This window comes from Carassius gibelio, chromosome A19 (genome assembly GCF_023724105.1).
Source record: "Carassius gibelio isolate Cgi1373 ecotype wild population from Czech Republic chromosome A19, carGib1.2-hapl.c, whole genome shotgun sequence".
NCBI classification, from domain to species: domain Eukaryota; kingdom Metazoa; phylum Chordata; class Actinopteri; order Cypriniformes; family Cyprinidae; genus Carassius; species Carassius gibelio.
In genome coordinates, this window is record NC_068389.1 from 15,351,826 (window position 1) to 15,496,004 (window position 144,179).

Below are 144,179 nucleotides of genomic sequence, written 5' to 3' on the forward strand. Positions count from 1 at the left end.
GGCTTATCCTGCTTTCTCTCTAGCTCTGTCACTGTGATTTGCCAGTTTGGTGATATGAGGAGACAGAAGTGTTGCTTCTGTGTCTCTTTGTGTTTGACTTTATGGGCTCTGGTAAAGTGTAACAGAGAGCAGAAATGCTGAGGGTGATTCAAACATTGTGGCTCCCTCCTGCTGTGCAGTAATGGCACAAAGCATTTATGGGTGAAGTGAGTGCGCTGCAGTCTTCTCATTTCCTAGGAGACTGACTCTCCTACAACATCCATTTACACTTGTCATTCTGACTATTTCAATAAACACCCACAAACAAAGTCTGTAGGTGTAGCCATGTTGGCAACTGAGTGGAAGAACTCAATATTTTCAATGGGGTTGCCAATGGAAAAAGGATTGCATGGGTGAAAAAAAACAGTTATCTATGCTGCTACAACTTATCCAATTTCCAAGACATTATGGACAAAAACCAAATGCCCCATTCACAACGTACAACAATAACATATTTTTAAAGCATTCACCTCTGTCCAAAACAACAGAACTTTAAAATAAGACGAGCACAATTCTTACAAGATAAAGCAGACTTCTGTCGCATCTATAATCATCTGCAGATGGCAGCCATAACTTTGACATGGAGATTTATTTAAAGGTCACCAGTGGTTTTACAAGAGCCGTTAATGGTGCCACTGCATTTGAGTGAATTGGCCGATCTGTCAGAGAGAGGCTTGTATACGAGTCGTTGGTTGCCCCCTCCTGTCCTGCCAGTGCACAGAGCTCGTTCCAGTGGCCTTAAAAGTCCACAACTGCTCCGATTCATCAAAGAATTAGCAGGAATGTGACGGCTCTATTGAGGTGCTCTTAACTGATCCAGGTGCAGATAGCAAGAGGGGGCACGTAAGGTGTTCAAATTAGCAGGTATCTTGATATGACAATAGTTGAAACAATAGTATATCAGCACTGGATGATAAAACTAAGCACAAATGGAATATATACGCTTCCGTTCTAAAAAGGTTTTAGTCTGTAAGATTTATATATATATATATATATATATATATATATATATGTGTGTGTGTGTGTGTGTGTGTGTGTGTGTGTGTGACAGAAAAGTCTTAGTAAAGTTAGGTAACATTTATTCTTCTGTTGCTAATTTAACCTGCGGTCTTCCTCAAGGCTCTATCTTGGCACCCTCTCTTTTCTCCCTGTTCATGCTACCTCTGGGAACCATTCTAAGAAGACATGGTGTGTCTTTTCATTTTTACGCCGATGATACCCAAATGTATTTACCTATCAAGAGAAATTACCCTTCTTTTTTTACTTCTTTAAAGAGCCACACAAATGGGAAATCAAAAATGACCTGTATTATAGTATATGATGTAGCTGTCCATCAGTGTAAACAATGTGCAAAGTAATTAAACCAAAAAGTACACAATTTATGAAGTTAGTGGCTTTTAAAGTAAGGAGTCGACTCTGAATCGCTGAAATGAGTCGTTATAGATTTCAAATCTTTTGCCCATCTCTATGTACGTCACTAGAACACTTTGCATAATAATCTCCGCCTACCGTCTTGGAAGAAACAAAACTTTGACCTGCCCCACCCCCCACACAGACGCTCTGGTTGGTGTGATAGCATCATGTCGAGGAGACAGTGTGTTTTTAATTGTAAAGGCAAGTTTGTTTTATTGTCACTGCCAAAGAATGAAGATCAGAAGAACCAATGGCTAAAATTCAGTACAACAAATCCCTTTTGTTGTGTTCACAACAATTCACTGATGACTGCTTTTCTAATCTCGGTGAGTTCAAGGCGGGATTTTCAAAGCGTTTGGCCATAAAAGAGGGTTAATTACCAACTTTATTTGGACCAACAAGCATCTCCGAATCACAACGCGAAGTATGATTATGAAGTTATGTGTTTGTTTTCTCCCGAGCGTCTTATCAGTATGTGTGCTGTCTGCAGCCTTTGCGCTGATCTTCATTTACAAACATGTCATTAAAATGAAGTGTAACTCCGTGAATACTCAACGAAGAGACATGAGAGATATCTATAGAAAGCTTGACATGTCTACTTTAAAACTAAACAAGTGCTGCCGAATATTCTGTGATAAAGTAATCCATATGAAAACAACGCAATGTCCGTTTTTCACGTCTCCCTTCACTATATCTAATGTGACCACACCCACGCGCTGAACGCGCTATTCAGATTCAAACTGAAGCGCGCAGCTTGAATACACCCACACAGAAGAAAAAGCAGCGAGACTGTTCAAGTTTTTTATTATTTTACTGTTTGCTTCGCGGCGAGAGGAATAAGACATAATTCACCCCAAAAAGATGGTAACGCATTGTTTACCATGAAGTTGTGTGTGGAACAACCAATCAAAACTGACTATGTCAGTTGACCAATCAGAACACAGTATGCTACCGAAAGGTGGGGTTTAAGGAAACTGAATCTTTTGAACAGCTTTGCGCGAACCGTTTGGAGATCTCTGAGATTTGAGGTAATTTTTATTATAATGTAATATTATAATTAGGGCCGGGACTTTAACGCGCTAATTGAGACTAATTAATTACACAAAAAAAATAATGCGTTAACTAAGATTAATTAATTACAGAAAAAAAAATCCCGCGTTTTTAATAACTTATTTTTGCACCGCGGAACGTTTCTCACTGGATGAGTTTCAGCGGACCAATTATACTGGAGTACCAACTAGCGTTCGCATATCACCGGCAGCACAGCGAGCCTCAAGTATCACCTAAACGCAAAACATTTGGAGTTTGACACTCCCGACACAGAGCACTACAACATTCTTCTTTAAATGACCTAATCCAAATCACTCAAACCAGACAGATACATTCAAGTTGAAAGCAGATCCACCTGGCGAGATAAATCAAATCAACTGAAATACTTTTCAGCCCACTGATATGGCATCAGTCTGAACGTCCAGTGATTGCTCTTTTGGATTGTCTAGCATGCACACAAAGTGAATGTTGTCTAATCAAACTTTCTCAATGAACGAATCATGCATACAAGCTGCTATCATAAAGTTCCATTATAGCAGTAGTTTTAAAGTAAAGTTAAAACCTTGGATATATAAAGGGTTATAAATCTCGTTATATCACAAATATGATATTTACAGGTTCACGTGTGCTTAAATATGAGAAAGGAATGGTCCCATTTAATCAAAAAAAAAAAAAAAAAAAAACACAAAACCTAAAAATTGCAGTGCAGAGTAAAATTTTGACTCTTTGCAGAAGAAGAAAAAAAAAGACATTCAGCAAAAAATGGTGGGATACAAACACCACTATACATCACTGATGATCACTTATTGGCCAGTAGAGATCAGTGATGTGCAAGACCACAGTGACAGTGTCATTTCAGACCACACATTTACCAAAGGTTTGACAAACATAAGGAATAATATTAGCAAACAATTCTTCACATTCAGGGCTACAGTGAAAAACACGGCAACCAAATATTGTAAAATGTAGAGAAGCCTAGTAGAATGAACTCCTTTACAAATCACATACAAATCACATACACTGTCATACATTGAGGGGCGGAATATTTTGAGAGTCTCTATGGCTATGAAAGATAAAAACATCACTTGCAAATAAACATTAAAACACAGACATGTTTAATGCATGTACAACTGCTTAACCCTGAAAAAAAAAAAAATACTTTGTTTAAACTGGTCTTGTTGGCATTCCAGTGAGCCAGGCCAAGCAGGTGATGGCTGAACCCAGTAAACCTGAACAGCAAACCAGCTAAGGGTGTGTGTGTGTGTTTCAGCATGTTTTAAAGGGCTCCAGTTTGAAATACGATTAACAGTGAACCTCATCACATTTGGTTTCACTAAAGTAGACATTGGGCTCAAACAAACAGTGAGCAAAGTCAATAAAACCCCAAACCCCAAGACTGCTTTGAATGAACTTCACACAGTGACCATGGCAAATTCTGCTCTCCAGGCAGCAGTCAGAGAGAAACATTCATTCGTTCTTGGTCCATACTGCAGCCTCAGTGTCAAAAAGTTCAGTTCTCTTCACCAGTAGTGACCCTGCACTCAGTAATGAGGAGAAAAGCAGTGCACAATACAATCAATGGTGCCATTACACTCTTGAGGTCAAACCGCAATGTTCTGAAACGACAAACAGCAGCATGGATCCATCTAGAATGTATCATTCCAAAGACCAATGATGACTGCGGAGCGTTAATAAATCTTTGGCTGAATGTAAAATGTCCTGCTATGAGATGGACGTGAGAACTCTTATCTTCCCAAGCCTTTATTTCTCCTGAGTTGAGAGCAAGTGTGAGAGAAAGCAAAGTCAAAGTGGCTTAGTTGTACCCTGTGCATTAAAAAGACGACCATACAAGAGTATCGTTGCAGAACCTGACACAAAATGGACATTTTCTTCAGCAGTATCAAAGTTTAAGATCCTTATTAACAAAAAATGGTAACTAAAATGGCTTGAAATGTTCATTTATGACTACAAACATGCTTCTGATGAGATGTACTGCATATAGACTGTTACATACATATCTATATGATAAATTGTTTCTGAAATGAAGCAAGCTTTTTTAACTGAAACTAAAGGTGCTGTTGCATTAGCATACTGTACATTTTTGGCAAAACACTATGGGCCAAAAAGGTTAATTGTATATTTTCAACAGTGAAGTATGAAGCACAGCCCACACAAAAGTCACTTTCATACCAAGCAGGTTTCTGTTGGTCAGTGGGGCAAATTCAAAAGTAAAGCTGTGAAACGTGTAACATTCAGCTGAGAAGTGAATGACACTTCTATTCTCTCTCTGAGTATGTGACTATTGGAAGGCAAGCATGAGAATCTGGCTCTGAGAATGAGGGAGGTAGAGGCTGTGCTTCGGTTGCGTTCATCTACTCGACTTTCCAAAGTGTTTGCTCCTACAATCTGTTTCCCTTCTGCTGTCAGTCAGTCGTGGGGCCAACCAAGCCCAACCAATTCAGACATGCTGAACCACTCTCTCTCTATGACATCACTTCCACTCTTGTGACCCGAGCACTGGATTTGAACCGGGAGCAGCCGCCCCACCCATGGGCTGCCCGTACCCCATCATGTTATTGGCACCATAGAAATTCATTCCTGCCATGTGTTGAGTCATCTGTGAGAGAGACAACAGAAACCGTCGTTACAGGCAATTAACAGAAAATAATGGTGACCCTTTCATTTTGTTAACTCTTATGCTAAACCTGTGTGATTTTGTTGTTGTTGTTTTCTCAGAGGAAGGCAAAAAGATAATCATTTTACCAGTTGCTTTTGGCAAAACAGAACCAAACTGAAGCTTTCAAGGAAGAAGACTGTCACAGCATCATGTTCCACAGGTAACTAACGAACTTCAAAAAGAGTGAAAAAGTATAATAAAAGCATCATAAAAGTGCATCTGCATCTTCACAAGCCAACACTACAGCTTCATGTGAGGAACAGATGAAATTTAAAATCACTGAAATATGTTAGGAGTCATAAGAGTAAAAACAATACTGTTTAAAAGTTTAGGGTCGATAATAGAGGACTTACTAAGGCTGCAATTATCATAAATCACAAATACAGTAAATACAGCAATATCTGAAGTTAAAATAACTGCTTTCTATTTTAATATATTTTGAAATGCAAGTTATTCCTGTGATGACAAAGCTGTGCTCCGATTTCCTATTATTATTGTTGTAAGTTATCTGCTAAATATTTGTGTAAACATTTTTTTTTTTTTACTATGAATAGAAAGTTCAAAAGAACAATTTATTTGAAATAGAAAAGTTTTGTAACATTATACATTTTATAACATTATAGTAGGCTTGCAATATAGCAAATGAGTTGTGGATACTCTTATTGTGCTTTCCATTCATGATAAATATATGGGAAAAAACGGTACATTCTTCAAAATATCTTCTTTTGTGTTTCACAGAAGAAAGTAAGTCACACTCGTCTGGAACAACACAAGGCTGAGTAAATGATGACAGAATCAGAATTTCACATTTTTAAATCTTTCTAACGTGATTTCTTGCAATAACAAACAAAATGGATTTCATTTGAATTAAACATACCATATTTTTTCGGACTATAAGTCGCACCTGAGTATAAGTCGCATCAGTCCAAAAATACGTCATGATGAGGAAAAAAAAAAACAAGTCGAACTGGACTAAGTCGCATTTATTTAGAACCAAGAGAAAACATTACCGTGTACAGCCGCAAGAGGGCGCTCTATGTTTTCAGTGTAGGCTACAGGAGCACTGAGCAGCAAAGAGCGCCCTCTCGCGGCTGGAGACGGTAATGTTTTCTCTTAGTTCATTTCTCTTGGTTCATGTCAAATTAATTTTGATAAATAAATCGCACCTGACTATAAGTTGCAGGACCAGCCAAACTATGAAAAAAAGTGTGATTTATAGTCTGGAAAATATGGTACATGAAAACATTTTTGGGCTATCACTGTGAAAAAAAGAAAAAACTAAATGCAGTTTCAAGTCAGCATGATAATTGTGCTGTGGGTGCTTGTTACCTGGCTGATGTTCCACTGCAGCTGTTGGGTCTGCTGTGCTCCATACGCCTGCTGAGGAACTGCTGCCATGTTTCCCATCATGCCATTCTGCATTCCCATTACGCCCCCCTGCACCCCTGCCATGTACGGAGGAGCAGTATGTCCCAGTATGTTCATCTGTGGTGCCATCATAGGCCCCATCATGCCCTGCTGGGCACCCAGGGCCTGGTATTGGCCGTACCCTGCAGCAGGGACATAGCCCATCTGGGTTGCTCCCATATACATGCCAGCTAAAACAGAAAGAGACAAACAAGCATAAACAGTACAAAGCGATAGAAAACAACATGCAAGTGACTTCAAAAATGACTTTATCCTGAAACTAATCTCACCATGAGCAGCCATGTTTGTTTGTGGTGCGGTACTGCCATACAATGACAAGATTGAGTCCTTGGACAGCTTTTTTCCACTGTCCTCACTTTTGGAGGGGGGATCCAGGAACAGGCTGAGGTTTTCGGGCATAGATGCTGCTACCCGTCCAGTGGGCATGGACCCTGAGCTAGGCTACAGTGGGAAAAAACAAAAACAAGACACAAACTACTTGGTTTACATGCATTGTATCACTCAAAAGGTGGATCCAAGATAGTCAAAGAATGAAGTGAAAACTCTGGGCTGTCTGAAAATCTTTACCGTGCTCCTGGAAGAGTTGGAGGTGCTGACGGTGGCAGGCAGAGAGCTGAAGAGGTCGAGGGCAGGACTGAGTTCAGTGCTTGGTTTGCCATTGGATAAGGGAGCTTGAGGAGCAGGGGCATCTGGGAAAGAGATTTTCAACATTAAGCATCTCTATTGTGACTTCACTGATATGTATGGTGTGTTTGTTAGCTTCTCACCTAGTCCCAGTAAGTCATTAACAGATTGTGACTGTTTTGGACTGTTTTTGAATTGTTTCGACTCGTCTTTTTTCTGTGAGACAAACAAACATACTCATGCATTAATGATCAAAACACCATTTTGTTATTTAAATAAAAGTCGTTCAGTCAAGACAACAATTTAACGGTCAACGGAACAAAACATAAAAGTTTATTCAAGTAACATTAACTAAAATTTTAATCATAATTTGAAAACCACTTCAATAGGACTTCAAATTAATTAGGGTGCTTTCACACTTGGTTTGATTGCCTGGTCTTAACCAGAGTTCAATTGCATTTCTTTTTTTTTTTTTTGGTACAAAACCGTGGTATGCTTGTGTGATCAGAGTGGCAGCTGTTTACCCAGTTACTATGCACAGGATGGCAAAATTAATTATATTTTAATAAAATTAAATTTTTGTACTTTGGATTTTGAACATTGATTAATTTCTAAAGCGCCAACACAGAACGACACGTGTCTATAGGTGCTGGTCATATAATTAGAATATCATGCGTTCCTGTAGCTCAAATGGTAGAGCATTGCTTTAGCAAGCGCGAGGTTGGGGGATCGTATCCCAGGGAACACATGTTAGGAAAAACTGTTAGCCTGAATGCAGTGTAAGTCGCTTTCGATAAAAGCGTCTGCTAAATGCATTAATTAAAATTTAATTTAATTATAATCAAAAATTATATTTATTTCACTAATTCCATTCAAAAAGTGAAACTTGTATATCATATTATAGATGATTGATTGATATTATAGTATAATTAATTACACAAAGACTGATATATTTCAAATGTTTATTTCTTTTAATTTCGATGTTTATGACTGACAACTAAGGAAAATCCCTAATTCAGTATCTAAGAAAAATTGAATATTGTGAAAAGGTTCAATATTGAAGACACCTGGTGCCACACTCTAATCAGCTAATTAACTCAAAACACCTGCAAAGCCTTTAAATGGTCTCTCAGTCTAGTTCTGTAGGCTACACCATCACAGGGAAGACTGCTGACTTGACAGTTGTCCAAAAGACGACCTCTGACACTTTGCACAAGGAGGGCCAGACACAAAAGGTTAATTGCAAAAGAGGCTGGCTGTTCACAGAGCTCAGTGTCCAAGCACATTAATAGAGAGGCTAAGGGAAGGAAAAGATGTGTTAGAATAAAAGTGTACAAGCAATAGGGAAAACCGCACCCTGGAGAGGATTGTGACCAAAACCCAGTCAAAAATGTGGGGGAGATTCACAAAGAGTGGACTGCAGCTGGAGTCAGTGCTTCTAGAACCACTACACATAGACGTACTGTATGCAAGACATGGGTTTCAGCTGTCACATTCCTTTTGTCAACTGTCAAGCCACTCTTAAACAACAGACAGCGTCAGAAGACAAAAAGGACTGGACTGCTGCTGAGTGCTCCAAAGTTTTGTTCTCTGATGAAAGTAAATGTTGCATTTCCTTTGGATATCAGGGTCCCAGAGTCTGGAGAAAGAAAGGAGAGGCACACAATAAACATTGCTTGAGGTTCAGTGTAAAGTTTCCACAGTCAGTGATGGTTTAGGGTGCCATGTCATCTGCTGGTGTTGGTCCACTGTGTTTCGTGAGGTCCAAGGTCAACCCAGCCGTATACCAGGAAGTTTTAGAGCACTTCATGCTTCCTGCTGCTGACCAACTTTATGGAGATGCAGATTTCATTTTCCAACAGGACTTGGCACCTGCACACAGTGTCAAAGCTTCCAGTACCTGGTTTAAGGACCATGGTATCCCTGTTCTTAATTAATAGAAAATCTATGGGGTATTGTGAAGAGGAAGATGCGATATGCCAGACCAAAGAATGCAGAAGAGCTGAAGGCCAATATCAGAGCAACCTGGGCTCTTAACACCTGAGCAGTGCCACAGACTGATCGACTCTATGCCACACAGCATTGCTGCAGTAATTCAAAAATTAAAAGAAATAAACATTTGAAATATATCAGTCTGTGTGTAATGAATGAATATAATATAACATTTTCACTTTTTGAGTGGAATAAGTGAAATAAATCAACTTTTTGATGATACTCTAATTATATGACCAGCACCTGTATTTGTCATGACTATAATGCAAAGGTTCAAAAGAATGCCAGAGTCAATACATTCTCTCTGCTGCAGAGCATCAGTCGTGCTTTTCAGGAAAGCGAATGACACAAACACTTAAATACACAGTTTGACCAATTCATAAGGCATTAATAATGGTTCGCTTCTGTGATTACGATTGCATTCACATCAGAAGCCAACTGCACCAGTTTGCATGAACCATACCACAGAACAGCCTTTTTAGGGGGACTCTGGTACGGTCCACAGATGCGCACACGAGAAAACAGCGTTCACATCATCCAAACGAACCAAACTCTGGAGGTCAAATGAACCCAGGTGCGCACCAAAAGTACTAGTGTGAAAGCTCCCTTAAATTGATAAATTATTATTAATTTAAATAATAATCCAATTCTAATCTAAATTAAAATGATACAAATCTAATGTTTTTTTTTTTTTTTTTTTTGCATTTATATCAATATTCCCAGTTTATATTAATACTTATTCTGAAAAGCAGCAGCTGCCATAAATACGATTACTGATACTATACGATACACTATACCGAAAAGCTCAATTTCACAAACGCTTAAACCCACCAGCTTCATCTTTTTAAAAACAACAGGGGCTTCTTTTGTTACTGTCTCACTCTTTTCTTTCTAAAAAAAAAAAAAAAGGAAAGACAATTTATTTTATTCTTTCACAAAATCAAAGTAATAAACAATTACAATGAGAATTTTCATTCCAAGATCTCATGACTTACCCTGAAAGACTGGATGTTAATGCATTTATCCATATATTTCTTCTTATCATATTTGTCACGGATAAAAATCTCAGCAGCTCTGTAAGATGTAGCTTAAGGAAACCTTTAACATGAGGGGAGAATAAGCTTAAACATGCATGCACACACATACTATATATAAGCGCTAATGGATACTGGTCTGTCTCTGGGCGCTGGAAGCACTCTGGTAAAAAGGCCTCATATAGTCGCCGAGCTTTGGCATTCCCCATCTCCTGAACAGACTGAGCACAACACATCTATATCCATCAGCCATATACATAAATCATACATAAACAGGGCCCATAGAGCTTACCTGTATCTGCTCATGAGTCCACTGGTCCAGGTTTATGGATTTAACTCGTGATATGTGCACGCCAAGATTCCGATGGATTCCCGCACAGCGGATACAGATGAAGATTCCAAGATTCCAGGATGCCCATCTGGGACCTGATGGGCATAGAAAATAATAATCTTGAGCAGCAAATCAGAATATTAGAATGATTCTGAAGGATCATGTGACACTGAAGTCATGATGCTGAAAATTCAGTGTCATGCAAATTACATTTTAAAATGTTAAATTATGATAATGTCACAGAATTTGACACACACAAATATATTTTTTTAAATTATACAATTGCAGATGGTGTCACATATCATTATGCTTTAAAATTCAACAAAGTCCTCTTTACTGTCAACACAATTCAACTTCCTGTGAGATGTGGCCAAATTCTATGAAAGGAAAGCGAGCCAGTTCTCAAAATCAGAATTCAGCACAACCCTGGCTGAAGCAATTGAATGAGTCAGTGAAGGAGGGAATGGGTAGAATAACACAAAAAGAAGGGAGCGAGAGATAGAGGGAGCCTGCTGAGGAATGATATTTACATTCTCCTGCTTGGCATTAGAAAAGTGAAAATAAGAAGCTTCACACACTGCAATGACTAAACCAGTTTGGACAGTCATGTGGACACACTGGCACGATGCTCATAACACACACCCATCAGCCCCTGCAGCATCTGTAGTCCTTCCCACTGCTCTTAAATCATACGTGTATTAATACACACAGGAGTGTGTGTGTTATATATATATATATATATATATATATATATATATATATATATATATATATATATATATATATATATATATATATAACCCTATATATATATATATATATAAATATATAAAACACACACACACACACGAGTTATCCCCATTGTCCCCCACATTTTTTTTCTAAAACATTATGTAATGTTACTCCCCTGAGACATGAGCAAGCTTCAAAGACAATGCCAAAACAGATGTCTGAGCACAAGTATTGAGCTTTCCAATTAAAGTTATATCAGTTTTGGCCAATAGGTGGAAGCACCACATTAAGTTATAGTCCTGGCTGGTCTCCTGATGTGATGTCTCAGAGGATTGTGTTGGCAACATTTCTGCTTAATTGCTTTGAGTTCTCTGAAACAAACAAACAGCATCCTGGGACGGTCATACCTGCTGTTCACACAGCGCACCTGCTGTGGTTATATTCATCTGAGTGGATCTAATTTGACACAAAATAGACAGTTTGCCTCTAACCTTCAGTAAGCATCAATTGCGGCAAACCCATGGGCCATTCGAACATTGAACATGCATGTTGCATACAAAAGTATAAAAAAAAAAAAAAAATATATATATATATATATATATGCTCCAATCAGATTGTGAGGATTGTGGGGAAGAAATAACTGGATTTGGAAAAGTTTGTTTTGCATTAAATCAAAAAATAAATAAATAAATAAATAATAATAATTATAAAATTATTATAATAAATTTTGATTGAGAGACTTGGTAGCAAGTAGGAAAGGGAACTATAAAGGGAACTATAAAGTAATTTTAATGATTCTGTTTTTTGCAATTGAATGAATGATTCTATTAATAGTTTTACTTAAAAAAAAAAAAAAAAAAAAAAAAACTTTTATTCAGCAAGAATGAACTAAATTGATCAAAAGTGATAGTTAAATATTAGTAATATTTATTTTTCAAATAAATTCAGTTCCTTTGAACTTTCTATTTATCAAAAATGTATCAGTTTCCAAATAAAAATAAAAAATAAAAAATAAGCAGCACAACTGTTTCCAACAGTAATGTTTCTTTGCACCAAATCAGCATATTAATGATTTCGAAGCATCATGTGACACTGGAGACTGCTGCTGAAAATTGTATTTTGCCATCGCAGGAATAATTACATACAAAAATATAAAACATTAATATAGAAAACAGTTATTTTAAATGATTACAAATTTGTAAAAATGTAATTGACAAAATATGTTTATTTTTGACTACACATATTATCATAATATGTTAGAGTATGTTATAGCATGTGCTTGATCCATAAAAAAGTTTTGTATGTGAAATAAACTAACAAAATCACAACTGAACTTCTGATTGAGCCAAATATTATTGATTGATTGATTCAACTAGTCTATTATTGTTATTTTCTGGCAATTATCTACTGCTATTTCAGATTCACTCACCACTACACTGTTACATAAAACAAATAAATGTTTGCTGGGTGCTTTAGATGCCGTTCAGACGGTCTCTTCCTGTCTAAGTGGGGGAAGTGGACCAGACTGAATTCGGGAAAATCAATGGAGAGGTTAGACGAGACCACCTAACCTTGTTTGTTTAAAAATTGCTTTGTACCAAAAAAGCTCAGAAAGCATAAATCCAATCATGAAATCTGAGCTCTGATATTTACGGTGCTATATGTGCTCATTTGGCCCTTAATGGAGCACTAGGGCTTTGGTTTCCGTCTGCACTCTGCTCACGGTCACACTCACATCTGTGATTTGGCATTGGCTCTAATGTGAGTTGGCCCTGTGCCAGAGGAAGGGGATATTCCCTACAGGATGCATACTGCTTTACTGCAGCTGTATAAAAGACAATTTTCATGAGCTTGTGTGTGCTGTCGGCCTCTTTAGATTACCTATTCATCCCCCACCTACAAATATCCCTCCTCTCTCTCTCTCTCTTTCTGTCTGTCTCCTGCTGAACCCGCCTGCATGGCTAAGGGGTAATCAGCTTGAGTGGTATTACTGGAGGACGTCTGCTCAAGCACAGGGAGAGAGAGAGAGTGTTTTTGTGTCGGATGGAGGACAGACTGAAGAACATGTGTGGCTGTAATAAACGGTCGTGTGGAGTCAGGCAGGTTTCAGGGTGAATCACAAAAGAGATCATAACAGAACAGAGAGATTCCCACATGCAGATCACACTTAGAGAGAACACCAGTAAGAGCCCGAGAAAGGACAAATGCCAAGCCACAAGTTTCTCAGTGGTACTTGCCAAGCCAGAGATCACCATGCTTGTACTTACAGTAAGGGATTTAAACCCGGTGGGGAAATTATTCTGCACTGTTATGACACATTGAACAGGCAGCTTATGGTTGAGATGAGTGTTTTATTTTTTTTTTGGGCTTTTGATTTTAGACCTGATGATGAAATAAGGAATGAAACTGATCATTTCTGATCATTTTTTAAAGTACATGAAGAAGCATGAGAGCAGGAGAGCTCTCCTGAATCAAACAAGAAAGAAAGAAACCCAACAGGGCCACTCAGAAGAGAAGCATGGACTTTGGTTGGACCTGCTGTGAGAGGATGTGTACCGAACAAACATGGGGCCTCACACACATACACACACAAACACAGACAGTAAACACATGCTGAGTCCCAATTCGCCTACTTATACTACGACCTAAAAGTATGTACTTTTTTGTGAGGAAAAAGTACATACTTTTGAGTGTGGAGCAAAAGAGTATGCACGTATTCCCATCTTTTTTTCTCATCAGTATCTTCATCGGACCCTACAAGATAGCACAACATTAACCCAATAATATTATGAGACAATAAAATATAACTTTAATTAGGGTTAAACATTTGAATTCTTACACTTAAAAGCTAAGGGCTCATCCGGCTGCCATGTTTACATCACCACAAAGCCATCGCAAAACTCCTCCCTCCCGCACGCAATGGGTTGTGGGCAATATTAGCACTTAGAGTGTGCATTGATCTGCACTTTGAATTCTAACCGGAAATAGTAGACCATCCGGGTATCTTTGGAATACTCTTTTCAACATACTACGATTTGGGACATACTAATTCTAGTTCCGCATACTATTTAGGACGGATAGTATGCAAATTGGGACTCAGCAACAGTCTTTTTTATAAATAGAAATGAAAAAGAGCAACATGCTTGGTTAAAACAGATCTGCATTCAAATTCCCTGCTCATTAGGATCCAAATGTATAGACAAACTTGTTCAGGATGCATCAAGCCACATGGATCATTAAGTCACGTCTCAAAACAAGAATCTGAGAAGCTCTAAATGGGTATGTATTGAGAAAAGCATTATGGGGGAAATCACAGATAGAGCTGTGAACTAAAGACTAGTGTTGGGCGATAAGGAAATTTTTCAAATTGTCACATCATCAGCCCGTGAGATCGATGATACACAATATTATCGTACATCTGTGGAGCAAGAGAGAGAGACTCTTTGTTCTTTTCATAGCATAACTATATCTGGTGTTTTAAACTGCGCAGGTGTCCGAGAGAGAGCCTTTGAATCACCAATAATCTAAAAAAATATACTTTCAAACATACTGATATAATATATATATTAAAAAAACTGTATTTAAATAAGGTAGTTCATACATAGTCAGACGTAACTGTCATATCGCATGGAAGTTATCAGTCTAAATGTTCTGCAAAGTCAGTCAACGGTGAAAATCAATAGTACATTTCTTTTAAAGTCCAACAGTTTAACACTAATATTGGACATAAACAAACACGTTAAATATAAAGTATTCAGCACAGGTAAGTTCATATATTTGGAGTAAAGTTGAATTGAATGGATGCATCAGTCACACAGCGTTCCGGACCACGTGCCTCATGACGAGACCGAAACAAGAATGAGATGCTTTCTAACATAACTGTGGCATTAAACTCAGTTAGTGAGGGCTCGTTTAAAATATTGCACATATACAGGCCGTTCAGGTTACTTGTTAAAGTGCAATGAAATACCTTCTATCTGCAGAGTCAATCTATAGTCTGTTTGTGGATGGAGACTTTGTAAGGCCAAAACGATGTATTTTGCATGCATCGCATTATAGTGCGGTGTGCCCTTTAAGAGACTGATCACTTAACTTATAACGCACAGTATGTGGTGAGGACATAGAAGGACTACGTGATAACAACTATGATTCTATCGTCTATCAGCACAACCCTACTAAAGACCCAGTTTTTCCAAATGGGAACTTCTAGCCTGGCTGCCAGTTTTTCTGGGAACTACAGGGCTTCTCCTATTGCAAAATAACAAGAGGACATGAACTGATTCTGGCACCCTCAGAGCAGATGCACTTCTTGGTTTATTCAGAATGAAAATTCATAAAGACTGGCCTTGTTCTTTATTATGTAGGCATGAACTCTCTGCAGTCACGCCATTAGTGCGTGTCTGTGAGCAGCATTACGACTCCAGTCTGTCTCTCAACTTGATCTCCAAAACAGACAATACCTTGAGAACGGAGACAGCTGTAGCTCTGTTATGAAGTCTCTTAGGATGTCTACAACACCTTGTTTCAGTAACACCTTGTTGCTGCTCCGCGTCTGTGGTTAAATGTAAGTTTATGATGGGTTTTTTTTTATGATGGGTTATGATGTGATTGTGTCTGCTGACATATTTATATATCTTATATTGTCTGAACTGATTGTACAGCACTTTGATCAGCAGTGGCTGTTTGAAATGTGCTCTATAAATAAAAGTACCTTGGCTAAATATACACAAAGACTTATGGCAACCTTTAAATCAAGTCTGAATTCACACAACCATTTTGTAAGTGTGCCAAAGCAGTACCCACACAGGTCAGACGCTGAGAATTTGCAGACTACAGGCACTAAAGTTCAAGTTTCAGACATGACAATAGCCTGCATTCTACTTAAAGGGTTAGTTCACCAAAAAATGAAAAAAAAATAAATAAATAAATAAATAAAATAAAATAATTCAGAGTAATTCATTTACTCAAACAGTACACTGACTGAACTGCTGTGAAGAGAGTGCATTTTTCGGTGAACTAACCCTTTAGTTAGCAGTTGGTAACTTTTGACGCTCTAGCGGTTAAAAAACAGAACTGCTTGCGTCTTGCGGAAGAACATCGTAGCCGGAACTACTTCTCTCTGTTTATGTCTATGAAGAATCACAAAGGTACCGTGTTACTCCGCCGCGGTACCCCCGAAGCAATCTAAAATAGTCCCAATATAAACACTTATTATAGGTGCACCCTAATGATTCAGGACAAGCCAAAAACACGGTTTGGAAAATGGATTCATTGTGTACTCGCTTATTATATACATTTTTCTACATTTTGAACACAAACAAAATTACGGACCGCAGCTCTGCAAATGGCAATAGGACCACTGGGAGGAGCCAGAGGAGATTGATTTTTTCACAGATTATCTGTCTCATATTCTACTGTCAGGACATAATGACAGGTTTAACAAATATGTAAAAAATATATTTTTACAAAATTTACCTACTGCAGCTTTTATGTTATCTTGTCAAATTAAAGGTAAACTCTGTGAACAGCATTTTTTTTTTTTTTTTTTTAGAAATTATGTCCCGAACACACTCTCTGCAAAAATAAAACAGCTTGATGCAGATTCTAAAGATGAAGTCTCACTTTAGATCCTTTGTCCATATTTCCTAGTTTATTTTACCTCTTCAACCATGTTCCTTATCTGTAAAGTTCACTTACAAAACGCATACAGTGAAGCACATCATGTGGTTGCCATGTGAATAAAAGCCTTTCATTCATTCCTTAGTTGTGCATAAACTACTAGAAAAAACTACTGTGTAACAAACAATGTTACAATGGGAGAGTGATGCTTTCAGCACATGATACAGCTCAGAAAGAATCAACATCTGATCATGCAGCCTATTTAAAAATGATCAGAAACTTCAAAGAAGGCTCTTATAAGACAACATTACAACCATTTTCTCATTCACAGACATCTAGTGTGTCTATTTCATGAAATCAGAACTGAGTTGCTGAGGAGCAGCACATCACAGTAAAGAACAGACGTTTTTGCAAAACTCGAAAATGTACCTCTACATACCAACCCTCTACGCCATTGGCTATTAAATATTTTAGTTTACTCGCCAGACTGCTATATATACAGTACAGACCAAAAGTTTGGACACACCTTCTCATTCAAAGAGTTTTCTTTAGTTGCATGACTATGAAAATTGTAGAGTCACATACATATATACATACATACACTATACACTACACAATTCACATCGGTCAGTCAAGCTTTGTTATAATCAAGTATTATTTAATAATATAACTTTAGTAATTAGAAGTAAACTTGATAACCATGTTTGCATGCATATTAGTCATTTTAACTGGACTGGTGGTGGTGCTTTTTTGGTCATTCAGTGTTTCTTGCAAAAATCCTGATCGAGTGTTCAGAAGTGAAAATATATCTGTGCTAAACTTATACTTAGCCTCCAACTAACACACTGGCGAGTGAAATCAGAGAATTTATTAGACATTGGCTAATATTAGACATCATTTTGCCAGAAAGAAGATTTAGTCGCATATACGAGGGATTTCCTCGCAATGTAGAGGGTTGCATACAATTCACTGCAGTTTCTAGCTAAAATGACCACTAGTGGCAGTAAAACACTAAACTATTTTATTTGTATTCAAACATATGATCTATTAATTAACACATTTTCACGTTTTCGTTTTCAAGTTTATTGCACAATAGTATGTTAAACACTTTTACCAAAGTACACAATTTGTAATATTACATTTTGACATTTGCATTACTCCATTTGAATGGCTTTTCTGTTGAAGTAAAATTGCTCGGTAGTTCACCTGGTCCTTAAAACTCAAGCCACTCTAAAAGAGCTCAAACACTTTGAAATTATATTATTGCTTAAGCAAATATGTTTTTTCTTTTTTTGATAGTCACGTTTGTTTTTGTTAACACTGTTGGTTACATTGGTGCTACGTCATTTTTAAATGCGAAAGAGCATTTACCGGACATGTTACGTAACTAAGTGTTAATAAATGACGAAGCAACAACATAATATCAGTAAGCTTGGGTTGGAACAGAAGTATGTACTGGCTCCTCCGTGAGAGACTGAGAGGGTCTATAAGGGACAGTCATGGTGTCCTCCAGCATCAAATCCTCAATCCACTCCACTCCAGCCTCCACGGCAATATCTCCATGACAACCACAGAACAAGAGAATGCAAATGAGCCTCATACCAAGGTGTTCTGGGAGAAAAGGGCACAAGTAAAACCACTTCCATTCTCTGATCTCCATTGCATTCAGCAGTTTAAACACAGACTGCCACTAAACAACGGAAAAGAGGAACTCAAAAGACCACACACAATGAGAAACAGATAAGTGTGAATGCTGACAAAACTAATAAGAAGAGATGCACGCAGTTCCTGCTGTTCAAGCAGCACAATGAATCGATTATTAAAAGACGGCATCAGATGAAGTCCAGAGATCATCACAGCTACTTGTCTTACTCCCATGACTGCAGCTCAACTTTAAATTACAGATCTGAAAGTCAGCTTCGCAGCCAAAACAGAAGGAGAGAAACAGGCTGTTACCATCACGCAAAGTTGCTAAAGTGACAAGCCATCAAAAGGAAACCTATACTGTACTAAAACACACTCTAGATCAGAGTTACTGTAGCTTCCTGCCACAGCACCACAATACTGTATCTGGGCCTATTTCTGAGTGTGCTTGCAATCATTTACCATGGACATTTTTTTTTAAAATAAAAGTTCATGCAATTTTAATGACCATTGAGAAATATTCATAGTAAAGTTTTTCAATTTATCCAACAGTGGCAGGTGTGGCATAAAAGTAAATTTTGTGCCCTGCATTCAAAGCACACGACAGGGCAGTAGCAATACACAATACTCACATGACACTCTTTAACTTTAAGAAAACTTTTCCCTATTATGCACAAACAGTCAGAAAGCAAATAATCCATGCTAGTGGAAACTGTGTAGCCTGTAAAGAGAGACACAGCATTATTACCACACTTAAACTCTTCAGCACAAGTTGTGAATTCGATTTTTGAACCACCTGCCCTATTCAGATCTGTGAAGACATAGTATCACTATAGCACAGTGCTATACAGAGAAGCAGTAATGAGCTCAAAAAGCACAAAATGTATGCCAGTTAACCATTAAACACAATTTCAGCCACAGTTTAAAGACAAAATACAGTTTGTTTATTTTCGGTGTGAGTAAAGTCCACGACTCGTCACATACAAGCCTTGCTTGACCACTGCAAGCTACTGTTTACAATACTGGCTTGATTCTGACATGGAGCTGTAACTGAATTTCATTGCTTGTAGAATTGTTTCTCATTTTTCAAAGGGAGGAAATGTTGTGGCTGTACTACACTTGTTTCTTGCCTCCAACAGGGGCAACAACATTTAGTTGAGCTTTAGAGGGTATGAAAAAGGGAACAAACATTTGTTACACAACTAAGTGACACATTCAAAGAGCAAGCAGTGGAGCATTCAGATTGGACAGAGCGTGCAACTGGAATACGTTTGAGAGAGGACATCTGAAGTTTTGGATGTCCTCAAGCTCAGTACAAGGCAGTACAAGACAGGGAGGGCTGGGAACAGATTACATCTGACCAATAGCAGCCGGTCTCTCAGAATAAGGAGAAGGGCAGAACTGTGTCTCTTAAGGGCTGGAGGTCAAACAGGGAAGTCTGCCAACATAAAGCGTTTAACACGCAGAATAACAAAAGCAGCATAGTTTGAGATTTGTGCAATATTGTGCAACAAAAGTTAATGTGAAATTTAACCACAACAGCAGTATCTTCAATGCAATCTCAAACAGAAGAAAATAATGTTATTTAAACTCTTTATTACATTGTTAAATCAATAAAGTGGTTATTTAGAAAAACAAACAAATAAATATTGTCTATAAACATTAAGAACTGATAATACAAAAAATAAATCAATACAAATAAATAATGTGCTGATGCAAGAATAGTTGCAAAAACGACTATACTGCAAAATTATATCTGCTTTGTTGTTTTTGTGCCCGAAAAACAACAACAACAACAGGATGCTTTCTGTTGTCTTAGTACACATACGGTTTAATAAAGGATAATAACTGTATTTTGTGTGCACCTGCAACACACCTGCACAAATATTGAGTGTGTGCGAGGATAAATCACACCAGACAAATGGAGATTCATTAACCTGAATCGGTTCTTTCAAACAGTTAAAGAAAGATAGTATGAGAACGATTCAGTGATTATTTTAATGTTTGAACTTGAGCATGTCATCACGTGGGCCTTATTATGCAATAAAACATATTAGGCAATAGAGACATCTTACGATTTTTTTATTAAGTTGTGTTAATAAGGGTGTTTTATAGTTATTTCATATGTCCCAAGTTCAGGGCCAACCAGCTTATAAAACAAAGTAATTTAGAACTTAATGCATGCGTGTAGGAGACTGCCAAAACAACATAAGGAACCGTTAAAATGGCAACCCAGGCAACCCAGAATGGTTCAACTGATTCATCAAAAAGATCCGATTCAAAAAGAACGGTTTGTTCACGAATCGGACATCAACAGCAACCAAACTGAAGTATAAAAAAAAACACACAGGGCCTAACCCAAACCTCTCATACACAAATACTTAACGACATAAACTCATTTTCTAACGATTCATTTTTCATTTGTTCGATGAAATTATATACTATGAAGTATGATTCTTACCTTTGGCGTGACAATCTGCGCAAAACTTGTTTTCCTCTAAAGCCAGAAGAGATGTGAGAACAGCCTGATAGCGGTCAATGTCTTTGACTGATTTACCCGTCATCTTTAAAAAGCAGTCTCTCGCTGATCTACCAGCTCCGTAAAAAAAATATAAATAAATAAACAATTAGTCCAACGCCGCTGAGAAATTGTTCAGAATGTTTGTTTGTGTGTTAGTGAAACACCGGGAAGCGGATCGCTGACTGTCACAAAACCGGCTGCTGCTGCAGATGAAGAGAGAGAGAAAAACAAAACACTGTTACTGCTGGCTTCCGCTAATCTTACCAGGAAGAGGAAAAGCATTGAATCATGGCTCATATAAAAACAACACCATATCCATCGCTGTAACGTTACATTCGCTGGTCCTTGAACACGCAACTTTCCACCCGCAGTATCTGAGACACATCGAGCACGTTCAAGCATTACACTTCAGCATTACTCTTCTCAGCCGCGCTTATAGTCACCGCACCTCCTCTGTGGCATCTGCTTCTGATCTTCAGCCATGTGCTGTTTAAAACATTTTCTCTAAAAGACCGCACAACTTAGTCCTTCTTCAGATAGACAATTGCGGTCGTGATGTTCGCTGTTCAATCAGGTGAATTACAACCCGTTTGTGTAATTTTTAGAATTGGGGAAATTGCGCCACCCTGCGGAGACAAACGACACTGTGCGCATTGATGCTCGTCCCAAGTACGTTCTAAGGATAATTTCTTAGTTACTAAAGGTTGAGTGCATGGCCGCGGGAAGTGGGGGTGCTGGGGGTGCTGCAGCACCCCCTAGTGACGAGAGGGAGATAAAAAAAATGTAGGCCTATTAAAATATTTTGCACAATTTATAAATTCCTTATGAATATTTTAGAAAATGATTTTGACACACGTAGGCTATTACGTATATATTTTGGATTTTAATTTCATATTTTGAGGCCTAATCAACACAGGTTCGGAAGTTACGTTGTCAACGTCAGGCAGGCAGGTTTGGTCGCCGAGTAACGAGGTTTCCCGCTCGTTCCATGCAGAATACATCCATCTTTATATAATACAGCGCACCTCGACATTTGGACACCTGTAACCAGGGCACCCTGCCTGCATGTAGCTCAGGTAAGAGCATTGTGCTGCCGCGTTTGTAAAATTTATTTTTGTGGCAACAAGTGTGGGATCAGCTTTGACTAGCGAAGCAATTGTAAGTAGTACACTATAGTATTTTTGTAAGGTGGTGGGGATGGAGATGGAGAGTATTATTTCGTTCGTGTGTTCTTTGCGTAATGGTTGTGGAGAACTGTTAAATAACGTTTAAATAGTCTGAGATTATTTCCTTTTTGTTTGTGTAAAAAGGTTGGAGATGGAGACAGAAAGCTTTATACTGTGCGTGTGTTCTTTGCGTAATGGATGTGGAGAACTGTTCAAAAAACAAATTGCTTAAATAGTCAGAGATTATTTCCTTCTGGTGTGCGTAAAAAGATTTTGGAGTTAATAGAGTTGCGTGTGAAATAAACGTGCAGTGACTCAAGCCAGCTGACCAAATCGATTGCATTGTTTTAGCGTTATTGTGAAGTTTGATTAATATTATATTTTGTTGTAATATTATTTGTTGTATCTAAATAAGTTGCATGTATGTATAGGCTATCTGAAATTGTAATGAAAGTAATTATTTCGTTTTCTTTCGATTATTAAACTATTATTTCTGATTCTGCTTCAGATTAATAGCGCATTGCGCATATCTGAGAACTGATGTCTGTGTGTTTCAGACCCTGGCTGGCTGTGCACTGTAGTGTATATGACAATAAAGTAGTAAATCTCAATGTATTTATTTTTAAAATGTATTTTAAATAGGCCTATAGGCTCATAGGTTTTTTGTCAAAAAAAAAAAAAAAAAAAAAAAATCACAGCACCCCCTGTTCAAAATTACTTCCCGCGGCCCTGGTTGAGTGAGTCATGCGCAATTACACTACGCAATTAGGCCTAGCTGCCAGTGAGGCAAGACAAATTCAGATTTTAACAAAAATGTTTGAAACGTATTTTAAAATGTATTAATTACAATGATTGTGTCCAATTATTATTATTATTATTATTATTATTATTATTATTATTATTATTATTATTATTATTATTATTATTATTATTATTATTATTTAGTGTTTACATTTGGTTTAAAAGGCCAAAATATTATAGGCCTATTATTCAGTGGCAGATCTCACTATCACAGCTCATTCCATATCAGTGTTGTTATCATTAACAAAAACTACAGCTGAAAAAAACGATTGAAACATTTTTGTTAATTGAAATAAAACAAATAAAATACAATAGAAATATAAGATTAAAAACTAAGTAAACTGAATGAAGATTAGAAATTCAGCTGTGGTGATAAAAAAATAAGAACTGAAATAAAAATGAATGAAAACTAGAAATGTATTACAGAAACACAACAAAATTACTACAATTTAAACATATTTACAATTTATATATATATATATATATATATATATATATATATATATATATATAATTTGTTTGACCTGTAATATTTTTTTTTGTTAGTTAATTTTATTTAATTTTATTTTTTTTATAAATCCAACCTGAAAAATATTCATTATAATAAAAAGTGTGACATCTTGCCTAGTGTTTACAATAGACAAAATTATGTTGGTTTTGGACATTTATCATTAGACTCCATGAACCACTGTTCACAAGTGGGGAATTGACTTCACACATCCATTGAAAATCACATTGAGCTCAAATCACCTGCTAGTTAAATGTTGTAGAGAAGTGCAAAAAAAAATGCCAAAGATACGTTTCTGGTGTTGTACTTTTTAGGACTATGTCCAGACCTCCAAATGCAGACCTGTGTATTTAGCCTCAAAAACAAACATTCCAGTGTCCAGAAGCTGCGTACATATTCAACAATCTATTGAGGTGTTCAGAAAAGGGGGCTTGAGAAACACACAAAAGCAGCTGTGTCCAGTTGGAGTTCTAGAGCTCTGCTGGATGCATGGAGAATCAGCAGAAGTCTCCGCCTCCCACGCGTGTGAGGGCTTCTCAGGTTTGTCTGGTCCTCAGTGCGTTGGTTTCTCTGAGCTCCCTGAGTTCTCAGGGGCTGGCAGTAGGGCTGGGTTACACCTCTCTCATTCCTCCCCTCAGGTCCCTGCCACTGTGTTTTCCTTCCCTGTCCTGGGCAGCACACGCACACATTCACATACACACACCTTTCTTTTTCCCTGGATCCACCATCCTGGGCTGAGAAGCCAGGAGAGAGGGTGGCAAGGTTTGGAGGAACCGCTGGGACGATTGAATAGCGATTCTTCACCATGGCTAGATTCTTCATCATCTTCAGAAGCTTGGTTCTGTTGCAGGCACTCTGCTTGGCTTTATCACAAGTGGTGAGTTTGGCTGCGGTTAACTACTTTTTCTTGGTGCTGGATGATCTTGAGGATGAGATCGTGCATCCTGGAGAACATCTTATGGACTGAGAAATGATTCACTGTATGGATTGGACTGGATTGTCAGTCAAAATGCCAATAGATAAAGTTAATTTAGATGAAATTCATGTAAATAGTTCAGAAGTCTGGTTAGATTACATGTATACTGAAGACTTTTGATAAAGTTAGGCTTTTGAGTTGTTTGATCTTCTGACAGTTTATTGTTAATGGTTTATATTGCTTTCTAAAGCATGCAGATACAAGAGGCCTGGTATTTAAAAATATACATTTTTTTTTCCTTTTCAGTCAGTGTTATCTTTTGATTCTCAAACTATTTAGTTCAGTAAATTAAGTGAATAAAATATGAAGATGAAAGTGAATGTGAGACAAATGTAGAGAGAAGAGAAGGTAGAAAGGAGAGAGTACAAAGAGGCCATTGAAAATACACTGCTGCCAGAAGCTGCTATCCAAACAGACAGAACCTGAAACTGCTCGCAGCAGAATAACACATACTTGTCACATTTACAAGGACCAACTCAGACCAATGCTTGCATGCAACTCATATGCATAAAAAGCAATGCATTAAATGAATGTGCATTCATTTTGAGTCAACCACCTTATCAAGTAATGCATAGCAAAATAGATGTATATTTGATGCTGAATGGGGGAGGGTCTGTGGAAACATTCCCAGCCTCCCTTATCCCACCCCGGATACCCTGATTGCACAGCCTCTGCCTTTAATTTATTTTTCATCATAAACCTTGTTCTGTCTATCAAATGTAAATATTTAAACATGTCTGAGGCAGTGTTGTTATTGTTAACTAAAACAATAGTACACATCTTTTTTTTCAGTAATAGAAATAAAGCTGAAATTAAATAAAACATTCATTTAAAATGTTATGAAAAAATGTAACTGCCAGTAATTATCGTAAAAAATATTCATTTTAAATAATTCTGAATTAAAACATAACAATTTATAATCAATTGCATACAGTTGGCTGTTTTCATGTTTTTCATTTTAGACCGGTCCACCCGGACCGCAGGGCCCCCTTGGTCCCCCTGGCCCCGCTGGAACTCCCGGCTCTGACGGCATTGATGTGAGTATAGGAGCCGCCTGACTGCACCACAGGTCGAGCTGGTACACAGACACTCATTGTGCACCTTGTTTCATGAGCTCTGTATTCATCTTCACTACCAAAATCTTGCCAACAGAGGGCGCAAGAAATAAAAACAATCACACAAAAAGGTTCTGTTAGAGGTTGAATCTTCCCCATACTGAGAGATGGCTACTAGATGATGATTATTTGGTACAGTTGTGTCCCAGGCTGGAATCAGTATAAGACACTCCACTGCATAGCAAAAACAGAGACAGGATCCCCCATGTTCATTCATAAAAGTTATTATTCCAGGATATTTCGATTTTATAGTCATAATTAGTGATAAATGTATACAGAAATATAAATATATTCAACAACATATTCTTATAGTAGTTATTATATATAGAATTATGACACCCAACGCAAAATACTATAAATCTGAGCTTATGAATGGGTCAGGGTGGAGAAGAAGCTTGTTTGTTGGTGAAGTTATACATATAATTGATTTACATTTTATTTTTAGACATTTTAAAACCACATAGACGTGTTAAAATGCTACATTTAGCAGAGGCTGTGAGAATTTGAGGTCATGAGTTATGTTTAATAGGTTCATGATATCATGTACTGTACTTTAATGCAGTGTTGTTGTTGTTGTTTGGAGACATAATTATTAGTGCCATTAAATTTTAGTGATCATTATCTTTGCTATAGAGTCAACTGTTGTGTGTGTGTGTGTTGGTAATTCGTCCCCATGCTTTACATTGGTTGTCTTTGCTCATGTGTTTTTTATTTATTTATTTTTTTTACCCTAATTTACAGGGTGAAAAGGGTCCTCCTGGACCACCTGGACCACCAGTAAGTAGTACCCACTGTTCATATTTATATATTTGCACAACCATTCAAAGTATTGTATTAAAATCACACTCCAATAACTGAGAGTGTTTGTCATGTGTGAACCACTTCCCAGGGTCAGAAGGGAGAGTCAGGTGAGCCTGGTCCTGATGGATCTCCAGGGGAGGATGGCATTGATGTGAGTGACACATGCAATTAAGAAATTACAATTATGAACTTGCATGAGGTTATTGATCAGTCATAATTTAGTTGGGGGTGGGTGGGGGGTATTATCCATAAATAAATCATTTGGAGGTGAATAATAATGCATATTTCAGTATCCTGTCAAGTTCTCATTGAAATAAAAACAAAGCAAAACTGGAGCGAAATCTCATTTTCAATCACTGCATTTGTTTTGTAATGAGCAATGGCATTTGAATTATTTTCACACCTCCACTCTGAAGTGTTGGCATGAGACTGAGAAATGAGATGTTAGTCCTAATTGAGCAACACTTTCTCAGGCACATGCTAGGAAGCAAACATTAATGATTGGATTTTCTAGTTAATCTGCTCTGGAATGTCAATCCCTATTTTTTTTTATTTTTTTTCTGTCTCTGTCTCCCCCACCCCCCCCCTCTCTCTCTCTATTAGATTGTTAATCTGAGGAACTATCAGTGTATAAATGTATTTTTTTTTAATTTTTGACCATGAATGAGTGTATGCACATAGATCTTTACATGTTACTATAGACGTTCTGCTTCTAAATGACCTGCTTAACTTTTCACATCACCTTAGACGTGTGAACATGACCCAGTGTATGATGCCATATAAATAGTTACTGCCTGATTATTATTCAGGAGGCTTGTTTATCTCTGTTCTGTCTCCAGGGTTTGATTGGTGCTAAGGGTGAGAGGGGCCGTCTTGGTAATCCTGGACCAAAGGTCAGGAAATCATTTGTTTTTTTTTTCTTTATGGATGCAGAGTTCACACAATGTATATTCATGCAGATCATCATTTGGCCAACAAATATAATATGTCATTTAATGTTTAACAAGTGATGATAGAGGACAACAACTGAATATTATGAATAACGTGAATATCATCTAGAGAATATTGAATAACATATAATCTTTTCAGTCCTTGTTATTCTAGAAGTGCATAAGAATGGAATGCATCTGATTTCACATGTTTTATTGATTTTCACAGGGTCAGCCAGGGTCTAGTGGACCACCAGGGCGACCTGTAAGTATAAAAAATATGTTATGAATTTGCTTAACAAAAAATAATTGTGTAAGACCACCACCTGCAGCTACCCCAGCTATTCAACAGATGATATTGGACAAAAATATAACAATTCCTGATTTTTGTTGTTTGAATATTTCTAAGGATGCAAGGCATTGTTTTCCAGTATTAATGGACTACAATCAATATGTGTTGCTAATTTTTATTTTTATTTTCTTTTAACCTTTAGGGACCTGGACTGCCTGGACTTCCTGTAAGTAACCTAGTTCATAATCTATTTAATTTCCTTAATTTGCTTTCCCTTCCTATTTTACTTCTTTTATTTAGGACTTCTTTTATTTAGGGCCTGAGCACTGATGGTGCAAAGACCCTCTTGGAATTACTCTGTTTATTATATTACTGTCATTATATAAACCACATCTTTCATGGTTATTATTGTTATCTTTATTTTATATGTCTTTATTACATATTCCCTTATTGTATAGCTGTATCTTATATTTTATATTTGATCTAGATTTTTAGGCTCTACTGTTAGTGTCATCTGCATGGACCAGGGGTCTGAGTTACTAATGTTTCAGATTAATAAACAAGTGTATACATTTCACTGCTCATTATCTCATTACAGGGAGCAGCAGGAACCATTGGGCCTCCTGGACAAATTGGGCCTACTGGGTCAAAGGTGGGACTCACTGGAATATATATCTTCGTAACACCATGACAGTATACAGATCTTTCATGGTTAAGAATGCTGTTTATACTTAACCTTTGATACTAGCTAAGACAACTGTTTTTGCTGTAGCTTGAATAGTTAAAAAAAAAAAAAAAAAAAATCTCACTCATTAAATGTACTGCTGAACTGATGCCCACTTGAACTCAAACTCTCATACCACAGGGTGACATGGGAAGTCCAGGACCTCCAGGAATACCCGGACATCCAGGAAAGCCAGTAAGTGACAGAATGTTTCATTTACTGCACTTTAAATTGTAGTCTTCTCAAGTCAAACCACAAAATCCAATTCTGTGTAGAAAGCTGTAGGGCTGAAAATGAATCAGAACAATGAAATGACATCTCATCTCATAACTACTGCAATTCCAAGCATACATTTTATTTCATTTTCTGCTTTATTACATTTCATGTGAAGGCATCCATTTGGGATCTGATTTAGAACTGTATTACTTTATAATAAATAATCTCTCCAAATATAATTTTTTTCTTCTTCCCAGCCACCTGCATTTATATTCGTTTTCTCAGTTTTTTCTAATCCCTAGTCATTTTCAGGGTCCACCAGGGAAGTTTCTGGGTTTAGAGGAAGGCAGTGCTGACTTACAGGTAAGGTGATGTCTGCATGGTACATAGTAATATGATACATTTAATTCTAAATATTATATTATGATAATATTTCTGCATTTTCATATTTACTATTTATAATATAAAACAACATATAATATGTTTTTGAGTAAGTTCGAAAATATTCATATACAAAAGCTGTTGTTGACAATGTGGTTGTAAAGTTGATTCATTTAATGTGTTGTCATTCACAATGATTTATTTGGGTTGGGTGCCCGCAAATAATCCTACAGTCCTACACTGTTCATTACTCATCTTCCAAATCAGAATCAGCCCTTCTCTGTATTTGGTTTTTCTCAGAGTTTGTCCTGTTAGACCTTACACACCCCTTATTGATCTCAGTGTTCATAAATTTTCCTAATAAGTTTAATTAAATGGGTGCCGTCAAAGGTTTCTGCCCATTAGCACCTCTCTGGATCAAGAAGCAGAGCGGGTTCCAGTCGGCCAGGAGTCTGGAGGCATCACGTGGCAGATTGGTGGACTGCTTTTCCCCTGGCCTAGCGTTCAGCTGGAGACCTGTTCTGTCTGGATCAATCCTTAGCATCCATTTGCTGTAATTAGAGGGCTGGTGCTCTGAGATCTAGAAAAATAAAATAAAAATTCCAAGGCCTTAACGCACTTTTTAACCCAGCTGTGATGGTTTGAATTAAACAAACCTGACATCGATTGTTTAGCCTGTACTATCTACAATTTTACACTTTTTTAATCCTGATGTGTGTTCTAGTGTCCAACCAACTGTCCACCTGGGCCAAAAGGTCCTCAGGGCCTACAGGGAGTGAAGGTCAGTAAGTTAACCTTTTATACTTTCTCAAATGTCTTTGTTGTGAATTAATATGACTATTGTTAAAGGATATTTCAAAGGCCTTTTAATCACAGGGACATAAAGGTCGCTCCGGGATATTGGGAGATCCAGGTAGCATCGGAAGAGTGGTATGTTTTTTTTCTTTCTGATGATGTATGTTATAATAATAATAATAACAACAACAATTGCGCGCACACACACACACACACACACACACACACACACACACACACACACACACACACACACACACACACACACACACACAAAATACTACTACTACTAATAATAACACTTACAATAATGTTCCATTTTGTAATATTGCTTAACTACATTAGTTAACATGAATGAACAATATTCTTCTAAAGCATTAATCTTAGTTAATGTAATTTTAACATTAACATGACTAAAAACAAGTATTAACAAAAAAGAAATCGGTTAATATTATTTGATTCACCTGAGCTAAAGTAAACAAACAATGAAAAGTTATAATTCTATTAAATAACTTTAACATATATTCTAAAATACTACAACAAATGCAATGCTCATTATTGGTTAATATTAGTCAATACATTAAATGTGAACTAATGGAACCTTATAGTAAAGTATTACCATCACAACCACAACGACACTAATAATAATAATAATAATAATAATAATAATAATAATAATAATAATAATAATAATAATAATAATAATAATAATAATAATAATAATGTGTAAATTTAAATGTTCATTTGTACATTAATTTGTTATTTTAGTTTGCTAAAACATTAAGATTGCACTATTTATGTTATGGTGTGTACACTTTGTAACCACACAGGGGCGCATGTGATCACTCATCTGAATGATAAAATTACACGAAAGACGTCCCCTTACAACTTTAAACCTCTTAAATCTCTCATATAGAACAACAAACATACTGATTGGCTGGTAAAGTTAACTAAACCCTGTTTATTATGAAGCATCCAGATCATGCGTTGAGGTGCCCCGGTATCTCACCCAAAACACAGCGTCCATCAGCAGAGCAAGATTATGTGTTAATGGAGCCCCTCACGGCATATAACTGCCTCTAAGCTGAGCGTGAGTCACAGACAGAACTCATTGACCCAGATGAAAGGAGAAGGGGGCTGGAAGGTACTGAGAAGTTACTGCGTTGTGAATTAATCAGACTTAATGAGTCCCACAAGGACATTACAATGGACTACAGGGACAGAACGGATTTACCCATAATGCAGAGCATGACTGTCAAAGCTCTAGTTATAAGTCTTTGGGAAGTGTTGACTTTAAGATTGACATTCAGAACAAAATTGTCATATATATTAAAAAGAATTTTAGCCACAGTGTCATAAAGCGACAAACCACATAATATCCCAAAATAAAAGTAAGACTAAAGGCCATTAGCTATTATTTGTTTTTCAGAGGTAAGTATCCATTTCATCCTTGTATTCTCATCTTTAGGGCACAAAGGGTGAAGTCGGCATCTCCGGTGAACAAGGAATACCAGGCCCTCCAGTAATGTATTTATTTCTGTCCTGGTTTGACTTTGACTATTTTATAATGTAAGCCTCTGTTGCTATTACATCATGGCAAGTCATTTTAGCACTACCTTTTATAAAGGTCCTAAGATCGACTGTGAAATAAAATATCTGCTCTACCACAATAACTTTAGGGCCCACAGGGTCTGAGAGGGTTTCCAGGAATGGTGGGGCCCAAAGGCGAGACGGTGAGTCACAGTTCCCAAAATATTACTCTTCATCTCTTTATGGATACACAAAATATGATTTCGACTGGTCTGAGGAGATATATGAAGGGGCAGTTGACAACATCAGTTTTACTACTGTTAACTAAAAAAATTAAAGTAAAACTATAAACTTTAAAAAAAGTGAAATAAAGCTGCAATAACATAGCATATAAATGTTAGATAAAAGATAAGATAAAGCAGTAAACTAAAATTTATATAAAAATTAATTAAAGCTAAAACATTTAAATTTGAAATATATAGAAAAAATATATATAAAACAATCAGAAGTTAATTCAAAATTGTCATAAATTCTATTACAGTATATAATTAATAATAAAATAACAGAGGGGAACCGTACAGGAGATGAGGACAACAGTCGATCCGTCTCGGAGTTAAAGACATGACTATGAATAATACACATTTAGCATATCGACAGCTGAGGCTGGGCGGATTTGGTCCATTAAGTCTGTGGCTAATATCATTACACAGTCTTTGTGTGTGAGATGAGACAATTATTTTGCCAGGCTGTTTTAAATGTAAGCGCATATAGCTTATTTTAGCTTCCCCACAGAACTGTATGAATTGGTTGATTTGCATACACGTGTTTTATTATATTCCGAACCAAACACAGTGGAATGTACACAAGCATTGCACAACTTCAATTGCATTTGTAGGACAGCAGATCTCCACAGACTGAATTTGTATGACTTTGTTTTACCATCTATAAAAACTTAAAAGTGATTCACAACCTCTGTGACAGGGACCACGTGGTTATAAAGGAATTTCAGGACCGATCGGCATCCCTGGACGCCCTGTGAGTCTGCAAGTTATATACGAAAATATTTCATTTTCATAACTGACAAAAAAAATACATCAAAATTATAATCTTACTGTGCAATACAGGGTGAAGAGGGACCCCAAGGACCACCTGGAGAGCCTGGTGACAAAGGCGACATGGTAAGTATTTATTATTCACATCTATTTCATCATTAATTTGTCCTTCTACATGTTCATTTATCAAACTTTTCATCCAGTTATCTATTAATTCCTGCTGTTGTTCCCGTAGGGAGAGAGTGGTGTACGAGGGCCTGAGGGAGTGGTCGGAAAGAAGGGAGAGAACGTAAGAAAGGATCTGGTTAATCTGAATGCGATTTAAAACAGGCCCCTAATCTTATGCTCTTAATCTTTTGATTAATGTGCATTGTCAGGGTCTTCCAGGAATTGATGGAAAAGATGGAACTCCTGGCATCCCAGGAATAAAGGTATGGATTAAATCAGTTCCCGCAGCAGCCGTCATTATTCAAGGAGACACATGTCACATGTAAAGTATAATACACACTCAGTCAGAGTTAGCAAGTCTTCTTTCATCCAGAGGGGGTTTATTATTTATCAATAATGACTAGGCAACTGTTCTTGATCCTGGTTATTATATGCCTACTTATCAATTATCTTATCAATCTATCTATCCCTAACCATATCTAATAAAATGATGATGATAATATAATATATTAATGTTTTTTTTTTTTTTTTTTTTTAATTCATATATGATGCTGTCTTGTACTTTTTTTGTTAGGGTGCTACGGGACAAAATGGAAGACCTGGAGCTCCTGGTCTCCAGGGAGACCCTGTAAGTAGAATTTCATACTTCATAATCTGCATTAGATGTGCAAGGAACCCTTTCCCATCTTCCTCACATCTGTCCAATGTGTTCCCGTTGTGAAATGATGGTGATAAAAGGTAAAAAAATGTAAAAGTTTAGTGTATTTTCTGTCTACAGTCCCAGCGTGACATTCTTGCCCTGACTATTTTAGAGCCTAAACCACCTTGAAATTGCTCGTGTTATTTACTATTCATCATCATCAAACATGACTCTCCTGGTGACTTGGGGTAATGGAGTGTGCTGGTTATGATACAAAACTTAACAACGTAACTGTGCAAGCCGTAATACAAGCACCCTCACTAACAGGATGAGTTATTGCAGCCTTGTTCTGATATCAGCACAGAGTAGAGGACAGACATGAAGCTCTCCACGGAGGTCTGTAGGGGTCACTACATTCATTCTTCATGCAATTCTTCCTATTTTTTTTAGGGTTTGCCTGGTATGCCGGGAGCCAAGGGGGAAATGGGATTTAAGGTGAGATCATGCAGTTATTTTATGAATGCGTAGATAGTTTTGTGGAACCATACTAGTTTTTGGATGTCTGTTGATACTGTACAATCCATTAGTGCTTCATTCCACCCCTTTCAATAATTTATGTGCCCCATTTTGAGTTTAGGGTGAGCCAGGACCCAGAGGCTTGATGGGAATGCAAGGTCTTCCAGGACCTCAAGTATGTCACTTCATTCATAGACAGTTTTATACATAATCCAAAAGCTTTTTCTGGCTTCTCATTATGTTTCTCTTTCTTTTAGGGGGAGCCTGGTCCTCCAGGTGGACCTGGCATGGAGGGAGTCCCAGGACCAAAGGTCAGTGGCTATCCTCATTTGCAAATCATGTCATTAACTTTAAAGGAAGCTCTCTTTTCTTAACTTTTCGGTTCTTATCCAATAGGGTGACAGGGGCGAAAGAGGACCAGTTGGGCCTCCTGGAATTGTTGGCTTCCCTGTAAGTATCTTTATTTTTCAGACATTTCTTTTCATATATTTATTAATTTCTGCTATAATCAGGGTTTCCAGGCTCAGAAACCCTGGAGATATTGGGGAAAGATCAATTTTGTTTTAACAAAAATTACAACAAACAATAATAAATAATAAAAGAAGAAATACATTTCAAAAACATATATATAGTCTATAAAATATGTATAAAATGTATAATAATAATTAATAATATATTAGGTAACACTGGAAGTCTTTATATACAATGACTTTATCAATGAATTGTATTTTTATATAATGCATTGTTACAGTATTTTTAATGCATTAATAATCCCTTATAATCCATTTATGTAGTTTATTTATGATCCCATGATTAATTGCACAGTAAAAATACATTATAATACTTATCTTTTTATGATTGCACCCCTTAGAATGCTCTGCAACATAGATTATGAATACCTTTATAATGCATTATACAAGAAAAGTTAAAAATAAATTGTCACCATTTTTTAAAATACTTATCCTATCAACACAATATATACAAGAAATGTAATGAAAAACTGATGAGAATTCATTGCTTAGAAAAATGTGGGATCAATATATATGCATTTATAATGGATCTATTTCAATTCTTCACTGGTCTTCTCTGTTGTACCTGCAGGGCAGTAAGGGAGAGAGGGGACCCATGGGTGTCCCAGGTGCTCAGGGTCTAACTGGAACCAAGGGTGACAAGGTTTGTGACCATATAAACAGTAATTAAGGGTAAATGAACTTTCTTCCTGTTTAAACTCACAGAGTGATGAGGTTTGACCACATGGGGGCAGTCTTCACTTATGATTGGACTCTTTTCACTGGAGGACATCTATGCACTTAGATAATTCATGTCCATGTTTCCATATAATACCCCTCAGTTCAGCATGAAATATACTCTTATGGACACTTTAATGTTTGTTGTCCTTTAATCTATGATATCCTTGCTGTTTAATACATTGAATATTGGAAGTAAAAGCCAGCTGATTTAATGTGCCCGGAGAGTTTACGGTAAAGTAAGATATTACCAACAATAAATTCCCTGCGTCCCAACCATTAGGGCTGACACTGAGAGATGTCTAATGTACAATTGCATCTCCTTACAGGGATTCCAAGGCAAAGTGGGATCAAAGGGAGATGTTGTGAGTACACCCTCAGATAAATGCATGCACGTATTTATGGAGTGAAATAGAAACCATACATCACAGTCCACATCATAAAAGATAACGACGGAAGGTGACGTTGATGGATCTCACCTGCTTCTTTCACAGGGTGATCCTGGTGTAGAGGGATTGGCTGGGGAGAAAGGAGAGAAGGTAAATAAGGCCGTATTCTGATGCATTTATTTAATAGATTGGTTCCAGAGGACTTCTGTTCATCTTGAAACTGCGTCTCTCTCTGTGTAACAGGGACAATCTGGGGAGCCCGGACCTAAGGGACAGGTAAGGACAGTGTGAAGAGCACAGATAATGCCAGGTGAAATACATTATTTAGTTAGATTCAGCTTTTGTAGTTTGTTTTACAATGCCGCAGGACATGAGAAAGGTGAATTGTGTCCGTTTTTATTTTATTTCAGAATACTTTATGCTGTCTCAGTTTTATGAGCACATTTAAACAAGCCATTCAGATGTGTGAACTTTTGAGTTATGGGCAGGACTACTTTTTTTTTATCCTACAGATGGATGATGGCATTTACGGCATTGTTGTTATTGTTAATTAAAATTACATTTAAATGATTCAAAATTATTTTCTTTAACTGAAATAAAGCTGAAATCAAATCAAATATAATTACATAAAAAACCTTTAACACTTACTTAAAAATAAATAAATAAATAGATAGAACTGTATGAGCTTGCTCAGACTTATTATTCTTCTGCCCAAAACTCTGGCATGGAACAAGGTTTGTTCTACTAGATTAATGTTTTTATTTTAATTAATTATTTTTTTCTTACTGTAAATTGTGCAAAAAAAAAGTATATATTCTTATTATTAATTGTTATTATCAGCTTTGTAATTAATATTGGCTTTGTAACATTTTGCATAAACAAGGGGAAAAACGGGAAGTACTGTATCACTCATATTTTCATTGTTTTTGCTATTTCAATGGGTAGCACTAGTGACAAAGAAATGACATATTTCACCTCTAGGGTAATGATTAAACTTCAGCACCATCCTATAAAATAATACTGAACATCCCAGTTTCTGTATTTCTTAATTACTGCCTTCTCTATCAACAGCAAGGCGTGACTGGTGACCCAGGGCACAACGGCCCTACTGGAGATCCCGGTAAACCAGGAGACCAGGGTCCTCCAGGCTTACCTGGTTCACGAGGCCTGCACGGAGAAAGAGGAGTTCCAGGGATGCCAGGAATACAAGGACCATCTGTGAGTGTTGAACAGCATCAACAAAACCTCAAGAACAATTTCCAGCACCTACATTACCCAAAAACATTCCGTTCAGCATTTTTTGCCTCCAATACAACAAAGCCAAAGTGTTACAACAGCCAGACAGGTTGCAATATAGCATGCAGAGCTCAGCACAATAGAAAAAAACACTTGCAGAAAATACTTTGATGTGTGTTTTCCTCATTTTTATGATTTCGCTTTCCAGGGTCGTGATGCTACAGATCAGCACCTCATTGACGTAGTCCTGAAGATGCTTCAAGGTGAACAACAATAACTGTACCTTCTCTGAACAGCTGCGATCAGTGTATCAGGAAGATGGCTGCTTAATCTTACTTAAATCGTTCACAGTATTTTTCATCCATCGAAATGTATTTCGAAATGTGCAACTCATCACTCCTCAGGGACAGCTTTCCTGCCAAAAACTGTGGACTGTGTAGTCTGCAGCTATGTATCTGCTGTTCAGAATAGACTAGCACACAGTTTTGTTTTCTCTGGGATTGTCAGTCTGTGTGCTCTCTGATCATCTATTTTGCAAAAGAGAGATGACCTGAACCGGCCCGTGATAACCTCCGCTGGCTCCCAGCATTTCACACAATGTAATCCCTCAGCCTTTCAGCCTGCGGTTGCACACTTACCTTCGCTTATACACACACACACATACGCTCACCTGAACCGAGGGGAAGGATTTCTCTCTCATTCCCCATTGGAAAATAGATTAGATGTGGAGATTTGGTCACTGTGACACTTTGAGAACTGGTCAACAGATGAATGTCCACCTCTGGGTTGTTATCTTAATGATATTTACCCAATATTGCAGGACACCCAGTGAGATGTGACTGTGTGCTAAGCTAAGGTTCAACACTATTTGCAGGGATTCTTTTCAGGGTTGAGCACCTCCATCACACATTACATACTTTTTATTTGTCTGTGCTGCTCTTTCGGTGTTGTTCTATGTAAACATGAGCTAGATGGATGTGTTTAACCTCTGCGATCACGTTTGGAGTCTTTTGCAGTATTGCACATAAGGGGCTGTTCACACAGAACATGTTTTTCCATCCCACTGTTCGTCTTTCCCATTGTTTTTCAGTTTAAACAAGCTAGACTGACATGTTTGACCATTGGGCTTGTGTCATTTCTTTTAAAAGATTGCTTTTCCCCATTTCACTGACCATGTCTTATGTTTTTTAAAGCAAATATGTGTTATGGAGTAATGACCCGCATCAAGGAATTCTATAAAAAAAAATCTCACATTTTTACATTTCACTGAGCTTCTTTTCCATTGTTTTTCTATTTGAGCATGCAATAGTTGATATGATTGACCGCTGCGCTTGAGCTCAGCTTTTTTGACGCTTCTCGCGCACGAGGAGCTTCACACAGAATGCGCTTTCAATGGCTTTTTTTTCTACTTTTCAATTGTTTTCCTATGTAAACATGCTATATGAATTTGCTTAAATTTGTTGCGTTCATGTCTCGCGCATGACACCGCATACTCAAGTTAAAATAAGTGGACAACATGCCACTCAAGTTAAAATAAGTGGAGATTTTAAGAAAAGAAATGTCTCCAGACCTTGCATTTTTTTTTTATTGCACTGCCTTGCATCTCATGTTTTTACATTTCGCTGAGCTGCTTTTCAATAGTTTTTCTAATTAATGTCTTTCGCAGTATCGCACGACATGGCATTCTAAAAAAAGAAACACTCAAGTTAAAATAAAGATTGTGTGCAGCATCTTGTGCATGACATGGCGGTCCAAAAACAGGGTTCATGATGAAAGAAGTTCAGCCTTAAAAACTGCAGCTGTAGGTTTCCATTACCCTGTGTTTTTAGACACTAAAACATGTTCTGCATGAATGACTTCAACTTATATGATCTGAATCACTTTACACTGAACTTCCCGCTTTCTATTCTTCTGACAGAGAAGTTAGCAGCGGTAGCGGTGAGCTCCAAGAGAGCGGTGCTGGGTGGAGCAGGTGTGATGGGACCTCCGGGTCCTCCGGGACCACCTGGACCTCCAGGACCTCAGGGTCCTCATGGACTGCCAGGCGGCCGCGGTATTCCTGGCATGATCGGGGCCTCAGGCCAGATAGGAAACACTGGTTTTAAAGGTGAAAAAAACCTTGTAAATATAGATCTTGCTCTTGTGAAATACTGTCAGTCATCTTCATTACTTTAAAATCCTATCCCCATGTTTCCATTTTGCAGGAAAGAGGGGTACAAAGGGAGAGAGAGGGGATCCTGGCCGACCACATCCTGGCCAACCGGGACCTCCTGGACTGCCAGGTAAGCTCAAAGTCCACCGGTTCAGTCTGAATTGTCTGAATTGGTTTACTCAGCAGCCCATCCTGCTTTCTCACAGGTCCTCCAGGTCTTGACGGCGTGGCACGTGATGGTAGGCCAGGCGAACGAGGACCACATGGTGCAGCGGGTGAGCCAGGCCGCCCCGGAAAAGCTGGTCCTCCTGGACTTCCTGGATTTTGTGAAGCAGCTGCATGTTTGGCAGCCTCTGTCTACACATCTCCCAGACTACAAGAGGCGGGAACAGTGAAGGGCCCATCCACTTAAATCAAGCCCTCTACTGGGGCATAAGAACATCTCGGAGAGAGAGAGAGAGAGAGAGAGAGAGTCAGAATAAAACAAAGAAAAGGAGATGAAGCATGGAAAGAGAGGCACACAGGCCTTTTCTTTATTGGACACTTTGTGAGGGGGGAGGGAACAGCCGCCGTCTGATATTGTGAACTTTTTGTATGCATTAGGATTGTTTATGAATGATTTGACATCTACAGAAAGGAAGTTTTAAGTTGGCAATGTTAGCCGCTGCTGCTATGTGGCACCTCACAGTACAAAGAGATGTGAGAACATTACTAGTGACATCACTGATGACATCATCATCATCCTGCGCCCTGGACTAGAAGAACTGTGAGAATGCCATTCAAACAAAGGTGCTGTTTTGTGTGTGATTTTTTTTTTTTTTTAAGTGTTATTTGTTTTATGAATCTGATACAAGCTTCTAAAAGATAAAGGATGATAGTGAGATTTTTACATGCCAGGAAATTCCCCTATAATTGAACCAATAATAAAAAAAAAAATATTTAAAGCTACTTTATTAATAGATTCATTTACCTTGTGCTTCAGTGATCAGCTTCCTTGGCTCAAGAGGATACATAATGTCCCTGTTTTGTATTGTACCTGTCTGATCCATGAATCAATGCCTCTGTTCTGCTCTTCTAGGTGAGACAGAGACATGCTCCCATTGACCTTATCCTCGATCCCATGCTGTAAATCTTTGTACTGTAAATGCGTATTCATTTTGAATGGACAGGGTGGGTTTAAAACTAATATAAATTTATTGAATTCAATCATCATTCAGGATTAAACTCCAAACAATGCTCAGACTTTCTGGTGAAATACAAACCTGTATGCCACTTCCAAGATACTGTGTTATGTACTTAGAGAAGAACTGATTATCTTCATTAACAGAATATTTATTGTTCTTTTCTGGTTCGTCTGTAAAGACTTTCTTGCCTGGTTGTTCAGATTTACCCCAATCAATAAAAAGGAACGTTTTGTAAAACTCAATGTTCTTCTGTATCGTGAACATCTGAGAGAGGCAAACGATTTGAACTTTTGAAGAACTTACTTTCTCTCTTCTCGATCTCACACGTCTTTTTTGGTTTAATAAAATATATTCATTTTGATGTCTAGCCTTGTTTGTGATAAGGCAGCAAGCATGAATTGCAAATGAAAAAAGTAATGAATGACCGGCATTACTTTTTCTAAACAAAAGAAATGCAGAGTTGATGTAATTTGTAAAGACACATTAAACAGTCTCCGATTCTCTCACTCAGTATACAACAACAGAAGATTGTATTGCTCCGGGATTCTTGATTCTGAGGGTCAGTCGCAGCACTCAGCAGTCAGAAACGTCTTAATGCTTTCTGTCATATGGCAGCACTGTCAGCTGATCATCTGGGTAACTACTGCTGTATACTGTACATATGCCCTTTTGTAGAATAAACAGTCTGTAGTGGTGCTAAGTAGTGTTAAAAAAAATCATACTCAGTGTGCTATAAATATATTTATTTAATTTATTTGTAATCTATTTTCCGTTCCACTTTAGGGACCGATTCTCTTATTATCACTAGTATATTGGCTGTTTTATTTTATTTTTATTATTTTAGTATACTTATAAAGCACATACTAATTACTTATTCTGCATGACCATAGTTTTTATCCCTTTATCATACCCAAAACCTAAACTTAACAACTACCTTACCATCTTAACAAATTCATTTTATTTAGTTTTAGTTTAAGGTAAATTATTTCTGTTTTAACCTTTTTATTTTCTTAAGTTTTCCATTGACACTCTAGTACTCCTTGAGACCCCTGGGGGTGCCCGGAACCAAGTTTGTAAGACATCATATGCATCGTATATAGCACACAATTCATGTTTCTCGCATCACACCACTGATTCATATTCTGATCACTATGGTTACAACATTTTCAGTATAAGCGATCTTATTTCTATTTCCAAATTCATGCCCTCACCATCATATATTCTGTTATTTACAAAGCGTTGAAATTTAACTGGAATCTCTGTACCCTTGGGCTCAGTACTAAGTATTTCAAGACATTTCAGTCATCCTCTGTGAACAGAAAACTGTTGCTATGCTACAGACTGAAGATATATATATATATACGTTGTTTTGGGACCGACAAGTGAACGAATCCAGAGAACTCTGCTGTCAAACTTTTTATTAGTTTCTTTAAAAAAAAATTAAAAAGTGCACATCAATGACTTTGCTTACAAATAGTGCTATGATAAGATACATGATGATGGGGGAGATTTTTTAAAGCTTGGATAAATAAAAGGTTGAAAGGCCAATCTGAAATTGGCATGCTCATAACGTTCATTTCATGAAAAGTGCTATCCACCCAATATATATAGTCTTTCTCGCTATCTTCACACACACAATCTCTCTCTCTCTCTCTCTCTCTCTCTCTCTCTCTCACACACACACACACACACACACACACACAGAAAAAACTGAGGGAGTGACAAAGAGAGGATAAAGTGCAGAGTGTAAAAGCATCAGACTGGCTGATGCAGCAGAGAATCACTGAGATGCTGTTTTCTTTAGAGATGACTGAACTGAGGCTGGGTTCTGATGTTTAGGATGACTAGCAAAGCATATTTAAGATTAGAGGGTTCTAGAAGCACATGATAGTTCAGCTGCAGGTGGTACAGTATTTCAAAGTAAAGAGTCCAGAGTGATGGAGGAGAAGATGTCATCACAGAGCTCGAGAAATAGGTGTCACTGAAATATTCATATACAAATAAAAACCCTTTCCGTCATGATACGTCACAAAATTGCATACAAAACTTACCTTTACAAAACATCAATTTGTTTAGAGCTTATCAAATTATTCCAAAATATCTGAGTCGACCATATTTTTTTTTAAGTACAAAAAGCCATTACATATAAATATGAATATCTACAACACAAGCCCATGGGGAGGTTCATTTTGAATAATAAACCTAATGAATTAGGTAACTGTACCTATCCCTAATGATAATCTCAAACTATTTATATTAAATGTCTCACACTGTTGAAGGAATTATTCATTGGAAACAGATGGATATTTAAGACACATACATATCCATGCTAAAGCAGTTAAATAGCTAAATTAGCAGCTGCCAAGATGACCGCCTCACAAAGATATTATTAAAGAAATATTCAAGATTCAATACAAGCCCAAGAAACAGCATCTTTCTTTTCAGCAGAAAATTTGATTCATACCTCAATTTGAAAATAATAATAATAATAATGTTGAACGCATGCCCTATAGAATTCCATTATAAGTGCAAATCTGTCAACATTTTCACAAAATGAGGTACAATTAAAAATAATTCCTGCATCAATCAACAGCATGCCATGGAGGATTCAACTCAGAATATTGCTATAATAGTTAATAAAGGACCTTGAAGATAGTTATGAAATATCAATCAGAAACCAACATTTTTTTACAAGGCCTGGTAAAGAAATTAAAAATCTTGAAAGCTGAATAAATCTGGGTGCCTATAAAGACTGTCAAAACATTATATGTCCAGTGATCTTGAAGTCTTCAATTTACTATAATTGTAAAACACAAACTCAAAAATTATGGCATTATGGGACAGTACTCAGGGGTTAAGGCACTCAAGTTTGGGAAGTTGCACTGATTGTAGTGATGTTAATGCTTAGCCCTTCTTTACTGGTTCATCAGGAGACAATAACTTGTAAAACTCCCCATTGGTGGTGAACCAGTGTTTTGGTATTGCTATCATGCGGAAAGGAAATGACATGAATCATTTGGTTCTCCATGGATCTTCTCAGGTAGGTAACAGCGAGATTGTCAATCAGTGGTTACCATCCTCCATCTTTTATTTCTCTTAAACCATTTTCTAGTACATGGGACCTCTGGAAGCTGGGCCCTTGGGATTGTACTCCACAGGCATACTCATACAGTTTGACGGGTGACAACGACCATCCTTGCCCTTTGTTCCAGATGGTCCTGGAGGTCCAGGTATTCCGGGGATGCCCTGCTGACCAGAAGGACCTGGTGGTCCCATCTTACTGTAACCAGGAGGACCAGGAACACCTGAGAGGAACAGAAGGAATGAGAAAGACATTACAGCAGAATGATCATAAAGTTGGCTAAATAACTTCCACTTTAACATTGACTTTGAAAACTCAGGAGTCAGACCTGGAGCACCTGGAGGGCCAGTGTCTCCCATCTCTCCAATACCCTTATCTCCTTTTTCTCCCTTTACACCAGAGGCACCTGGGGACACATATGAAAGCAACATTGTGGAAGACTGGGCAAATGGAAGTCTGGACTGCTGCAGGAAACATTAGCACATTAGTTCCTCTTACCGGCTGGACCCATGGGTCCCTGCCTTCCTTCTCGGCCAATCTGCCCAGAGCGGCCCGGTATCCCTGGGGGACCTGGGATGCCTGGACTTCCATCTTTCCCTGGGGGTCCCGGTCGACCAGGGGACGCAACCATCTCCACAGGCATCTGCATTCGGGACATGTAGTAGCCCATACGCTCTGCAGGAACAAATTCACTTTGAAAACCATTCTAAATAAATAATAAGAAAAAAAACGTGTACACCTGCCCCATAGACTTCCAATATAAGTGCAATATTGTTAAAAATTAACAAACTGATTTTAACCTGTACCAGGCACTGTAACTTGTATTTAACTCTTTTAAAGTGTCCAGAAACCAATATCTTTTATGGAGCGATGGGGAAGAAATTAAATCACCCTAAGATAATTTCTGTGTGAAATGAAACCATCTAGAAATCAAGTTTCAGTGCTTCCAGATATTTCTGGTTACAAAAGTTGTCTTACCGTCGAAGATCTTCATGACCTGCTGCCTGATGAAGGACCTTAAGTCATCATAGTTTACAACAGCCTGGAAAAATAAAATAGTTACGATGTGAAGTTTAAATGCTCGTACTGTATCTACTATTCTGCAAGGTATCTTATCCATCATCCACTAAAAAGAACTGGACTCGGATGACAGCATAAGCCTCGTACATCCAACTTACAAATGGCTGCCCACTCTCATGTTAAAAATCTGGTGGACAAGGAAAATAAAAAGCAAACATTGATTCATAAAGTAGATACTGTTCTTTATGATACTGTAGACGAGAAACTGTTTCTGTCAATTAATACAATCTTTTAGTGTGTGTGTTTTTTTTTTTGTTTTTTTTTTTGGCAGTGTACCATCACTGAAAAAAGCCTCACCTCATTCCCTGGGATTCCTGGTGGTCCGGGGGCACCAGCTGGTCCAGGTGAACCAGGGTTTCCGCTCTCACCACGGGGTCCAGCTGGTCCTATGATCCCTTCTGGTCCTTTGGAGCCAAAACCAAAGCCTCCTCCTGGTGGGCCGGGACGTCCGCGCTCTCCCGGGGGTCCCCTTTGCCCTGCAGCCCCTGCTTCGCCCTGGATAGGATCAAAAGAGTAGCTGTGATTTACCACACAGGTGATTCTAGGACAATGACCGCAGGCTACTCAGTGATCCCTGTAATAGCAACGCATAATAGGCTTCATACAGAAACGCATGCTCAGCACAATACAGTCCACAAAATAAAAAATCTTCAAGGTCAGTCCCATCTACTTTTTTATTGAAGGCCGACAAGAGTGAATACAATGAATGCTACAGTTGTGGCTTGTAATTTCATTCTGGTTTGCATTCAATTGTGATTTTATACTTTCTGAAAAGCACTCTGCTGGTTATGTATGTTTTTATAACTTTTTTTGTAAATTAGCTATTGATTAATCGATGCAGCTTAGCCAGTGACTGCAGACGGGTGAGGGATAGTTTTAATGGCTTGTATTGTAGCCTGGCTTTGCTTTGAAAACATAAGAAAAATAATAACACACAAATTCTACAGAAACACTCCTGGACATTATTATTATAATTATTATTATTATTATTATTATTATTATTATTATTATTATTATTATTATTATTATTATTATTATTATTATTATTATTATTATTTTTATTACTGTTGCTGTTTAATTAATTTACTAAACCACACTGCATTGAACTTAAAGCAGATGAGCAGTGTTATTTTAGCATTTATCATATCATATTATAATAATATTATTAATATAAAAGTATATAATATTTACTATATTTTATTTATTTACTTTTTATTTACATTTTTAATTTTAGTTTTACTTCAACTTTTAGTAATTTTGTTGTTCCGTCTAATATTAATATTTTATATTTTATATTTTATATTTTATATTTTATATTTCTTCTTCTTCTTCTTCTTCTTCTTCTTCTTCTTCTTCTTATTATTATTATTATTATTATTATTATTATTATTATTATTTAATTAACCAAGATAATTAAAAAGTTTTAGTTCTTTAGTTCTACAGTACAGAAGAGCAATATTTACTTAATATTTTACTTAAATGTATGGCTCATTTAGAAAAATAGCATAAAAGAAACATTGATTTCTTACTTTGCATTTCATATCTACTTTTTTGTGGATATATATTTAGATAATTAATGCTGTTCATTATTATGTTTTCAGTTTAGTTGTATACATTGTGGTGTTGTCTAATTCTATAGGTCCAAATGCTAATTAATGCTAGTAGTTACAGTACACATCTAAAACCACTGTCCACCTAAATATCTTCAATGTAGTTAAGCTACTTTTTGCTAATGGCTTGTAAGGAAGGATAGTTTTAATACTTCATAGTTCATAGTTTAAGTAGCATTCCCAACACTAATGCTGTACATGTAGCAGTCTATACAGAGCTTCTGCTAAGGGGTTGTGTCAAGGGAAAAGCACTGCTGTCATCTCATTCACACCTAAATTTCAAAAACCTGACAATGCTGTCCTGTCACAGTGACAGATAGAGGCTCCTGTATGGCTTTATTATGGAGCACAATGGTGTCATGATGTAAGCTGAGAGTGGTGTTCAAACAGGCTACTGTGGCAGATGAGGGAGAAAAAAAAAAAAAAGAGTGAAGGCAAAAATAGGTTAGAAGAAATGCTCTTGTGATTGCAGATGGAGCCACCTGACAAAGGTAAGCACAAAACCTAAAAGGATGTGTTGAGTATGCGTAGTAAGAAATGGGGAAACTCTTATGCCTGAAAAAGATGTATCCAAATGCATGTGAAAAGATGTCAGTGTTCAATGATGCAAAGGCATTATAACAGAGATGTGAAAACTTCCTATGCATCTTACCTTTGGTCCCGATGGACCAGTTTCTCCTGGCTGGCCTGGGGCTCCCTGCGGTTACAAATAATTATAGGACTGAAACTGGGACAGACAGTAAAAATTTTGCAGCAATAATCATTGGGTCTATGTGCACGAAAACATCCCTATGTCAATCAGAATTTAGTCGTACTATGAACATGTAAACAGGGTGCGATTTGCCGGCGGGGATGCGTGGGATTTCCCCCTTTCTGGTCAATGTTTCCCTGCCTTAAATATTTAAATTTAAATATGCTGTGTTCAGCAAGCGCAGAGAGGAGCAACACTTTCAGTAAAAAAATAAAAAAATTAAAAAAAAATATTCTGTTGCTTCTAACTCTATATTACAAGCAAGTATAGCCGACATCAGTCACAGGACAACCACTGACTTTATCGTATGTGTATTTGATTTCATTAGTGCAGATTAAAGCTGCAGTCTGTAACTTTTGACGCTCTAGCGGTTAATAAACGGAACTGCTTGCGTCTTGCGGAAGAACATTGTAGCCGGATCTACTTCTCTCGGTTTATGTCTATGAAGAATCACAGGGACAGAATACATTTTTTACAAAAGTTATCTACTTCAGCTTTAATGTTTGAGAGCTGGTTATGTAGTCTTAATGGACCCCGTTTCAGTCATTATATTATTAATTTCATTATCTGACAACAGAAACATTAGAATATAGTAATAAAAACTGTTCTATTGACAATTTAATTAAATGGCTAAATTAAATTGCAGTATGTGAGCATAGGGAGTCAATACAATATGATGCACTTACGTCATAAATATGCGCATGTTCTCATGGTTTATTTTTATGAATTAAAGTGTTTCAAAACATCCCACCTCTGTTTTTTTTTTTCACAAATCGCACCCTGCATGTAAATATAATTAAAAGTCCAGTCTCTAGAAATCCGATTTACCCATAAAAAAGATTTACCTGAACTGTGTGTCATACAAACATCTAATTAAAAATCCACCATAACTTCAAATAAAAGTAATTCTGGTGAGGAAGTGTTAAAACTGGCATCAATCAAATAAAAACTTTTTCAGTTTAAGGTGGAGACTGATTCTTTGGAATTACGGCTTAATCTAAAAATTATGTGTAATTGTGATCACAAAGATTTGTGCGTAAAATTTGTATAGTAAAGGAAATCAAACGAGATACTTACATCTTTACCCACCGCTCCATCACTTCCTGATTCACCCTACAGACAAAAAAAAAATACAAAAAAAAAAAAAAAAAAAAAAATATATATTACACACACACACATTAATCAGAGACAAAAAAAAAATGTCTAAAAGAATAACTAATGCCAGGCCAGCAGAGAGACCCCTTGCCCGAGTATTAACTGTTATGACCCCTCTGCCTCGTTGGTGACTTAATGTTGGAAGCCATTAAACATGGCTTGGCCAAACACTCTCTGTGAAGTAATGCCAGTCTCACTGCCTTACCGAGCGTTCTATTACAATTGCCTGTTGCTATTGTGTATAACTTCTTGCCTGTGTGCTTCTACTTCTGATTATTGGATTTTCCTTTTGTTCTGGCTGCCGATTTGGACTGACTGACTGTGTTTTGACAACTGCCTGTTGTCTGACACTGATTTCTTGATTGCCCTTCAAATAAACTTCTGCACATGGATTCTCACTCAGCTTTAGCTTCCTTGTTACAATAATAATACTATAAAAACTTATGGTAAATATTATGGTAAACAAACTAAGTTTAGGTACTGACCATTAGCCCGGGATGTCCTGGGAGCCCTGGTGGGCCGGGTAATCCAGGCTGCCCTCTATCTCCTGCCTCACCCTTGTCTCCCTTAATGCCCTGGTAAAGAACAAGAAAACAGTAAAGCATTCAAAGAATTAAAAACATCACTGACGGATTATCTGTTTTAGAAGACTTTTCCTTACGACTCCAGGTGGCCCAATTGGTCCCGGTGGCCCTGGAGATCCGGCAGCACCCTAAAAATTTCAAGTGGAAGTGTTAATTTATCACATTCTCAAGGGGTTTATCCGTACACTACCATTCAAAAATTTGAGTTCAGTAAAATTTCTTGTTTTGAAGCATGGATGCATTAAATTGATTGTACCAACCCCAAACTGTTAAACGGTAACGTTTATGTACAAACTACAAAAGTAGAAATTATAAGATATTTTAAATACTTACAACATGTCCTGGAGCTCCAGGTGGTCCTTGTGGTCCAGGAGGACCGGGATCACCCTGAAATGAAAGTAAAAAAGTTTTTACTTATCAAGGTGTGTGTGCCAGACCCCAATTTATTAGAGCACAATGCAAGTATAATTTTTCAACATTGCCACAAGGGACATCATGTAATATTATATTAAGGACATAAGTGCTAACTGTCTTCTAACTAATGGAACAACTGTTTAAAGAGAATATTCCTGAATATTATTATAACCATAAGTATGTCTCTTAATCTCCTCTCTGTTTGAATACAACAGTGAAATGGCTTGGCAGTAAAGAAGAGCCAACTCTACCTCTTCCTTTAGTATAGTAACATGACAACACACACTGAGTATTTACAATGGGATCACGCTGTTGCAAGACGCTGGCCAAGCATATGCATCTGTGATTGCTTACTTGCATGGGGTATTTTGCTGGTCTAAGAGTGCAGACTCTTATTTTCAGAGCATTCTTTCATGATCTGAAATCTATTGAGCATTTGTTGGGAAATCTGAATCACATTTAAAGATGCAGTGGCAATATATCTAATAGAAGACAGCTTACCTCTAGGCCAGACCTTCCCGTTGCTCCAGCAGGTCCCTGAGGTCCTCTATCTCCCTACAGATAACAGTAATGAAGAGAGAGGGATGATATAGAATGCAATATAAAGGGATATGTATAAAGACAGACTAGTGTAGAAATAAAAGATGTAATTTCTGCACTGTTAAATGTGCTAATTTGCAAATATAATGACTGTTTCCAAAAGGTTTCCCCATTGATTGGGTTAGCAAACTGTCTCGTTTCAAACCTATGCCATAGACTGAGCTCAAACTTGGAATGTAGGGTCATTCAGACACCCAGAACAATATGGAAATGCAATATTTACACTTCTGCAGTTTTCTTTGCTCGTTAAGAGAAAGTATTTGAACATCAAAAACATTACAGATGTCAGCTTTAAAGACAGGATCAATGGGAAGTCATTTTTTATTCATTCATGCTCATTTCAAAATAGAAATAATGACAAGACTATAAAACTCAAAGAAAAGGCTCATACTTTCATTCCTGGGAGACCTGTGTGTCCTTTGATGCCCTTGAAACCCTGGAATGAGAAATGAGAGATGCCTTATTAAAGTTGACTTTGTTCTTTGTTTCAGTCTTTGTTCCAAATGTTGATTTTGGTATTCATGTTTCACTGATAAAATCCTCAATGAACTTGTTATATGAAAACTAAGAAAGAAAATATGGTACGGTTAATACCGGCATTCCACTGGGTCCAGCAGAGCCAGGCAGTCCTGGTTCACCCTGTGCAATTGTGAGAATAGAACACAGTTAAAAATAATAGTAAAAAACATATCATATACTGCATGTGGTTATAATATTTTCTTATACTTTCTGACCCTTAAACCTGGTTTTCCATCTTTGCCATCAAGTCCTTCCATTCCAGGTGGTCCCTGTAAACAAAAACAAAATGCAAAACGATATCATCACTGTGAAAGTTTAATTGTGCACAGAGACAACACAGGCTGAACGTCTGATTTAAAAAGTGTCTATCCATAGGATTGTGAGACTCACAGGCATGCCTGGTGCCCCGGGTGATCCTGGGGGACCTGTGGGTCCCTGTGGGCCCTGAACTCCAGTACTACCCTAAGGGTGTAAATCAAGCAAGGGTGAGTGCTTGAAAGAGAAGCATCTACACTCCACATTCAAGCCATTTAATGACTAAAGAGTATCCCAGAGCACTTGTTTGTGAATGTGACCATAAGTGATAATGCCAATGAATGCAAATGGTGAGTCATTTATCAAATGTCATTGCTCATATACTGAGGATTTATTTCAACATTTCACTATATTATATAATTTCATTGATCAATGCATGGTCAGGCATGATAGTACTGTCACTTGCCTTTTCAGCTTGTGGTCCTGGAGGGCCTGGAGGACCTGCTTTTCCTGAGAAACCCGGAGGACCCTGGAGACATGAGGAGAAAAGAGATGAGGCTTATTTCAGAATTAAAGTAAAAATAGTTTACAGTGTGGAATTCGTTTCACTTCTACTGTTTAATGTGTCATTTTTGAGTGAAACGGTTGGGGAAACGATGCTTCATAATGACTGAATTCCCACCGGTTGTCCTGGGAATCCTTGGGACCCTTGGAAGCCCTGTAAACAGAAGATGCAAGAACTGTTATTATGCACACTGTAAATTGTAATCACAGCAACAACATGAAGATGATACACCAGGTAATTTATTGAGTGAATACAGAACATTTTTAAACATTTGTTTTCCAGGAAAAACAGGTATATGTTTAGCACATTTCTCAGATCTTGGCCTTGTAAATTTGAAAATGCAAACAGAACATCTTGCTCTACATAGTGTAATATCAAAGAATAAGGTATCATGAGAATGTGATATCAAGGGATATGACACACATGGAAAGATATTTTAAAGGGAAGCATTTTGTTGGCAATATATCAGCAACATGCTTCATACCTGATCTCCCTTTGGTCCCACGGGTCCCGCTGTTCCAGCTTCCCCTTTAGGACCCTGCCAGTCAGGGAAACATGTTTTTTAACATTGCAAATTGGCAGTTTTTGAGAACAATGTTGAATCTGTGGGAGAAAGACTAAAAGAAAAGAACCAAAACCAACGCTCTCCTAGGTTTTTGCCACAATCAATCTACAAAATGCTTGAAGTTTTTTTTGTTTGATCTGAGAGTTATTACTCACAAAGATAATACAAAAGGGAATCTGGCTTCTACATATCGTGCATGATTATCAGCCATCCAAGAAAATCCCAATGATAAAAAAAAGACAAAGCAGTGAAGTGCAGCACCGTTGAGAGTCATGACTTCAGGTAAGAGTCTATATATATTTATGTGAAGCAGAAGAAATAAAGGCATGAAAACTGGATGTTTACTCACTGCTGGGCCGCCTGGTCCTTGATAACCTGGAGATCCCGGTGGACCCTTTTTAAAAACAGTGCAAAGTTTCAAACACTTTTTACAAAGTCATTATAAGATTTCCTTTGTGAATGCTCCTGCATGGCTCGAACCCCCCCAAAGGACAGTCGAAACTAAAGTTTGAGGTGGTCTGAAAATTATGTATTTTTCTGTAATAACTACATCACCATTCAAAAGGGTCGGTAATATTTTTATAAAGAATACTTATATTCAGCCAGGACACATTAAATTGATAAAAATGACACTTTTACTGTGTTACAAAAGACCTCTATTTTAAATAAATGCTGTTCATTTGAAAAAAAAATCTGCTTTGCCATCACAGGAAAAAAAATAAATAAATAAATAAATGTTTTCTATTTTAATCTTTTTTTTTTATCATTTAAAATAATTGTTTTCCTGTATTTTTGATCACATAAATTACTGACATAAAAATAGATCCCATTAAAAGTGAATGAAATGAAAAAACTGCACACTTTTAAAATTGTTTAAAGAGTCCGTTCTTACAGAATCTCCTTTCTGCCCTGCAGTCCCTGGACTGCCACGCTCTCCTTTAAGGCCCTGGAAAAAAAGCATTATGACTTCAACCCACCAATCAAAAAACTGGCAGTGATACAACATGTCGAAACATTAATATGATGTCTCTGCATCTGGTCCGTTGTCAATGGTCAGTCAAATATTGATAAGACTTACAGGGAGTCCAGGTGGTCCCATGGTTCCAGGATAGCCAGGATTTCCTGGTGGAGCCTTTGTGAAAATAACAAAAGTAACTTAATAATACAGTTAACTGTCCATGGGCTTCTGTATTCTTGAGATACTCACCTGTTCACCTTTCTGTCCTGGAAGTCCATCTGTCCCTCTCTGACCTTGTTGACCCTATGATTTAAAAAAAATGAAAGAGGCATTAGCAACAGAGCCAGCGAATAAGCATAAGCATAAGCATTTTATGTCTATTCGCCATATACATAAGACATTCTATTACAATATCTGGAGAATACTTGTTTTTACAGCCTTGATTTCAGATAATTGTGATCTTAACAGCATAACAAAATGTTAATACACCTGCCAAATGCTTGGCATTTATTTTCCAACCGAGGGAGGAAAGTAAGGGGAATTAATTCCTGAATCCTACTTTCCTGGCATATGTAAACCAGGAAGAGACAAATGATGCATAGTGATTGTTTTTATTGTTTTTACCTCTATAGCCACGAGACAAAACATGCCTATTAGCTATTGCATTCACAATGAAAAAGACATAGACCTGACCTGAATCTCATACTGGATAATACTCCAGGAAATGCTTCCTGCATAGATACATCACCTAAATGAAGGTCAATGCTATTTAAGCAGTTAACAGAGATCGAAACGGTATCAAAATAATCTTCCAGCCAGACTGTTCTCATACTAATAATATTGTACTTTTTCTAAATGCATTGGCCTTATTTAGTAAAATCGACTGAGAAAAACTGTAAATAAATTTGTGCCCTGTGGGAAGAAAACAATTTTGTCAGGACTTTTTGTTCAGCAAGGTCAAAGACAGCGGATTTCAACGTCATGAAGACTTTCCCTCGAGAAAAATACTGCATAAATAATGATAATGAATTTAAGAGTTGCCGGCAGCAGGTTTGAGAGTCTCTGACCCGCTTCATGCCTGTTAAATCATTAAGTGTATTGCCGTGTCTAGCAGGTGGATTTGATCTCACTGGTTTAACTTTAATTTAATTTAAGAATGATTAATGAAAGCAGTCCATTTTAAACTCACATCACTGGTTGAGTGAGGCTTTGACATGTCGGACCACTCCAACAAACAAAGTTGTGAAATTGTCAGTGTTTAGACTCTTCAAGAACTTAATAATGGCTCACTCACAGATTTTGTATTTATCTTCATCTTTAAATAAGCTAGAATAAAAAAAAAATAATAATATCCCTCTATTGACTGTCTCTTTTGGCAATGTCTTCTATTTTCCCGAATCTTGCTGACTGCACACACTCCTCAGTGGTTCAGTTATATATCATTCAATAAGCGGATCAATTCCACAGAAAATGTCATTTCGGAAAAGATTGGCATTCTGTAAATCTTTATTTTCTGCTTTTCCATGCTAATAGAATAGAAAAAAGCAAGAAAATCTACACAGCTGAGTTTGTTGTTTCAAACAGTGTAGATTGAAGCAAATTAAAGAAAGTTAGATAAAGCTCACAAAGCATAAATCTGGACAACATTAAAATAAAATCCATTCTGGCTCAGACTCAATTCATCAGTAAGCCCAAACCTCTGCTAAAACATGCCTTGCAAAATAACCTGTCAGCACATACACAATGGCTATAGAGAGGTAATTGAACAAGCAGCACAACAGTGCAGTTTTATTCCTTGTGGCATTCATCATTGCACACGAGAAAAGATGGGCTGGACCCACTTTATATTAAGTGGCCTTAACTACTATGTAGTTAAATTTTAATTATTAATTTGGTACAATGCACTTATTGTGTACATACATGTTTTTACATTGTACTTATATTTGAAAAATATAAATTAATTTGTGTAATTACATGTATAATTACACGCTGACCCATCCCTTACACCTTGTAACACCCTTAAACTTACCCATACCACCAAATCTGTCCCTAACCTTACCTGTTTCCCACTTCAATAGCAGCAAAAAAAAAAAAAAAAAAAAGTTGCAATACAATATGAACACAATAAGTACATTGTATTTATTTTTTGATGTAAGTACATAGTAGTTAAGGCCACTTAATATAAAGTGGGACCGATGGGCTGGTCTTAACTTTGCATGTGTTGACTTACAGGCAGTCCAGGAGGCCCTTGAGGACCGGGGAAACCAATATTGCCCTATAAAACAATGATAATAAGAGAGCAACAGTTAGAAATATATTCCTTTATGATTAAGCAAAAACAAGAAACAAACAAATAAAAGCAATCCTTCCACATGCATCCCAACTTTCCTCTTCATTTCTCAAAGTCATGCAGCATGTTTTACTAGTTTTTGAATGCTTGGTACTAGTAAAGTGAGACGGAAAGTACAATTAAACAGAAATATTTATGTGGTCCACTGCGCAGCGCCTGGTGGATCACACTAAACTTTCAGTGGGTTTGTTCTATTTGTTGCATTTTGTGTTCAGAGCAGTAACTGATACAAATACGTCACAGCTATTGATGTTTGAGGATCTTGACATGGCACAAATATTTTGGAAAGCATTCTGCAATTCTGGGCCAAACCTGTAGGGGCCTCTCTAACCTCACAGCAAAGAGTCATTTATTCCTTTTTTATTTACTCCTTAAATTTATTTCCCTTTTTGGTTCATTCTAACTGAAAACTCTGAACCTAAAAACCTTCTATAAGAAGTACTCAACATTGGCTTGTCTCTACAGTATATATTATGGCCTGCACTCTAAAAGTCATCTGGGGTCACTCTGTCTCAGTTTCTAAGAAAAGAGGGCTACAATGACAATCCTGCCAGAAATGACCTTTTAGGAGACAATCTGGAGCATAACTGGCGAAGTTTAAACTTACTGGGGTTCCAGGAAGACCAGGAGGTCCTCGCTCACCTCTAGTACCCTAGAGAAAGAGAAAACAGACCAAGATAATCTTTTATAGTGTACATGTAGGGGCAGGCAAAGCAACCATTATAACTGGGGCTGTATAATAATCATTATTTTACATCATATATGCATATAATTATATATTCATATATATCATGTTAATTTGGGGTTAATACCTATGATTAAAAACAATATTCACAGCATTTTAATAAACAGTATTGTATTACATTTTACATGCAATATTGTTTGCTTTTGCTCCTAAATAATTTAAAACAAAGCCACAACAGAACAGTTTTTCTGACCAAAAATCACAGCTGTGTTTCATTACGGAATGAATCCATGGTTTAGAACGAGTGTACCAAAGATTCGGTCACCCAATCCTAAAGACAGTCATTTGCTTAGTTTCTGAACAAATCAGATTTCAATATTAATCATAAACCCAGTAATGCCCATGTAAAACCCTTTCATCTCCTAGTATTATTTATGCAATTCTAACTGTGGTGTAAATGCATTCACACCGCCTCTGAAGAGTCTCAAGATGCAGAAAAACAATTGTATGGCCACATCGTAGCCTTATGTGGAGTAAGTTCTATGTTGAATCAAAAAGTTTGTTTTGATTCTGTTTTGAAATAAATAGCAGCTTACTAGGATGACTAAGACCAAGCAGAAGTCTCTGCCAACTGACTGCATCAACATTAGACTGAATGAACGTGCATGTGGTATGAAGTAATCCTACTATGCCTAGCGCCCACCTACTTGTCTTTCAACAAATCAGTTAGGACAACTGGGCAAACATTACAACACCTAATAAATATTCATGAGCCAAGGTGATAAGGCAATACAAATGTGTCCCCCACCTTTCAGAGGCTTATCTTTAAGCCCTTGATAACACAAATCTTGGAGTTAATTGGGGTTCAGAATAATTTAATTGGAGTGTGTTGTATATATTTATATATATTTGCTTTCAATATTAAAATATTGTGTTGTTAGATTCGCAACAATTAGGAAAAAGCAGAGCTCTTGTATTCTCTCTAACAGGCTGATAGTACTGAAACATGGCAAGTTCTCTCACTGTCTCTCCTTTGTCCCCTGGGTTCCCTGGGAATCCGGGCATCCCTGGTGCACCAACACACTGACCACTGTTACTCGTCTAAAACATTGAGCAGACATGAGGGGTTACAATCCAGAAATGCATGCACAATTTGAAGAGAAACAAATAATGACTTTTAAGTGATGTAAAGGAACAGCTTTGTGTCAAAACAATGGAACAGTGGATTACAATTTTCAATAATGTGACAGTAGCTCGGCTGGTTTCGTAATAGTATAGCTTTTCCAGTAACAAGCTATGACTTCCCAATGAGTAGAAGAAGAGTATGATTGTCTCAATTCTGAAATGTTCCAATTCATTTTAGTGAATTGGTTTGTTTGAACATTCATGTTAAATGGAGCATTTTAAAGCGATTCATTCATTCACTAAGAACTTTCTATAATGCCCTGCATCTTTTTTATGTAATATATTTACTTAAATGCTGTTGTTCATCGTCGTGTAGTGTTCATCATGAAGTGTTTTTTTTTTTTCTAGTTAAATACAACCTAAAAAAAAAAAAAACATGAACAGCAACATTTAACTAAATATTTAAGTTTTTAATATTAATATGAATTGAATAAGATTACAAATTACTATTCATTTATTAAGCTTATTTGTATTTTAATCCTGTGATCCTAACTGAGATTTCATTAAATTGAGATTAACATCATGAGTAGCTTGTAGCTGGGGAAGCTTCCCTTTCATTGTTTTATGTGAGTATAAAAAGAGCATTAATCATTCGGCCCACAGACTTACAGGCCGCCTGGGTGTTTCTTCTCTCTGCAGCTTCTCTATACACTGTAAAGGCGATCATAGAGATAGGTTTAGTACTGTACTGTACTGCAACAACACTGTAGAAATCAATGGCATGCCAAACAGAAAGCTTAAGACAACAGCAAACAAACAAATTACCAACACCCTTGTTTGTTTAATACCAATCACATCATCCATCATTGATCCCTCTCACCCGTTCGCATCCATCTAAGTGTTCAACACCAGGCTTGCCCTGATCTCCCTTCTCGCCCTTAGCACCAACCACGCCGGGCACACCTGGTAGACCCTTGGAGCATTCGCCACAGCCCTCCTACAGTGACACACACACACACACACACACACACACACACACACACACACACACACGTGTACTCACTGCAAGAACAAATTAACAATAAAACACAGCGCCTGCATGCAAATATTAGTGAAAAGTAGTGCTGCATTGAAGAGTAAGAAGGTAAAGAAAGACTGAGAAGGATTCATGAAATTTAAACAAGATATTTTGTTAACAGCAAAAACTATATTCTCACATGATAGAACAGGAATAAAAGAATCCAAATAACCCCCGCTCAAAGAATGTACAAGGTTTCAAAAGCCAAAAAACTAGTTTGAAAAATAAATGGCTCTTGAACCGACTCTGATAAGATAAATTCTTCTCCCTGAACAGCACACATTTGTCATTAAGACGTGTGTGTGTGTGTTTGTGTGTGTGTATGTGTGCGTGTGTGTGTGTGTGTGTGAAACAGATGGAAAAAGTATCAAAAGGGAATGGCAAAATTCTAATTCTATTTGATCAAATCAATACAACCTTGATCCGCATAGGAGACTAAATTTTTTTATGAATCCCACACTTTTGTACGGAAGTTCTAAGCGGCCATGCATTATAATATTTTTTCTTCTTGTTTTCTCGTTATAACGACTTAATTTTCTCATTTTCTCGACATAATGAAGTTCGTTTTCTTGTTATAACGACTTCATTTTCTCGTTTTCTCGACATAACGAGGTTCGTTTTCTCGACATAACGAAGTTCGTTTTCTCGTTATAACGACTTAAATTTCTCTAAGAAGTTACAAAACTGCGCCAGCAGGTGGCACTATAGACCTGAATATAACTGATGGGGCATTGTACACTATCCACTTTACTGTACGCGGACCTTCCTCATGATCGCTATAATTTGTGCAGTCTTCATTACTGACATTTAATTAATTCATAAATGTTAAATGCTTGAATCAATATGAATATTTTGTGTATTAAGTTCCTGCTAGATGCATGAGTTTCACCAACGCGTTCTGTGTCATAAAATAACTGCTTATCAAAACCAAGGTTGACATCACTGTATTCTGTTTATCTACAGTAGGACGGGATTTAACGATGCAGGCTGATGTGCTTCTTTTCCTTATTACTAATCTTTATTGTTAACCATACTGATGTGAAATGTGATGTATATGTAAAATCCATAGGCTAATTGAATTCAGTTTTGTTCTATAATGTTGTAATCGTTTTTTTTTTCTACACACACACACACACACACACACACACACACACACACGTACACACACACACACTACACGTAGTCCTACACATGGACGCTCTTTTCAAACAGAAGCTTGTAACACACATGATATCTGCCATTTAAACATGTTAATTACAAAAACAAAACATTTGTTGTACTGTCTCTGGAGAAATCAGCAGTGATTGATCAGCTTTTATTTATATACAGTATTGTAGATGTTATTACCTCGGGGAAGCTAAATTTGCTGAAATATAGGCTACAGTAAGAGCGCCTGCATGGTGTCCATCAGATGCCTGTCAAAGTTGAGTTCGTTACTATAGCAGTAAAGCTGTAAAACTGTCATGTCGTTATAACGAGAAAACAAACTTTCGTTATGTCGAGATAACAAGAAAAATAAGTCGTTATAATGAGAAAACGAACTTCGTTATGTCGAGATAACGAGAAAAATAAGTCGTTATAACGAGAAAACGACTTTCGTTATGTCGAGATAATGAGAAAATTAAGTCGTTATAACGAGAAAACAAAAAGGAAAAAAATATATAATGCATGGCCGCTTAGAACTTTCGTACTTTTGAATGGTAGTTTAATAAATAAATGTGTAATCGGTTCGCTATGTAAGAATCATAAACTATCTACAATACATACATTAATATGGTTGTATATGTATAAAATATGTCAGCACTATATTTTATGGAATATATAACAGGGGTACCCTGCTTCATCTCTCTATCCACCATAGGGGTTCTCGGCCTCAAAAAGGTTGAAGCCCCCTGCACTAAAAATTCCAGCATCATCCAAATGAAAATGCATGCATTGCATAGATGTCTTGCTGTCGTATTTGTACTGCTTTGGGGGCAGAATGAAAAAAATAACATTTATTCACACCACACCAACTATGCTAGTGTGTATGTTTCTGTACACCAGATAATACCAGTGCTCCCATGCACATGCATACTAATAATGTCATAGAGCGAGAGAAATAAGTTGAACACGTCCAGTTAATACAGATAACTTAGCATGGCTAGACTGTTTGCTCACCTTCCCTGTGGGAGCTGAATCCTGAGGCAGCAAAACAGGAGGCTGCAAGATGGAGGAGACAGTCAGCCACGGTGACTACATCAAAAACACTTTTCCATTTCACAACAAATGAATGTGCAATAATAATCAGAAGTTCAGAAGAAAGTGAATATGGTGAGACCAAGGCAATGCAGTACACTAAAAGTGTTATTTTATTTATTTATTTTATTATTTTTTTTAAGCATTGCTTTGGAAGTTATGATCTCATTATTATTAATAAAAAAAAAAAAAAAAAAAAAAATCACATTTTAATAATGGAACTTTTTAGAATCGGAGCTGAATTTAACGTGATAAATAATTTCACATTATGCTACAATTATTTATTATGCTGTCATCTCAAAACAGTTAATTGCATCCATACACATGTAAATGAAAATATTATTAAATATGCTAAAAAAAAAAAAAATATTGTTCTACTGTATTGCCATTTACAGCATGGATAAGAAGTTTCTCATCCTTCTTTACTAAGCATTAGTTTCAGAGCACAAAAGACTTTCAGAAGGACAAAAAAAAAAAAAAAAATTATATACTTCAAACTGATATGGAATCCTATATGTGGAGCATGTCATGAATCCAGAGTATTTTGAAGCGTTTTAAAAAAATCCACTTCACCTCGTACCAATTTATTATATGCACTTGGCCCACCTGGCCCATTTTTTGTATAGAGGACTGAAATATTCCTCTAACTACAGTTAAACCAGAGAACTTGACCGAATATGAGAGCTGCTCTCAGATGCTCTTGAAGGTGCGATGAGCATCTAGTGTGTAGATACCAATGTGCTTCAAGTACATCATCTCCTCACACCATTGGCTAGTTTGTGCTCTCCACAGCTCAGTAAAGTGGCTTCATTCCAGGACCACTCATATGATGGCATCTTAGCCATCCAATTTATCTACTGCAATTATGGTTTTAATATGGAAATTGGTCACATTTTAGACTTTTATTTTTTTAAAGAACCATTTGAATTCCTTATATTATTTGTTACTCTTATTTAGTTGAACTATTTAGTGTTTTGGGCTCAATAGAACAGAATTGATTTGTAAATTAATGAACTAGCTTTGGGATTAAGTAGTTTGCGGGGTCTGTTTCTCAAAGGTTGACAAACGAGAGTTAAAAGAATAACATGGTTTAGATCTGATTGTGCTCTGGAAGAACTCGGTGGTCTGAATCTGCCGATAGAAGTGGAGCAAAGCGGGCCGGGACAGAAGTCTGGCCAAATATCCACTGCAGGCTGGAAGTCCGGAGCTCTGATTTCAGGATGGGCCTCCGTCCAGCTGAGAAAATATGCGTGTGGGCCATTAATGCCGAAATCCTGCTTTCAACCAAATATCTAACGGCTCTTTCTATATGTAACATCACTCACAGTAATGGCCTTCCTCAACCGTAACTCAACACAATGGCAGTGTTTACCATTACACAAAGCCTCGGAGACTGTGATTTAACTCTGGAAGGGTAATGGGACCTTCGGTGGCCATAAAGGACACACTGCAGCAGAGACGCCGAGTTAAGATGCTTTCAAATGCTTACTGGTTCCTTTTCGTATCATAAAAAAGCTGCTGTTGTCCTCATGAATCATTTCTAGAGAGCTCTGTCTCCCTGCACTGATTTAAAGAAGGCCCAGCCCGCTCCCCTTCTAATGCAGAAGTCGACCAACCAGACTCCTTGCTCTGTGTTTATGTACACTAATAAATGAAGCTCCTCCCCCTGTCTAGTTACTCACAGCTTCGCCGGGTGGACCCGGTTTCCCTGGTACGCCATCGTTGCCAGGGATACCCTGTAAGAAGGAACTGAGGTTGAATTGGTTTAGCTTGTGGCCACAATCTGGACACCTCCTTCTCCAGCGGGGCAGAGGGAAATTAGCCAAAGCACTGGACCCTCTCCTGGTTTGTGTTCCAGCTCGGAGTAGACATTTACATTTTTTCTTGCCTTTCTCTGTCTATTTTTTACATTTCAGTTCTTGAGAAGGCTTGGGAAATCAACACAACACCAGGTTAAAGACCAATCAGTGCTCATGGTGAGGTCATACAGAAGTCAATTTGCCAGTTTATCAGGGCGATTTAAACGATGATGGGCTTAAATACCATCATAATTCCCATTGTATTTTTAAAACATAACTGATACAGATGAAAATGGACTGAAAATAAATACAGCAACCTCACAGTGAGCTTCTGCTTGGTTTTTAAAAATAAAAAGCAGCATGATCCCCAACCAGTTATTTAAGTAATGTATTAATTAGATTCAATTTAATTCATTTTCCCCCGCAAAATTGCATCTATACATTTATGCTTTAAAATTGACATTAATATTTACATTTACTTTACATTAACTTTTAAAAGCACAGACATTAAAGAAGCACATTCCAAGGCATTATCCAAAATTCCCAGAGGATCCCTTAAAGCGTGCAATTTAAACAGCAATGTTTTAATACAGTGCTCTTTTATAAACTACATTATAATTGCATGACATTACATTTACATTACATATACATTACATTTACATTACATTTAATTAATGGTGGTAGAAATCATTATTTGCTAAATTAACAATTGATTTTATGTATAAACTTTTACAGAAGACTCGTGCATTTAAATATGCTTTAGTGGAAGCCCAGAATTACCCATGCAGGCCTTCCTGATACAGAAGCCCCTCAAAAAGAGAAGGATGGAGGAATAGACAGAAAAAGCAGAGGTGCACTGATGCCATCTGTTTTATACTCACCTGTGGGCCTTGGATTCCTGTAAAGCCTTGGGCCCCTGGGGGACCTGGAGGGCCTGGTGGTCCAGGAGGCCCCTAAGACACATTAAGCACATTGGTATGAGTAGAAGTAAAAATATGGTAATTCATTACTCATTAAAAGAGTCACAATCACTCTCAGATTCCTTTTTGTGTCTCCATAAGTCCATTAGTAGAGTGTAGCGCTGAAACCCTGTCGCAATTGCTATTCATTCATTCATTCATGAATGAATTAATGTTGTAATTCTATTGTAATGGCTAGTATTTTTTTCTTGCACAAACTTCTCAAAATGCTGAAATTTAAGCAGAAGAAGAGCAATTCAGAGTGAAAAAGGATGTCAGACCTGAGGACCAGGCTGCCACCTGCCCTCACCACCTGGGACCCCCTGAAAGAAAAGAGTAATTGATTTTAGCACTGTGAATGACATCGGGTCTCATTTTGAAAGGTTATGTTTAATAGCCCACATTCTTTGAGTGTGTATGTATGAGAGTGTGCTAACGTCTTCCTGATTAACAACAATAAAACAAAGCATTAGCTCACAGGTCCACCGGTTCCAGGGAACATATAGTTCAAACAGTTGCACTCTCCTGGTTCACCCTATGACACACACACACACACACACACAAGGAAAAAAAAAAAAAAAAAGCAAAGAAGAAGAAGAAATGGTTAAAGTGAGTTGTACATTTTCTGAGTAAACTGCCACAACTAGATTGCTTCCATGGTGATTCTATATTCTGAATAGTTTTATGTTGCTAGGTGTTTGCTTATTGGGACAAATTATATATTTAAATTAAATGTATTCAACCTACACTAGAAGAGAGCATCACAACTCTATTCTAACATATTCAAGTCAAACAAATTAGTATTTGGAATATTACTAGTGACAATTTCCTTACCTTCCCAAGTAGTATTATTAAGATACTATTATAGTTTACTAATATTTTGAATCTTTATATATATATATATATATATATATATATATATATATATATATATATATATATATATATATATATATATATATATATATTATGTCTATACTATTTGTATTATTTTAATTTCAGTTTTAGGTTAAGTTATTTTACTACATCAAGTTAATCAAAATGAAAATAATAAATGTTGACTTAGCAATTAGCTAAACTATTTTTTATATATTTTATTTCAGTTAAAAAGTTATTATTATTTTTTTTTATGGTTTAGTTTCAGTTAGTTAACTATAATAACCATGGTCTCAACATGCACACACGGTCACACACATGCACACACCCATGTCACCTTGTGTTGCAACGTGAAATGATGTCGAAATTAAAAAAAAGATCTGCTGTGGAATTCTATCCTGGCACTGAACAGGAATCACAGATCACTTCATCACACTTAAGAGGAATATGCATCATTTGATATCAGCTGCCACTTTCCTGTGTTTCGACAAATTAGTCTGGGAGACAACAGAGGACATTAAAGAATGAAGCATTTCCAGGGCTTTTCTTTCGCGGTCTCTATTTCACATCTCCCTAACGCTCACTTCCTTTCTCTTTGATATTCCCTGATTTTGTCAGATTACAGATGACAACTGTAATATTCACCAATTAATGGCCCTGTTTTAGCTCGAGGGCATTTTGGACTTTTTCAGCACCGTCAAACTCTTCTGTCAGATTTATGAGTCTGTTTGTGTCTCCAGGGTGAACACATCAGTATGTGTACAGACGGTCGCTCTAAACATTACTCCTCCTATCCATCGTTCCCTCAACACACACACACACACACACACACACTCTCTCACTGCTTCGGGAAAGCTGGAAATCGCCTCTCCAGCTCACTGATCCAGACACTTACCTTGTCACCCTTAGGCCCATAGGCTCCCTGAAAGACAAGGAGAAACACACACACAAAAGCTCAGTTAGACAGTGCTATTGAGTGTAACTCTCCAGGGCCTGCGAGATGAGTGTGGATCGGGGAGGAGCAGTGGCAGGTGATGTGATGCGAGCAGACAATGTGTTGCTGTTAGGGATCCAGGCAGAGTCGAATATGACCCGAGTCTGTCTCTGAATTCACTCTTTAAGCTCTCTGCGACAAAGCCCCATGTAATTAACATCTGATGCGAGAACAGGCAATGCTAACTTTGCTTTTTTAATGACAAGCTCCGGCAAGACAACAAACTCTCGCTGCATTTGTCTCTTCAGTTTATGGAAGATCGTTTGATGCCATCTCTAGATGGCAGAGCAATGAACAACGGACAATATGCTTGGGTGAATTTGTTAATCACAGAGCGTGTCACAAAATGGGAATAAGTTAGAGGAGTTAAACAAAGGCTTGCTGGAAAGAATTAAACAAACAGACAAACAAACTTACAGGAATCCCATCCTGCCCTGGTATTCCAGGAAATCCTTGCGTTCCATCCCTACCCTGTGACACAGATGATTTAAATCATTTAAAAATTGCAAGACAAAAAAAAAACAACAAAAAAAAAAAAAACAGGCTGTATCTCATCCCACTCCCTATTTCCTATGATGTGAAACAACATACTTAAAACTAAATGTGCTTATCTCGCATTATTTACAGTGGGTATATCAACTATGGGTGGAAAGACACTGTCAAAAGATCTCAGTGATTCTGTTTTTTTTTTATGTTTTTTTTTTGCATTGATATAGCTTTTGACAATTTTTTTTTTGTATCCACCTCCTGACATGTGCCCACCCACAACTTTATCCTGGAAATCTTTTGACAGTGTCTTTCCACCCATAGTTGATAGTTTCAGTTGCACTACCAATGACTGAAATGCTCCAGGAAAGCTCTTTTCATGCTGAGCTGATCAAAACGACCACAGCTGATCACAGTTGAAAGTCAAAAGTTTTTTTTTTTTTTTTTCTGTTTTGTTTGGTGTTATATTTATCACTTGGATGTTAACAAATGTGATTATTTTAAAGGGGGGTGATTATTTTCTATACCCACTGTATGCAAAACAGATAATCAAATCCATAATGGCATTCAGATACAATGACGAGAGCCTGAACATAAAGAATGGCTGCATCACTGGCTGGGGACAATCTTTTAGTCCATGTTTACTGTATGTCAAATTCTTACCGGGGGTCCTATTGGTCCTATTCCCATTGGCCCGTGTGGCCCTGGTGGTCCCATTTCTCCCTTTGGACCCTGTTGATATCAAGCAATATATTAGGACAGCAGTGAGGTCAGATCCAGATTGTCTTTTGGCCTGAAGAGTACAGTGTCATTGTGTTGGTAATCTACCCTTTGTCCCGCTGGTCCAATCGGTCCTGCAGGTCCCAGGCGTCCTTCTGGACCCTGTAGGACACACATGATTGTTTTTACACTTGGTTTTCACATGTGGTCCTTAATAAAAGAGCTTTTTTATTTATTATTGTGATTCATACACTACTGTTCAAAAGTTACAGGGTTAATAATAATAAAAAAAAAAAAAAAAAAAAAAATAATATATATATATATATATATATATATATATATATATATATATATATATATATATATATATATATATATATATATACATAATTTTCTTCAGCAAGGATGCACAAAAATCAGCATATTGGACTGATTTCTGAAGGATCGTGTGACACTGAAGACTGAAGTAATGATGCTGAACATTCAGCTTTGCTATGAAAGGAATACATTACATTTGAAAATATATTCAAATATAAAACAGATATTTTTAATTCTAATAATATTACACATCTTTACTGTTTTACTGTATTCTTAATTAATTAAATGCAGCCTTGGTGAGTATAAGAAACTTCAAAAACATTTTATAAATTATACTGAACAGTAGTGTATGTTTCAGATAACAGTGGACATGTAAAAAAAATAAAAAAAATAAAGAGAACAACATCTGCAAATTGCACACTCAAAGGTCCAAATCCATGTGTGAACACCCAAGAACACAATCTTGTTTGTGTACTTACAGCAACTCCGGGAAAACCTCTAGGTCCCTGCTCACCCTAAATGAGAACATCAAAACATTTCAAAGAGCTGGTGCATTAAAGGAATTATTTAAATGCAACTGACACCTGCACATTTCTCAAAAAAAAAAAAAATATAAATGAAAAGAGTGATTACAATAACTGTTCATTCACCTGCAGTCCTGGAAGGCCAGTACCTGGAAGCCCAGCATCACCCTAATAATAAATAAACATAAGCATCACTCCTCAGTCAATCTTATTAACTTTTGATGTATGCACATTAGTCAGGTGTGTTACTTTACCTGACTGCCTTTAAGCCCTGGAGGTCCCTGGACACCAGGTGGGCCTGGCCGACCCTATAGAATAAAGATAATAATAAATAAAATAAAAAGTGTCCAGGTATGCATTCCTTTTTTAAATAACTAATTAATCACTAGTGGTATAAATCAAGTATTTTATCACGATGCAATCTGAAAATACTTGCTGATACAGTATCTCAAAATCTGCCACAATACAATTATGATTTGATTACATTTTAAAAACTCACAAATGGAACATTATCATTATAACCCTATTAATCACACTTATTTGTTTAATGGCATCTAAACTAAGTACTACCAATATTAATCAATGAAGGTTATTTGTTTGTTTGTTTGTTTTATTGCTCTTTTTATCATCTGCTAGGCCAAAATCACAAATTCATTTGTTTAGAAAAGTGGACCCTTCCTCAACAAGGTGCATGATTTAAAGTATCAGTAATATACTGTATGTAGCAACAATTGTCTGATCCTAAGTTAGGCTTTTTATTTTAGATGTGTAACTCTTTGTATGTGCAGTAGTCATACAGAACACCACTTATTTATTGCGAAAGCATGCATTTGTACAGAAAAAAACTTGCACCTGTTTGCCTCCTCTGCCCTCGCCTGGCAAGCCTGGCTCTCCTCTCTCTCCCTTGGGCCCTGGTAAGCCAACAACATTGCCATTTCCTTCAGAGAGTGATGGACAGCTGTCACATGCATCTCCCTGGCGATGCAGACACAGATGCAATAAGAAAAGACAGAAAGCTTTTAAATTGCAAGTAAGGAGAAATCCAGATGGCCAGCCATGCTCATGTGTTTTTTCTTTTTATACGCAGTCATATAAAGGGTGTAATCTATTATATCAACATGATGAAGGATAATTAAAAATATCCTGTGATGGCACATAATTTAATGCAATGTAATAAAAATGTGACTGCATGATCAATTTTATCTGACAATTACCTTTTCACCTTTCATTCCATTAAGGCCGTTCCTGCCGGGTTCTCCATGAGGTCCTGGGGGTCCAGCTGCCCCATCCACACCTGGGTCTCCCTGAAAACCCTGATCACCCTACACACATAAAAATGATGAAAAATCCCCTATACTGTGAACATATCAATATATGCACAGCTTTAAAAAATAATGAACTTACTTTCTCTCCTTTGAAACCTTGTAGACCTGGTGGCCCCTGTTGAAAACAAGCTCAGTGTGTTTTGGGCTTCTCAAATTAAAACTGTATTCGCTTATACACTAGAAGCAACACATCACCCTTGCTTCCTCCAATATAAAGTGATTATAAAATAGTCAGGCTCACCTGTTTGCCTTCGACTCCTTCTCCTGGTGGACCTGGAGGTCCTGGAGGACCACGGTCCCCTGTGACCTTTATTATAGATGGGCCACTTCCCACCTCAGAGGAAGAGGTTTGGCACATGCCACAGTCTCCCTTAAACACAAGGCACATTTTGTTTCTTTCCCACTTAAACACATCTGTACACTTGTAATGAAGAAGACAAAAGCATGGTGTAAAACATTAATATACCTTTTCACCTTTTGGACCAGGAGTCGCTATACCGGGTTGTCCAGAATCACCCTGTAAAAAATAAACAAATTGAGTGATAAATGATACAAACGAACATGAAACAATACATTTATTAATCTGTGTTAATGTTAGTTAATAAAAAGACAATTGTTTAGTGTTTGTTCATGTTTTTTTTTTTTTTTTTTTCTGTTGCGTGATGTAGCGATGTCTGACTATATAGCTATTACTACAGTATTCAGTGTCACATTATCCTTCAGAAACCTTTATGTTTCCTGACAGTTTACACTTAAGTAAGCTATACAGTCTTTCAGTCTTTTTTTTTTTTTTTTTGCAGTTTCTACATACATACATACATTTATATACACACACACATATAAATATATGTATATAGTGGTAAGTATATAAGTGGTGGGCCGTTATCTGCGTTAACGTGCTGCGTTAACAGGAGACTCTTATCGGGTGATTAAAAAAATATCGCCGTGAATCTGTTCTCAAAGTTGGGTCGAGAGCTGGGTCTATACTAGGCGAGCTATGATGACTTGCACCTTGATATTTTAGCGCAGATGTATGCCTAACCAAATTGCACTGTAGGGAGCGTGAACGAGTCTTTAAACCTGTGTGTATGCCTACTGTTTTTTTTTCTTTTTTAAGAAGCTTCCCAATGGAAACTTCGACAAGAAGCACGCCTGTTTCACACACACCGTCTGCAGTGCGTATGCAGTCCGTGTGCGTTACGTATGTGGTGCAGAAGCAGCACAGACTCATACTCATTGTGCTTTCACACAGGACGCGTTTGCAGTCCGCTACTCAGTAACGTTACGTGATTGATCGCTGCACTGCTGCAGACGCACCGCTCCTGGAACGCACTGACGAACTGCAACCGCGTGAACGCTGGAATCCGTTAACATGGGTGCGTAAAAAAATGCGAAACGCATACACACTGCAGACGGAGTATGAGTGAAACAGGCGTAAGGTTGTTTGCACCTTGTGCAGTTTGGAATTCGTTTCTAGCTTTCTCAAGCAGTTTGTGATGCATTTTGGAAACAGGAGATGAGCAACTGGTCTAATGCACCACCTGTCTTTCTCAAGCATTTCTTTTTCTCGTATTTTTTTTTACGCACCCATGTTAACGGAGTCCGTGCTTACTTTTACTCATTATTTTATTTGGGTAGCACACATATTCTGAATGACTTTGGCAGAATTCAAATGAGCCATTTTCATCTAGATTAGTCTAGATTAAATCCAAGGTTATAGTGAGATTAATGTAGATTAAAAAAAAATGTATGCCCTATCTATCTCAAAAAATCTATGTTAGGATGCAATTTAAACACTTTACAACTAGTGCAGAGTACCAAAGTCTGATTTGAGTTTAATCACCTTCTCTCCTTTATTTCCACTTGACCCTTTAGGACCAGGTTTGCCCTAAAAAACATCAGCATCTGCACATTAATCTGATGCTGAGGTCAGTCATAAATCACTAATACAAGTTAAAAACAAAAAGAATATATAATAATAATAATAATAAAAAATAAAGGTTACTTACAGTTTTTCCCTCTTTTCCTTTGGTGCCTGCATTACCCTATAACCAAACAGTGTCAACAGTGTGAGACAAGCAACATTCCCACATTAAATACAGAAATTTTCCACTAAATCTGACAACCAACTTATTTTTGTGAAATGCTTTGTTTGAATTACCTAAAATAAAGACATCCACACATTTAAGTGTCCAAATACTTTTCAAGGGTCACTGCATGTGCACCTATCTATAATACTGTTTAACAACCTTAAAACCATTCAAAAATGTAGAAACGCAGCATCCTAGTGAATACATATTCATTAGGCTTACCTTTTCCCCTTTTATTCCAGCAAAACCACTTAGACCTGGTTCTCCCTGTACATCAAAATCAAGTAAAAAGAAGAAAAGAATAAAAAGAATAGAAGAGAATATCAGCATATATTCTATTGTTTAACAGACATGAAATGGGACCCTTGGCTGATTAATTCCCCAATCTGACGTTACAATCGTTTTTTAAAGCATTTGTGCATGAGGCTTATATCTGTGTGGAGCTACACAGATCAGGGCTGTTTGTGATTATACTTAAGATAATATAAGCATCCCTACACACTCATACACATCCACTGATGTCGATATCAAAAACTTTTTCAAATGCTGTGCGCTGGATGTTAATGAGCAATCACTCCATCACATTCACCTGTTCTCCTTTCTGTCCAGCACCTGGATCTCCTTTCTCTCCCTTTTGAGTCGAATTCAAAATGCCCGCTGGAACTTTTCCATTGCTAGGGCAGCCAGAACATGGCTCACCCTAAGAGAACAAAGATGGCAAGGCTTCACAGCTTAATTTCACTTCAGAACTTCTCTAAGTGTCAAGCATTTCAGAGAACAGATTCTTCATCTTTCTTTCTTTCTTGCCAACGCCTGGCACACTCACCTTTTCGCCTTTGGCCCCGTCTACTCCTGGCTCTCCCTGTGAAAGAATCACAATGTGCAAGACAGTTTGAAAAAATGGCTCAAACTCTGGATGACATTTTCAGTGACTCAGCACTATTGAATTTGAGAAAAAAGCAGGCAGTAGTTTAGTCTGGAATACATTGCAATGTGCTGTAGTTGTCACAACACACAGATGCTGACGTTTGAGAAAAAGCTCTGCAACAGGAAGCAGCTTTTAACATAAAATTGAAGGTCTGTGCCGTTGTGCGTGTGTGTGTGTGTGTGTGTGTGTGTGTGTGTGGTCATATTGTGCTATTTATTTATTTATTTTTTGGATTGGTAAATGGTTTCCAGACACATGGGTATCTATGCGGTAAAAAACAGCAAGTGGTAAAAAAAAAAAAAAAAAAAAAAAACTCACCTTCTGTCCTGCTTTGCCATCCAGTCCTGCAAGGCCCTATGAAGATAGAGGCATGCAAGTATCAGCATCAGTCTCCCTAATCATGACACTAATGTCATCCTGGATGACCGCAACTGTAAATGTCCCGCATTTGCACCCAATCACTTTCTGCATCCCACATTCTCACTCTCTGTCCCATAAATAGGTATGAGGAATAGATTGTGATGGTATTGGAAATCATTATAGAGAAATGCGAACAAGCGCGTTATGGTATGCTGCATAGAATCCCTTTTTTTTTTTTTCTGATTTTTTTCTGAAGGGGAGAGAGGAGAAATTGTAATAGGCTAAAAAATGGAAAGGCCTTTACTGTAGTCATGGAGTACAAATTAAATCTGACACAGTAAGTGGTCTAAATGTCGAGGGGGGAAAGTTTATGGATTTCATGGATGATAGGAGAGACCTTAATGTTTCTTAAGGTAAAATGAAGCATGATTAAAATATCTGTTCTCCCTGTGAGAGGGTAGTGGAATGGTGATGGCATTTCTCATTCAACACAACAGCAGCAGGAGAAAAAGACCTCACTGATTGTTGGTTTATTTCACTGAACTTGGCAAACACAAATATGGCAGGCCCACTGAGGTGAACAGCACTGGCAGTTGGATATTTTGCAATGATTAAGTGTCTACCAGGCACCAAATTATGTATTGGAAGATAAAAGCAGTTTCAGGATGCTGGACAGTGACATTTAATCAAACAAGCTAAACTGTTTCTAGGTTGGTTTTATTATTTTTTTATTTTATTTTTTTCAGTGGCTTTGAGAGTAAACTCACAGGTGGACCCTGGTCTCCTTTGCCTGGGGCCCCTGGTTCTCCTTTAGGTCCCTGCTTGCTCGTGTTGCCAGTAGAGTTGAAAGAGACCACTGGACATGGTTCACATGGATCTCCCTGAAGACAGAAAAAAGCATATTAAATGGAATGTTCCTCTAAAACTCTAAGCATTTGCTGACCTTCATATTGTTCTATGTATGACTCAGTATGACTCAGGGTTATATTTGTTAACTTAAATTATTAAAAATAGTTGTATTAATTTATATAAAGTTGAGATATGAGAATGAATATAAATAATATACAGTAGCTGCAAGCAACGGTTATCGGGGCTCAAGCACTTAAGGCATAAAGGTCCCCTTATTTAGCCTTGCTCTTTTTTATATTTTTACATTGAAAAAATTACAATGTTAAAGCTAACCAAAGTGTAGAGTTGAATTGTCTGTTGTTGTTGTTGTTGTTTGTTAAGTATTGACCTACAGAGTTCAGAGATTTATACTCCCGCATGTGCTCACCCAGTTTTGTGAAGTTTTGAGTTTTCATTAAGGATGTATAAGCTTTGGGATATATTTGGCCACGCTCATTTTCTAAATGACCCTGTTACAGCATCCAGATGGGAAAGTTCACTAAGGTAATTTAACGTAGAAGTTTATAGAGTTTATATAACATAGAGTGTTTCCCTTCCGAGGGAACTTGAATTGCATCCTCTATGGTGTTCCTGTTATATTATGGTGTCCAGTGTCTCAGGGAACTATGGTTACATGTGTAACCTGAGACGTTTTAAATACTTTTTAACTGTTATAGCACCACCTGTGGTCCGATTTCCACAGAAAAATTGCTTGCTTGTTTAGAATCACCTGTTGCATGTGCTCACCTAATTTTGTGAAGCTTTACGGCTTTATAGGATTTTGGGTGTATATTAGCTACCCAAAGAGTTAAGACCTAGAGTCCAGAGAACTGTACCACAGTGTTATTTTTTTTTATTTATTTTTTTCAAGATTTTTGTGAACGAAAAAACTAGTACTCGTTCCCAAAAATAGTTTTACATATTCTCAATTATTTAACAAACAATTTGACTGACAGAAGTGGTTCTAGAGGCAAAGTTGTCCAGAATGAGAAGGTCTATCAGTTGATATAAATATAATATTAGTATAATGTGAATATAATGTGTAGTGTAGCAATTTTTATGTTTTTTCCCCTTATAGCACTACCTTTTTTTCATGGAAATTCAGGCACTTGAGCCTGCAAATAAAGTTTTAGGAGCTATGAGCAATTTTTTACTTTTTATCTCTGTAGCTCCCCCATCAGGCCTATTGGGGAAAACCTGGGTGACACTGAGTAGATGGTGTGAATACTACAGTCCCTCCAAGTTTCAAGTTTAAAAAAAAAAAAATACAAAAAAAATACAAAAAAATAAAATAAAAATAAAAATAAATAAATAAAAAACATAAAATTAAAATAACACAGGTATGACTCCCATATTATGGAGGAAATGACATTGGACATTTGTGTCACAAGTAAGAAAGCAAGTCATATGAGTTTGGAACAACATGAGAGCAAGTAAATTATGTGTCATAATTTTTTGGTGGAACTGTACCTTTTAAAAATAAAGAAATAACAGCCAAGAATATGTACTGTGACTTTAACAAGAAAAAGCCATTTTCATGTAAAAATCTGAAACTCTGACTGTTTAGACTTACCTTCTCACCTTTAGGTCCCCAAGGACCTCTCGGACCCTGTCAGCAAAACAAACCACGTCATTGGGTATGCATGAAGATAAGAACCGCAGAAGCTCATTGAGTTGCAAATGTAAATTAGGTGCTGATAGCTCCTGTGGTAATAAAACTAATTATGGTGCTGATGATAGTAAACATTTTTTGTCCCTTACAGTGACAGAACAATCAGGATAGTGATAGAAAATCAGGATACTTAGCATCTTCTGTCTTAGCAATTCAGCGCACACCATTGTTTCATATTGACATCCCTCTATAGGACAAAATGAGAAAAAATGCACTTGCAGGTTCTCCAGGCTTTCCGTCTACACCAGGTATTCCAGAATCCCCCTAGAAATGGAGAGGATGTTTTGTTATTATTAGATATAACATTCCAAGGGACACAAGAAAGCTAATGGTACATTTTTATATAAAAAATATATATATTTAACATCCTCATCAATTTGTGGTCAAAGCAGGAAAACATATATAAGTAAACATACTTTCTCTCCTTTAGATCTTGGAGGTCTACCAGGGGGCCCCTGTGAGGTAAAAATAGAAAACTACGTAGTATACCGATAACCATATATAAATATAAAAAATGTTAAACAGCGCACAGTCTGCAATAATAGATGCTTTAACACCATTAAAATAAAAATGTTGAGTGTGCCACATGATATCAAATCATATGTTAATTATTAAATTATATTATATAAACACACTATATTCAAAAGGTTGGTGGTCGGTAAGATTTTTTTTTAAATGTTTTTGAAATAAGTCTCTTATGCTCACCAAAGCTGCAATGATTTGATCAGAAAACAGTAATATTGAGAACCATTATAAGGATTTAAAATAACTGTTTTCTGTTTTAGTAAATTTATGTAAAATGTAATTTATTCCTGTGATGATGAATGTTCAGCATCATTACTCCAGTCTTCACTGTCACATGATCTTTAAGAAATCATTCTAATATGCTGATTTCTTATTATTACATTTCTTATTAATTTTGTTAAAAAACAGTTGTGCTCTTGATATTCTTGTGGAAACTAATACTTTTTTTTTAGGATCAAAAGAAAAGCATTTATTGAAAATATAAATGTTTTACTGTCACTTTTGATCAATGTAATGCATCTTTGCGGAATAAATATTTTATTACACCCAGAATGTAATAATTGTAAAAGATAGTAAAACATCAAAAAAAAAAAAAAAAAAAACTGTCTATAAATATTGTATTAAAATGATAAATCTTCCTACTGGTGGTCCTGGTTTCCCAACTCCAGGCGGTCCAGGAGGTCCTGGCCGGCCTGGTTCTCCTGCAAGCCCCTCTGGACCAACTACACCAGGAAGACCCTGTGAATTAATCAGCGCTGAGAAACACTTGCTGTGCATAACAAGCACTGAAGATAAGGACATCACAAAACTAGTTCATTTATAGTATCCCAGAAAACCACTGAATGAATCCCAAGAGGATCAGTCTGTTTTACCTTTTGTCCTTTAGGGCCCACCACACAAATAGGATTAGCTCGGCCCTGTAACAGCCAAGACCAATAAAAGATCATTAGCTTGAGTTCATCTCAACTAACGGCATTAGCAGTATCACACTGCTTATATAACAACCCTCCAACAGGAATCAAACAAGTCAGTTCACCGATGACTGAAGGCTTAGATAGATAAACAGTTTAAAAGCGAATTCCAAATATGGATTTAGTCGGCCTGGCCATATTCGCCATCCCCTTAGCATGCTTTGTATATAGAATAGAAAATATTAAGCGTAATGCGACCTGACTATCCATTTAGAAGAATCAATGAGGCTGCATTGATGTGTGGTTCTTTGTTGGCTTATGCAATCTATGCAGCATTAAAAAAGATTTAACACCCAAACAGATATCTAATGAGAAGAAAAAGCAGCATTGAGTATATGGTTAAGAGTCTAATGCATCATGCTTTTCACAGGAGAGCACTGTGTATATATGGAGCCACTTTAAACAATATGAAAGGAATGGGACTCTTGCTTTCCTTTTAAAATTAAAATATGTACACAGAGACGTATTATGCATGCTATATAATTGTCTTTTGAGTACATTCCTGCAGCGAGACACTCTGAAATAAATCAACACTTCTAAACGAGACTCAGGAGGGGCGTTGGTATACATAATCTACATAAAGTAGGACATAAATATGAACATCTTTGACTTTCACATCAAATGCTAGTCACTTACATATACGTCTTTGCCTGGACTTCCGGGCAGACCTGGGGCTCCGATTTCTCCTTTCTGCCCTTTGTCACCCTGAGTATGTGTATGAGGGTGACAGACACACAGAATGAGAAATGGATATCAGCTGATTGGAAGCTCTAATGCACTCATCAACAGTCATATTTACATGGTGTTGTATTCATTTACCTTCACTCCTAAAGCTTCTCCCCAGTTGCCAGCCAGACCCTGAAATGTAAGAGAATGAGAAATGGGTGAATCAATGGCTAGAAACAGTATCAAGATATCCCCTCTACTTCAGTGAAGCCTGTTGAACCGGAATTCGATCACCTCTCCCTCTGAGACAAGGTTGGCGCACACACTTACCGACTCTCCCTTCTCTCCTTTCTCCCCTTTAGCACCTTCTGAGCACTAAAACACATGGATAAAGCATGTCACCCAAATGACTATATCATATTCAGTTGAGGCCCAAATTATGAGACTACAGAGAAAATCTGGAATTGATCATCTAATTTAAACCTGGAAATAATAAAAAAATAATAATACTAACACACACACACACACACATGTTGGTACTGGTGGTTAACAGGGACTCTCCAAAGGCATAATAGTTTTTATAATGTACTTTGTGCATTTTTTAGATTTTCCAAAAAACACCATTTAGCGTGTTTTTAAAGCCTTTTGAATTTTTTTTTTAAAGCCTTTTGAACGGGGACGCAGGTAGTGTTCTCAAACACCACCTCCATATTTTAATACCTGTGTCATACCCATGTCATTATAAAAATTTGTGTCCTTATAAACCACCCAAACCAGTGCCAGTACACACACACACACACACACAAAATAAATGAGGTGCATGTCTTAGTGTTATTGCAATATAGTTATATTATTATGTTTTTTTTTGTTTTTTTTATTAATAATAACCATAATTATTCATATTTAAGTGTTACTGTAAAACATATTTTTATGTTTATTTTAAAGAGGACAGTTAATTATTAACTTCAATTGATCAGGCTGTGCCAGAAATTAAATTTTTCCAGGCAAAAAAAAATATATATATTGACTCACTCGTCCAGGAACTCCAGCACCAGTACAGTCCAAACCCTGTGAGGTAAAAATACTTTTTTTAAACATTTAAGGACTAATACCCCATATTAATGTACAGCACATCAACATCCCTGGCAAACTGTATATAGAGCAACAGCCTTGCTCTTAAATGCTATGTATCAGCCCTCTTACCCATCACCCCCCACCCCCACCCAAACTCCACATTCTGAAGAATCCTAATATTGTCGTGATGCAGGGTTATTCATTAATGTAATTAATATATAAAGAGATGATGCCAGTAATAATGAAACTTCTGAGTAGTTGGCCAAGCTGGATCATTGGCACAAAAGCTAGCTCCAAATGAGGCATTTGTATAATATGCCAAAATAAACATTGCTGCTGTCATTAATTCCCAGCAAGCCTGGACAGAGAGAGGGATTTAGCACACAAACACACTCCTTCATTATGATTAAATGTTTCACATTTCTTACCCTGTCTCCCTTATCTCCTTTAAGGCCAGACTGACCCGCATAACCTTCCTGAATAACCTGCAATAAAAAAATAAAAAATAAAAAAATGAAAATAAATAAATAATTAAATGTACTGCGTGTTTGTAACAATGTCATATGAGCCTCCTGCTGAAAAGACCATCTTAGATTAAGCTGGTAAGCGAAAAAATAAATAAATAATAATAATTAAAAATAATAATAATAATAAAATAAAACTATATACAATGAGTGTTTACTGTGCCAGGATTTCAATTTTGTGCATGCAAATATGGGAAAGAGCATGTGAGGTGATCAATCTTTGAAACTGTGCAAACATATCAGACAATGCACAAAAACCTCAAATCTGGGCATGTTTTTCTGCAGAGCAAAGTGCATTAATGTGAGTTCGTAAGTGCATAGGTAGCTGCTTCTTATAATATTCTTACAAAACTTCCTCCAAGGCAGCCGCAAGTCTGGCCAACCTTTAAACATTCATTCTTAACAAGTATCATTACATTTTGCCAGAAATTTTTTAAAGACATAAATGCATCTCTTTCTAAGGGCGTGATAACACAGCACTCATGCACACTCATGCATGCAGATCCTGCTACCAACCCACATAGCCATTATAAAATGCTGCACACATGACAAACTGAAAATTAATACCCACACTTGATTCCTCATTGAGCAGTACACAGCCTGCACACTGTAAAAAAGAGAAAACCAGGTTGTTCCTATCCATGACACCTTTTTCTAAAATTTGAGTTTTTTTGCTCCACTCTACTTTAAGTTTACACCAGCTTTGCTTTTGATATTGTTACAAATGTTGACCTGCTGGTGGCAGTGCAACATAACGTTAATCAGCATGGGAGTGTAGAAATGGGGGTGCACCACTGCGTGTCATTTCAGCTTGCCGCGGTTCTGTTGCGGGAGACAAAGATCAATAGTAACGGAAGATTCCTCATGGCAATGTTCCCCAACGCTTGCTGCAAAGCTATAAGGGAGGGGGGACACGCAAAGTCAAATACTTAGAAATAGCTGTTAGTTTCTAGCGGAAGAGCACAATTAAAACTAAATCTACCACCCGTCCAGTCCTGCTCAGCCAACGGGCTGTTATCGTGCATAGATGTGGTGAGGTAAGAGAAGGGGAGAGGAAGGGGCCCGGCTCTGAGAACGTTGGCTGACACGCAGGGCTGATTCATTTTTTCCAGAGGTGCACACAGAAGAAAGCTACATGATGAAAATCAAGGCTTTGAGATTTTCCCGCACTCCCTCTGTTCACATGAATGAATGGATTTATAGGCTACACCAGCCTATATTCTACTGTCAGAGATGATATCGCTTTAAGAGAGTCTGTGTGTCTGACTAATTGTGCACTCATAAGCTCAATGTAAGCCAAATCTAATATAAGCTCAATTAACAGCATTTGTGGCATTTCTATTTTCAACTTGCACTTCTTTTCTTTAAATAAGCAAAATCTAGGCTACAGAGGGGCACTTACAATATTGTGAACAGGGACAATCCATAAACATTAAAATACTCACCGTTTTCATAGTGTAGCCCAAGACGTAAAGAATATGCATGTTAACATTAAACTTGTATGAGGGGACAATATCCCTTACTAACATTTTCTATGCAGTTATATCCAATTTTACAACATATCTGAGATGCCAATATAGAGCCTTTATTTATATAGTGCTATAAACAAAAAAAGATTGTGTCAAAGCAACTGAACAACATTGATTAGGAGAACAGTGTGTCAATAATGCAAAATGACAGGCAATTAAAGGCAGTTCATTATTCAATTCATCAGACTTAGGTTACACCTAAAACTCTAAAATGACTGTAAAAAGATGCTTAAATCCTTCAAAATTGTCCATGTTCATTTAAACTGTTAGGTCCTCAATGTAACCTCAAAAAAAAAAAAAAAAGATTATGCAAATGTGAGATTGGAACTTCATGGAAACATAGGCCCCAAATCCAAAACAGTGTTAATTATACTATAAAGTATTTATCAATATTTTGATAATAATATGTTTTTATATTTTCAACTTTCAACATTTTAATTTAAGTTTACAAATGTTCTTCTGTACTTCATAAGAAAAAAAAAAAATCATAACTTATTTTGTGATTTCAGTGCTTTTTGAATGATTTAAGTTTTATTTATACATTTTGTGTTTGTGTGTATATGTGTGTATTTTAATCTAATGTTCATATTGTATTTCAGCTTTATTTACATTACTGATAATTATATTTAATAGTTTTGTTTTAACCATAACAACACTGGTCCACAACAATTTGAGACAAGGCCGTTAAACCATTGTTTAGCTCCCTGAATCAAAAAAAAAAAAAAAAAAAAAAAAAAAGTCCCACTCGCATCCCACTCAAATTCTGACATTTTCTGCCCTTGCATTTCATTTGAAAAAAGGTAATACAAAGAGGGGTGCAAAGAGGGGAAAAGGTGACGAACAGACATGAGTTTTATGTACGAAACATGAGCATTATTCTCATATTGTGCCAGAGAAGCACATTTACCAAGCAAAACAAGTCCCTCTAATTCCAGGTGGTGTAATATTACACAAAATGCTCTGCTATCAGTAGTAAATTATCAGTGTCAGGGTCACTGCCAATGTTCTTCCCACTGCAACTCAGCATGCAGCAATTTACTTACCAATTAAACTGAATTTCTACAGCTATTGGGCGAAATCTTCTGCCACAATTCTTTCTGTCAGGCTTGAAGCTTTATAATTGGGACTGTCTGTTACAGTTAATGGGAAATAAAAATAAGTTTTTGATGACTTCATTCAAATAACTTACTTTTTCTGCCAGTTCCTTGGATCCGAGAATTGACTGTAGAACATAAAAACAAAAACAAAAATTGACAATGTCAGATAAAAAAATAAATAAAATAAAATAAAAAACAGTCCTCATAATCAATAGATACACAGTTACATGTTACAAACTTTATAGTTGCAAAGCATCCAAAGTAGTTACAGATCTAACGACTATAGTTTTCAGCAAACATGAAGAGAGATCACATAAACACAATTTTCTTAGGGGGAAATGAGATGAAAGAAGGGTCCAACAATGCCCATGTACCTCATATGACATCTCTCACTTTTCATGCTTACCTAACTAAGTTCTGCTGATCTGTTTTTGTTTTATCTAGATTTGTCTATATTGTCATTTTACTGTTACAGAGTTTCACCCGCATGATCAACAGAGACTACGAAGCTCTTTTGATGGAGAGCAAATGGGGAGGAGAACTGGCAGGAATGGAGAGGGGGCAGTGCAGTGAGGAGGGACATGATTTAAAGAGAACATCAGGGACAGGCAGAAAACAAAAGATGTGTTTGTGGAGCAGATGTGAATGTAAATGCTCGAGTCATATCTGAGCAGAGAAAGCAAACACAGCATCAGTAAGGCTATTCAGACTGGATATGCATGAAAAAGAAAGAGCTCAGTTACCCTAATCTCAAGCCATACCCTAAGATCCAGTTTAGGAATTGCTGAGAGTGCATGCATGTATGCACAGACGCTAAAGACAGGGTTCCACAGACAACACAAAATGGACATGTTGTCCATACAGCTACAGGCTATTACAGGATGGATAGCCTGCGATGACCTGTTCCAAAAAACCCTGGTGGAATGAGCACATGCATAATGCAGGGAATTTGTTTAGCTGCAACCGTGCGGCTCTCAGCTCATGAATTTCTCCCAGCCGGTGAGCTCAATAGAAAAAGAATGTGAGACAGAAGAAGGCTGTGCTTTTAAAGGACTATAATGCAGGGCAGATTGAGGATCTGCATAGGAGGAAGGGGTTAATGCAGAAGAAGGCTAATGATAGCAGCATCCAACACAGTCTGGAACTCATTACAGTTTGTCTTAAAACACAGACTGCTCTGGTACTAGACAGTAACCTGGGTCAAGGGAAAACATGGGAGCATGTGTGATTTGTTATTATTATTATTAATTAATTATTATTATTATTATTATTATTATTATTATTATTATTATTATTATTATTATTATTATTATTATTATTATTATTATTGCCTGCACATGTGTACCTCTAACAGACAAATAAAGGAAAGGACTGGAAGTGTGCTGTGCTGAGCTTGAGCTCACACACACACACACACACACACACACACACACACATACATATATATATATATATATATATATATATATATATATATATATATATATATATATATATATATATATATATACCTTTTTTCATAGTTTGGTTGGTCCTGCGACTTATAGTCAGGTGTGACTTATTTATCAAAATTAATTTGACATGAACTGAGAGAAATGAACCAATAGAAAACATTACCGTCTACAGCCGCGAGAGGGCGCTCTATGCTACTCAGTGCTCCTGTAGCCTACCACTGAAAACATAGATCGCCCTCTCGTGGCTGTAGACGGTAATGTTTTCTATTGGTTCATTTAGTATCTCCAAAAAGTCTTTAGTTTTATTATATTTATAAGAGAAAAATAGTCTGTGCTGATTTTTTTCAGAAAAACACGAGCCACTGGAGGCGTGACGTGTGGGCGGAGCTAAAGAATCACGAGCGCGAGTAGGCTTTTGCGTTGAGAGCGTTTGGAAGTTGTGACATTACCGTGAGGAAAAAAAAAAAACATCATCCAAAAGAAACCATGGCTAACAGTAAGATTCAGACGTTTATTTATGATCCAGAATCAGATCCGGAGGCTGAAACTGAACGAGAGCAGCAGCAGCAACGACTCGCTCCGAGCGGGGCTCGAACCCGGGTCTCCGGCATGGGAGGCGAACGCACTAACAAGGAGGCAGAGACATTTGAAGCAGTTTTACTCACCGCCTGCGGTTCCTACACACGATCGTGACCCTTTTTCATTGGGATTGCATCTTCCTTAAGAAATAAACGATATGCAAATCCGGCGTCAAACTGGGCCTTGTTTGTAAAACAAGCATCTTCGAAATGCAGGGAACAAACAAAAACACTTGCACAACTCCGTTGATGCTCTTTAAAAATAAACTCCGTCCACTGGTCCCTTAATGTTTTTTTTTTTTTGGTAATCTGTGCAGGGTTGTCTTGCCCTGGCAACCAAAAACACACTTCTTTTGTGACATTTTGCGACGCTCTCGCTCTGATCAGTGAATGTCTGTTGTGCTCTCAGTGCTCTGCTATACGGGAGCGTGAGCTCTTCTGGCAGAAGTGCCCTTAGGACCCATATAAGGAAATTCCGCTCCATCTAACGTCACACAAAGCCATACTCGAAAAAAACTTTCCGAAACTTGTGACCAACCGGAAGGAGTATTTTTGGAACAAAAATACTACTTCAAACGTACAACTTAATTTTTTAAACTTTGTCCATGTTTAGCATGGGAATCCAACTCTTTAACAGTGTAAAAAACTCAGTATGCATGAAATAGCATTTCACCCCCGCCCCTACCCCCCCCCCCCCCCCTTAAGCATAAATCAATGTTGGATTAAATACACAAATAAATTAGAGTGCTAAAGGGGTCGAAAATATTCAATATCGATGTTAGTTTGCTTCTCATGCATGTTTCTCTCATCGTAAAGATGTTTGCTTGAAAGTAATTATTCTTAAGAGTGTATAAATTGTGCAATGCTGTCTAAATTCAGACAGTTGCTCAGTTTGGCTGGCATGGTCAAACATTAATTTGTTAGAGCTGCTGACATTTTATCAGAGGGATACAATTAGTAAATACCGAGACAGGAAATGGCACGAAAACACACAGTGATACATCTAATGTGTACCAATGGAGCTAATTTCTCTGTCAGTATGGCAGGAAAGATTAAGATAGAATTTACACCACACAACACATTTGATATAAATCCCACTTCAAATCTCCTACTGTTCCCCGTGAGAGAACAGAGAGTGTTCATGTTGAGACGTTTATCCACCCAAAGCGTGAGCTGAAGAGACACTTCTTGTCGGTTTACGTGTGACTATGTGTAGATGTAACAAACAGCTTTGAGTGCGTTTGGCTCCCAAACAGAGCACTCTGGATGTAATTATGTTGCATATGTGAGTATAAAAGGACAATACACGTGGCAAGTGGAGAAGATATGTTACCAGTTGGAGACTAACTGAAGTACCTTCACCAACCAGCTTTTTATTAGCACTGCTAATGATCATGATTCACTGCTGCCAGGAGAAACAACAAGAGCAGCCCACACCAACATCACAAATCCTCTTTTCCACAGAGGACAAGTTATCCCCCCATATGCACAGCTTGCGTTAGCATTGAGAAACTGCTGATAAATTGTGTTTTCAGGGGAAAATAGCAAATACCTTGTTTAAGTGGAAGTCATTGTTTTCTGGGGAAGACTTAAGGTTATTCTTGGAGAAGGCTGAGACACAGAAACGCGGAAAAGATATGACTTTTCAGCAGTCAGATTGTGTTTACTCATAGCTGCTGATGTAAACTTCAGCTCTACTCCTTGCAACTCTGATAGAGTTCCGTTTATAGAGCAATGGTTGGCTAGCAGTAGGACTGTTTTAAAGGGACAGTCCACCCAAAAAAGTGGGTGCCCTATGCCCTACTCTGCCCTATGTTACTCCAAACTTGTATGATTGTTCTTTTACCATGAAACACATAGGATTTATTTAGCTAATTGTCTTTTTCCATTAAATTAAGGTTGATAATAACAGCCTGTTGTCAAGTAAAAAAAAAAAAAAAAAAAAAAACTTTTTTACATATATATGTTATATAATATATATACTGTATACATGTTCAATTATAATATAATATGATATAATTATGCACTCCTCTTAAAAATTATAATTTATATATACTTATTGACTGACAAAAAAAAAAAAAAAGAAAAAAAAAAAAGTGCAGTGAGAACTTTATTGAGGGCTAACATTCAGAAGGACCACTACTAACAGGACAGAAAAAGAGAGAAAGCATAAAGGAAAATGTAAATGCAAGAGCATATGTGCATAGACAAGATGCGAAAGGGCAAGAATGAATAAAAAGAGCTGCAGAAGCAGAGGACATTTGATTTCAGCATTTCTACGGCCCACTGGGCATTGTTCACAAGAATTTACATTCATTCCCAGTTTCTACAAAAGTGCTCATTCAACTGCCTGCTAGTGGGCCACTTAATGGCCACTAACTGTGTCATTTTATGGCAAATATATCAGGATGAGAAAAATTTATCAGCCTACATTACATCTTCAGCTCATCTTGTCATCTATTTATGCGCTGTAACACTGCTGGGATGCACCATTCAAGTGTTTTAAGAGGGGAAAATTATGAAAACTCAACCGGGTGGCTGCACATTAATATCATTAGTATATTCACCTAAAAAGTCAGGCAAACCTATTTTAGTAAGATTAATTCTTTGGGCTTTCAGATGCATGCACACAAGATTTGTTTGGTTCACACCATTTTTAATTGTTGGCTAATGTGCACAAATGCATTTGATGGATGTATTTCCTTATTGTATAACTATGTTGCATTTTAAATAGTATGTTAAATAAAAACATACAGCTTATTTAAAAAGCATCTTGAGGCCTTTTCAATATGTTCCATTCCATTGCATTCTTGCTGCATTCGGACGCATGGATGCATCCTCAGTCAACGCCCCCTTAATAGCTCCCAATGAGAGCAAGTACGTGTTTGTCTTCAAACACTTCAAGCCATCTCAAGATCAGGATCCCACGTTTAATAACTAAGCACCCCTCTCTTAATTTCTGTAAGATCTTTTCATTAGAGGCCCTTGCACAGTTTTACTAGCTCATTTTTAAGTGCAGTATCAAGGGTTGTTTTTGCAAATGAATGAGGTCATGCACTGCACAACAATATTTCTACAAATTCATTACAAAAGACTGAGAATTTCTAATAGTCAGATTAATTTACCTGAGTGAAGGGATTGCGCACAAACTCCACCTGGTTCTCTGCGGCTCTTCGGCTCTTGGGAGCATCCGGTGGACACTACGGAAGCATAAAGAACACTGGTCAATCCGACTTGAACTAAAATTAAACTATATAACAAATAAAAAAATAAAAATTAATAAAAAAATCAGTAACTGAAATAAAGTATAATATAAGTATTGGATGAAAAAAAAATAGAAATAAGAAAATTCAGTTAGCTGAAATTGCTAAATAAATAAATTAAAAACATAAAACAATAGCTAAAACTTAAAAAAAAAGTTATTTTTTTTTAAATTAAATTACGATAAAAAAAAAAAAAAAAACTTATAAAAGATATGTATAAATACCATAATAGTATATCAATAATACTAAAACAACACTGCATTTGATTTCAATAATAATACAAATTAATAATAATAAATCCTTCCCATGCACAATGGTCTTTCAAGGCATCTATGATGCAAGACATATTTTCCTCTGCATCTCAAGATGTAATCGCTGACTCCTTTAAAAGCCACATGCATTCAAGGGGGAAACAGTTGCCCTTGTTTCCATTTTGAACACTGCTAGCAGGAAGCTTTAAGCATTCGCCACAAAACAAAAGAACACAAAGAGCTTTGTTGGCTTTCATTCAAATTCATACACACACACACACACACACACACACACACACATACCAACAACAACCAGATATTTTTGTTACATGATTTTAATGTTATCTGTACCTTACATCGTAAAGAGGCAACTAACATAATGGGAATAATCATCTTTTCAGACTAAAAATGGTCCATCTGGCACATAACTAATGATGTCTAATAGTTCTTGGCTGTAAAATATCCTCTGATCCAAAACTGCATCAAATTTGAAATGCCAGCTTAAAGTTGGCTTTACCTATTCCCATGTGCACTTCCTTTGTCAAATACGTTTGGCAGGTGACATTTCCTGATCTCTACCTTCTTTACTATTGCAGGCTGTGGGTGGCTGTATGCTTTTCATACAGGCTAAAGTTATCTGCAAGTGATGCATTCCTGAGAGCCTTTTCGATTCAGCAAGGCTTGCCAAAGCTCTGATCAATTCAGAGAGGAGAAACGAATCCAAATTCCAAATCCTCAAATAAAGCAGCACTCCCACATCGATGACTCAAGCGCTGTTCCTCCACCACAGCCGTCCCGATGGAAGCAGAGTCGCTGCTGAGGCTTTATCCATCAAGTAGAAACTACAACAATGATTTTTTTTGACAGAAAGAATGCATCCATTCCCCCAGCAAAACATGAGCTTTGCTAGACTGTGATCACCGAAAACATATGCGATTGTTTCATCAGCTTGGGTGAAATATTTCTTGACAATACTGGGAAAAAACACACACCCTTTAAAAAAGTCTTTTACCTGTGCTTGGACTGTGGTAGGTTCAAAGCACTGAGGTAAAAGGGTATAGTTATCAGTGTAATTTACATGCATGGATCATAACATTGTTAACTGACTCACTATTGAACTGATTGTTAACTGTCACAGTTGCTTTGATGCAAACTGTTTCATCAGACATGCACACAAACATTAATATTGAGCCTTGGTGTATCCTTTAGGCTACAAATGAAATCAATTGACAGGCTGATTAACCAGAATGTTGATAATGTTAAAATGCATATACATTTACATTAAGTCATTTAGCAGACAATTTTATCCAAAGCGACTTTAAACATGTCCGAATAAGCATTATTTTAATTGTGAGGATCTCATATAAAACTTTAAGCTGCCACCCTGCTCTCTATACAATGCCATAAAAAGCCATTCAACAGCCCATGGCGGCCACAAACTAACAGAGATGAATTTACTAAACAAAATATGTTTGAAACTCTGATGAATGCCATGTATAAAATCATTTTATAGTGTTTTTAACAGTTCAGACTTTTTTACCCGAGCTCCAGGTATCTCACAGCAGGCCTCCTGGATAGCGAGAGAGGGGTCACAATACACCATCACTTGCTGGACGTCAATCTGAAGAAAGATGCAGAGAAAAAGCATATTAAAAGTAAAACAAAAACAAGAAAAGTGGATTTTATTAAAATGCTGGACCCCCGCTGCTTTACATATGACCCCTTGCATGATCATTTCGCTAAGTGGATGGATTAACGGACTAATTAATTAGCAATGGATGCAGCTCGGTTAGGCTAGCATGGGCTGTTCTTTTAATCTTTTTCTAGCTGAGAGAGCTCAGTAGCATTAGCCCTGAAGAGAGTGCCCGTGGTCTTCCTGTCTCTCACACATTCACCAACACACCCCTGCCACATTTCCCCCGCAGACAGGATGCCTAGGGCAAAACCTGCGGGAAGCCGGCTCATAGGAAACATCTACTTCCGACTACTCTATTAGCAGTTTAGTGCTCAATTATCTGAGGAGCCGGAAGCTTATGCACTCTTACATCTCATTTACATTCTTATACGTCAAGCCTCTTCCTCTGTTGAAGGTTCACAATATGGTTTCAATCATTATTAGGATCAGCAAAGCTCCTCACCTCCACAGGAGCAGCATCAGTAGCCCTCATACCCAACAGCGTGTGTCCATTGATGGGTAACTGGCCACGGAGCTCCAGGGGCTTGTTCTCAATGGAGCTGCAGTCCACGTGCAGGGAGGCTGCATCTCTCTGCAGACTCAGAGCCACCTTATGCCAGCGCATGTCCATCAGGGATTCCACACCGTCACCTTCAAACACGCACCCCACCATGGACCCATCAGGGTCGGCCCCTGTCGCCCGCAGGGCCAGGTTGCCATCTGGACCATTCCATTCAAATGAGAACTAAAGGAGTGTGATAATTCAGGTAAAATAGAAAATGTGATTATATTGATGCTGCAGTACAGAGTCCAAAATTATAATTTTGCCATACCATACCATGAATACTTCTTATCAGCCATGTTTTTTATATTATTTCATAGCTATACATTATTTAGCTGTAAAAGTGTGCATAAGCTTTTCAGATTAAGAAGCTTGTCTTAAATAATATCTTTTTTATATATTTCTATTTATTTATTGTTTGTTTTAATCAATTTCTTTAACTTATTTTATTTATGTACCAAAGCCATATTTCTCACATTATTCCCACATAGTGTTAGTATCAGTGTTGCATAATCGAGAACTACTGTATCTTTCAATTGAAATGTGTTTAACTAAGGATAAATTTCACCTAAACCTATAGTATAATTAAGTCAGAAATGCAAAGCTCACATACAGTATAAAACTTAAGCAGCATAGCCAGTTAACATGAAGTAACTATAAAACAAAATTCTAAAACAAATATTAATCTTATTTTTTAAGTTCAACATTTGCTAATACATTATTAAAATCTAAAGTATCTGCTAATATTATTTGATGGACTCAAGCTGACTTTAACTAACCACGAACCACTGTATTTTTTTTTTTAAATTAAAGATTAACAAATACGGTAACAAGTGAATTGCTTATGAGTTAATTTTAGTGAATGTATTAACTAATGTTAAGGAACGTGACCTTACTGTAAAGCATTACCAGTGAATTACTTTTTTTGAACGAATCAACTGAATGTGAATGACCCACTCACATTATTTTTTAACCTGAATAAATCAGTGATCTGAACAAACTGATTAAGTGAATGATTCAATGACTCCTTGATGTGTCAGTCAGTCCTGAATAATCTTGTTTGATGTCTTGTGGGAAAGTGTACTACCATCAACACTACTCATTCTGACACAAAATTACAATATTAAAAAAAAGACAAGCAAATAGTATTTTATGATTTAGTATGCAGCTCTATAATTATCAGTGCTTTAAGGCACATATCTATGGACTCGAGGGGAAAGTGGACACACACCTGAGGATAGCCATGTCCATCAGATATCTGGAACAGGTAAATGTGATCATTCAATGATTTCTTTTTCAGCAGCAAGGTGAAGACCAGGGTGAACTCCTCTGGAAGTCCATTAGGAAACACTTGACTGAGGAGATAAACGTGCAGTTAGACTGCAGTACACATGCACACAAATAAACGTGGAAGAGGTGGGTTGTAGTAGGACAGAAACAGTCTGAATGCTAGCAGAAGAGGGAGTATCTCTGTAATAATGGTCCTGTGGATACAGATATAGGGATAACCCCTGACACTAATTTTGAAAACAAATGCAGCTCAGCAAACCTCATCTTCATTCTCAACTTCTATCTCTCACAGTAGATAAACAGTTTGCCTGCCTCTTGGTGGGTCAAGGGCAGGCAAACTCCAGAAATGTGTTTACCATCCCAAATGCACGCACACATACTGTAGACTCAGTACTGGAGTTTATTCACACGCAAGTCATGGATCAACGTGGAGCTGATCATAAGCACATAAACATGCATACATAACATGCACAACAATGAGCAGGTAGCATGTTTGTTTCTAAACACGACGACAATGATTTATAACAGAGACTTGGAAACCAAAGTAATAACAGGCTGGCCTCCTCAAAGAAAAAAATAAATAAATCAGGACTAAACACTGGCGAGAGAGAGAGAGAGAGAGAGTTTGCACAGGATGAAACTTGTTATGACAGGGAATAAGGTAAATATCCATTTCAAATATTTCGTGTTGTTATTGCTGAACAAAACTGCTCCACTGAAAGGGCCTTCATAAATAAAAGATTAATGATTTTTTTATTTCATTATGAGATTTTCATATAGCAGATCTATTGAGAATAGAGATGCATGATATATTGGTAGCAAGTAACTACTACTCAAAGAAAGTTCAGTTCAGTTCAGTTATTATTATCAATGCAATTAATGGAATTACAGCCAATATTTGTAACCAATGTGTGACCCTGGACCACAAAATCAGTCGTAGTAGCTGGGTATATTTTTAGCAATAGTCAAAAAAATATTGTATGGCTCAAAATGATCACTTTTTCTTTTATGCCAAAAATCATTAGGATATTAAGTAAAGATCATGTTCCATTAATATGTTGTAAATTTACAATACGTTGTAAATTTCCTACCGTAAATATATCAAAACATAATTTTTGATTAGTAATATGCATTGCTAATAATTAATTTGGACAAATTCAAAGGAGCTTTTCTCAGTATTTCGATTTTTTTGCACCCTCAGATTTCAGATATTCATATAGTTGTGTCTCGGCCAAATATTGTCAGATCCTAACAAACCATACATCAATAAAAAGCTTGTTTATTCAGCTTTGAGATGATAGATGATATATAAATCTCAATATTGCTAAATCTAAAAAAAATAATGACACTTAAAAGGGTTACTCCATAACAAAATTAGAATTTTGTCATTAATCACTTACCCCCATGTCGTCTTCGGAACACAATTTAAGATGTTTTGGATGAAAACCTGGAGGTTTGAGACTGTCCCACAGACTGCCAAATAAATAACAGTGTCAAGGTCCAGAAAAGGTATGAAAAGTCTCCATCTGCCATCAGACGTGCAATCTGAGTTAAATAAAGTGACGGGAACACCTTTTGTAAGCAAAGAAAACAAAAATAACGGCTTTATTCAATTATTCCTTTGTCAACGGTCTCCCTCTGACTTTGCTTACAAAAAGTGTTCCCGTCGTTTCATGCAACTCAAATTGCATGTCTGATGGCAGATGGAGTATTCTGACTACAAATTTTCATATCTTTTCTGGACCTTTACACTGTTATTTATTTGGCAGTCTATGGGACAGTCTCAAACCTCCAGGTCTTCATCCAAAAGATCTTAAATTGTGTTTCCCGAAAACGCTTTTACAGGTTTGGAACGACATGGAGGTAACAAAATTTTCATTTTAGGGTGGAGTATCCCTTTAAGTGGTCTTTTTGTGGTCCAGGGTCATATATTTTATTGTGGAATTTTTTATTTATTTTTTATTTTTTTAAGTGCTTGTCCTAAGACCAAATCCAAAGACCTGAGTAAACACACTCAAACCTATACACCCCATCTCTCTCCCAGGTGAGGTGAAATTGAAGATGAAGGAACGAAATGTTAAACAGTTATATTACAAGTCCAAGCTAAGAGAATGACTAACACAGAGGTAGCCAAACAATTTAAACACCATCTGCTGCTATCAAATATCAGAGACCAGCTGACAAGACTTTGCATTAAACTTTATCTCAAAGAGAATGTAGGAGACCATTTAAAGAGGAAGAATCCCCCACTCCACACACACACACCATGTCGGCCATGTCATGTCATGAGTTTAGATTGCAGGCTCTCGCTGTCTCTAGCCGAGATGAGATTTAGAGCAGGAGAAAAAGAGCTCAGGTTTAAATGGGGAAAGCACCTGGGGCTCTGGAAAACCCATTCTAAGAGAGGAACTCTCTGATGGGGAGATTTGAGTATGTCTGTGTGTATGGTTATCTTTGCCTTTCCTTTTTTAAAGTTTCAGAAGGTCAAACTGTACAACTTTTAACCAAAAGTCAACTATTTTTTGCCGCTAAAGAATATAAAGGATAGAATAAGAAAGCATTTTAATGAGGACAAATTTAAATCTGACTCTGTTTACAAACTTAACAAGTATAACTACATTTTGGACATTGTTGTGCTATTTTCTGAATCTCACATAAGAGTTCTCAAGAGACCTCTAAACTAACTTCTGTCTACAAATACCTGACCTTTAAGTAACATTTCTTCCAATGCAACCTCAGCGCCAAGATGAGCTGCATCAGATCCTCATGTTTATTTGCAACTGACAAGCAGCTCTCTTTAAGAGAATGTCAGCCAGGGAACAGCCATCATTTCAGGATGGCAGATAAACAGCTGCTTAAGCACTATTACTGACAACAGATAAATTCTGTTCAAACATCTGTCCAAACATCTGAAGACAAATCGGTAACTATTATTCAACAGGCAGGCAGAAAAAGGCAAGAAATGATGTCCATCTCTATGTCCATTATAACATTATAACTGTGTTCATGTCACTCAAAACCTCTACAGGCTTCAAACTCTCATCCTTTGCCGTTTTGGACATAATTTGTTTTCTAGGTGATGTCTGAATTACAGTTATTAACTATTGAAACAACTTGAATATTATGAAATCAATTTAGCATCTTGGATCAAATTACAGTCCCACTTTATCTTCAATCACAAAAAAAAAAAAAAAAACTTCCTCCAAATTTTTTACCGAGGTAGTTAATGTAAAACTTGATAATACAGTCGACGATATATAGTAAGTGAATGTGTAGTGCTAGAGTAATTAAGGAAACATGTTGAATGCAGCATTCGTTCAATCAATAACATTGTCAATGCAAAAATGCAGTTAAGAATGTCAGAGTTTAGGAATGTACAGTGTGATATCAGTGTATGAATACCCAGGCCAAACTGTTAACCCTCTGTAAAGTATATGCAGTGTGAACCGTGAAGCGAGATAACCCAGGATTTTGTTTACCCGGGGTTTAGAATGACCCAGGGTTAACTATTTCAGGTGTGAAATGTCCTTATGAGATCCAAAAGTTAGCCTGTCCAAAACAATTCACATAACCTTCTCAGAGGAAAATAGTCCAATCCAAATAGGGCTTTTAAAGGATGCCATTTTTTTGTATTTAAATTTATGATGTAGTGTATCAACTGCAGTAGATCAAGGGCAAAAGCAAGTACAAAAAGAGTATAACAAGGTTATAGAGTCCAGCACAAGAGGTAGAGCTTCAATGTTACTCGTCTGACCTATTTGGCTCAAACACACAAGTTCTCATTTCTGTTAAGTCTACATGAGAGAAGCATAACAGGAAATTCTAAGAAGAAAGCTGATGTGTAGTCTAAACCAATGCAAACTGACTTTCTCTTCCCACCACACAGTGCCAGAGTGCTGAGAGGAAACAGAACCTGTTAGCTTATATCATTGTCATTTTTTTCATCTACGCACAGCTCAGTAAAAGCATTGTCATGAAACGGATATTACTGCAGTTTGAGGTCTCACCTATAGCACTTAAAATTATTGTTAATAAAAAATTTAACAGGGTTTCTGTGTAAAAGCACAAAGCAGCGTGTAATCTGCTGAAATGTTTATTTGCAGCAAGCTGAACGTATCTTAAAGAGGAAGTCAAAATCTTTCTGGTGACATTACTGCGATTGTTTCATGATCCTTGTGGAAATGTTAGACCAAATAACAGTCAGCGGCCAGGAATTCGAGGCTTGTATTGACCTGCTAGAATATTTTGGTAGTTCTGCAGTTTTGTCTTATTGTACTGTACTGTATGTTTTATTGCTTTAAGATACAGAATGAACAGCCTCCAACATCTGAGAGAGTGAAAATGTAGTTATTTCTATAATTGACCCTGAAGGGTCACAATAAATGATGGAAAATAACTCCCCCCACCTCTTAGAATCTCTCAGGAAAAATACTACGACAAACAAAAAAAGAAAGATAAAAATATTTACTCTGTAGGCTGGATGAGTTGTACTTTTCCAAGGCGAAGGATGACAGGCCCTCTCGGGTTTCGGATCTTCTTGACCTCGCTGTTCTTCAACAGGGAGAAACGTCGCGCCAGATTGAAACCTGCAGATCGGGCAATCAATCTATTTACCACCCAACAGGAGAATAAATCAGTGAGCTGCTAGTTGACATGCCCTATGCTATGTATCAACTTCTGCTGTGCCAGTTTTCAATTCATGTAAGGCTAAAGGAGGGACCTTAACACTGGGAGCATTTCTATATTTTAGCTCATGAACAGAGTCTGTTCCTTAGACTTACTTAATGGGCAGTTGGGCTTTTATTAAGTGTATTAAAAGGCTAAAATGATAACATATGACAGTGTATTCACTTAATTATGTAGAGTGAACGTCTTTCCCATTTTTTGGATATACTATTCAAAATAATGAAGCACTTTGATGTTTGTGTTTTGCTCTCAGAGCTGAAGAAAAGCACTGTTAACATTAAGAAATGATTCTATAGCACAGATTTAGAATATGATTTCTGAAGGATCATGTGACACTGAAGACTGGAGTAATGGCTTCTGAAAAGTCAGCCTTAACATCACGAATCATGGAGCCCCTAAGGGGACATGATGATGTAAAATAAAATGAGTTGGAAGAAAAATGTATGCTTTAATGCTTGTGTGCTCCCTTGAGAAACTGTGCACGCTTGTAAAACTTTTGTGGAGGCAATAATATGTGACCCTGGACCACACAACCAATCTTAAGTCGCTGGGGTATATTTTAAGCAATAGCCAAACATTTTTTAATCAAAATGATATATTTTTTTTAATGCCAAAAATCATTAGGATTTTGTTGAAAGAAAGATTTTTTTTTTTTTTTTAACCGTAAATATATCAAAACCTAGTAATATGCATTGGTAAGAACTTCATTTGGACAAATTCAAAGGTGATTTTCTCAGTATTTAGATTTTTTTGAACCCTCATATTTCTGATTTTAAGATAGTTGTATCTCGCCCAAATATTCTCCTATCCTAACAAACCATACATCGATGGAAAACTTATCTATTCAGCTCTCAAATTATGCATAAATCTCAGTTTTGTGAAATTGACCCTTTTGGCTGGTTTTGTGGTACAGGGTTGGGAATAAATACCTGAGAGAATGAAAACATTTTCCTATCATCTCATTTTTTAATTTTATTTATTATTATTATTATTATTATTTATTTTTAACACCATGTATCCCTTAGAGCCTCCGAAAAAATAATAATAAAATAAAATAAATTATTATAGATATTATATATATATGTATGTTATGTATATGTATGTTGCAAAAATGTAAAGCAAATGTCAACCCTTCTTTAAAAGGTTACATGTAAAATCATTAAGATGAATGAAAAATTAAAAAATAAATAAACATTACAGAATGCAAGAGCAAGCCCTGTGTGAATGGCCCCTAAATAGTGGATTAGCTTTATCCAATTATCGAAATCATAACAATACGGATAGTTCACTCAAAATTTTAGGTTTTGTCTAAACATTTACAATAACTCGAACCCCATATTTGTTTGTGAACAATAACGTAGAAAACACTAGAAATATAGTGTACAAGTAATCTAGGCTACTTTTATTGTCCTTTTCTGAGCTTGACAACCTAACATCACAAAACTTTTTTTTTTTTTTTTTTTTTTTTTTGTATGGAAAGTAATACCTTGGATATTTAAATAAATATCCCCTTTTGTGTTCCTCAGAAGCTTAAAAAAAAAAGTTTAGGTGAGTAAATGATGCTGTTTCTTTAAGGGATGTCCATTAGCAGCAGTATTAACCTGTAATGTTGTGTCTGGCAGTTTGAGGAAACTTCCATTCTTCTACCTGTACGGACGGGCAGCTGACACCTGTAGAAAACAGAGAAGCAGTCAAGTTGAAGCAGATCTCTGTCCTGTCACCGGTGAAAAGTTTTGCATAAAACAACTTGTACAACTGATCATGAGGAGTCCTGTCAAAACTTGGTACTGAACATGAGGTGAACAAGTTGAGGCGATCAAAGATTGTCTGAGGAGACACAGACAACATCTAAGATATAAATGGAGCTAAAAATAACATGCTCTTGTCTGGAAGAATCACTCTCCCAATCTTACTGCCTGGTGGCAAAGACAGTGACAAAAGGTCTGGCACACTCTCGACTGATGGACAACATACAGTATGAAAAAGAACTATCTTTAAAACGGTTCAGCCAAAGTGCATCCTATGGCAACTGTTTGAACTTTTAGCAAGGATGTCAGACAATCTGATTTTGATAGCAAATGATCACCATCCATTTTTATAACTTTTTTCATCTTGATGTAAACAACTTTTTGAACGAGATGCTGCAGTTAAAATAAATTATTGATGATTTTGTACATATCTTTCCATGCCTTTTTTCATGATCCACAAACACTGAAAAGTTCAGTTTAGGATTCTTTGTGAAGAATCATGACAAAGGTGCATGAGACAAGAATAGTTTTTAATCAGCATGGTTTGATTGGTTCAAAGACATCAATCAACGTGAATTAGCAAGTTACGGCTGTGTAGCGAAACTGTCACTTAGATGTTTCAGAGATCAGATGAGTGTAAGAAATTCAAGCAATAATAAACAGAAGCAGCTCAGAGCCGTCTCTCTGAGCCTCTAGTGGCAGAGGAGAGCTGGTGATGGCTTTTCTAACTCATATTCTTCCCTTGTCAAGTTACAAAGAGCTCTTTTTAAATCTACAACACCTGAATCTCTCCACTATAACTCAGCGGATACAATTAGGGAGGAAATGACTCCAACAAAAATGACTCTTAGACAGTTAAAGGATTCATTTTGAATTGTTCTCGCATTTTCACTTTTGAAATCAGACAGACACGGCTAAATCCCTTTTCTTCCCGGTTCTACAAAGCCCCACTGCTTTCACACGGCAAAAAGGTGGAATTAAGCTGTGGAGATGTCGGGAAGAAGATAGAAAAGTTGGAGGCGACTCTCGCTCTCCAGGCAGTGATGGAAAGTTGAATACAAGAGGAGGAGAGGTGCATTTCAGATACATGGAGAACAGACACATCATCAAGCAATGCAGACACTCCTAGAGTTTGAAGTGGAGTGAAGATTTCTGGGGTTTAGGATTTCATAGGTTAAGATTAAGCATTCTTTAAATTTAGGATGCGTACCTGTACAGGCTGCTTCAACTGAGCCTGTTAAATGAAAAGGGACTTTTTTATAAAACACTAAAAAAGGGTAGAAGAAAAGAAGTTGGAAGAAAACACGGTGAAAAATTTTTCCTCATTAACATTATCTCAAAAGTTCATAAATGTGAAACACTACATCTTACTCTTGTTCAGAATCACTCACGCAGCCTCTACCCTATTTGTCCCTGATTGCATATTGCTTATTGTATATTTTTAGGTCTCAGAGTTGGCCTGGAGAAACTCATTAAGGAGAAAGTCAATTGGGGATTTGAACAGCTGGGGGTGAGAAAACTCATCCTAGAGATCTGACATCAACCCAGTGAAACACAAACCCAGGGAAATCGGAGGTGGGGTTCAGGGAGTTAGTTTGTTAGCTTGTTCAATCATGCATCACTTTTAAACACAAATTTACATGGTGATTAAATGGCATATGGTGCAATCAGAACAGAAATGCACAAGAAAGAAGTCATAAAAAAGTCACATAAAAATGTCTGAATATAATATTTCTGAACATGCATAAGGTAGGTACTTAGCATTCATTTTGATTTCATTTAGACATTAACAATGACCAAATGTGGTTTGATGATAAGTCATCAATTAAATATCATTCTTAACTGACTGTGGAATGTCTGAAGAGGTTTAGCCATAGCAGTATAATCATACTACTAAACAGTGGTGTAATGCAACAAAGTTAATATATATATATATATATATATATATATATATATATATATATATATATATATATATATATATATATATATATATATATATATATATATATATATATATATATATATTTTTTTTATTATATATATATATATATATATATATATTTTTTTTATTATATATATATATATATATATATATATATATATATATATATATATATATATATATATATTTTTTTTTTTTTTTTTATTATTTTTTCTTTGTGATCCCATGTTTTAAACTTTAGTTAGTGTGTAATGTTGTTGTTAGATTATAAACAATATCTGTAAAAATCTAAAGCTCAAAGTTCAATGCCAAGCAAGATATTTTATTTAACAGAATTCGCCTACAAAAACGACCCGTTTGGACTACATCCCTCTAGTTCCTGCAGTAATAACGTCACTAAAACAGTTTTTTGACTAACCTCCGCCCACAGGAATACACAGACAGTGGAGCGTGGTCTTGTTGTGCTCGAACAGAGGAGGAGGAAGAGTTGCGTTTGTGTTTGTCGCCATGTCGTCGAAGCGCTGTTATTTTCATCTCTGAGTCCAATCATCTTTGTCTGGCCTACCCAGGGATACCGTACTTGGAGATTAATGGTTACAATTTATGTTTAACTCGGTTCCCGAAAATTAGATTAGATTAGATTATTATACAAAGATTGTTCCTGAAAGATGGAGAAGTTCCCTCTTTGTCTGGAGAAGGCGTTGTTTATGGACCACAACCGGTAAGTGTATTGTATTATTTAAGTTGGTGCGTTTTACAGTTTCTGTAACTTATTACACAAAGGGCAACGCTGTTTAACTTTGTTAACTAAATGTTAGGGCTGTGCTCGTCAGTAAAAACACTCCTGTGATTATAAGTACATCTCCAGCACATGCTCCTGCCCACTTGCTTTTCAAAACTAGCCCAATCGCATTTCCAGGAAGGCAGCTTGCGCTCAGTCACAACTCACATTCAGAACTCGTTACGTATTTCTGAAGGAGGCCCGTTTTTATGACAGTGAAAACAGCGGTATACAGATAGGTGAATTGTGTGAAAAATACTGTGTTTTTTTACAAGCAAAACATGAACACATGTTATATTGCACACTGTAAACACAATCAAAGCTTCAAAAAAAGCACAAAAAATGGGACCTTTAAGTATTTTTTGGGAGTATCTCTACTGTACTTTTTATATTTCAGCCAACTTTTACTTTTATTCCACTACATTTCCAAATAAAAATGTATACTTTCACTCCACTAAATTTCCTAATCAAAATTTATACTTTTAATCCGATACATTTCCCCTAAGTATATTCGGTACTTACTACAAAATAGTCAGAAGAACACAGACTGCAGGAAAGCTGGTTTGACGAATCAGTGGTCTAGCATTTGCAAGTTAGACTCTTATAAATACCTTTGCACGTGTGCAAACAAGTGCACGCACAACCTTGAATTATTAATTTCTCACTCAAGTCGAGTCAGGGGTGTGAGATACAGCATGATCTGTGATAATAAGGTAATTGCTGTTGTAATGATGTGCAATCTGATGTTATCAAGTAGGCTATCACCATAAAATTCTAGGCTCTAAATTGTAGATGGCAAAAATGCTTCTATATGCTTTTTATATTTATATAATTTCATGTAGGTCTAACTTAATCTATATCACACAAAGATTACCGTTTTTCTGCAGATGTGTGAACATATTAAATAATCATTTTATTACAAGTTCAGTAAAGCAATAAATGGCTTACATTTTAGACATAATATTGCTTGTTTTTGGTCAATTTTGCTAACAAAAAATTGTTCTAAACACATCACAGCACTGTTTCGCGTCTCTGAGCAATGGGCATTGTTCACTTATTGAATGAATCAGCTTTTGAACAAATCGGTTAAATAAATGATTCAGTGATTCACTCATTAACACAGTAAAATGCTTTGTATCTGAATGAATCAACCATTTGAAAGAATCAATTGAATCTCAATGACTCACTCATTAATATTCACTTGCTGCCTGCTTGCAGTTTTAATTTCACATTTCGACTATTTTTTATGTTTTAAACAATTTCAAATAATAGTATTCAACGTTTTATGTCAAAAACACATATTTGGCCTATTTATACACATGTGTCTGCAGTTTGTGTCCCCTCTGAGATACATAAGTTGTGTAAATACATGCTATTTCAGATGCATATTCTATAAAGACACTAAGTGTTTCTTATTCTTACCCAAAAAATACAAAATGGAAGAAACTGAATACAATCTTGCTACTCAAGCTGTGTATGAACATATATTTATTTATTTGCTTCTTTTGCATTTTGCATTTACTTGTACTTTTACTTCCAATACTTAAGTGCATTTAACATTTTAAAAATAATGTTTGTACTTAAGAACAATACATATCACATACTTTAATACTTTTACTAAAGTTATATTCTAAACGGTGACTTTAACTTCTACCAAAGTTATTTTCTGGTACGATATCTGTACTTTTGTTTGAGTATGACTTTCACGTATTATAAACCCCTTCTATTAAACTATGCAATCTTTTTGTTATAAGAAGTACTAATGGGAACAGGGTTTATATGCACACATTTCAGAAGAAGAGTGGCTACATTCAGTCAGACTTGCATTATTATAATAAGATAAAACCACATAATTATATAAAATAATAAAAGACTGGATGTGTTGACATTTCTCATTTCTGCTTCAAACCTCTCAGAGACCCAGCTTGAAAAGAGTCTAACAAGCAAGGGCGCAAAAAACAACATGCTCTAGGAGTATAAAGTGATGAATGATAGAGGACGAGTCCTTGCAAAGCTTCTAACAAGCAGAGCTTCCCACGCTTCCCAAAATGAATAGTCTTGTATGAAGCCATTAGCCAGTAGTTCCAGTATGATGGCCTTCAAAACATCTGAAACTTCTTTAAAAAGAACCTAATTAAAATAAGAATACAAAAATGTCATCAATGTCTTACTGCAAAACTGTCGGGACCCCCCTTACTACTTACTCAGTTCTGCTTCATAAGAAATGAAATGGGGGGAAATGGAAAGGTATAACATTTCCATAACCATATTGCTGGGATACTGCCCTGACTAGAGGACAAGGCATGGTATCACTTTTTAAAAGCTGAACCATTTCCCACAGTTCCATGTTCTTTTAGGATTTGTATCCTCCCTTTTTATTGTATTACCAGACCTTATATAAAAGTACACCATCTGAAAGGAAATTGTAAGAAAAGAAGCAATGATTACTTTGAGTTAACTTAAATTTGGCTAATCATCTATGTACAGATCCTATACGTTTCTGGACAGTATATGTATTCTCAGAAGGCTTCATGAAAGAGTGAATTCATTTAACCAATGATATGTAGCTAGCATTCATATTCTTTTGGAAGTGAATCTCTGGTTTACAAACCAATCTGAATGCTTTGTCCATGAATCAATCTGGTTCTCGAATTTCAGCAGATTCACTGATCCATTCATAGTGGTTCTCAAGCTGAGTGGACAACCACTTTAATATCTGTCTGTTTCTTAAAAAAAAAAAAAAAAAAAAAAAAAAAAACTATGGTTTGATTCGGGAGGACATGGAATATAGTTCACAAGCTGTCTCCATGGGGACCAACAATAAGGGACAGAGCATTTCTTCAAAATCTTTAATTTTATATTCCATAGATGGGAAAGAAAAATAATAATACAATTCCTATGGGTTTAGAATGACATGAGGATGAGTAAATGAGTTTTCTTTTTTTGGCTGAACAACCCATTTAACTATTCCTTAAAAATGTACAATGTAATGGTGGCAGTAGTATGAATAAAACTTACAGAATCTTAGCTGTTTGAGCTAGCCTTTGACAACTTTTTTTGGATTTGGAGAAAAGGTCTTACCTTCAGCTGATGCCAGTCGACCCCCGTGACCCAAGCAGATGGTGAGAAGCACTAGAGAGGAGCAGATGACCCTCATGACTCCCTCCTTCAGCTCCTAGCCGTGATTAAAATGAATAGGTGAACAGGTGAGAAGGAAATTACTTAATCAGACAGAGACAAACGTTAATAATCAGAAAAACAGGTGTGTTAAGAAATATATTTAATTTCATATTTAATACGATACGTCTGCAATAAAAAAGCTTCTACATAATTGCTGGAAAGTATAAGGAAGAATGTAGGAGCAGTCATAATCAATACAGCAGTTAAAAGACAGATTAAAAATGGTGCCTATTAGGTTGGATGGGTGCTTTTTTTGAGTATAAATTGTGCTAATGAGCTAAAGAATTTTCAATAAAGCTTTGTAACCCATGACGCTTGACGATTATTATCACTGTGTCCATCTGTCCCTCTCAGTGAAAGTGTCAACTCTCAAATACACAGCAACACAACGGTTTAGCACAATGAATGCTGAATACATGCTGTATACTGCCTTCTTTATTTATGTGTGTGTGTATGTGTGTGCTCTTGTTTTTGTGACATATCAGGAGACAACTTTGTATAATGACATGGGTATGACACAGGTATTACAAGGAGAGGGTGACTTATGAGGACATAACCCATGTCCCCATTTTTCAAAACGCTTATAAATCAAACATAATGAGTTTTTTTTGAGAAAGTAAAAATGCACAAAGTTTCCTGTGAGGGTTAGGGTTAGGGGTAGGGTTGGTGTAGGGCCATAGAATATACAGTTTGTACAGTATAAAAAACAATATGCCTATGGGATGTCCCCACTTTTCACAAAAAACAAACATGCATCTGATATTAAAAGTAGAACATACTGCATTGTGGGATACAGCATACATCAAGTCATCCAAGTATTTTATGCACGTGAAAATCTGCATGTTATGCAGAGTACACTACCTAAGCTTGGGGCTTGGAAAGATTTTTAAAATGTTTTTGAAATGGGTTTTGGATACTCACCAAGCACGCATTTATTTGATTAGAAATACAGTAAAGCAGTAATATTGTGTATTATTGTTAGAATTTAAATTAAGTAATTTCTATTGTAATATTTACTTACTAACCCCAAATGTGATCAAACTTACTAACCCCTATCTTATTAATGGTAGTGTACAGACTAGAGCACATACAGTAATAACACACAGGATAACAAAATAGCTGACACAGGATTCTAAAAAAAAAAAAAAAAAAAAAAAAAATCCTACAATGAAATAAAAGAGCCTTTAACATTTGACTGCTTGCAACAAAGAAATATAACCAAATGTCTCAGATATAGTTATATGTGTTCACAGAGAAACAACTCCACCTCACTCCCGTTTACAGACATGCTGCTCGCTTCAAAGTGACCCTCGCTGGCATGTCTGAACACAAACCTGTCAGGGTGATGCATTAGTCAGAAAGCTCTAGGGTGGAAGGTCTTCTCCCAGTACTTTTATGGCTTTCTTATAAATTTCAACCCTTCGGTGATGTCTGTGTAGGCAACACTTAATCTGCATCCTCCGACTGAGGTCATACCACCTGCAGGCTCTGTACCAGTTAAGACACAAAAGGGGAGTATACACCCCAGAGTATACGCTATCACTGAAAGATGAGAAACGTTCTACCTTCTCTGGCTGTCCACACATCTGTTTGAATCATTCCAATTCAGTTATTTACAAAGCTCTAGCTTGCTTCTCACTTGAAAATCACCTGTGTTCTTGTAAACAAGACAACATCTATTTCAGGTGAGCGAGGCGGAGATACTCCATTACCTGTATTCAATGCCTCTGGGCAATTTCTCATTGCCATTCGCTTCCACGCACAGAAAAACGAATGGAAATTAAAGCTTGTGCTTGTTTTGTTCCCTTTTCACTTTGTTTGCCGTGCAGCGAGAACAGCTGGACCACGCAGATAAAGGAAAGAGTCTCCCTTGCGTTCTGTCTTGGCTCAGTGCCCGGCAATCTGAAGTGAATGTCTATAGTCGAAATGACAAAAGCACTAGTTAGGGACTCAAGTATGTGGGTTACAAACGCAGCAGGGCGACAACTCACAGACTTTCAATGAAAGATTGATAGTTACAATCAATCTATGCTTGCGAAAACAGTCATTCAGGGCCATCTAATAGAATGCAAAAGTGTGCATTTTTAATAAACAAGTGCTTTAATTAGCTATTGTTAAAATGTCTACAGTCATTTTGTTTTGCAGACTCTGACAGGAAGGAGGCTGTCAAGGAGGCGTAGTGTGTTGTTTTCATGTCAGAGTCTGAGAGCTCAGGGAAAGGGGGAGCGTTAAACTCTCTCTCTCTCTCTCACTCTATAGAGCAGTGTAAACAAGCAACAACCAGCATTTCTATGCCTATTTTATATATTAAGTGCTGTCAGTTAGTCGCTGGTTTATAAAAACCTCTTAAAATCACTGTTTTTGGAATGCAGTGTGCTTAAAATGTCACTGGTGTGTAGGCCAATGATATGACATAATAAACAACCTAAAAAGTTAAATATAAAGTCTGCTGAACCTGGTGCATTAACCGATTTCTTCAGAAAGCACAGATCATTTGGTAACAGGAACCTGCAAGCTAGAGAGACACATCAAACACAAACAGAGAGCAATCTAGAGAGATTTATAATGGGGTCTGTGGCATTTGTAATCATGTATGCGGCACTGTTTAACCTTCAATTACAGCTGTTTTGCAATCATTCTCTTCCAAAGGAGCATTTATCTTTTTTTTTTTTCTTCTTCTTCTTCTTCTCACTCAAGTCAGAGTCTGGAACTGGTTTGCTTGAAAGCTAGGTTTATCAGAATGAACCTAATTATTGATGGGTATGTGTGGTAAATCTTGATTGATACAAACGTCTCTTCACCTTGTGGGTGTCCCTGCATTAGCAGCAGATGTTTTTATCATCAGATAGAACATGCATTTTTCCCACTCCCACAGGCTGATTATTATTATTATTATTATTATTATTATTATTATTATTATTATTATTATTATTATTATTATTATTATTATAATCCCTGTGTATACCCTAGTATGCGCTGAAAAGGATTAGAAAGAGATTATGAATGAACTATGGTCTGTATTAAATTTAAAAGTACCTTGCCAGAGGGTTGCATAAAATAACTGCCCTTTAAATTACACTTTGAAAGTTAACTGACAAGCAAAACTTGCAATGTCTAAATCAAATAAATAAATAAATCAGAGATAAAAAGTGTTTGCACAGCTGCACAGTACAGATGCGACCCTTCCTCCTCACTGACAGCATCACAGGGATGTGATCATATTCCAAACGTCATTGTGACATGCACGCAGCAGTCCAGATGCGCGAGTGGAAAGAGCAGCGCGCATTCTGTCTCAGACAACTTTTATTTTATATGCCACTTTAAACAATATTGCAATATATAAGTAAATGCAAATGTAATGTACAGTGCTTGAAACTTTACTGAAATACGGTGTGAACAGCACACCTGAATGATGAAGGAAATTAACTAAATTGATCTGATCTGATAGAGAACAAAACTTTTTTATCATTTGCATCCCGACAAACATTAAACGCAGCCTTATAGCCTTTGCATACAGTACATTGATTAATTATATGCAAATTAACTGGAATAGGCTGCAAATGTCCCATTTCAATAAATAACAACTAATGAAAATCTAATCTAGCCTATATATCAAGGGAGCTTGCAAGAATCCTCAACGCCATACAGATTCCAGATATGTCTGAATCAAAAACACATCATTTTACCTTCTGTGATTGTTAATCCAATGAATTATGGCAACATTAATCCACAGAAAACTGATTTTATTGTAATCCAGTTTGCTAAAACAGTTTCCAATAGTCCTCTCTAGTGTGGATAAAGTTTTTGCCTGAGAGTTCTCGTTCTCCAATTCCTTTCTCCCCTCCCCTCAGAGTTGTTTTAATAAACTTTCCCTTCTCTGTCTTTCCTCGATGGGAGAATCTCCAGGACACGCTTGATGACATCATCAGCTTCTGAAACGAAGAGCTGTAGGCTTTTCTTTCCGCTGCCGCCTCCCACAAGTCCTGCTTTGCTTGATTCCTCCTGTTCAACTATGAATGCACGGCTGAGGAACTCATCTGAGGTCACGCTAATGCAGACATCTGTGACAGAATAGCAAAAGCAAAATAATAGTGCCACAGTTTTGATGGTAAGCATGCGGTTAAACAGCAGTGGGTCGACTGGTGCTTGTTCTATTGTTTCAACTTTGGCAGTAAAGCTATGGATCGGATTATCGTTTCCTATATCATTTTAAATATCTTACACTTAAAAAAAAAAAAGAAAATCACTATGATAATAATAATTTCCCTCCAAGAACATTACAAACATACAAATACTGTGTAAAAATAAATAAATAAATAAAAAACTGTCAAATGATCACTAAATCTGAATACACAGCGATTAAACAATTAGCAAACATCTGCAAGATGTCTGTTAAAGATTCAAATACAAAAACTTTATTTTACATCATAATACAATTTCACAATATTAGTAGTAGTAGTAGTATTTTTTGCTGTATTTTTTCTCAAATAAATGCAGCCTTGATAAGCATAAGAAACTCCTGTACAACAAACAAACAAACAAACAAAATAATAATTAAAAATCGTTCTGATCCCAAGTAGTACACACACACACACACACACACACACACACATTTTTGCTTGTTTTGCATCACAGTATGATACTAATGTGATGAGCCCTAGTTTATGTCTAGTAACACGTTTATGTCTAGTAACACGCCTGACTTGCACAACAATAGAACTCTGGATTCTTAATAAAGTCAGCTTTAACAACCCATTCAATTTAATAGAGCAAGTGAAATATTGAACAAAGGAGGACTGCTAAACTACTTTCTCATGAGGCTTTTGTCATTTTCTTCAGGGCATAAACTTCTGAAACCTAACAATGATTTAGTTCTCCCAGAGTTCAAGGCATCTTGAAAAACAGGATGTTAGTGGCTGCATGGCTGCAGCAGTGATGGAAACATCTGGAAAAAAAAAGGTGCCTGCTATCCTCATGCCTCAAGGGTTCCAGAACATGGCAAGCATAAGCTATGCAGTACAAAATAAAAATAAAAATCAGAATGTAACAGAGCACTGGACTGGAGATGTCCATAATGTGGTTGAGTCCCAGTGAGTGAGAAGTGCCAGATATTAAATACTAATGCTGCAGCATTGTGTTTCTGTGTTATCCTCAACATATGAAGTCCAAAGCCCCCCTCTGTGATTTTGCTGTGCTGTTTGGAACAGTGATGGACAATCTTGATGTCATCATGTAAAATATAGATAAGATGATATACGCAATGTTGTAAAAAAACACAACTCAGGGGAATGCAAACAAACAGCAGTGGTGCTGGAGAACAGCCGATTTCGTATTTCATCTGCAGTTAGACCATTAAATAATATGACAGAGAGGACTAACATTCATATTCAGTCAGTGCTCTACATATGAAAGTTTTTATGATTCCCTGTCTGGCTTCGGCATCGGCTTCCAGCCACGTTCTGTAAAGCAGAAAATAAGGATGCAGGAATAGCTTCCCTCACAGAGGACCCTATGCACCAGAATGCTTCAAAAACATTCAGACTTGTCTTAAAATATTTGCAGAATATATTTGTTGGTAGAACAGTGTAGTTATGACTCAACTAATATATGATAACCAGCTTAAAACACTGGATGCTTGCATTATATGTAATGCTTTAGAATGGTAATGTATTATTATTTATTTTAATTTTATTTCTTCTCATCAGTCGAGATGAGACTACCTATTATGCACAAATATGAAACTCTGCATATGTTTGTAAATCTAGTCAGATTTTGTTGATCATTCAAATGGATCCATGAAGTTTTACTTGAATAAGGAAAGTAATTGGTTAAAAGAAATCTGTCAGGCACAAACAACTCCACAAGTGGTTTAATGCCAGTATTCAAGATTGATAGGTTTTACCATTTCTGCATGATGATCTCTAACATTTTCTGAAGTTTGGGAAATCTTTTGAGAAAGAATATAGTCATTTGGTCTGAGTGTGGCTAATCAACTTTCAGTGAAGAGGAACGAGGAATTACTTTCCCACTTGCCCATAAAGACTAGGGCACACTATACGACTGAAGATATTCTGCATTACTGGGCTGTGAATTCCTGAATATGAATTGTGGGAGCAGAATTAAGGAAGCAAAAAGAAATAGTCTTAACTACAATAATGTTTCTCTAGAAAAAGAAGGTTCTTTAAGACAATGTGTGAATGAAAGTCTTATCTTAAAAAATATTTTGAGGATGGAAAGTTGTACAGGGGTTACAACCAGCCAGGCAAACACAAAGAAGTGTTTGAAATGTCATCTGTAAAAAGTAGCATTTAATTTGTATTAATTTATATTTAATAATTTGGAGTTCAGCCATTGCGTGTTGAATTTCTCTGAGTGTTTTATTTATTAAAGAGCCTTTCCTGCAGGGTCTGTTTAAATTCACATTCTAGTCGGAGCATATCTCAAAAGTGGGCACACTAAAATAGCGTCTCGATGGGGACATTTTGAAGAAGACTAGTCACCGACTTTAACATCAAAGGTGACAAGCTTGAGTCTTGCAGTGTGCACTTACACTTCTGCTAAAAGCTTAGACTGGCCATACACTTCTGCTAAAAGCTGAGACTCACATTTTTTTTGTGTGTGTAATGGAGAAGTTTATTAAACTCCTGATGCCCTATCTGTCTCTTCTCAATGCCTCAGATTCCTTTCCCCATCTCAAGCTGTGTTCTTCACTCTCTTGAGCAAAGTCAATTTAAAGTTATATGGCCTGGTAGTCTTTCTTTCTTTCTTTTTTTTTTTTCTCCCTCAGTTTTGCATTGAGGGAGTCATTGATTGACAAGGGCATATATATATATACATAAATTCTCACAATATGACCTTGGTGGATTCTCAAATAGCATCATACAGTGAAGTCAATGCTCAAGGACTGGGCACATCTATCCAACCACACAACTGGATTTGATTTCAAGGTTCAGCAGAGAGTGACAGATATGAATCATCTAATTTATGAGCTTGAACACAGAACCTTATGAGACCCTCAAGGTGAGAATCTACAACTATTTACTTCTGCAACCTCCCTTGATGTTTAATAATTATAGTACATATTTGCAGATACACTGCCAAAAAAATAAAAATAAATATATTGTATATATATATATATATATATATATATATATATATATATATATATATATATATATGGCAGCGTGGTTTTTGCTAATGAATTTTGTTCTACACGCACAAATGATAGAGTATGCGCTGTGCAATCTATTAAGACTGTATCTCTTCCCCAAATACTGAGGTCAAAATATAAATTTAATGTAGGATCTGGAAACCTGTAAAACCAGAAAAATTTAAAGTAAATGATCAAAAACATTGGGCTCATAAATATTAGAACACTCACACCCAAAGCAGTTATTGTAAATGAAATGATCACAGATAATAGTTTTGATATACTCTGCTTGAGTGAAATTTGGCTAAAACCAAATGATTATATTGGTCTAAATGAGTCGACTCCACCAAACTACTGTTATAAGCATGAGCCCTGTCAGACATGTCATGGCGGAGGTGTTGCAACAATATATGATATTCTCAGTGTTACTCAGAAAACAGAATACGGATTTAACTGTGTGAGAGATGGAAAAAAATAGGGAGAGATGGTCATGGAGCTTGCTGAGACAGGAGAATGTAGTCATTACCACAAAGGTCAATGGAGTTCGAAACACTTACAAGTGTGTCTCTATAACATAAGGATGGCACCTCAAACAATGTCCACAACGGAACCATTGATATATGATGTTTGAAGGTTTTGAGCTGTTAGTTTGGATTTGAGCTAATTTACTTGATTATGAATGTACTGAAAAATCTGACTGGGTTAATCCTGGAAAACTCTTTCCACAGGTCAGTTTTTGTGGCCATATTTTTATTATATTCTGCTAGATGTGGATCAAACAAAAGACCCTGCAGAATCCTGGAGAAGATGGATGGGTAGACAGCCATCCTTGCACACTCACAATTCCCCGTTTTTCCAGACACCCTTCCAAACACGAACCGCAAAGCTGATCCCAACATGAATCCTGACTCTTTTTGCCAAATTCATTTTCCAGTCAAAATGTCAAAATGTCTTCATTCTTCACAATCTGTTTTACTTCTCTTCCACCTTACATTTTGACGTAAACCCCACAGCTATTTTACTTACACAATTTGGCTTCACAAACAACTTCATGCAAACTTTCAAGGACTTTTAAAAAGGTTTTTGTACTGTAGTTTGCTAGTTATACTGAGCTTTTACACTTCAAGAATGCTATTATTGTCGGATCTCTCTTCCTGAGCACAAAGAAAACAATGACAGAATTTAGAGACAATATAACCACTTGTAATGGCAGAACAACAGAGATAAACAGAGTTAGAAACCAGAACTGAAAACAGTGAAGGGGAATTGAGTCTCAAATGTGCCACTTTTTTCAGCAATATCTTAAATTCTTATAAAGCCTAGATACTATTGAAAGTGACGTGATATACAGCCAAGTATGGTGATCCATACTCAGAATTCATGCTCTGCATTTAACCCATCCAAAGTGCACACACACAGCAGTGAACACACACAAACCATGCACACACACCTGGAGCAGCACCCTACTGACTTGCTCTGAATATCAATATGGCTCACAGACTTCCTGATTCACAGTGCATGAAGTGTACAACATTTCACAAGTTTTTTTTTTTCAGTTAATTAAGTGCATCATCTGGGTATGTAAAGTGCACTTTTTCTTTTTGGAATATTTATAGTGATGGACTAACTAACTAAATTATGCAAAAGAATGCAAATTGGGACACACCTGTAACTGATAGAATAGCTTGTGATTCGCTGACTCGTGTTAAATTTGTACAATTGTTTCATTCCTTAAGGAATCAGACACTGTGTCAGAAATAAATAATAATCTATCATATATTTAGGTTTTATATGCAGTTACAAATACATAGGGCCCCAAAGCTAAAATATATAACTTAGATTATAATATTTTTGTACACAGGTGGGGGAATGCAGTCAAAAATGCATTTTGTGAAAATGACTTTTGCAGATCCACCAAAACCAGTGCATACTTGGCAATCCATGGCATATTTCTTTGAAGGACTACAGATAACAGCCTATTTTGCAAAATGTGTTGTCAAACACAGAGATATGGTCTTGCGGTATTCAATGTTTATGTTTTAAATTCATTTGTTTCTGTAAGCTACAGAATATGTGGAAGAATTGAATCAATGCTGGACCTGCCTTACCATGCACCTGCCTTCCACACTTCTAAAAATCCTGGCCACCTTTTCTTAAGGTCAGATATGATTAGATGATATTCGCTTTGGTTCACACCGAGTAGGAATTAAAAAAGGGACAATATCATATATCTTCCATCTGAGCTGCTTGTGAGGTGTCTCTTACCACACACCAAATATGCTTTCCAGCTGAACATTAAAACTTGGCTGAAGTGGACAATTGATATGGCTCTTTAATTAGCTTGAGGCAGCTTAAACACTAAATCATTTGAAAAAATAAATAAAAACTGCACTTGAAAGAATTGCTTTGATGCACCTGGAGTACATTCTGATGCTTTTTGTTGCCCATGTAATCGAGTTTGTAGAGCTGAAGTCATTTGAATGCAATATATACCGCACAAACACACCAACGGCTATGCGGTATAAGCGTGCACTTGTAGGTAGCTCATAAACAAATACCTGCATACCCACAGACACGCTGACAACACAAATTTGTTTAAAACAAAAAGAGTAAAACTAAACAATGCAAAAAATACACACATATAAAATCAAAAGGACAGTATTTTCTTCTCACTGGAGTCATTTATCCCTGTCCACTGGTCAATAATACTTGCAGTTAGTGTCAAGTCAGATCAATAACAGCATGCCTCGGTGAGTCCAGCAGAAATATCCCTCCCTTATGTCCTCTGCCCTGTTTGTTCTGCTCTTATCCCTTTACAGTGGCCTGGGCCTGGCAGTGGTGAGCCTTGTGAAAGGATGGTTTTGATAAACACTCAGAATGGAAGACCTGATAAAAGGTGACTTTTCCCTGGCCGATGAGCCTTGGGCCCCGAGGGACGACATTTTTGATAAATATTTAAATCTAGACAGACAGCAGAAATGTACTCTTGCTTTTATCATTTTGTCAGGGAGAGCTTCTTGTGTTCTGCTTTAGCTCTGGGTCTCTCTGGAATAACAGTGGTTGACCTGAAGTGCTTTAGCTCAGTTCACCAATGAATCAAATAAAGTGAAAGCACTGAAGCACTCAATGCTCTTTTTCGTTGTTATGGTACATGTGCCAAAGAATTGACTCAGGCAAGATAACGGAGTAGTACACCCTAAAATTAAAATTATGTCATTAAATGTCATCATGTAGTTTCACAAAATTAAGAATGTGATGGTTACTTTTTCCAAGCAATTACCATGAATGGGAACAGGAAACAACTGAGGCTTTTGCTTCTCAAAGCACTCAAATGCACCATACTGTAAGTGTAAAAATATGGTCCATTAGACTCTATCTTTTTCTGAAATGTAAAACTTTTCCCGCAACATAAAGCTTTTTACTATAGAGAACTTTCAATACAGTGCGTGGTTCATAATTAATCTTGAAAGATTCATTCACCATTCACTGCATGATACTGCCCCACCACAATAGCAAATACTTTCACTATTACTTATATCCCTCCCTCTTCTAGATTGTATCCTACTATTCTGGAAAAATAAATAAAAATAAATGTTTGAAACTTTGTATTGCTAGCACTTCTTGTTGCTGCCAAGATGAATTGCTTGTTGTATTTGGATAAAATTGGTTGCTAAATGAATAAATTAAAAAGCATTATACTTCAGCCATTTATCTTTTGTGTTCCACAAAAGCAAATAAGAGCCTTTGAATGACATGAGGGTGAAAAAAAAGACTTTTTGGGTGAACTGTTCCTTTAAAAGTAAATACCTGGACCTGCTCACAATCAATTGAGCATGATTAGATTATAAGTTTATAGTCTAAACAATGATTTTATCTGGCTTAAGAATGCTTTGTCACAAAAAAGCATTAGAGCAAAGAAATCATATTTGTGTATAAAGGAAGTAAAACTTTGCAGCTGGAAGGAAAGGGACAGGGAGAAATCGGGAACAAGATACAGTTAATGATAGATAGAAAGAAAGAAGAGCCTTGGGCGATGAGAGCTGATGGGGTAATGTCACAGGTCAGGGGGGCCAAGCTGGACTGCGCCCTCCCCTAAACCAGGACCACCTCGAGGAGCGTATCAGAGGGAAGAGTCGGAGACAGAGAATAAATTTAACAAGTTTTATTTTGAAGTAAAAACAAATTGGGAATCCTAAACTAAAATCTTCTTTGTTACCCTCAGGGCTTGAAGGTAAACAATGCAGCGACCGGGGACTCTCCCGCCCTCTTCCTCTGTGCGGGCCCCGCAATAGATGGACAGATGGGTGGTCAAGTAGGTATTTCACAGGTGGGAATACAATCGGCAAGCCCAGTGTCAAACTGACAAAATTCAGTGTCAAACGTGTGCAATTACAAGACTCAGTTCTCAGTTACTTAGCTCCTCTCCAATGCAAACAGGGTATTTCACTCTCCTTCTGTTGTCCTCGAATCCCTCAGCAAAGCAACACTTTCCACTTCATTCACCCGTCCTCCAGCCACTATTACCACCCAATAAAACGACTTTTCACGAGGGAGAAAAACCACACGCACCACCTCTCTCTCTTGCTTTTTATCCTCTCCACTGTTGATGAGGCCTCACGCAAACTCTGAGTAAATCCCCCACACCTGTTGCCAATCCATCATTTGGGGTTGTCACAGCAACAAACACACACACAGGCCTGGGGACAGAGTTACACTCAAAGCGTTCCCCCGGGAACACTGCTTCAGCGGGAATAAGTTCCACACGCCATTTGTCACACTGTGACATACCCCCCCGCCAAACCGTTCTAGTCCCGAGAACGGTCTCCAGACACCCAGTCTCCAAACCTAGCTGGAGGCTGACCTCGATTCTCACGCTGGGACCGTCGAGGTGGGGAAATGGGTGCTTCAGGTCGTAGCCCTAGGCCCAGGCCTCCTGGAATCACCGCCCATCCTACCAGCGGGGGCATCCCGGACGTTTCAACCGGTGGATTCTCTACAACACGTTTTGGGTAGTTTGGGCAAGGGCGGATCAAATTTCGATGTAACACCCGTTCGGGGCCCGCCTTTCCTTCTGGCCGCAATGCATATACGGGTTGGTCTGGGTGTGGCTGTCGCAAAACGACAAACGGCTGAGCCTCCCACCGGTCACTCAATTTTCCCTTCCCTTGTCGGCGATTATCCCGCACCAGCACCCTCTCCCCTGGTAGTAACGGTGCCTCTCGAGCCGTCCGGTCATACAACCTCTTGTTCTTCAACGCTGCTCGGTTAATCCGGCCCGAGACTCGTTCGTATGCCGACTGGAGGCGTTGATGATGTCCCGTCACCCAATCTGTCAAACTACCTCCCTCTTCCCCTGCAGTGGTCCCCAGAAGCATATCCATCGGAAGTCTCACATGTCTGCCGAACATCAGGTAGGTGGGGGCGTAACCAGTGGTACTGTGTACACTGTTATTATAGGCCTGTACCATCGCCGGGAGTCTGTCGACCCAATGGCCTTGCTGTTCCTCCTCTAAGGTTCCTAATAAACTCAGCAAGGTCTGATTAAACCTCTCACACCCCCCGTTCCCTTGGGGGTGATAGGGAGTCGTATGGGTCTTCTTGCATCCGTACAGTTGGCACAGCTCATGGATCACCCTGGACTCAAAGTTGGTTCCTTGGTCTGAGTGGAAAATTTCAGGGCATCCAAATGGTTGGATCACATACCTCCAAAGGGCGTTGGCAGTCGTAATGGCGGTTTGGTCCACAGTTGGGATGGCCCAAGCATACTTAGTAAACAGATCGGTTACCACAAGGATGTTCTGGATCCGATCCACTGGCCGTCCCAAAGTCAGATAATCCATGGCCACCATATGTAGCGGTGCCTTGGCCTGCATCGGAACCAGCGGTGCCCGTACGTCCTTCTTGGTCTTAAACAACGTGCAGCGTGGGCACCTCTGAAGGTAAGTCCTCGTGGCACCCTCCATTCCGGGCCAGTAGAAGTGTCGCCTCACCAGTGCCAATGTCCTCTCCTGCCCCTGATGTCCCATCTTGGTGTGATATGCCTCCAATAAAGCCTGACAACGCCCTTCAGGGACCACGATTTGACAGACCTCATCGCCCCGACCTGGGTCCTGGAGGGCCCTACAGAGCACACCTTCCTTCAAATAGAGTCTCCCCCTCTGTCCCAGCAGGCCCCGCACAATCCGAGTCTGAGTCCGGCGTTCCACACCCTCAGGCCAGGCCTTCTGTTCTAGCCACGTTCGAACCAACGCTACATCTCCGTCTTCGCCCTGCCACCGCCTCCATCGCTGTGGATCCCACCCCCAACAAGGGGGGGGTTCCTCCGATACTTGCCCTGGTGCCTCTACAACTCCCACCATCAGTCCCTCATCGGACCCCGCTTCTGGTGCTGGTACCTGACCTGCCGATCCTTCGCCGGGTAACCTTGATAGTACATCGGCATTAGTGTGTTCTCTTCCTGGCCGGTACTGGAGCTGATAATCAAAATTGGCCAGTTGGGCCACCCAGCGTTGTTCCACCGCCCCCAGTTTAGCAGTCTGCAAATGAACCAACGGGTTATTGTCCGTGACGACCCGTACCTTGGCTCCCCACAAGTAATCCTTGAACTTTTCACACAACGCCCACTTCACTGCCAGTAACTCAAGCTTAAAAGAACTGTAATTGGCGTCGTTCTTCTCCGTTGGATGTAAACTTCGGCTTGCATAGGCGATTACCTTTTCCTCTCCCTGTTGCTTCTGGGCCAAGACAGCCCCCAAGCCCAGGTGGCTAGCATCGGTATACAGGATGAAGGGTTGTGTGAAGTCAGCGTAGGCTAGGATCGGGGCCTGTAGTAGTTCCTGCTTGAGTTTCTGGAAGGCAGCTTCACAGGCCGGATCCCATTGGATCGAAGGGGACCCTCGGCCACGAACTCGTCCCATACCTCCCAGCAACTGGTTGATCGGCCTAGCGATTTTAGAGAAATCCTTAATGAATCGCCTATAGTAACCCACGAAGCCCAGGAATGAACGAACCTGGCGCACCGTCTTGGGCGCAGCCCACTCCTGCACTGCCACCACCTTCTCGGGATCAACTGAAATCCCCGCTGCACTCACCACATGCCCCAAGAATTTAACCTCTTTGCGGAAGAGCTGGCACTTGTCTGGCTGGAGCTTCAACCCATATCGCTCTAGGGAACGGAAGACTTGCTCTAGGTGCTCGAGATGGGACTTGAAATCTGGGGAGTAGACAATGACGTCGTCTAGATAGACGAGGGTGGAATCCATCAGTTGGTTGCCTAAACAACGCTGCATCAGCCGTTGGAACGTGGCTGGGGCGTTGCAAAGGCCAAACGGCATCCGGTCCCATTCATATAGGCCAAAGGGGGTAGTGAATGCAGTCTTCTCCCGGTCATGCTCGTCCATCTGCACCTGCCAGTAACCGCTGGCCAAGTCAAGGGTGGAATACCAGGTGGCTTGTGTGAGGCTCGTGAGAGAGTCTTCAACTCGAGGCAACGGGAAAGCATCCCTTTTGGTGACTTGATTCAGCCTTCGGTAATCCACACAAAACCTCCAGGAACCAGTTTTCTTTCGAACCAGTACTATCGGGGCAGCCCAAGGGCTACTGCTCTCTCGAATAATCCCCTTGTCAAGCATCCCTCGCAAAAGGGTGCGGACCTCTGAATACAAGGTCGGGGGCACGGGTCGATAGCGCTCTCGGCTGGGTGCAGCATCCCCAGTTGGGATTTGATGTCGCACCACATCCGTGCGGCCGTAATCCTCATCGTGAGTGGAAAACAAGTGCTGCCATTCCATCAAGAACTCTTGGAGTTGTCCCAATTGCTCTTCTCCTAGTCCTTCACCCCGTAAAGACTCCCCCATCAGGTGGGTAGGCAACCCTCCTCCTATCTCTCCCGCCCCCGAACCTGCTCGTGTCAGGGCCACCTCTACCACTGTCGGGCCTACCCGATTGAAGTTGACTTCACCCTGTTCACGAACCTGCTGGGGCCTCACTGAGGTCACCCGGGCCAAACGCTGGTGACGATACAAGTGAACAGGGAAAGGATTCATGTTCCTGACTCGCACTGAGACCCGGCCCCCCTGAACAGTCGCCAATCCTCGAGCAACTTCCACCTTGGGACCATCTTCATGGGGTTCCACCATGACCCAATCTTCCGGACTATAAAGTCGAGGAGGCAACCTGACCCCGACCAAAGCCTCACTCTGAGCTGGAATGGACAAGGCGTAACGGCAGGCTACTCTTCCCGTGCTTTCCCGATCCCCCTGTTGTTCGGCCAGACATACTCGACGGCAGTCGGCCCTGATGCGGTCCCACTCCTGCCCGGCTGATGTTGCAGCTGTTCGAGCCGGTCTACTTCGGAACAGCTCCTCCCAACAGTCCGAAATGACGTTCATCCCAATCAGGGCACGATGAGACCCCAGGCATGTGTCTCGTACGACCACCACTCCTTTCTGTGGCACCACTACTCCCTGAATCTTTAGATCAGTCACAAGGTATCCCACATACGGGATGTCAAGACCATTCGCCCCACGTAGCGTCAACCAGGGGGCTTCCGCAGGTGAACGACCTTCGGTGCCAAACAACTCATGGGCCAAGCTTTCGGTGAATAGGGTCACTTGGGAGCCTGTATCCAAGAGGCACTGCACTTTCTGGTCATTGACCTGAACCACCACCACTGGGCAACAGCCCACCAGGCGGCTCCTAGAAGTTGTAGGCAGAGAGGGGTCTGATAAGGGGGTCCCGACCACTTGACCCACAGTGGCCGGAAACTCTAAAAACCCCCTTGCGATGCACGTCGAGCAGGACACTGACGGAAGTAATGTCCCGGCTCTCCACAGCCGTTGCAGATGGGACGCCCACGCTCATCCCACTGAAATCGCGAGCCAGAAGGTCGGGATGGACGGCGGTCGGGAGGACGGTTCCCATCAGAGTAAGCCCGCTCCCACGGTAAAGAGGACAACTGGAGGCGCTCTCGCCGAAGCTCCTCCATAAAAGATTTAGATAGGTCAGACATTTGTTCCCGCACATCTCTCTTCAACTCTTCCCGGAGGGCCTGCTTCCAGTCAGATGTCGTAGTAGTCGAAGGGGTGCTAACAACATTCGTGGCTAGGCAGCTGGGAGGATCTACATTCTCCATGTGGTCACACTCAAGGGCCAGTGCTTCTTGTCGAAGCTCTTCAAAGGTCAGGTTCGGGGTTCGTCGAAATTGCACCCGCAGACTCTGACGCACAGGGCCTTACCGCAGCCCCACTAAAAACTGATCTCGTAGTAAAACCTCTTCGCCCCCCAGGCCATGATCCTGTCTCCCTGTAAGTCTAGAAAACTGTTCCCGTAATTGTAGGGTAAATGCCCGAACAGATTGCCGAGGGCCTTGCCGAGAATTGAAAAATTGCGTCCTCAGAACAGCTACCGGGGTGGTGTCTCCATATTGTCCCGTGAGGAAGTCAAAAATGGCCTGGACAGTCGCTCGAGTTGCTGCCGGTGCTGCCTGAACTTCTCTCCTCGCTTCCCCTTCCAAAGAGTTTAAAACAAACTGAACCTGCTGCGGGGCACTCAGACCTTGGAGCCCTGCCAGGTACTCCACCTGTACCTTCCACATCGACAAGCTCATTTCGGATCCCGGGCCTCCATACTTCGGAGCCCATGGAGCCCCCATAAAGATTGGCACGACGGGTTGCCGTGCCCCAAGCACTTCCTCTTCTGCCATCTCGACCTCTGGTCGCTCAACTCGAGGTAGAACCCTGCCGACTACGCCAATCTGTCACAGGTCAGGGGGGCCAAGCTGGACTGCGCCCTCCCCTAAACCAGGACCACCTCGAGGAGCGTATCAGAGGGAAGAGTCGGAGACAGAGAATAAATTTAACAAGTTTTATTTTGAAGTAAAAACAAATTGGGAATCCTAAACTAAAATCTTCTTTGTTACCCTCAGGGCTTGAAGGTAAACAATGCAGCGACCGGGGACTCTCCCGCCCTCTTCCTCTGTGCGGGCCCCGCAATAGATGGACAGATGGGTGGTCAAGTAGGTATTTCACAGGTGGGAATACAATCGGCAAGCCCGCAGTCTGGTAAGTCTCCTCTGGTAATTAAATACTTCCAAACTCCCTTCCCTTCTTCACAGATGCAGAATTTGGGACGGATGGATATCGGTCAGGTCCGTACACGGCAGATACACAGCCTTGAGGTGGGGATGTGTTTGGCAAGTGAGGGGTCCGGTAAGTCTCCTCCGGTAAGTATGTAATTCCAGCCTTCCTTCCTTCTTCCACAGGTACGGAATTTGAGGCGAATGATATCAGTCAAGTACGTATACGGCAGGTGCACGGTCTTCAGTAAGGTGGCTTCTCCTGACACCGTCAGAGTGGATATTCCAGACAAAGCGTGCCCCTCTCACGTTCGTGACAAAGGACAGTCACCTCTCTCAGCACAGGTGGGCCACAAGGATGCAACAAACTCTAAGTCAACAGGCTGTGCAGGGTTTCTACTGAAACAGACAGAATGGATGCTTCAGACAAAGTATACAGTTCACATGCGTTGGAAGGAACGAACACTTCTCACAATACGGATGAATAGCAGGGATACAACAGACTCGAAGTCAACAGGCTGAATGGGGCTTCCTCATACAGATGAGTAGCAGGGATACAGCAGGCTCGAAGTCAACAGGCTGAATGGGGCTTCTTCTGAGACAGACAGAATGGATGTTTCAGGCAAGTATACAGTTCACATGCATTGGAAGGAGCGAACACTTCTCACCATACAGTTGAATGGCAGGGATACAGCAGACTCGAAGTCAACAGGCTGAATGGGGCTTCTTCTGAGACGGACAGACTGGATGTTTCAGGCAAGTATACAATTCACATGTATTGGAAGGAGCGAACACCTCTCACCATACAGTTGAATGGCAGGAATACAGCAGACTCGAAGTCAACAGGTTGCACAGAGCTTTTCTGAGGCAGATAGTAAATATTTCAACAGGGCATCTCTTCTCCTATTAGCACAACAGAGGGGTTAATTCACATCCCAGATGATAAATCCTCAACATCCAGACAGTTGGAACAAATCAGTGTCGCAGGACTCTTACTATTGACAGTCAGCCCTCATGACACATAGAGAGTGCATGGCAAACAGGAATGTAGCTTACACACACACACGACAATTCCACTTCAAACATATATTGTGGGGGGAAACATCAATTTTAGCCACTGCAAACTCACTTCACGACGTGCAATTTAAAGCCAGCACTCACATTCGGGTTTCTGTCCGAAGGGAAGGGGGAGGGCGCAATCCTCACTGCCACGGAGGATGTTCTGAGATGTTCTTCTTCACAGTCACAGGCAGAGTTCACATCACCATTTATAGAGGAGGGAGAGGTAAGAGATCGGTAATGAATCAATACAATCCACTCAGTGATATTTATGATCGTGATCCAAACACTCCAAACCACATCCAATTCAGTGTCAAACGTGTGCAATTACAAGACTCAGTTCTCAGTTACTTAGCTCCTCTCCAATGCAAACAGGGTATTTCACTCTCCTTCTGTTGTCCTCGAATCCCTCAGCAAAGCAACACTTTCCACTTCATTCACCCGTCCTCCAGCCACTATTACCACCCAATAAAACGACTTTTCACGAGGGAGAAAAACCACACGCACCACCTCTCTCTCTTGCTTTTTATCCTCTCCACTGTTGATGAGGCCTCACGCAAACTCTGAGTAAATCCCCCACACCTGTTGCCAATCCATCATTTGGGGTTGTCACAGCAACAAACACACACACAGGCCTGGGAACAGAGTTACACTCAAAGCGTTCCCCCGGGAACACTGCTTCAGCGGGAATAAGTTCCACACGCCATTTGTCACACTGTGACAGTAACTTGAACGCTCACATCCTCTCTGCATTAGTGTCTGCAGTGGGACTGCGCCAAGCAGCAGATTTGAATAGATCAGTGTGCTGGGAAATTATGCAAATTAAAAGGTGAATGCTATAACTCACGGATTGATTTAATGGTAAATTATCAATGGGAATACATGAACAGACTTTGACAAAGCACAACGCATTCAAATGTTTTAGTTGAGCGTGTCTTGCTCAGAATTCTTAAAATCTATTGCGCTTGCATCACCCCTCACTGACATGCACTCCATTTCTTTTGCTTTACTTCTTGAAATTAATCGACTCCTAAATGATTGCTGCAGTTTTAGGGACAATGTAACACTTAACATTAAATGAGATGTTACAGATTAGATTAATGCTAGTCATTGTCTTCTATTGCAGAAACAATAGTTTATCTGAAGGAAATCAGACTGAAGGTGGATCTGGGACACTGGGACCTGTATAAGATGAAACGATGCCCTACTTCCAAAGCAGACACAACAGACACACCCCACACACCTGTCAGCTATTGATCAAAGCTCAGTATAATCACTCTGACATAAGCATGCACTATTGTTACATTGCTAAAGAATAGGCTGTTGAGTTCCACTCCCTGAAGAAAACAGCTAGACACTGCTGGTAAATATGCATAACCATGCTACCCTGCTGCCAAAAAAGCAAGTATTCCATTAATCTTCATTATTGGCCATTTAAAAGTAGCCTTGCATTTTGAGCCACATTGAGAGATTAAGTCATGATTATGAGATATATAGTCAGAATTGTGAGGAGCAATTAAGATAAATAAAGCCACATTTGTGATATCAATAGTTGTAATTGCAAAATATAGTCACTACTGTGCGATGAATGATGTCAACTGTAATGTAATAAATGTCATAATTATGAGATGTTAAGTCATATTGTGAGAGAGTCACAATTATAAACAATAGAATGTTTATAACTGTGAGTTATAGTCATATAAAGTTCCAGTTATGAGACTGGTTATAATTATTATATATTAAGTCACATTGTTTGTTGCAATTATGAGATAAAATGTTGCAATTGTGAGATATAGTCATAATTATGAGACATTAAGTCTTATTTTGTAATATAAAATATCAATAATGAGAAATAAAGCTGCATTTGCAAAATAAATAAATAATTGCAAGGTATAATCACAACTGTGATATAAAAATAGTGAGATATAGGTCATGATTATGAGATAAGTCACAATGTGAGATATAAAGCCACAGTTGTGACATATAAAGTCGCAGTTCCGAGGTCTAAAGTTGCAACTGTGGTATAGTAATGATAATTATTAGATATTATGTCACACTGAGAAATAAAGCCACAGTTAAGAAATATAAATTTGTAATTGTGAGATATCAATTCACACTGTACATGTATAGATTTTCTTTTTCTTCATTTATTTATTTTACTCAGAGGCGGAAACAGCCTTCCATACTAATTGTTAATATTATATTATACCAAGTTGTGAAACATGAATGATAACACCATCGGTAATAATAGCTATTACAGACTTTCTTGGAACAGGATACTAAGAAAAAGAAGCAAAAACAGGAAGAGAGAGCATATGTGTTCCAGATGCTGTTAGTTTGAAACAGCTGATCATTCTTATCCCAAGAAAACTTTAAAAACAAGACACTGTCTGCGGCTGAGCTGCCTCACATCGTGCTGGCCGCCCCAGACACTCGTGAAAATATGCTCTGTCTGTCTTTGAGACTGAACCCCTGATTTATGAGGCTGATGTTCTGTTCATTTTTACAGCGCACCACCAGTTCCAGCGCGAGCAAATTTATGCACTTTATCTCGAGATAGAATCCGGCTGCGTGCAGGATCAAGGTATTATTGATTGTCTCCTAACCATTGATCCTACTGAGTGGATAGTTAAGCAGTCGTCCCCTGCGTGGCTTTGGAGATGAATGTGAGTACTAGCTTTACTGGGGTGAGTGGGTGGTCCGCTGTCAAGGGCAACAGCTGAGACTTGCACATTGTAGGAGGTTATAGAAATCTGAGTAAAAATGGGTTTATTTAGCTTTATAACAGCCACTTACCAAAAATAGAAGGAAATATTATATAAGGCATCTTCCAATGCATTTTTATACACAAACATGCATATATCTCTTCCTTGCCTGGACACATGTATTCATTGGCGTTGCTGCAGCTGCTCTCATTTGTATCACATTTGACTTTGTGATGTTGTATGTGCTCAGTGGAGGGACCTTATTATCTCTGTAACACATTGTTCTATTTTTATGATCGTGCCTTAACATCATCCCTGTTTCTTTATCCCTCTCTCACTCTCCCTCTTTCTCTCTCTCTCTCTTGTATCAGAGGGGGTGTGGGTACAGGAATAGGATTGCAAGCGCTCAGAGTGCCTCTGAAGACTTTATGTCCTCTGATCTCAGCGTGTATTCCAAACAAGCTAAAGAAGCATAGAGAAAGCAAGTGTGTGGGTTTAGATCGTAGGGGTAGGGTGGGTGGGGGGGAGGGGGTGGTATGGCAGCCATGAGTGTGTAAACAAACATACGTTTTAACCCTCAACCAAATGCGCAGAGCCTTGTGAGAGATCCACAGGGTTACAAGATGATTCTCAAGAGGCTGAGTGCAGGTCGTCCATTGACACTGGACACTTTGCCACTTGTGACAAAAGACAGTTAAGAAATTGCTCAACAAATGTCTAGTTGTGTCTCAAACTCACTCACCATTAAGACAGAGTTTTTTGAATGAAAATTAGCCAGTTATTTGAGTTTCAAGAAGATTCAAAGCATGTTAAAGTCACAATCTTCTGCAAACAGCATCTCGGCTACTGTAGCACTGTCACATATGCCATAGTGAAGAATCAGAGGTATGGGTGCTTCTGAAACTGTAGCCTTGAGTCTCAATGCAGCTGTTTGCAGCCTAGATCCACCTCTCCGGATTAGCGAGGCAACTGAGATTCTGCCTTTCAATATTTCATGATGTTTACACAGCTCAGTGTTCTTCAGGGAAAGATCAAGGCGATGCTTCCTGTCGTTGGAGAGAAATATTTAGCACCTAATTTTTGTCTTTCTCTTATGGTGTAGCATTGGGTGAGGAAAGATCAAAGAAGAGGACGACTCCAAGAAATACATCTTTTTATAAAAGTCTACTTAGAAATACATGATTCAGCTGTTAAGTTAATCTTAATCAGTTATCTACCGTAAGTTACAATCTGCACTTCTATAAAGTGAATAGCACTTTATTCACTGCTCTGCATAATGTAGCGAGAGTATGCATAGCTTTAAAGCTGAAGCGTGTATTTTTCCATGCTAAAAAAACTTTTTCCTCTTTTCCCAGCTGGATTTCCAGTGAATTGGGGGAGATCAGAGCTGGTTTTAACATCACTTTAACCACTTTTAGCTTTAAAAATGAAATCATGTCGTAGATTAGCACCAAATTTAAAGGAATTACAAGACAAAAGCAATTTTGAAGTAAAAGCAACATTTCAATTGTAAGTTACTGTTTGATTTGTGAATATTTTAATGGATGTTAAATACAGATCTGATGTCGGAAAATAAGCAGATTATTAAAAAATACCAGCTCACTATCTTAATTCAGACATTTTATGGAATTTGTAAATTTAAAAACTTATTTATTTTGTAGACAAAAAAAGTGGGAAAAGTTTGAGATAAGTAGTGTAAAATGCACTTATTTTTGCAGACTGTAAAACAAAAAGTGTTACAACCATCAAAGCCTCCCCTTTATGTCTGTAATATGTTTTCTCTGAAAAGTGCTGGCCAGTCACAGAAAATTACCTTTTAGATATGCATAAGTAGATGTCTCATTCGCGTCTCATAGAAACAGCCACTAACAGGGAATCTATCTATAAATATCTATGGATGACTCTACCTCAAACAAACATGTGTGTTTAGGGTGGGGCTACCTGTTTGTCTGACCAATGGCAGATGGGGGAGTCCTCTTTTTCTATTTGATACTACCAATGTTACAATAATTACACACTTCATCAACAGTTCAACCCTCTGAGGTCCCTTTAAGCTTCATTACATATTCTGCTACAACATCAGAAATCTCCTTAGCATCTGGTTCAGGTCTCGGTAAAATCCCAACATAAAGGCTGAGCTTCTGTAGTATGTCTGGTGTTAAAATGCTCCACCATTAGCAGACTTGTCTTTTGTAGAGTGATGCTAAGCTCTGGGAGGTGAACCACTGCATTAGCATTCACCCGACTGACTACTTTCCCCTATAGCATATGCTTTTTGGCTGTCTCTTTCTTTCTGTAGCCCCCCTTTTCCCTTCCCCTGCACTTCCTCCTTATCAGCAAGTGTTTAAGATGATAATTGACATTTTCCGACAAGATCAGCAGCGGAAGAAGCAAATAGGCCCATTTAAACCACAGTCTATTCGTAAAACGCCTGTTGTTCCTCCAGTAATTACACTGCGGTTGAAAAGATCACCATTGCTCATTGAATTCATATCAGATTAAACTGAAGTGGCAGCTGAACTATCCATGCTGCTCATCTTCAGTGAAACTCTCCTAATTTAGTTAGTTATTCTCTCAGTGAAGCTTGCTTTCATTCTCTGTATGCCTTTATCTTTGACAATTTACACATTCCCCCAACTTTGATCATTTCCCCCTCGCTATACCCCATTCTCTCTGTCTTTCAGCTTTCAGATGGTCCACTGCATCATTTTTTATTATCTAATTGTTTTTCTGTCTTCCTTTCCTCTCATCTTTTTAGTGGCACACACATAGTGCTTTATGTGATCAGACTTCATGATTGTGATGTTCCATAGCAAACCATCTAACAAAGAGAGATCTGTTATGAAAACTTGGGTCGCAGTTCTCCCCTATACCACTTGGAGGCAACGTTTACATGGTGGAGCATGTGTGGACAGCCACCAAACGACTGGAGCAATTGTCTTTGGCTAGCCACACTATGCAGTCAGACACCCCTAAATCAGGCCAGATGAAAACAGATGCTGGATGGAAATGTCACAAGTGTATCTCAAACTGCCAGCACATTAACCTCCTATACCCAGACTACCCTGCTCCCCGGAGGCCTTTACTGAACTCCATTGATTAAAACCACTAGCAGGTTATAAGACAGTAAGCAAACAAGATCTCTTTAAATAACCTTGCTGTCAGAGGAATGAGAAATAAAAGAGCTTAGTTTATTTAGTCTTTACCTGGTGCTAAAACTGAATTACATGAAAAAAAAAAAAAAAAAAAAAAAAAAAAAAAAAAAAAATATATATATATATATAATAGGTAGGTTTAATAGGATGATTCTCAATAAAAACAACAAGTTTGGTTTGCACAGGGAAAGAAACAGGAAAGCTGAAATAACCTGATTTTTATTATCCTAGATGGAGATTTGTGATGGAATATTTGTGAATGCACGTGATTTCACAGGAAGTCTGGAGTCTGGAACCATCATAAATCGTGATGTGTTTTCATCTGCTGTCGAATTCTTCCTTACACCCACTCGCACCAAGCAGCAGCTCTGTTCTTCAGACCTCTGTCTCTTAGTAATTGAAGCTTCTCCTGAAATGCATAGAAAGATGTTTTGATATGCACTCCTTTATAATAACTCTCTTGAAATTGTAATTCAGCATTAATGCTTCTTCAAGGCAGTGGCGCAGGTTTCATATGAACATCAAACACCTTAAAGAGCATGCTGCATATAGATCTTAGTCAGGGCAGACATATTGAATTTTGTACTAATGAAAACGATGCTGTGAGGGATTGAAAACAGATTTTTACAATGGTACACACTGAATAAAGGTAATAAATCACATACTTTTCAGATCCTTTTTAATATTCAAATGCTGCTGCTGCTGCTGCTGCTGCAAGAAAAAAAAAAGTTTTAGGTCAACTTTAAACACCTAATAATTCTCATTAGACAGTGTTTTAGAAGATTTAAAGTGGAATCACGTTCAAGTGGATCACACACTTAAACAAAAAGGGTCTTTACACTTGTAGTTTGGTTTTCTTGAATCTTTTGGACCAGAAAGGTCAGGGAAAAGTGCATGTGCTTAGTGTTCACACTCTCATTTTTAACACAGAACCAAAACAAAACCTAAATACAAAACAAAAGCATAAGTATACGGTCATAACCTTATTGTTTTACCAGCTTATATCTCACAAAGAGCTTATCTGTTGAACACATGGAGATCTACTGTAAGGAGACAGTGGTTTCAATGCCTGTGTTGAACTGTAAAGGGCAACACAGCTCCTATAACGAAAACAACCAGGTATGCTTGAGCATTTTATCCTTAGGGTCACACTTTGTGACATAACTTTTTTTTTTTTTTTTTGGTTCGATAACATTTGTTGAATGTCTTCAGTCAGTGTTGCATTCATATTTCAGTTGAACCTCACTAGAGATTGTTCTGAAGCGGACCAAGAAGACCCACCATTTCCGCTTGTTTGTTGCACACTAAGCAGTGTTCATACTTATTTAAATGAACCACATTAAAAGAGCATCACATCAAAGTTTGTTAAAATTTTAACCAAATATGCCAAGTGTTAACACGCACTAAAAGTGACTTCTGTGTGAGTGCTGCTACATGCACTATCGACAACTGACAACAGATGTTTTTTGGCCTGCAAATTTCAGTGAATTTTTCTTAATGTGATCAGACGTGAATGCTGTAACCTGGTGGAAGAGTCACAAAATGTCCTGCCAAAGGTTCAGATTGTGACTGAAACTGAATTAGCAGAGTACCTTATTGTTTCTGCAGCATCTTTATAGGTTCATGGTTTTAGGTATCATAAAATCTGTGGTGTTGGTTTTCAGTGTTTCAGTGTTTCAGTGTTCTGAAAGTTCACAGATAAACATTTAACCCTGGTCTGGAGCTAAAGTGATGACTAGAGCTGTCAGTGTTCTTTCCTCTCAATCTGCGGCTCTGCGACCGGGTGTCAGGCAGAAAAGATGTGGGTGAGCTGCTGCAGGTAGAGCAGACTTTTGCGTAAGTACGGCTGAGCCCTGCGGGCATGGCTAGCGGAGAATGGACAGGAAAGAATACAGCCCCAGGGAGGGTGTCTGCTGATGGGTGTTCTTCATTGTCTGAGCATGGCTCTGTCACTGGCCTATGGTCAGAGTGCACACCATTGTAGACTTACCTGTATGCTGGTATTACAGTACAACAGAATGCCTATTTAACTGAACTGTTTCCTTACTGAAAAGGTTTTTTTTTTTTTTTTTTTTTTATTTATTTGATAATCTTTTCTAAGTGAATGTTGACTAAGAATAGTAGATAAGACAGAACATAAAGAACCTTACAGAAAGTACTGTGGTAGTACTATGGCAAAGTCATCATAATATATAAACGGGTATAAATGGGTATAGTTAATATTTAACAATGACATGCTATACTTGATCTAAAATAATTATTTAATACATCTTTTAATTAATATACATGACATTTCATTACCTCCTATTAATGGGGAGGCTACATATACAGTATTTGTACTGTAATTAATGTCACATGGAAGGATGCATTTAAGTGAAACAGTTCACAAAACAAAAAACAAAACAAAAAAAAATGAATTTTATGTGTCGTGTGTGTGTGTGTGTGTGTGTGTGTGTGTGTGTGTGTAATATACACTACGCATAAAATACATATTCTACTTCTCTAAGATTTGTAATGCTTTTCAAAGAAGCCAATTATCAATGTTGAATACCATTATACATTATATATATATATATATATATATATATATATATATATATATATATATATATTAATCATTTTTCTTTATTTCTAAATTTTTCTGTATATATAGGGCATATGGTGGCATATGGTAAGTTTGAATTTACAAAAATGTCGATGTCATTGACAAATAACAATTACAAAAAAAACAAAAAAAAAAAAAACAATCAGCGCAGTGGATAAGACACAGGTCTGTGGTGTGGGAGACCCGGGTTCGAATCCACTGTGAGACACCAATGTGTCCCTGAGCAAGACACTTAACCCCTGTTTGCTCCAGAGGCGTGCGACCTCTGACATATATAGCAATTGTAAGTCGCTTTGGATAAAAGCGTCAGCTAAATGAATAAATGTAAATGTAACACAGAATGCATGAAACTAAATTTCTTTATTAAAACATTGTTAAATGACAGCTCTTGGCATTGCTCTTTTTCTTGGTCCTTTATATTCTCCCTTTCTGTCTCAGAACTAATGTCTCATCTTAGTCTGTTGACACAAATTGTCATGCTCACTATTACCTTGTTTCCAGGTCTCTCTTTTCCCCACAGTATTAAGCCATAGAGCCCTCCAGCACTGGAATACACAGTTTGTCTGCTTGATACTCTATACCAGGCTTTTTGTGGCTGTTGAAGCGAACAGTGTTGGGGGTCTTATCCAGGATGTTCATTAAAAGTGCAGTCTGTTAAAAGTTTACAACTTAATCTGCACAATGAACAACTCATAACCCGTTGAACAGATATGAATAGACACAATTCCCTAAAAAGATAAGACCTAAAATCCAGGACACCCACTAATCCCCTCTCACCTCCATGACCGCTGAGCTTAAATCGGTGACATACTAATAAATCACTCAGCAGCAAGCATTGTTTATGTTGGGGGCAATTATCTCAGGCATATGTAAACCTTCAGCACCGTGATAAATTAGATGCTGTGAATAGGTGTCCAAGAATGACACCATCGCCATGTGCTTCACCGCCCTTCGGAGCACAACACCAGCGCTGATACAGAGTACAACAAGCTTCTGTCACTCGCCGTCAACTGGCTACTTATGGGCGAACAGGGAATGGTATAATTGGGTAAAAAAAAGGGACTGGCGGGATAATGAGCGCACGGTGTGGGATATAAATAAGCCTAATTTTGTTTCAGTTTATTTTTCACTGTCTTACGTCGAGCGATTTAATTCCTGGCTCTGCCAAGATGTCTGCAGAGTGACTTAAATCCCATCTGGAGGAGGAAACCAGTGTGGGATCCAGGCTTCTGGAGAAATAGAAGAATGACAGATAGAGAAAGAGTTGGCAGTTGGGACATGAAGCCATCCACGACAGCTATCACGGTTTACTCTCTGGCCATTCCAAATCGGATGGATTGTTCCAAATGAGTATTAAGCCATGGACACAATGTGCCCGCTATATCCCACTCAGAAGAACGTAGATGGTAATAAAAGTTTGTTTTAAGTTAGCAGCCAATCTCACACCATGAGTACAGCTGGTGAAGGACACGCTCTAGTGCTGCAAGTATAACTGTGGCACATCGATTCGGGAGAGCATCACTTTCTCCGATAGGAACGTCCAGCAAGTGTCAGTAGAGGTATAGAATGCAATAGATCTCAGCAAAACAAATCTAGAAAATTTATCAGAGGGATCAGAGTGAGCTACTTGTGATTCTGATGTTGCTCTGGCGAAGTAAGTATATAGTCAGCCATGAAGATGACACATAAAGTAGGAGGGGACATTAAAAGGATGACTATCCTAGAGGAATTGTCCATCCGTTAGTTCCAGGAGATGGATGTCACCTGAGTAAGAAGCAGATATGACAGAGAGGCTGATTTCATTTGGTCACTGCTAAGCATTGAGTGATGACAACTGTAAGCACACTGGCACTCCTGGAGTAAAGGACTGAATGATGACCCACACAGAGACACAGAGAGATGTCTTAACACCAAACAGTATTTTGTGGTGATGGTGTCCAGTTACTAAAGATAATTATATAATTATCTATATATTATATATGTTTTTTTTTTTCAACCCAGTGGTCCCAGAAATCATTATTGCTATCAAAATGTTACAACATAAATTATATATATATACATATCTCTGTGTGTGTGTGTGTGTGTGTGTGTTTTCCTTTAAAATTCACTATGTCAGAGCTCTACATGTCATGAAACCAACTACTTTTTAAGTCTGTCTGAACTATGTGAATTCAAGCCAAAATATGTTACAATTATCAAGTTGTCCTATTTCTTTGCTTTTTCAGATTTGTATGATTGTTGGAGAAATAGTGTGCCTCCTAAATCCTAGCAATTCCAATGGAAATTCCAACGTCGTTCAAATTCTGTTGAAAACTCAAGAACATTTTGAGTTCTGCGGGCTTTACAGTATACTGTAATATGATTGATGCCAAGTGATTAAAACACATAAGATACAGCCCAGTACCTTCTTAACATCTCCTGAGCTTTAATCAGTTTTTAATCAAGTACTTGTTTTAGCAAAAAGTATGAAGTTATTCACACAGCGGGATTAAAGAGAGCAATTCATTTTCCATAATTGTGATAATAACTCTCTTTCACAGCAGCTTACACATCGGTATCACTGAAGCAGGTGATTCAGCTCTCGAAACAGACCAAGTACTTCTCACTTAAAGCTGAAAAGGATCAGGACTACCTGAACAACATGAAACCCTTGTCTGTTTGTGTATGGAGTGTGTGTATGCGTGCTGTATCCTTGTGACTGCTGAAGTGGAACAGTAATGAATAAAAAAAAGAGAGAAAAAAAAAAAGAGAAAGGTCACTCCCAGCCTCTCTGTAGAGAGCTTCTAACTCTCACTCTCTGAACGACTGTGAGTAATGTCTTCACCCCGGCCAAGTGACCGTGGTTAAACAACATGAACATACTCACACATTCAAAGACACACACATATGCTCTTTTGAACCCCGTAGAAAATATTTATATCCTTGATGCTCTCAGTCTGTGGTGATTACAGACTGGATATAAAAGCTGGTCCATGTTTATCCATGTCAGTGCTTATATTAGGGACGGCCACAAGTATTCGAGTACTTGAACATGACAGTGACAGTCAATCATGAGACCGGTCACTATGACATACTGTCCCTCACACAGAAAACAGCTCAATACATATGCAGACATTGGAGGGAATATTTAGTAAAAACGTGCAAATATAAATTTCAATCTTTTTTTACCATTATTGAAAAAAAGAAAAAAAAAATTGTTGTAGCCTGCTCTGTGAATTATTTAAATGGGTAGTACAATTGAAAATGAGTGTCATTTAGTTGACCAAAGTGGCCTCATATATATATATATATATATATATATATATATATATATATATATATATATATATATATATATATATCGTGAATATCAAAGATTTAGTGCCATAAAGATGATTGTGGCAAACCCAGCAGGCCTTCTTAGGGGATGCCCTGGAGATGGCAGGGTGATTCTACAATTTACTGCAAAAAGTAATAGTAATAAAAAGTAATCGTAATAGTAAAAAGTAATAATGGCTTTATTGTTTAAGAATTTAAAGCCTATTTCTCTAACTGATGGTAAAATTTTGATTATGGTGGCAAGTCTTGTCAGAATTTGTTGTGGTATTAGGGAATGAAAAACAAAACTAAATAACATAAATAATCATTAAAAAGAAATAAAATAAATACAAACGGAATAAGAACTATTTATGCACCATTAAACTAGTACAATTTTGGTCTGCTAAAGCAAATGGTGTGAATCAAGTGCCATTGTCATTTCCAATTTGTTCAGTGCAACCAAAAAAAATGAGCATCCCTATAAAATGTAGCACAAGGTGATCATCTGCTTCAAGATCCTTATATCCACAAGGTGCAGATCTCATCAAGCTTATCTGGACACTCATATATGATAAAGCATATCAGCATCTCGTTTCATAATTAAAAGGGCATTTTCTTTATCTACATGACTTCTAGGATGAAAATAAGCACTTTATAGTCTCAATCAGGGAAATGGCACTTGATGAGCAGAGATACTTGGTCTATGGATGAAACCGTGAAGCTGTATTAGAGGTCATATTCATTATAATTAGAGTCTTGCACCGCTGTGGTCTGCTTTGCTTCAGTTCCCCCTGTCCACAAAAGCAATTCGGTCCCCATATCTGAGAAATATTAGAACAAAAGAGGCAATCAGGTTAGAGGAGAACAAAAGCCCAATTTTCTCCTGGCTAATTAAAGTAAAGGAAGACAAGATGAAGGGCAGTGCCCCCAGCATCCCTGTGCAAACTCAAGGACCCTTAAAGGCTGCTCTTTTATTTGCCTGTAAATTGGGCGTCATCTCTTTTTTCTATGACAAATCTCCAAAGAGAAAGAAAGAGAGAAGATTAGAGAGACATAGGAGGTTTTCATGTATTTTGATAGCGAGACAGGAGAACTTCTACATCTATACATTATAGAAGCATGAAAACAATTACAAGAGTGACATACCTTCTGAAAGGAGCCTGACTTCAAACCAGCTGACTTTTTTTTGCTCGTTGCAAAATGTCTAATGCATTAAACAGACCAGAAATAGAAGATCCTCTAATAACCAACAGGTCTGGTATTTGGGTGCACTTTGGATTCCCAGCGCGTACTGAGTGAGCCAGGCCTGACTGAGTAGCCTAACATAAACATATAACTATAGGTTGGTGTTTTTTTCTTCTTCGGGGGTGTCAGGGGCGTTGCCTGTTACGTCGTTTGGGTTATTGGGCTACCTTGTTGAACGCATATCATTATTTCTCTCTCTTTTTAAAAAAAAATATAATTAAATATACATAATGCGTACCGCGTACCGAACCGAAAGCCTCGTACCGAACGGTTCAATACGAATACGCGTATCGTTACACCCCTTTATTTATTTTATTAAACAAATAAATATAGAATTTTTTTTTTTTTTTTTTTTTGTTGCTACAAATGATGAAAGAGCTTCTATGGGTTCTTCTACGTGTTTCCACATCAATGCACTGTCGTGTTCAATCATGCAACCATAAGCATGCATGCAGTTGTTTCTAAAGATGTTCTGACATTTATTCAATTGTTTATTTGTGGAAATGCTGAATGATTACATTTTATGTTACTGTAGGGAGCCAGTTCTGTTTTCCAATGCAAATGGCAGAGCCCACACTATCACTGACATGATCTGCTCTCACACACACAGTCACAGAGCTGCAGCTAGAGAGATTTAGATGCACCTTGTTTCCCTGGGAAAGGAGCCTGTAATGCCAGGTTGCAGAACTGTACTCGGCACAGTATCCTCAAAAGAAACAGCACATTTAATCAGATTCAGTGAACCTGTCTAAATAATTTTATTCAGTAAAGGAGGCACATTTTCATAGACAGGTAAACATGATGTAAATGCAAATGTGATACTTATAGAAAATAAACTAACAGTGAAGAGATAAGAGTCAGTTCACCCAAAAATGAAAATTTTATTATCATTCACTCACCCTCTTACCATTCCAAACCTGTAAGGCTTTCATCCTACTTTTTAACATTTCACCAGAATATATATTGGGCTGTTATTTCCAAAGACATGAGGGTGAGTAAAAGAGATTTCATTTTGGGGTGAACTATCCCTTTAAGACGATCCTTGGTTTGGCTTTTGGTGCTCAGTGTTGGGACTAATGTAATGAAAACAATGCAGTTGGCAGTTATGAACAACGATGACACATAGTTAAAGACTTTTTTTCATTCCTCAATAGATATGAAAGGCGCTTATCTCTAAAAGTGGAATAATTCATAAGTATTAATGCTGGTCTGACCCCATGGAATAAGGGGTGGCAAATGATAAATTATAAATCAAAAGTGCAGCAGAATAATGAAGACACAGCAAACAGAAAGAAAGATTAACTAAAATAGAATCATGTGTATATTTAATATGACACTAAGTGTTCAAAAACAGGGGGGTTCTTGAGATAAAGTGAGTAGTATTCAGTGGGTCTTGCGATCACAACATGGAAGTCCCCAAGAGTCAACTCAATCCATGTAAAATAAATCAGTGTTTATTTGCTGACTGGTATGACTGGACAAAAACGAGACAAAATAGAGATTTTTATGGAAAAATAAGAGGTTAATGGGAAGTAAGGACAACGTTGCAGCCTGAACCAGTCAGAGAAATGAACGGTATATGGAGAGAGAGGTGGTGACAAAGAAAGATGGAAGGAAGAGTGAAAAGGAAAGCAGAGGGCAAAACCAGCAGGAGACAGAAGGAGAAAAGGGCAAAAGCAATGGGTAGATAGTGGTGGATTGTGTGTAAAAGTGTGATGCTGAGTTTGGCTGGCTTACAGACCCTCTCCATAATTCATCTGAGTTCCTGGCTGAGCCTACAGGCTGTCTGCCACTCAACACAGAGCCTCTTCTAATTAATGCGAGGTGGGGACTAAAAAATCCCACAAACCTTCTCTGTTCCTTAGTTTCTCCTGGAAAGCCTTTAGGGGCTCTGTCTTTTGTCGGCTGTTTTCCTAAGACACACTGTTTTAATGTGTGAATGAGTAATAATGCGATTCCCTGAGTTGGCATTCTGTGTTCATGCAAGCATACATTATAAATGTCCATTCTTTTCTTATAAACAATTAAGTACAGTTAATTGTCAATTTAAACGCCCTATTAAATGTGGCTTTTAGTCCAAGTCTATTAACTTTAAGGTCACCTACAGTACCATTCAAAAGATCAGTGTAAATTAGATTTTTGACAAAATTTTTAACACTACTGTATATGATTCGGTACTTCTAAAAGCTGACAAAAACAATTTGTATCAGATAAATGCATTTAAAATGCATTTCTCTTTCAGAATTCTTTTTTTTTTATATTAATGACTCATCCTGCACTACAGATGTCTTTGTCCAATCAAATGCTCTCCAGAATAAGAATGCCCCACCCCCCACAATTTCAACTGCAACTAACTAACATCACGGTTCCTCAGAATTCATCAGAGTCAACTCAACACTGAATCATGATGAATCGAGATCAATTTTAAAATCAAATCATGCACGTACTGTAAGAATCAAAATCGATTCATGAGATCGGTTGAGCCTCCTACTTCTAATAAGTGGATGGTCATTCTCCTCGATAGCTTGCTGAAATATAATGATAAATTCAGAGCTCTGGAATACTGGCTGCACTGGTCCATTTGACTTGATTGTGTTCAATCAAAGTGTCTGGCTGCGGGGCCGTGTGACTGGACCGAATCAGTCAGTCGTTAGCCAGGCAATCAGCTCAAATGCCTCGTTTCCCATGCGAGCCCCACATCGGTCGTTCTGAGAGGGAACAAGGATGGAAAAGAAGGGGAGCAGAAAACAACAGCCCTGTTCAATCACTGCGTTAATCAGATTTATATTTACTGTCTCTTCTCTTCTCTTCTCTTCTCTTCTCTTCTCTTCTCTTCTCTTCTCTTCTCTTCTCTTCTCTTCTCTTCTCTTCTCCAGCACTTGAAGAAACAGCTTGAACCCGTTTGGTGTAGGTGGCTACACACAAGCTACAGCTACAGTATATTTGGCACTAGTGCGAATTGACAATGTTAATCTGTATATTTAAATAGAATACTTCAAGGAAAGGCTAAATATGGATCCACTTTTAGCTTGACACCGTCTCACATAAAACCTATCATCATCATTTTCATCATCATGATTAATGTTTTTCATTTCTCTCTATACTGTGTGACTGTGTGATGCCTGTCTGGAAGTTCCGCCGCAGCAGTGCCACAAACTGATCACCTCCACCTCCTATATATATATATATATATATATATATATATATATATATATATATATATATATATATATATATATATATATATATATATATATATATATATATATATATATATATATATATTTATTTATTTATTTATTTATTTATTTTTTTTACCAAAAAAAACAAAAAACAAAAAAAAAAACAAACAAAAAACAAAAAACAATTAACAAGAAAACTCTCCTTTACACTTCTGTAAACTTGAGAAATACATTTATTAAGTCTACTCAAAAAATGTTTTAAGATAACTATTTTTCTTTCTTTCTTTCTTTCTTTCTTTCTATTTTTACCCAAAATAGGATGTATTGGCCATTATTGAGTCCCATAAACACATGCATTGTCTGTTTCATTCATGAACGCATGTCTGTATCTGTTTCAAAGAATTTCTCCACAATCTGTCAGAAACAATCTCAGGGAAGCTCATCTGCATGCTCATCATCCTCATCGGGGTCTTGACCTGACTGCAGTTCATCCTCGTATCCGACGTGAGTGGACAAATGCTCACAATAGATGGTGTCTGGTACTTTGGAGAGGTTTTTTTGTTCAGTGTATATGCATGTTTATTAGGGTATTACATTGTTTGTTTCCTGTGACCTGTATTGGAATGAACAGATAAGGTAGTTATCTAGATTGGTCTGTATGGGTTTGCTGAGTCTGTAGAGTGTTTCAAAACAATCACTTAGGCAGCATCCTAGCATTATGACATTTAACTTTATGTGTAGACAGGAGGCATAGAGTCACTAGCTCTTCAAACAGTGTTTACTCGCCTTATTAATAATTGGCAGGGGGAATTGTGATGTAAAATTGATGTCAGCACACTGTGTAAGGAATAGAGCGATGGGGAAACAGGAATGTTGAAGGGTTAATGGAAGCAAGCATGGAGACTCCCTGTGGTCCTGAAGAGCACTTCCTGTGTAGCCCACAGGCAATAGATTAAGAAAAAGCGTCAACCATTCTCCCATCCTGTCACATGGGATCTGCCTCATTTACAGCCATGTACATTGTTCCTGAAAATGACATGAACCACAGAGCAGAAAAGAGAAACAAAGAACCTGAGATGGAGAGTGATCGTAAGAAAAAGCAAGATGCATATGGGAGATTTAAGTGTGTGTGTGTGTGTGTGGGGGGGGGGGGGGTGGTTAGTGTAAGTATAATGTATTTGTTAAAGATAGAATTAGTAAAGGCGGGCTGCAATATAAAAGCTTATTACTGTGTAGGCTACATTAGTATAAAACTGCCTACATATCATAATGGATAGTCACTGCATGCGCAGAATTATGCTACCTATTTGCTCATACATGAGCAGCTCAATTTCATCTCTAGAGACGCGTTCTGTCTTTGCACTTGCAAATTCCGCCATGTAAATAGCAAATCCGCCATGGAAAGATCACAACTGGCTCTTAAAGGGAATGGTAGATGAGACTCTGATTGAAGTGGTCTATAAGTGTTATGAACAAATTAATGAAACGCATTGTGTCCATTTTGCACTCCGTCTCGAATTGCGCTCTCTGAAAGCGCTTGAGAAACAGTGTTTATTCCGCGGCTCGGTACGCTTTCAACTATTTTTTTTTTTAGTCTCGAGCAAGGCTCTACCACAGTCACGATAGCAATGGCGCACCACGGTCACCGTGATTTTGCCAAGTAAGACTTCCTGGATTAACATATTTTGATGATCCTGGATCAACATTATTGTCCAAAAATATAGACTTAACCCAATTCCTACCCCTAAACCTAACCTTACCCATAATTTATTCCTTAAATCAGTTGGAAATGATAGCTGATTAACAAGGGTGTAGAAGCACCCAACCCTGATTTTAAAGGGGGGGTGGGGGGGGGGTTGTGAAATGCTCGTTTTCACTCAATATCCTGTTAATCTTGAGTACCTATAGAGTACTACTGCATCCTTCATAACTCCAAAAAGTCTTTAGTTTTATTATATTCATAAGAGAAAGATAGTCTGTACCGATTTTTCCCGGAAAAACACGACCGACTGGAGGCGTGACGTGTGGGCGGAGCTAAAGAATCACGAGCGCCAGTAGGCTTTTGCGTTGAGAGCGTTTGGAAGCTGTGACATTACCTTGAGGAAAAAACCATCATCCAAAACAAACCATGGCTAACAGTCAGATTCAGCCGTTTATTTATGATCCAGAATCAGATCCCGAGGCTGAAACTGAATGAGAGCAGCAGCAGCAACGACTTGCTCCGAACGGGGCTCGAACCCGGGTCTCCGGCATGGGAGGCGGACGCACTAACAAGGAGGCAGAGATATTTTAAGCAGTTTTACTCACCGCCTGCGGTTCCAACACACGATCGTGACCCTTTTTCGTTGGGATTGCATCATCCTTAAGAAATAAACGATAAACAAATCCGTCGTCAAACTGGGCCTTGTTTGTAAAACAAGCATCTTCGAAATGCAGGGAACAAACACAAACACTTGCACAACTCCGTTGATGCTCTGTAAAAATAAACTCCATCCACTGGTCCCTTAATGCTGTTTTTTCTTTGGTAATCTGTGCAGGGTTGTCTTGCCCTGGCAACCAAAAACACACTCCTTTTGTGACATTTCGCGACGCTCTCCCTCTGATCAGTGATTGTCTGTGCTCAGCCTCTCAGTGCTCTGCTATACGGTAGCGCGCTCTTCCGGCAGACATGCCCTTAGGACCCATATAAGGAAATTCCGCTCCATCTAACGTCACACAGAGCCATACTCGAAAAAAACTTTCCGAAACTTGTGACAAACTGGAAGGAGTATTTTTGGAACAGAAATACTCCTTCAAACGTACAACTTAATTTTTGAAACTTTGTCCATGTTTAGCATGGGAATCCAACTCTTTAACAGTATAAAAAACTCAGTATGCATGAAATAGCATTTCACCCCCCCTTTAAGCCTAAAACAGATATTTCCTGAAAAATGATATCTTAATTCTGATTGGTTTATTAGAATGTTGTTCCAGGATCAACAAGGATGATCCAGGAACATGTTGTATTTGGTGAAATCACGCTCACCAGCGTACCACATTACAGAAATGATCATTCAAGTTTTCATAACCGCTGGCCAAATTAAAAAAATGGAGCTAAAATTAAATCATCTTTGAGAGCAAGGGGGCCCCCTGGCATACTTTGCGTATAGGGAGGATCGGCTCTTCTGCCGAGAGTGTGGGAAACGGATCTCTCCTCTCTCCTTTAAGGATAATAGAAACATCTTCAACATGCCACTTTTCCTCTTCACACATACTTTTTCATTGACTCATACTCTCTCTCTCTCTCTCTCTCTCTCTCTCTCTCATTCTTTTCTCTTTCTCTCTAAGAGGCCAATCTGTCCTTCCCCAGTTTGGCCCACCTGGGCTGCTCTTTGAGTCATGAGTAGTTTTTATGAGATTCGCCACAGACAGGCCACTGACCTTGAACTGATCTGAGACGCACTTTAGTTCACTGGTCATTTCCAAGCCTGTTCTGGGAAAAGGTGACAGGGGCTGATCTGTCTGCTACATGACCAATGCAGGACAATTCACAAACCTGCACCTTATAACTATGGGCTTCAATCTGTAGCTAATGGTGAGGCAAAGGTTAATTGATCCACAGCTGGGATTGCAGCTCTATCAGCAGAGGAGAACTGTGCCAATAAATGATCCTAACCAAGCCATTTGTCATCATTTATAAAAGGTCAAAATGTCCATACTACCTCTCAGGGTGGATAATAAAATAAAAGAGTCTTTTCTTTTTCAAATAAGTTATGTGTTTTAAGTTAAAATCCCTTCAGAAGACCTTGACCTCTTGGGTCATTGATGACTATGCAGGTGTGATTGTGCCCTAATCAACATTTCTTGAGAAATATATTGAAGGCAATGGCCCATAGGGGGAGTTGTGTGATACGGTGATTTATTCTCTCATAGAGAAAGCATTTGAGATGGACAGGGAGGGTAGTGGAGGGGGGTAGTCTGACATTTCAAGTGCAATGGCCGCTACAGGCGAAAAATTCCATGATATTCAGTCTACGGTATCTGTCAAAGTCAAGAAGAGTTTTTCAAAAGGTGGAGAAAGTAATGCGATAATCTGTTCATTATCTCCAACTCCATATTGTTCTTAAGTCTGTTTTGTGAACATACATATACCCACCTATGGCTTCAGTTGGCCATCTTACACAGACAATTAACATTTTCCAATTTTCTTGGTGAACAGTCTACTAGTACTACTACTACTACTACTACTACTGCTATGGATGGGCAACATTGGCTTAAAAATGTATAGCAATAATTTCTGATATTTATTGCAATAACGATATCAAAGACGAAAATGTAGAGAATGTTGTTTAGACAAAAGTATTATCTTTCCTACTTTCACCCAAAATAGGGTGTTGTGTGCAGTACACATGACTGTTTAATTTGCACTGAAAACCGGAGAGTGCCCTTATATAGAAACTCCATATATGCATGGTAGAAGTAATGCTCCAGAAAATCACTTATATGGACAGAGGTATCCAGCCTGCATTCCAGTCCATTTTCTTATGCCCTTCACTCGCAAACTTCCCTCTGTCTCGTTTACTCGGATGTACGTAACTGATTACGTTGCATGAGTGCCCCCTGAAATGCTCGTTTTCACTCAATATCCTGTTAATCTTGAGTACATATAGAGTAGTACTGCATCCTTCATAAATCCAAAAAGTCTTTAGTTTTATTATATTCATAAGAGAAAGATAGTCTGTACCGATTTTTCCCGGAAAAACACGACCGGCTGGAGGCGTGACGTGTGGGCGGAGCTAAAGAATCACGAGCGCGAATAGGCTTTTGCGTTGAGAGCATGTGGAAGCTGTGACATTACCCAGAGCCGTTGAAAAACATATTAAAGGCTCTGACATTACCTTGAGGGAAAACCCATCATCCAAAACAAACCATGGCTTACAGTCAGATTCAGCCGTTTATTTATGATCCAGAATCAGATCCCGAGGCTGAAACTGAACGAGAGCAGCAGCAGCAACAACTCGCTCCGAACGGGGCTCGAACCCGGGTCTCTGGCATGGGAGGGGACGCACTAACAAGGAGGCAGAGATATTTGAAGCAGTTTTACTCACCGCCTGCGGTTCCAACACACAATCGTGACCCTTTTTCCTTGGGATTGCATCATCCTTAAGAAATAAACGATACGCAAATCCGTCGTCATACTGGGCCTTGTGAACAAGCATCTTCGAAATGCAGGGAACAAACAAAAACACTTGCACAACTCCGTTGATGCTCTGTAAAAATAAACTCCATCCACTGGTCCCTTAATGCTGTTTTTTTTTTTTTTTTTTTGGTAATCTGTGCAGGGTTGTCTTGCCCTGGCAACCAAAAACACACTTCTTTTGTGACTTCTCGCGACTCTCTCGCTCTGATCAGTGAATCGCTCTGATCAGTGAAATGTCTGTGCTGCTCAGCCTCGCTATACGGGAGCGCGCGCTCTTCCGCCAGAAGTGCCTTAGGACCCATCCGCTCCATCTAACGTCACACAGAGCCATACTAGAAAAAAAACTTTCCGAAACTTGTGACAAACCGGAAGGAGTATTTTGGGAACAAAAATACTCCTTCAAACGTACAACTTAATTTTTTAAACTTTGTCCATGTTTAGCATGGGAATCCAACTCTTTAACAGTGTAAAAAACTCAGCATGCATGAAATAGCATTTCACCCCCCACCCCCCCCCCCCCCCCCCCCTTAAGCACGATTATTAAATTGATGAAGTCATTCTGCAATTATGAAACGTGTCAGCTCTGTGTAGTAAATGCTGCTCCGTCTAAAAGAATGTGAAAATACCACATTTAATAACATGTTTTTACTCCAAACTCAATTCATAATGTCAGTCGAGTGTTTGAATGTATTCTTATGTGAGATGATGTGGCTTCTTACACAGAATAAGGCATGCAAAATATTTCATAGTATTCTAAACAGTGATAAATGCTTTGTCGATTAGCATTGCATTATTGTATACTTTATTAGGATAAAAGTTATAATAAGAGGAACTCAGACACACATAGCAAATGGACTTGGCCCAAATGTGGCCTCAAGCTGGCACTGCTGGCCTCCTGTCGGCAATGGCATGTACCCTTTCAGCCAGAGCTGGGCCATGTGTGGAAATGATGGTACGGGGTGGATCCGGAAAACAATATGAGACCAATTGTTGGTGGGAGGAGTGTGGCCCAGATCAGTCCAGTGATATGTGGCTCAAATCAAGCTATGATCTGACAACATATTATGTGACCCATGAAAAACAAGATAAATACAAAATTGTGTGATAATGTTTAAATGAACACATACATTTTAAATAAGTGCAGTATTGTTAAAATGTCATCTTTGAAATGGCAAGTCAAAACAGAATGAAACATTATCATTTCAAAATTAAGCAAATCAGTCAAGTGCATTAAACTGCACTTAATTATAATTGTATTAAATTTTATATTATTATTCTTATTAAATAATATTTGAATCCTTACATGAAAAGATAAATAATAATAATAAATAATGTGTTTAACTGGTACATATGCTGTTATCCTTCATTGCAGTATTTATACATTAAAAATATAACATAACTGCATGCTATTAATCATTAGTTAAGCATCAGGAAACAGTTAATTAATCATTTATAAAGCATTAATAGACATTTATAAGCAGTTTATAAATACAGATATAAATGCTTTATACCTGATTTAAAAGCATATCTATAATGTATTTAATAATTGTTTTTGTCATACTTTATTAATGATCAATTTATTATTTCTAAATTAAGTATAGCATTATTTACACACCAGTTATTAAGGAGTTGTCAGTGGTTCATAAGATCACTTAGAAATTGTAAGTTAACGATTAATCAACTATTTAAATGTGCATTCATACATCTTTTTATTCAGACATATAGTAATAGTTACATATAGTGTTAATAAATGGTTTATTAACATGTATTTCTACTGTAATTCAGGGTTAATTCAGGTAGTTATAAAACATATGTAGTTGTTAGTTAACTATTTTTGTGAGCTCATCTAAAGTGAGGACTATTTATGCCTTGTAAAGCTTTTACAAATGAGATTTAAAGGCTGTTAATATTTCTATGTTCTGTATCACTGTGTTGTGTTTGTTTCTGTTTTTTGTTTAGAAGATAACTGAGCCTTTAAATATCCTTTATAAATGCTTTACAGGGCATAAATAGTCCTCACTTTAGATAAGCTCACATAAATAGTTAACTGACCACTACTAAATGCTTTATAACTACCTGAATTTACTACATTTCTTGTGATCTTATGAATCACTGGCAACTCCTAAATAACTGGTTTGTAAATAATGCTATACTTCATTGAGATATGATAAATTGATCATGAATAAAGTATGAAATTACACATTATAGATATGCTTTTAAATCAAGAGCAAAGCATTTATATCTGTATTTATAAACTGATTATTACTGTCTATTAATGATTTATAAATTATGAATTATCTGTTTACTAATGCTTAATTAATGATTAATAGTGTGCAGTTATTATAAAGTGTTACCTAGTATTGTTACAGCAGACGTTAAGTTTCTTCTTAGAGCCAGAGCATGTGTGTGTGTGTGTTCTTGTTTTTGTTACATATCAGGACACAACTTTGTATAATGACATGGGTATGACACAGGTATTACAAGGAGAGTTATGAGGACATAACCCATGTCCCCATTTTTCAAAACTCTTATAAATCATACAGCATTTGAGAAAGTAAAAATGCACAAAGTTTCCTGTGAGGGTTAGGTTTAGTGGTAGGGTTGGTGAAGGGTGATAGAACAGTTTGTACAGTATAAAAACCATTACGCCTATGGTATGTCCCCACTTTTCACACACTTTAAAAAAAAAAAAAAAAACATGGGGCATATAAAAGAGAAGGAAAGACAAAAGGGGGACAGAGGAATTCTAAAGGGGAAAGTTAAGACAGCCCAGACAATCATACAAACCACTGTCTCCTTATAACCTTACTTGATAGCTTCACGTTAATACTGAATTTAATTTAATTCAAGACACTTGTAATATACCAAAGGGGAGATGTGCATGTTGAAGCTAAATGTTCCTTAAACCTGCAGCCACCAAGTTTTCTTTTTTTTTTTTTTTTCTCCGATGGTTACTTGAGCAACATTACTATCACTTCTGAAGCATGAAAAAATTGAAGCTGTGCTCAAAGGGACCTTTGAATTGGCATCGTTATAAGTGGAAGAAATGGTAATAGCCTGAGGCACTTTACAAGAGTATTCTTTGTTAGTCTCCTGTGAATTTGAATCTACTATAGCTTTACAGCACACTTGATCACTACATTGACTTCTAAGGAAGTTCTTATGAAAGCACACATACAAAACAGCCTTGTGATCATGATAATTGCTCACAACCAAATGCCAATAACTGTCACCCTGCCAATTTCAAGACTGA

At 37.9% G+C, this 144,179-nt stretch overlaps 3 protein-coding genes and 1 long non-coding RNA gene across 7 annotated transcripts; 1 reads left to right on the plus strand and 3 right to left on the minus strand.

The window, feature by feature from the left end:
* Positions 1-2,239: 2,239 nt before the first annotated feature.
* Positions 2,240-21,690, minus strand: LOC127935530 (stromal membrane-associated protein 2-like). 4 transcript variants are annotated; one of them, XM_052533475.1, is made up of 12 exons: positions 21,438-21,690; positions 21,269-21,307; positions 21,045-21,179; positions 10,550-10,683; positions 10,393-10,478; positions 10,219-10,297; positions 10,055-10,114; positions 7,375-7,447; positions 7,175-7,296; positions 6,877-7,048; positions 6,509-6,777; positions 2,240-5,119 (listed from the first exon to the last, which is right to left on the minus strand). In XM_052533475.1, exons 1-12 carry the CDS (start codon positions 21,487-21,489, stop codon positions 4,994-4,996), a joined length of 1,347 nt encoding a protein of 448 aa, XP_052389435.1. In that variant the 5' UTR covers positions 21,490-21,690; the 3' UTR covers positions 2,240-4,993. The 4 variants fall into 4 exon arrangements, with proteins under 4 accessions (XP_052389435.1, XP_052389437.1, XP_052389434.1 ...); XM_052533477.1 differs by having other exon boundaries at positions 21,553-21,682; XM_052533474.1 differs by having other exon boundaries at positions 21,269-21,690.
* Positions 21,691-24,022: 2,332 nt separating this feature from the next.
* Positions 24,023-40,164, plus strand: LOC127935078 (collagen alpha-2(IX) chain-like). Its single transcript, XM_052532670.1, has 33 exons — positions 24,023-24,119; positions 24,218-24,456; positions 25,518-25,592; positions 26,412-26,447; positions 26,560-26,622; positions 27,311-27,364; positions 27,630-27,665; positions 27,895-27,918; positions 28,291-28,344; positions 28,558-28,611; positions 28,945-28,995; positions 29,738-29,794; positions 29,890-29,943; positions 31,277-31,330; positions 31,488-31,541; positions 32,320-32,373; positions 32,463-32,516; positions 32,626-32,679; positions 32,768-32,821; positions 33,133-33,186; positions 33,649-33,693; positions 33,836-33,889; positions 33,972-34,025; positions 34,111-34,164; positions 34,816-34,887; positions 35,291-35,326; positions 35,456-35,500; positions 35,594-35,626; positions 36,422-36,568; positions 36,795-36,849; positions 38,505-38,693; positions 38,791-38,868; positions 38,945-40,164. The coding sequence occupies exons 2-33, from the start codon at positions 24,385-24,387 to the stop codon at positions 39,148-39,150; spliced, it is 2,076 nt and encodes a 691-aa protein (XP_052388630.1). The 5' UTR covers positions 24,023-24,119; positions 24,218-24,384; the 3' UTR covers positions 39,151-40,164.
* Positions 40,165-41,325: 1,161 nt separating this feature from the next.
* LOC127935596 (collagen alpha-1(XVI) chain) lies at positions 41,326-105,248 on the minus strand. Its single transcript, XM_052533609.1, has 71 exons — positions 104,961-105,248; positions 101,176-101,269; positions 95,222-95,290; positions 93,403-93,520; positions 88,876-88,999; positions 87,546-87,827; positions 86,948-87,028; positions 85,019-85,093; positions 79,954-79,986; positions 77,807-77,842; positions 77,140-77,196; positions 76,670-76,705; positions 75,968-76,012; positions 75,791-75,829; positions 75,608-75,676; positions 74,873-74,917; positions 74,643-74,738; positions 73,892-73,930; positions 73,695-73,739; positions 73,377-73,412; positions 71,683-71,796; positions 70,874-70,909; positions 70,454-70,489; positions 70,217-70,327; positions 69,850-69,894; positions 69,547-69,582; positions 69,381-69,425; positions 68,004-68,054; positions 67,779-67,907; positions 67,617-67,652; positions 67,427-67,534; positions 67,065-67,187; positions 66,467-66,520; positions 66,339-66,380; positions 66,168-66,203; positions 65,479-65,532; positions 65,314-65,382; positions 64,582-64,635; positions 64,066-64,092; positions 62,773-62,829; positions 62,576-62,617; positions 62,217-62,288; positions 61,219-61,272; positions 59,459-59,500; positions 57,101-57,217; positions 56,890-56,931; positions 56,119-56,196; positions 55,018-55,062; positions 54,291-54,335; positions 52,310-52,363; positions 52,181-52,234; positions 51,995-52,048; positions 51,452-51,496; positions 51,022-51,075; positions 50,655-50,690; positions 50,439-50,501; positions 50,108-50,179; positions 49,933-49,986; positions 49,793-49,837; positions 49,590-49,634; positions 49,100-49,153; positions 48,518-48,571; positions 48,262-48,312; positions 48,086-48,175; positions 47,523-47,558; positions 46,347-46,391; positions 44,382-44,579; positions 43,983-44,046; positions 43,503-43,679; positions 43,333-43,410; positions 41,326-43,227 (listed from the first exon to the last, which is right to left on the minus strand). The coding sequence occupies exons 2-71, from the start codon at positions 101,249-101,251 to the stop codon at positions 43,031-43,033; spliced, it is 4,821 nt and encodes a 1,606-aa protein (XP_052389569.1). The 5' UTR covers positions 101,252-101,269; positions 104,961-105,248; the 3' UTR covers positions 41,326-43,030.
* A 13,026-nt stretch (positions 105,249-118,274) lies between these two features.
* On the minus strand, positions 118,275-120,284 carry LOC127935860 (uncharacterized). Its single transcript, XR_008148192.1, has 2 exons — positions 119,661-120,284; positions 118,275-119,402 (listed from the first exon to the last, which is right to left on the minus strand). It is a non-coding gene; the product is annotated as an uncharacterized LOC127935860 (long non-coding RNA).
* Between the last annotated feature and the right edge of the window lie 23,895 nt (positions 120,285-144,179).

Coding starts and splice junctions, on each gene's coding strand:
- LOC127935530 (XM_052533474.1), bottom strand. CDS start 21,506: ATGCTTGAACGTGCTCGATGTGTCTCAGATACTGCGGGTGGAAAGTTG. Junction 10,115..10,218: donor TTAACATCCAGTCTTTCAGG/GTAAGTCATGAG, acceptor TTTTTTTTTTAG/AAAGAAAAGAGTGAGACAGT. Junction 7,448..10,054: donor TTTTTAAAAAGATGAAGCTG/GTGGGTTTAAGC, acceptor TTTGTCTCACAG/AAAAAAGACGAGTCGAAACA.
- LOC127935078 (XM_052532670.1), top strand. CDS start 24,385: ATGGCTAGATTCTTCATCATCTTCAGAAGCTTGGTTCTGTTGCAGGCA. Junction 28,345..28,557: donor TTGGGCCTACTGGGTCAAAG/GTGGGACTCACT, acceptor CTCATACCACAG/GGTGACATGGGAAGTCCAGG. Junction 38,869..38,944: donor GGGACCTCCTGGACTGCCAG/GTAAGCTCAAAG, acceptor GCTTTCTCACAG/GTCCTCCAGGTCTTGACGGC.
- LOC127935596 (XM_052533609.1), bottom strand. CDS start 101,251: ATGAGGGTCATCTGCTCCTCTCTAGTGCTTCTCACCATCTGCTTGGGT. Junction 74,739..74,872: donor TGGGCCCTAAAGGACAAAAG/GTAAAACAGACT, acceptor ATTAATTCACAG/GGTCTTCCTGGTGTAGTTGG. Junction 67,535..67,616: donor AAGGTTTCAAAGGAGAGAAA/GTAAGTTCATTA, acceptor TTATGTGTGTAG/GGTGATCAGGGTTTTCAGGG.